This window comes from Echiichthys vipera, assembly GCF_963691815.1.
Source record: "Echiichthys vipera genome assembly, chromosome: 7".
Lineage (NCBI taxonomy): Eukaryota > Metazoa > Chordata > Actinopteri > Perciformes > Trachinidae > Echiichthys > Echiichthys vipera.
This window is the reverse complement of record NC_139832.1, coordinates 15,185,094-15,326,878: the sequence shown is the minus strand read 5'-3', so window position 1 is coordinate 15,326,878 and position 141,785 is coordinate 15,185,094. Positions and strand designations below refer to the sequence as shown.

Sequence of the window (141,785 nt, the reverse complement as noted above, 5' to 3'; positions counted from 1 at the left end):
TGATAATGATAATGATACACCTGCATTGTTGTTTTGGTGATGTATATTACTATACTGTAGCTAACAATAAGCACATCAAATAAGCTTATCTTGTAACAATAACCTATAACTTTACATCACATTACATGTCACTTAACTTTTATTTTTAGTTTGAACATGACAGGAAAACCACAGGTGTAAGGCATATAGGTGATTAACTTTGGGGCAAGTTAATTACAAAACAATAAACTGACTAAACAGCACTTCTCTTCGAATACTGTATATTAGTACTTTTGAGATGTTTGCACTCAGAGTCACAGAGTTAAAGCAACTAACTGTTATATTTAGCTTAAGCATCTCTTATAGATTTAAAGCTATAACTTAAAAGCCAAACTTTAAAATGAAGTGTGGTGGTTTGACCCCATTAGTGCTTCGTGTTTTGTGCAGCTGAACAGTACAGTGCAGTGCAGTGCAGTACACCCCAGTGGTAAAAGAAGTAGGCATACTGACATACTTTACCAGAGTAGCTTAAAAGTGGCTATAGCACAGTTTTAAAATACTCTGATTCAAGTAAAAGTCCTGCATCATAGACAGGCTGTATTAATGGGCCTCCATTCAAAATCTGACCTACTTAAAGTACCAAAACTAAAAAATACTGCACTCATTACTGTATTCCAGGGGTGTCCAATCCTGCTCCTGTAGGGCCGCTGCCTTGCATGTTTTAGGTTTCTCTCTGGTCTAACACACCTGAGTCTGGCCCTCCAGGAGCAGGATTGGATACCCCTGGTGTATACAGAATGGTCTATTTCAGAGTAATCCTATCACTGGGTTATAAGCCAGAAGTCCTCCATCCCATATGATCACATAGGCTGGATTTTGGGGAAGGAGCCCTTGGTACGGTCTGGTTATAATTAGCAATGCATTAAAGACTAAATATCACTCATGTTGCAGCTGATAATTCAACTCTTTTAAATACTGCCTGGTAGCTTAAAGGGATAGTTTGGCTTTTTTGAAGTGTTGTTGTATGAGGCACTTACAGTATAGTTTGTGTATTAGCTACAGTAGATGGCGGCCAACACCCTGCCAGTTTAGAGAAGCAGACAGGAGTACCAACACAGAAGCTGCCTTATCAGTCTAAGTGTGTGATTTACAATATGGTGGCAATAGTAGTAATAATGGAATACAAACTAAAACATTGGCTTATAACATAGAGGAGTAGAAGTATAATAATTTTACTTAAATGCAAGTCTGTTTAGCATTTACCAAGTAGGCTTACTTGGTAAACGTTCGTAGTTACATTCCACAACAGAGTACAACACCTTCGACTAAAATAACCATATCGCTGAATCAACACCTATGATCAATAAAACTGAAAATGACTTTTGTTAAAAAAGTAATTGCTGCGCTGCTGTATTGGATTGTACATGTGTAATTAAAACACTGTCAGTTTTCATTATTCCTCTAATTAAATAGGTAAAAATCGACATGTCAAAGCCTCATTATGCATCTCATTAAAGCAATATATGATTTTTTTTTTATTATTATAAATCTGATATTTACCAAGCCTTTATCCATAAAAATGGTTACGTTGTTTTTAAATGTCTCTGGCATCCACACAAATGTCTGGTTTAGGCTCATACATTTGTGTAGGATACAATGATATGATGATTTTTCAGTGTAACAGTAGCTCTGATGTCATGCATTTACTGCCTTCTCAATTTGATGAAAGATTCAATCCAGCTGTGCTTTCAAACATCAGTGTTGAACTCTAACAGTTAATCCTCTGAGCGCTAATCCATGAGCAACTGGCATCATAGAGAGAACGGGCACAGTTAGGGCAATGGGCACAGAAATAAGACCCTAGGATGATTTGAAGCAATACAGAGGAGAATCTTAGCTTAAATGCATTTAATCTAAGATAAATAATTAAAGTCATAACCAGTCATAATAAAAACTGCTCCAAAATAGAAAATAATTGGTCTGTTTTTACAAGCAGAACTTAACCAAAAGTCAAAAATCTTTATGTGCACAGTTCAGTTGCACAACCGCTATAGAAATGGTTATGTTTAATGGTGTGCATTGTTTATAATGGGGTTTAGGTGAGACATGAGATGAATGTTTATTGCTCGATATGACGATGTAAGGATCATATTATTCCTAAAATGTCCTTTATCTCTGCCTGATGATAGGTTTCAAGCGTAGACTGTATAAAAAAATGGACGTCAATCCAATCGTCCTCGCCAATGGGGGTCATCTTGTCAGACTTTGACTCTGCCTCATTTCCTCTCACCAAAAAAAGGCATTGATGTAACGTTGGGGGGAGTGAGGTATAGCCATCTGGCTGACATATCCCTCTGAGGCGAAGTGAGGGCCAACAGCTAGCTGTCACTGAAGAGACCACGCTCCTAATTATTTATCGTAAAAAATAAAAACTATCCTGGTACAAAAAAAAAAATCACCAACCTCATCCCCTGGAGATATGACCTAGACACAGACTAGAATTTTTTTTTTTCAGGTCAATGAAAAATTGCTCTACTATGAAACATGCCCCTAGTGGCCAATCCGAGAACTGCAGTTTTTGGCACTTCCTTATTGGATCAACCAGGAAGTCGCTGTGGTGGGGGCTTTGTTTTAAGTTGTGTTTCAAGTTGCCTTTTAGTAATTACTTTCGTACTTAGGCCTTTCCATTCCTTTCAGTACAGAGGCCGTTGATGAATCTTTTCCATCCTTGTCTGTCTTGGGCCATTCTTTCCAGCTGTTTCCATGTCAGTCCTCTTTCTTTAGATTCTTTCTCTGTGGTTCTTCTCCAGGTGTTTTTGGGTCTTCCTCTCTTCTGTTTGCCTTGTGGGTTCCATGTTAGGGCCTGTTTGGTTATGGACTTTTTACCTTTCCTTAATGTGTGACCAATCCAGCTCCATTTCCTCCTCAATAGCTGTGCCTCTACTGGTTCCTGTTTGGCGCGTTCCCACAGGTCGATGTTATTTATACGGTTTGGCCAGAACATTCTGAGGATACGTCTTAGGCAGCTGTTGATGAAAGTCTATTGGTGGTGTTGGTAGTGGTCCTCCAGGTTTCTGATCCGTATAAAAGTACGGATTTTACACTTTTAGTTTGGTATTTAGTGATATGTTTTTGGTTTTCCAGACTTTATTTAATATGTTGTTGCTTTGCCTATTCTTGCCTTCACATTCTCACACACTTCCCAGGTATGTGAACTTATCCACCTCTTCCAGTGTCTGGTCTCCGATGGCTATGGGATTTCTGTTTTTATTGTTTATTTGCATTATTTAGGTTTTTCTTGCATTTATTTGAGCCCCAGTCTGTCTGCTGTTAATTCTAGCTGTTGGGATTTTTCTTGCATGTGCTGGTGGCTGTGTGAAAGTAGTGCTATGTCATCTGCAAAGTCGAGGTCCTCAAGATGTTCTGTCAGACTCTATTGGATGCCCGTTTTTTTATTGTCTGTGGTTTGTTGCATGACCCAGTCAATATAGAGCAGGAAGAGGAGGGGGAAAGCAGGCAGCCCTGCTTCACCCCAGTTAGCACTGAAAATGTTGGTTGTGCTTGTCACTGGTGTAGTACTCTGCATTGCATATCTTGATAAGTGCTTTTAATGATGTTCGTGTATTTGGGGGGTATTCCATAGTGTGCCATTACTTGCCATAGCAGCTGTCGGTCTACACTGTTGAATGACTTTTCAAGGCAGGATTTAGTTGTGGGCTTGGGAAAGCAGACAAAGATTGTGCACACTTATGTTGTTTGCGATATGCTATTTATTCCATGTAGATTGGGCACTTGCATGTGCATGACACAAATAAACGACGACCAGAACTGGAAATTGTAGTAGAAGAGGCATTATTTGCTTATGATGACATGTTTTTCCTTTCTTCTCTAGAAAAGGAGAGTGGTGACTTCATAAAGCCTCCTATAGACTTCAAATACTCACTGCTCATAGGCTACTACTATGCGGTGTATTCAGCCCGTGCTTTTTTTTCCAGGCCACCATGTACAGTTTCATGGCGTGTTACATAACCTCCTGACAGCAAAGCAGCGCTAATTAAACCCAAAAGTGTTGACTGCGTCTTTCACTCGGCAGGTAATACTGAGAGAGGGACGACTCACCACACAGATATACTGCCAAAAAAAAATCTAACACCCCCTGATTTAACAGCGTTCAACCGCCTTTTTCTCTTTAGCAGATTTATTATATCTCGGTGGTTGTTGACACAGCGTCACGCAGAAGGTGTGTGCCTCTGTTTGCACGGATAGATACAGCATCTGCATGCGTCTAATACAGCCTGTGCCCCTCCCTCTCGACCCTCCAGCATCCCTGGCATCCCGGTGATACTGCCAAAAACCGGAGAATAATTTACAGTTTAACGATCGTGAAGGGGGAGCGTCGTATTTAGAGAATTGTTATTTTGAATTGATGCATTCATTTCTAAGTAGGCGACCGAGTCTAATGTGATATTGTATGCGATATATAACCAGCTTGTTAGGCTGTTTTTTAATTTAGGATCGTTACATTGTGCGGTCGCGGTCGGCGTGAATAATACATTTCTCTTTCACTCTCTCTCTCTCCAAGGGCATCAGTGAGACACAGTGCGGCAGCGATGTGCACGTCTGACGGCTAGACGGAGCCAGAGGGAAGGAGCCTGTTTCTGCTGCTGCCGCTGCTGCTGCTGCTGCTGCTGCTGTAGTCGTTTTCACAGATATCGCTCATATCTGGGGTTCAAGACACTCTGTTTTTAGCTCCTCGCTCGCCTCACCGCCTGGCTTTAGGATGCGACGTCATGAGTTGATCGCGCCTGACAGATGTTGCCGTGTTGCAGTTGCACAGGCGTAGATTCTCCGCTCGCTCGAGCTGTGTTTGGGGGGATGATTTTGTAAAAACAAACCCCAAAAAAAACGGTTCATGTGATAAATGCTTGCGTCCTCGCTTCGTGCTCGGACAGATCGCGAACTCCATTTAGTCTTCGGGATTGCATAAAATGATACCTGGATCTGCCGCATCAATGCTACCGTCTGCAGAAGCTGCGAAATTGTACCAGACCAACTACGTCCGCAACTCCCGTGTCATCGGGCTTTTATGGGCCATCTTCACTATCCTGTTCGGTATTGTTAACGTGATCATCTTCTCACAGCCCTATTGGATCGGGGATGGCGTGGATACGCCGCAGGCCGGCTACTTCGGCCTTTTTCACTTCTGCGTCGGAGACGGAATCTCCAGAGAAGTGGCCTGCCAGGGCAGCTTCACTGAGTTCGCCGCGATCCCCTCCACCGCGTTCAAGGCCGCCTCCTTCCTCATCGGAATGTCCATGATGCTGGTTGTCACCTGCATCGGCTGCTTCAGTCTCTTCTTCCTCCTCAGCACCTCCACCGTGTACAAGATCTGCGGCTGGATGCAAGCAGCGTCAGGTAAGCGCCTTTCAGTTACCTCCTACGGTTGGGTGTGCAGGGACCTTTACAGAGTTTATGGTCACTGTAATCACAACATGTAGGGAGATCGTGTGTAGATATAACAACACTGTTATTTTCCCAGCTACACTAAACACAGTAAATATTATCTAAAAACGAATGTCAGGTCCTCAAGATCTCAAGTGTCTAGGAGGCCTCATTACTTTCTGTTAAATGAATTGTTTGTATTGGGAGCAGCCAAAGTGAAGATAAGCAGACAGTATGCAAGATCTCTGCAGGAGCTGTCTGCCAGCAGTGCTGAACAGACAGTGCTGTCCGTGGTGCTGAAGTGTTGCCGAGGACATTCTGTCATTCATATCAGTTCCTTTTTTGGCTGTGTAAGCTAAAACAGGTGTAGTTTCTGAGCAAATTATACTGTATTTCAGAATATATAAATAAAATTATGTTTTATATAGCCTGTGTATATTCTCATTTGTCCAGGTCATCGTTATCCCCAAAGAAATTTAAGTCAAAAGCAACTGGACTTGGTTATTCGTCTGTTATATATAAATATAACCATCTGCAACTGATAATATTTGTTGCTGCCTTGTGTTTGAATGTGTATCAGAAAATAGTGTCAGTTTCTTTGGGAGTGACAGTAGGTTCCAATTAGGGATGCATGATTCTCCATATGATCAGGCATTGGCCGTGAAGTGACCAATCCACATTAAATACATCCCGTCTTTCACAGTTTTCGTCGAATGTTACTTTACATGAAAATGATCCAGTTGCAAGATGCTGTGAGTGGAGGCCTCCATCATCTGAAAAGGAGTCCAAATATTGCAAGACATGCTCAGTTGAACCCAGTGGCCGAAGCAGCCGGCTTCCTGTTTTTCGACATACACAAATGAAGAGGATGGGGGGTGGGGGTGGGGGTGGGGGGTGTATTTGGAACAGCTCCAGCTCACTGTGTTACATTGTGCTGAATTAATGCAATAAGCCTGTTTAATGAGGAGACCGTCGGGCTTTGTGCTTCTGTAGCTAAAAGATGAAAGAGAAAGCCAGAGGAGAGACCCTGACCACAGCAAGCTGGCACAGGGATGCCTAATGAGGAAGCCTGGCTGCTTTGCACAGTCAAACTTCATTACACTTGGCTGAAGGTCAAACCCACGCTGCCTTCACATACTAGATACTAGTCCTGTGGAGGACAGGTGGCCCACTGGCATCTGTAATGGGCCCAGCTGATGTTTTGATATGCAGGTACAAATCATCAATAGGATAGTGAACGTGTGTGTGTGTGTGTGTGTGTGTGTGTGTGTGTGTGTGTGTGTGTGTGTTTGTGTGTGTGTGTGTGTGTGTGTGTGTGTGTGTGTGTGTGTGCAAGTGTCCTAATTGAACCATTTCAGCAACACAACGTATGTCACAGCTCATTTCAGGGCTGCTCGATTGCTGCAAGAATCATAATCAAGATTATTTTGGTCAATTTTGAGATAAAGATTATTAAACGTGATTACTCGCTGACTTTGGAAACATCATGTATGTATTGAAATTTAATTAAAAAAACAATTTTTTTTGTATTTTATTTAACTTTGGAGATAATTTAAATAAAAAAAACATTTGAAAATAATAATAAAACCATTTAAATAAATCAAATTCTATAAAAAAATAAATCAACTATATCAAAATAAATAAGATCAACTAAAGTATGTTGTAATGTTAGTTTACTTCCATGACCTACTGAAAACTCCTTTACATACAGTATATTCAATATTTAAAACTAATGAATAAAAGTAAATCTGACCAAAATTAAATTAGATCAAATATGTTGAAGTGTGCTGGATTTACAACACAAAACTAAACAAGAGCATCGTGGTAAAACGGAACACAGCACTGACTTTTATCTCGATTACCTTCATCGATTCAATCTTTGGGAGACAATATCGTAATTGAAAATAATATGTGAGTACTTGCCCAGCCCATCTCATCTCATGCCAATAAATGCCAATTTATTTATGGTTGTTAATGTAAAAATGTATTATTTTTCCATTGTAAGGCTTCAATTTAATTCAATTCAATTCAATGGTGCCAAATCATGACAAAAGTTATCTCAAGTTATCTCAAACAGTCCAAAGACATGCAGGTGTTAGGTTAATTGATGACTCTAAATTGCCCGTAGGTGTGAATGGTTGTCTGTCTCTGTTTGTCTCTATGTGCTCCGGATAGAGTGGCGCCCTGTCCAGGGTGCACCCCGCCTCACGCCTGATATCAGCTGGGATCGGCTCCAGCACCCCCTCGACCCCGATAGGGACAAGCGGTTGAAGATGGATGGATTATATAAAGTATTAATCCAGCAATCTTGTGCACACAGTGGCAATGAAAACCTTCCCTTTACCAGGCAGGAACGTCAAACAGACCCAGCTCTGTGGAAGATGGACATCTGTCTTGACCGGTTGGGGAGGAAGAAAAGAAGAGAGAAAAAGAGAAAATACAAACAGAGAGAGACAGACAGAGAGACAGACAGACACAAAGACAGACAGTCCCAGAGATCCAAGCAATCACAGAATTATACATTATGTTATCAAAAAAACACAATAAACAACACCATGCCTCATTGAGTAAAAGGGCAATACACTCAATATCAAGGTCATTTTGTATGTGTGTGCCACATATACATAATTTGAGTGATACTGTGTCTGTGCCACACTCGCAGCAGCTTTCACAAATCCCCTCGAGCGGATGTTAGAAGGTTTGGTATAAACACTGAACAAATTCACACCGTCGCACGCACGCACACACACACACATACACACACACTACCCTCTCCAGGAAGAGGGTTTTCTGTGAAGCCCAGGTAAAAACTGGAACAAGAAGCTGAATGTTTGATGAGAAAGCAAAGCACCAGGAGACATTAATCTCTCAAAATGTCTACCACAGCCAAAGTTGAGAGCAGAAATGCTCCTGCGTCCATCCTGCCCTAGATGGACTCGTATCCCTCTTTTACCTCACCAGAGCTATTTCAGACTGTGCATCTGCTTGAGTCCACGGCATGCAGATGTAAGCGCGTTTCATTTCCGCTGAGCCGAGCACGGCAAGATGCATGATGCAAAAGCTCCTTAACCTTATCTGTTTCTGTTACATCCACACAATTTCACCCTTCTGTGCATCTCAACTCATTTAACCTGCTCATTTTGACCTCACCTTTTTTTGTGTCTGCAATTCCACTCTCTTTTCATACCCTTTCTTTCTTCAACTCCATGCTCTTCTTTCCTTTATCCTCATAACTTTGTTCCAGTGAGTGCAGTGCTGTTTGTGCTGTGCATTTCTCTCTCAGTCCTAATTAACTAAGAAGACTGGGAGGTCAATGATAATTACTTCACCGTTTTATAAACTGTCTACCTACTTTGTTATGCCGGCCGCCAGTCTTGTTCTATATTTGATGAGATTTTGTTTCTTCTCAAAAAAACATGAGTCATACCTGTGAATAAGCAAGACAAAAGCTTTGTAAAGTCAGCAGAACAAATGTGCAGACTGAGTGTAGCCTATTTGGAAACATAAAGACATTTACTAAGGGATTAGATGTTTATTTGTTCCCCCTTTTCTTTGGACTGTTTTGTTATGTGTGGGCTTGGTCGTTTGGATAAAAACATCCTCTGCTTTTTTGTTGATGTCTTGGGTAATTAATAGGAGCTACTCTTAACAAGTCTATTTCTGATGGCCCTCCTCAACTGACTGTCATTTCTGTAATGCCACATGACAGTGTGTTTTAAAATAGAAACATTTTCAGATTTTTTTTTATTGTGTGATGGTTTTATGCTTTATATCATTATGTAATCACAACAATTCAGGGATGTACAATATATATAGTATATATCGTTACAGATCAAATATGGGGCGATAGTGAGAAATGTATATTATCTTGCATTATTCCAATAATTAAATTAAATTAGAGCCCATAAGTGTGCATAAAGTACAGGGTATGAACTTCTTTTTAAAATACAAACATGCAAAATTCTTGAATATCGGTATCAGTCATGGGAAGAGGAAAGAAGGTAGCTGTATCGGTTGAGAAAAATCCATATTGTCCATCCCTAATAAGATTCATGGTCAATTCATTAATGGTTGCATTGTCAGAAGGTAGTGAATATTGTAATTTTATAGAGTTGACATCTTCAGATTAGTTGTTGTCTCTCTGTGGCTGACTCTCGCTCCTATGAGAGGAGCATTAAAGTTGAATGCAGAGGTAAAAAGTGGTGGAACAGTCATGGAGCTGCACTTTTCACTGCAGCCGGACCAGACCGGTGTGCTCCAGCTCTCCAGAGTTAATGCTGCAAATGAGCACTTTTGTCTGGATACCCATCAGGACTTTAAAAGCAGATCAGTGCTTGACTGAGTAAAAAGGTTGATTTTGTTACTTTAGTGTGTGTGGCTTTGCTTCCTGCGCTAGTACGTGCATATGGGCATTCTTCACAGAGGAACATTCAGTTTATTGCCGTGACATAATATATGCACATCCTTTGTCTGCATGCTAATACACGACCATACACATGCCAGGGCCTGATTAACTTTTTGGCCACAAACGTCTTCCTCAAGTTGCCAATCCCAAACAAACATAATGCTACATCAAGAAATTAGCATATAAATTAAACACATTTCTATTAAACAGAGTTTACTTTAATTTGATGAAGTACTGTTAAGCTTTGTCCATCATTGCCTTGGTCTCTAATAAACAAAGATAATGTTTGCCAAAAAATATATAAACTTCCAGCACGGAAGATCTTTTCGACTTAAATCAGCAGCTTCTTTTTTCCCATTCATCCTTGAATGACCTCCTGCATTTTAACTGCAATGAGTTCACTCGCTCGAACAATGGCAAACATCAGAGCTGAACCTCAGCTGCGTTTATCCTAAAAATTTAAATTCACTACTGCCCCATCAATGCCCGTCCATAGTTTACTTCACTTCCATTTGGTTTGACTTTGTGAAGTACTTTGAAAGAAAAGGTAATGCAATGCCGGAAACTTCTTTTGTTTGTGTTGTTTTTTTCTATACTTCTATTACTTAAAGGTTGAATATGTAGAATCTTCATTAAAAGCTATTGTTTTAAAGATACCCTTTATTTTAAAGGGCTTGACAATGACTTTCTGTCACGTTCTGTTTACATTGTAAAAGCCAATAGCGGCCGGCATTGCGGGGTTGCCAGGGTTGTCTTTAGCTACGCACTGCTCTGCAGCTACTGTTTTTCGGTGCAGTTACCATCTCTATATTTATTATCACCACACGACTGCCTGACAGCTGTCTTTGTGCATTTCTCTATTTTCAGTAAATGAAAAGAATTCCAGATTACACCCCCCATCTGATCTACAAATTACCTGTTTCCAGTCAAATGTACTTACTGTATTAAGATGTGTATTCTGAATTTGTCCATTTGTATGAATGTGCGGTATAGACTGACTTGAAACCTTCACAAATTTTAAACTAGAATATGCAAACTGCAGCCTGTGACAGGAGGTTAATATTACCTTGGAACTTTTGGGATATTTTTAAAATATTTTTTACAGCAGTCAATGACAGTTTGGGGGCTATCGGTTACCATCATCATGATAGAAATCCAGAAAGTTTGATGTATCTAGTCACTCATGCTGCTGTCAGATACCCAGTGAGGCAGATGTGACACCTTCACAGCAAGCGGCTCAACATCCAAATGTGAGATTGGTGAAATCTCTAGAGTACAAACTCACTTTGACTCTCATTAGCTGTTTTAACCCGTCTCTCCTATTTCCTGTTTTTGTATTCACAGTCGCAAAAGAGGAACAATCAATCTTGCTTTCTTGCCCATTTTCCCTCCCGTCTACACAGGTAATCTGTTTCAGATCGCCTCTCCATTAACAGCCTTCCACTCCTGTGTTTTTGTAATTAGAAACATACGCAGCTAGTTGTTCCATCTAATTATAGCCTGCGGGAGGCATTGGGGAACCATCTTCCATGCAGCTCACAGTCCTGCTGATAGTGGACATCAGGAGGAGAGGCTGGATGATGGATCTTTACACACACACACCATCGTACATATTGCACACACATGCGACCCCGGATAAGCGGATGAAGATGAGATGAGATGAGATGGGCACTAATTTAAATGCATGCTCTGTACATAAATTACAGTAATTACATACCATGGCACAAGCGTTTCTGCACAGCAAGAGATTCACGGTGACGGCCATGTGCTACTGTTTAGCATATTTGTTGATTTAATGCATATTTGTGAATTCAGAACAGTTGCTTTGATTTAAGAACCCCAAGATTATGTTTTTGTACATCGTAACCAAACAAATCAATGCTGATTAATTAGCCTGCACTTTGTGAGTTTGTGTGTAGCACTGTGGAATACAAACTCTAAATGCTAGCCAAGTAATCACCATGACTCCCCCGCGTTTCGTGTCCCTGTAGCCCTGCAGGGTGTGCACTATAGATTTGAGTTAATCCCTGTGATCTCCGAAGTGGCCCTGCTCAGGTCAGAGCTCAGGCTGGGGAGGCTGCCGATTTATTCCACTAGGGGAGAGATATGAGATAGGGCAGCAAGGACACTGCGACCCATAAAAAAACTTCCCATGCTGAAGAGACAGTACAGCACATGTTTGTGTATGACGTGTGTGAAAGCATAGTGGTGGAAAGTAACCAAATAGATTTCTCAAGTAGTGCACTGAAGGTGCTCAGGTACAGGTTCATACTTGTATTTTGGGTTTCTACTAGAACATGTTTACATGCTTTAATGTTGAAAATATATATTGGTTTTCTCATACTGACTGTCTGAATATACCTGTTTTCAGCTGTAACGGCACTGTACCAGCACTTTCAACCTGTATATATACAGTACAGTTGTGACATCACAACTTTATACTTTCACAGTATTTATATAGCACCTGAAACTGCTTTACAATAACTAAATAAAAAAGACATACCATATGGGACCTTTTTTAAGTACAATTATGAAGTATTTCCATTTTTTTTCCAACATATTCATTTCTGTGAGTTTCTGCCTGCAGTCTAGCCCTCAAGCACTCTAATGTTAGAAAGTGGTGGCTGGAGGGAGCATTTATGAAATCTTGCATTTTTAAAATTTCAAGTCGTTTTATTTTGCTAAATTTTGTTATAAATAGAATAACATATCATCATTGATTGGTCCTCTGCCGTGGCCCCTCGGTCTGTCCTAATACTCCCAATGTTAGCTGTTAATGAAGAAGGCACTGCCTAAGCTGTGGCTATTTGCTTCCATCATCCCTGAACCGCAGGGACGATGGATGGAGTATTTTCTAATAGAATTCAAAAGTCTCTTTTGATCCTCGATGTCCTTGCCAATCTTTATCCCCCGTAGAGGTAAAGGCTGCATCTGGACCTGTTACATAAGCCCTCCACCACAGCCAGCTCACTGCAGTGTATGCGACGCTCCTTCCTCAATCCCTCTCCCCCTCCCTCCACCCTCTAGAGTACCTCTACATCCTCACCTTTGCCACATGCTCACACTGGGTTCCATCCACTGCATGTCCTGCTTCACCTGAAGGCGTTCGCAGCCTGTTTTCCTTTCTGATGCCAACTTCAATCAACGTGTAATAATGAGGCGGCAGCTCTCCTTATGGTCTGTGTGGACATTAAGAGTCAGAGCACGCACGCTGCCTGCATATACAGCATGTGGACAAAAAAGGCAGCATTAAAAAAAAAGCTTTTAATGATGGAAGGCAAATTTGGAATGTAACACATACTGTCAACTAGCAGCTGTAGCTAACTGAACTAACTGACAAAGCTAATGCTAGCTTGCTATCAATATCAGTATAGTATCAGAAACTAAAGGGGAGTAAAAGGCATAAAAGCCATCAAAAATTTGAGGGGGAAAAAATGCCCCAAAAATTTTGAAACAAAAGAAACAATTGTATTTACCCGTTACAGTATACGGTACACTGTATACTACGGTATAACCTAATTCTATATTAAGCCATCATTTTATTTTATTTCCATTTAAGTTATTTAATTTCAAACACACACACACACACACACACACACACACACACACACACACACACACAAACACTCATGGGCTCATAGACAGCAGCAACTTTACGCACAAATACTATTTTTTTGTAAAAGCCCCGATTTGTTAGACAGTGGGGGCAGTTGCCTGCACTGGTCAGGTTACAGTAGCTTAATGCGGTATTTCACAGTTATGCTAAACTACATGAATAATATGAAGAAAAGACTTTCATTTTGATATCCAAGATTAAATATAGTTGGTTCTAAAACTGTTCTTTTGGAGGTTATATTACTGCTCCTGATGCTATAGGCACTTCCTGTTCAGACTGTTTTGATTGCTTTTGATTGAATGGCGTTCCGGCAAACAGTTTACACATTGCTAAGACATTTTTTATGGTTTAAGTTTGTTTGATTTTTATCTGTGGTCACACTCTTCTGTTAGGTAGAGATGTCCCTTTTTAAGTCTCTTTTTTGAATTCATACATCAGGCTTGTTGTGAAGCTGTCATCAAAATTATATTTCTAAAGATCTCTTTCTTGTTGAGTTTTACTCCCTATAGACCCCTGCAGCCTAAAAGTATGATATGCAATATGTCAATGTGGGAAGATTATTTGCAGCATTGCAAGATGGTTTCAAAGTTCTTTGAAGACTTGTCCTAGTACAAAACAGACATGATTTGATGAAATAAGCTATTTCTTTGAATGACAGATAAGCCGTAGGCATTATGCGCTCATTGTACAATTGTTTATGTGTAAATGTAAAATTGCTTAAGATGTTGGCAGAGCTGGATAGAGAGGATGCCTGGAAGTTTCTTGCTATCCTACAGCAACCACAGAGTTTTGCCAGCAACTGAAGCAGAAATAGATTTGGACAGCTCATCTCAAGAAGCACGTTCCTCTTCTTCCAGGGAAGATAGCTGTTGTCAGTTTTTTGAAAAGTTTCACCTGCTCCACTTTCCGTTGAATCCCTGACACTTCAGAAATATATATATTATTATATTATTATTATTATTATTATATTGAGAGAACTGTCTTAAATGTGTGTCCAGCCAGCTGTCCAATCTAAGTTTTCTCCATTATTTTGCTGTGGGAAACTATGAAACTCTAACTTCTATATACTGTTTGTCTCATTATTTCTTTCACTTATAGCCATATAAACTGACAGATATAACGCTAACAAAATAACACAATAGACGGTTTAGATAATAGCTACATTAATTCCTAGCTTAGGAGTGATTTTGGTCTACTCACACTTACCATTTGTACCATACGCAAGCACAATTTACAGCTAAAGTCTAGTCCGTTTGACCAATGTGAGTAAAACTGTACCATGCCTGGGAACGGCCCGCTTACTGGCCACGGCCAGGTTAAGGGAGGTGGGCTTCAGCACCCCACAAATGCACATGTGCGAGCACAAGCATAAAAGGCGGTCCTGGCGTCTATTTATATGCGACTGTTCCCCTTGACTGACATTTTTAAAAAATGCCACCAAGGGTTTTTAGAAGGTCTGATGTGGAGGTGGAATGTTTACTGCAGATCTCATTAGATGAAAATGTTCAAAAGTATACCCAGAATTTAGTCTCTATTAAGACATAGTGTAATTATGAACACTATTTTAATGTCATGAACATGAATAAATTGTAAGCCTTTTTAAAGAAGCCAACAAAATGTTTGAAAACACAGGCGTACTTGATAGTAATTTCTGTGATAACTGGCCAGCCTATATAAATTCACTGGGGAAGGCCACTATGTCTATGAATGCCCTTTTGTGTGACTTGGAGGTGTGAACACCCAGTGGTTGGAAGGTTGCGACACATCCAAGTAATCACTGCTGCACCTTTTTCCCCCAGTTGCCAAATACCATATTGTTGTGATCATTTTCATTTCTGGCAATACTGCGTTATGGCATTGGGTAGGACATATGAGCGCATCTCTATTAAAATCGACCACAAACATAATTCCTGGAGGATCTAATCTGTAGCGTTTCATCACCTCACTGTCATTCCAGTGTTGGTCATTCAGCACTTGAAGAATATTTCTTCTGCCTCTTTGTATTTCTAGTCCAAGTCCTCCTCCCTCCTCCTGACAGTTTTCACCTCCTCTTATAAGGGCTCAGATGCTTTGTGAATAACTTTTATATTTACCAGGGTCTAGTCTTAACTACAGTATAAGGGGAAATTCCAACTCTTTATACTAGGAAGCTTTATGAATATGGCCCTGAACCACAAAGTGAACATAAGTGGTGAAAACATTTTCACACTCCATTTAGTCCCACTACATAGATCATACAGTCTTTATCTGGATGCAATTATAGCAAATCATTGTCATAGTCTTAGGCCATCTTTCTTTGGTAATAATTGACTCAACGTTGGAGCCAGGGAGAAGTCTTGATCGTCCAGCATGAAAAAGAGAGTGTTAATACTGATGCTATCACTTCATTAGAGTCTGGACTGGCCATGGAAAACATTAGATTAATTGCTCTCATTCGACTCATTTGAATACATAAAGTTTCAAGATGTAGTGCAATAGGTGAACCAGGAAGCATATTTTTATTAATTGAGTTATGATAATTATAAGAGGAAAATATTATTATGGAAGCCAACAAATCTTCTGGATTTTGGCAGATACTTCAATCCCAGATACACTTTTTACCTAACAATATTGTCCATAAGGCCACAGTGGCCACAAACTAAGTAATTTTTCAAAGCATACTGAGCATTTTGGACTAAGAGAGCCACAGTGTTTTATTTTTTATTTTTTTCTTCCGTCATTGAATGATACTATAATGCAGCTCTGAGTAGGTAGTGTTTTAACTTATTGCTTGCTGGTGCATTCAAGTGCTTGCAGGAAATTCCAACATCCAGTACGCTTTGAAAAAAGTTTGCGGAAATAAAAGAAAATACACGCAGACCAAACTATTTGGTCCTTAAAAACTTTACACTATTTCTCCCACTTCCATCTCTTTCTTTGGGCTTGGGCTGCTCATCTCCAGTCTCAGCAACATGAGTCATCCAAATACCCAGCCACACTGTGCCTCAACACTGGCAGGAGTCTCCCTCTGCCTGGAGCTTAATGCTGGTAACAGAGAACATGCGTCAGGGATGAACCACGTCTTTAACAGATCACATTACTAACCAACAATCACAAGCTGTTATTTTTGTTCCTTCTGGATGTGATTAATAATGGTACTTTCGTTTTGTATCTCATAAAAGATACATAAAAGACTGCAAAAGCAACCCTTTGAACTAAACACATTCAGGTCACAATTTCACCTGTGGGAGTGTAAAGTTAGACATTAAAGCAAACGTAACTATGCATATTCATGGGAAGCCCCACCGGGATAAACACTCAAAGCTGTATTCAGAGCATCTGTGCCCATTTTCTTTTTTTGAGCTGACTTTTAGTTTTTACCTTAAATGCCACTTTGCCAGCCGTGGGCTAATTTGCCAGAGAGGCTGACAGTTCAGTAAACACGCTCTTTTATGCACCAGCACCAAGATGTGTCACTATGAGAAGTCATAAACAACACTTAAGCCGCTCTGTATATTTTACACAAAGAGGGGCATGTTTACTGGTATGGATATCTGCGCATGTGTGTATGTATGTGTGTGTTTGTAGTAGAACTGGATCTACATGCAGTGTGAGAAGAAGCCGTTTGGGATGTGTGTATGCATAATTCAGTTTGTCACAGCTAGAGAGGAGAAAATGAGATCCAAGAAGAACTGTGGGAGTTGAAAAATGTGAATCCTTTTTCATGGCTGCAGATGTTTAAGTGATGGAAAGAACTGTGTAGTGCAATCAATGACATGCTTAAACACTGATAACACGGTGATAGTAAAATATGTACCAGATGCAATGGAGGTAGATTAAACCCTAACCATATTGCAGTATGAATTTGTGATTTATTTTTCTTTGTCTGCAAAGAAGACACACAAATCCAATCAAGCTGCTGCTTAGGAGGTCACGTTGGACCTCCAGTCCCCTACTTGTAAATGACACACAGAGATTATAGAAGGCAATGGGATTCTTTCAGTATCGATGGGATTCGTCTCTTTGGGGAAAAATAGCCATTATGTTTTCTGTCAAATCTACTGCCATCATACCGTTCTGTACCATCTGCTGGTCTGACCCCAGAATCTCCTGTTCGCACATAATTTTCCCTACCTACAGTCTCTTACATAAGCTGCTGTTAGCCAACAAGATTTTTTTTCAGTCCAGGTTTTCATTCACATGGTCCTGCTGTTCCCAGGGAGAGGGAGAGACAAACAGTGAGAGGTGTGTGGAAAAAAAGCAAAAAAAAAACAGTTAAATGCTGAGAATAGCTCCGTCTAGAGGCTCCAGCATAGTGTTCATGACGTTAGCTCGGTGCTGGATACTTGCTTGCGGCCGCACACAGGGCAGGAGCATAGCACGCTACACGAGGCTCTGTCTCTCACACCCTCTAGTCCCTCACCGCAAATGAATGCCTCGCCCTACTTTATAATCTGTTCTTCCCCTCTCTGCGTCTGTCTGCTGCTCCCCTCCTGCTCCCTAGAGGGAGAAGGGCAAAGCTGAAAGGGTAGGATGACGCCGACTGACAACTGCATTCTGTCAGGTGTGCTGCTATTTGTGTTGCCAGGATCTGGAGCACACAATTTAGTAATGCAGCATGAGGTTCTGCTCCAGTGCAGTGTCAGGGTTAAGCAAGCAGATGCCAACAGATATTCAGATAATGTTTTTTTGGGAACATTTTACCTTAAGTCTCCTTATTTATTTATATGATTATTTAAACTTTTTTTAAACACACTACCATGTAGTTGTCAGCGTCCAAAAGGTCATTTTTTTTCAACTCTCTTTATTGATTTTCTCATTTTGAACATAGAACACATCAGACACAACAGATATCTTACACATTTACATGTACACGTTTACATAAAAAGGGTCATTTAAATTGTATTAACTTCTGTATCTCAAGATGAAAAATAGACAGATGAAGGGAATTCATTTAAAAATAAAAAAAGATTATACATAAGCAAACCTGTATTTACCCTTTTAAAGTGAAAAAAAAGAAAAAAAACATAGACATGGAAAATTAAATAATATATACATATATATACATACATCTACTGCTTACATCTACTGTACATTATAGTGTGTTGAAAATATTTAATCACATAATTGTTTAGAAATGCTAAATAAGAAGACTTAAATCAGGGCTCAACAATAAAGAGGTACTGTGTAAGTAAAAATGTGTTGAGCTAATACATCTAGTAACTCATTTGCCCGATTGGGGCAAGTGGCTCTAAAGAATTAAACGAAGCTTCCTTCTCATCTCTGCTGAGAGTCGGCAAAAGAAGCAAGCATTTCAACTATCCCCGAAACACGTTTATTTGGATGGTGTTAGGATGGGGCCGAAACTCCAACTATGTATCGCCCAGTTTGCCAGAAGTTTGAGAACAAGGCAGATAAAACCGGTTTGGTCTTCATTTAAAAATAAAAAAAGATTATACATAACCAAACCTGTATTTACCCTTTGTGTACATGTAAATGTGTAAGATATCTGTTGTGTCTGATGTGTTCCATGTTCAAAATGAGAAAAATCAACAAAGAGAGTGTCAAGTTTCCAGAGCGCTGTAACACCTTATAAAGATTTTTTAAAAAACACAAGTAATTAACTTTAGTCTTTGTTGGTATTTTGAAAACCACTATATTGTGAAGTGGGGAGTAAAACTTGACTTTGGGCAACTATATTTCTGACTAATAAGAAAAGCACCAAGCAATGATAAAATCTCTAATATCTCCACTGAACTGTATTTTTAAATATCCAAATACAAAGGAATGCCATGCTGCTTTGCTCATAATGTGATATTATATTAAAGTGGTTTTGATTCCCTGTAAGTGTGACCACTTCTATCCTCCTTTTCCATTATTGATAACATCGGTGTACGCTATAAGTTGCTAAAGTTTAGAATTGTGATTAAGCTCCTTGTCATGTAAGTGGATGCTGGAATGGGCCTGCTGGGTTGTGTTATGTGGTTATTGATTAGTTGACTCCAGGCTTACTGTTACGGTGTATGGAGGGTACAAGTGCTCCTCCTCTACCCACAAGCTTTTCTGGAAACAGGAGCAGAATATGTGGCATGCTCTGTTGGTATAATCCTGGCCAGTGCATTCCTCAGAGATGTTCATCTGCAGAAAGAGACTTTGGAGTAGATATTTCACAGCATTCATGACTGTGACAGATATTTTACCTCTCTTGTATCTCTTGTTCTCTCTGTCCCCCGATGTTATCAGCGGTTGTCGGTGTACACCTGTTTTTTTTTTCTTCTTTTTCCAGCATCCTCAATATCCTTTTCTCTCACCTGCTCCAGAGTTCTGTGTGCCTCTTTTCTCCCCTTCTGAGCCTCAATGTAATATTCATGATGGTGTTGAATCGAGCCAAATATGTGCATGAGACACCAGGCTCTGTAAAAGCCTTTGTTACCTTTGTAGTAAACGCATCATGAGGGAGAGAGAAAATAAATGTGTGTTGACTCACAGAATATCAAATGTTACTTGGTCTCCCATTGCACTCACTTTGTTGTGTGTTACATAACCCCCCGTGATATGCATAGCATTTCTGCAGCTAGGAGGAGCATATCTGGCACGATCTCAGTTGAAAAAGTGATTTGTATCAATGTACCACTATTCATAACTGGCCATTTCCCCAAACCCCCGCTGGAGGACAGGGTCGCCTGAAATAATGACAGCTGACTGATTAGTTCAGCTTTTCAGCACCATCTCAGGGTGGACAGCTCCCTTTCAAAGGTTTATGTTGTATTTTAAACAATCTGTTAATTATTTTTACTTGATTTAAACCCATTTAAACCCATATTATTTGTATGTTGTTTTCTACTGGCATCCGACCATGTCTGAAAATGCTGGGGTCCTCTGTGCTTTGAATGCAAACCCCAACCCTTGATTTGATTTGACTTATGGATCTACAAAAATCACAACAATCCACTAGATAACATATTAAAATGTATTATGTATCTTATTTTTAACATAGTCCCTTAAGTATTTCAGGTTCAATGTGCTTAGTATCATCAATTTAGCCAATGTAACTGTGCATCACGATATCTCAATATGATTTCATCCCGTTACGATTCCACTGAAAATGGTCCTTACAGCCTTACTGTTGCTGAATCACGTTTGCTCACATAGCAATGTAAAAGGAACATTTTCTGTGCCAAATGGCATAGAAGTGTTTGAAATACAATAGTGCACTGCAGTACTCCTCCATCCGTTCAACTGAGCCGGAGAGTACCTGAGTCCTTGCTCTCTGAACCTCTCTGTGCATATGAATTTGTTATGACAGTTAGAGACATGGGGGGAGGTAGAAAGAGTGCAGGGGATGCTAAGCTCTGTTAGGTCTGCAGTTTTTCTGCAGCATACATGGTAATTTCACTTTTACTCGTTTTCCTTGGCTGAAACGTCTCTCAACACCCCCTGATGTCTTTCGGCACTAGTAAAGACTGCAGCATTACTGTAACAAACTGCAGTGTGTGTCAGTGCTTCAGTGCGTCTGTGTGGGCAGGTTGTAAGAAGACAGTATATTGTTCTTACTTTTGGTTGAAGACTGTGAAGAAGCAAGAAAGAAGATACAATTAAAAACAATGATACATAAGTTATATACACATTTTGTTTAAATGCATGTTCAAATAAAAGCATGCAGGTCCGTAAACATGCAGATTACATGGGTCACAAACTAGAATAACGTCCAAAAGTCTAAACCTGAGTAGACAAACAAGCAGCATTCAGGGAGGAAGCGATTCAAGGAAGTGTTTTGTAGATAAAGATGCCAGGATTGTATGTTTTATTATTAATGTGCAACACACTCTGGATAATTGTGCAGTCAGCTTCTTTTTCCGGAGTCTTGAGGTTCTGCTGCAACATCACCCGAGAGAAGAACCTAATCCAAATTGAAGATGAGGGAGTTTTTTTTCCCCTTGGGCAAAAACTGAGAATGAGGAGTGCTTAGTTTAGAATCCAAAAGGGGGGGGGCTGCAAGAGGGTTTTTTTTTCTTGTGCTGTTCTGCCGCAGCACCACCTCAAAGAAATATCTCTTTTAAACTGAAGATGAGAGAGGTCCTAATTGAAGATGGGAGAGATTTTATCCTTTGGGCCAGAAACTGAGAATGAGGAGCAGCAAGTTAAAATCCAATATAAAATCCACATTTAAAATCTGAGAGATTTGCATGGTGTTCTGTATCAAAACAAGTGGTGGAACAAAATATGTTTATGTGAGGAAATGTCAGGCAATTTTTCAGGACATTTCATATTATTATAGCAGTTACAACACTCTAATAACCTCTTGCTGCTATTGTGTCTGGCTTAAATTGCTGCTGTGGTTGTTTACTTCTGTTTTTACTGCTCTTCCACTTGCACTCATAGTGTCTAGACACTTATTTTCAGCCTAAGGGAGGGAATGAAAACCAGTGTGATAGATTTAATAGAAACACTGCAGAGGAGAATATCCGGGTAGAGATTCTTTAAGCACTTGAAATGATTGTTGTTCTTCTTCTTTATTTCTCATTTCCCCACAAAATCTCATTATTCCTGACCTAATTTATTACACTGCACTTCCCCTGAACTCATCTGCGCTATGCTTATACCTTTTGTTCCTCCTCCCTCTCTTTCATCCACTTTTCCTCCAAATGTTTCCAACTCTCTTGTCCCTGTTTAACTTCGCCCCTCATTAGGTGTCTGTCTGGTGCTGGGATGTATGATCTATCCTGATGGTTGGGACAGCGACGAGGTCCGGCGGATGTGCGGGGAACAGACGGACAAATACAGCCTGGGGGCCTGCTCAGTGCGTTGGGCCTACATCTTGGCTATCATGGGCATCCTGGACGCTCTTATCCTCTCCTTCCTGGCTTTCGTCCTGGGGAACCGGCAGGATGGACTCATGACAGAAGAGCTGCTGGCTGAGAGCAAGGGTGAGAATGTACCATATAATCTGATTAAATGTGATATTTTATTGATCTCCTTTGGGAAAATTCTTTCTTCTTCGTTTGTGCACCGTGCTGGAAGTCAGAGCCGGGCTCGGGGCAGCACTCCAGGAGCATGTTGGGATTTAGTGTCTTCAGCAGGACTGCAACTTACCAGGATGTGATCTTAAAATGGCGTATTTTGAGTGTGGGAGACTTGTCCAATCATAAGGCTACCTGTAACCATAAAGATTTCTCCACAATTATCACATACACCGTACTTGGAACTTGGAACAGATTCCCCCAAATTTCTAATTATTTTAAATCTTGTACACTGTTTTAAGTCTCAGAGTCACTGGTGTGGAATCAGACAAATTGCTCTTAAAAGTGCACTCTCGATGCAATTTGTGCTATAGTGGGCTGGCAAAAGCATACACTTAAAGTAACTGAGAAAACTTTATAGCTTAAAGCTGCTCTTTAGAAACAGACGGCAAATTTATCACAAGCCATGTGACTTTCCACCAAACTGGCAATAGAATGTGTACACTCCTTAAGGTAATGAGAAAACATTCACTACTTTGGGAGACTATATAATATTAGCCGAATTGTGCACTATTTTATTCATTCAATACCGTACCATTATCAAGCCCTCACTTTCCTACCAAAGATCTAGCATACACTCAGGGGTTGTGATGATTCAGTCCACTCATGGTAATGGCCTGGCCTATATGCTGGTGTCCATGCATATGTAATGTCAGCATTACTATCACAGGTTTGCGGTATTGTGAAAATGCCTGTGTACAGGTATGCCCCCCCCCCCAGTTGGTAATGGAATTGGTATGTCCACGACCTGTAGTTTGCAATGGAACTAGGCAGGCATGGGCAACCAATAACCCATTAAACAAAAGTGCGGAGAAGGAATGGGGATGAAGGAGAGAAGAGGAAAACGGCAGATATTTCAAAGGGTTGCGAGGTGCTTGGAATGTCACTTGAGAGAAGTAAACATGCAACATCATCACAGTGCCATGTTGAATCATCTGTGCATGTAGCTGGTAATATTCTCCTCTACAGAGGAATATAACCAACTCTCAGAGGAGATACATACAGTTTCCATTTTCTCATCTTAAACTATGGTGACGTCCAAATAACAAATATAAGAGAAAAAGACAAGATGAAAGATCAAAGACAATGCCAAAGAAGAGAATATTTAAATGGGATTATCAGAAGCTTTACCAGTCAATAAAAGGCCTCACTGTTTTACTGAAGTACCATTCCTTAGTTTAAGGTGCTGGAGAATCTATCATCCATGAATCATTCATTACAGCTCAACATTCTCTTACCAATCAGCTCATCCCTGGTGCCATCTACTGGTGTTTGTGTGCAATATAAACCAGTCATTGAGGAAGATGCATGCATTTGGCAATGCGTGAACATGGGGATCTATTAATAGCATGACCTTGAGAACCGTGTCGTTGCTCTTTTATATTTTACTCCATGTTTCTGTTTTTGCAGAGGGAGGCAATGCCTAACCAAATCTTTAGGTAAGTAAGGACAAAACATAATCAACATCTTGAAACGTCAACATGTCGATCAATCTAGCTATCAATATAGCTGAATCTATAGCATTGTTATAAGGTTTATGAGCTTATTATGTAAAATATTAATCGATGACTATATTATATAGTATAGGTCACCTAAAATTCTGAGCGTCAAACACTTAATTTTCTATCTTCGGATGGATTTTTATCACCAACTTATATTGAAAATTTATGTAAAGGAAATCACAGGTGACTATTAAAAATATACACATGTAATAGTATGAGTAAAAGCAACCTATTCTGTTTTGACTTTATTCTGAAAATCTCAGACTACCCAGATTACCCTGATAATCTGTTGTAGTTGAAAGGCTAGAATTCGGCCTTTCGTCATTCTCGCTCTAAATTGCGGCTGTTTTACAGCAGCTTTTCAGCCGTGTTTATTTCCCCTGTCGATGATCTTTTTTTCCGTTTGATGGCAGATTTAATGCTTTTGAGGTTGCATAATGCCCCCAACTTTACCAGAGAGATTGTTGCATTTATGAGTCTCATTCTAGCAGTTCTTCAAAAACAGAAGTCCTCTGCTAATTTTATGTTTTTATTGAGGGGGTTGTGTCCCCTGCGTCTCCCCAGTTATCTGCGCCCATGGGGAATGGGAAATTCTAAAGAACATATACCTTGAATTGTACTGAAGTAGAGTACTTCCATAATTTCCACCACTGCCTTTAGTACTCAAAAACACTCTCTTTCTTTCTTTCAGTTTCCTGACTTTCCATGTGTCTGTTTTCATGAAGTACCAGTCAACCCTCAACATCAGCTTAGAGGAGAGAGCCAATCCAGGTCTGAGAAGGAGAGGAATACTACGGAACCAGCCAGCCTGCCTTTCACATCTACCTGCCAAAAACCCAGTGTAACCCACCCTCAAAGTCCATCCATTTTGCTTGCAGTCCCTAAATCCTCCCCAGCACTTAGATGGAGCCCAACGCACTTTTACCCCAATGTGTCTACAGACCTAACCCTTGCACAACATTGCATAGACCATGGCAGGGGCAGAGACTGTTATTCTATTGAGAAGTATATGGACTACCCACTACCTACCTGAGAAGGCACAGGGTCGACATTGTACACCTGCAGTACAAGTACAGACACACACACACACACACACACACACACACACACACACACACACACACACACACACATACACACACCAACTCACTCATATGCACAAACACAACTCAACGCACATACAGTACATCCAAACCAAACATCAACAAATTCTGTAATTACAAGTATTAATCTATGTTAACACTTAGCCGTGCGTACCACCGTCAGAACATGTGTCATGTTTTATTTGTGAAAAGAAGAAATGTCTCATTTTCAGATAATATCGGGTCGATGTAAATCTATTGTGTTTCATATGTGAAGTTTGACAATTAAATGAAAGTTTCTTTTTTTTTGCTCATACACCCCTTTGTTCCTCTTCGTTTACTAGAAAAAAATATATTTAAGATGTTTTATAAGAATATTATCACCCAAAAGAGAAAAGAACTTGTACTAAAAAGTATGTACAGTGAATACTCGAGATATTCTAGGACTTTTAACTAAATTCATTCAAAGCCCTGCTAGCTAACTTTGCACAGCGCTTCAGTTTGAAAAGAAATCTAACATTTTATAGTCTGTGTTATCTACACTGTGATGGGGGCTATTAGGAATATGTGCTGCAGGACTCGTACCTGCTGTGTGAGTGTGTTTCTCTATGTGTGTGTGTGTGTGTGTGTGTGTGTGTGTTCATACATAAAAGAGAGTTGGTGCGAATGCGTTGTGTGCAATAGTTGGGCTAAAGAACCAATATGCCAGCCTCACACACAATTGGCCTGTTGTGTAGCTAAATATGTCTGTCCCTGTCTGTCTCCAGCTTTCTCTTTCTGTTTCTCTCTTTGACTCCCTTTTTTTCCTTGCTTGGTTTTGTTGGGAAGTACAGGGTAACATGGTTGGTGTATTATGTATAGTGACAGGTGTGCCTGAGGAGTGGATCAGTAAGGCCTGTCCCAGCATCACCTGTGGATAATGTTCCTGTGTAAATAGATATTGTATAGATACCAAACAATTAGCAAATAGAGAGGAGGTTAACTTAGAGCAATTAAAGAGATTCATTTAAGAATATATGAACACTTAATAAAGGTTTTCACTGTAACACACTGTTGTAATGTTTTGTTCATTTTGAAAAATTTCCCTTTTCTTTAAAGGTCACCCCACTGATTTTACATATGAAGCTTAGATTGCTGGCAATGGTTAGTACTACTCAGCCTGTGAAAACAGTAGAATAATGTCCTCTGTGACTCTGGGGCCGTATTCACAAAACAGTTTATCTTAGCGGTAAGAGTACTCCTAGGGAGCATTAAAAGTTCTTAGTAAAGAGTAATTTCTTAAAACCTATTCCAAAGCCCTCGACACAAACTTTTCCTAAGGAGTAGGAGGGATTCCTAAGCTAAGACTAGAGGTCAGGGTTGACCTAATTTCTATGGATAACATCATGTTCATACCTTTTATGCCCACAGTGATTGGCTGAGAGGGAATGAGTCCCTAAGAGTGAATTTATGATAGAAAAACTTCAATGGGGAAGCGAATGAACTGCTGCACTATGTGGGGTCTGGATAGGACATTTATCTTCTGGTGCAAAATCCTACTGACGACAGCTGAGAGATGCCAAGATCGCCTGCGTTGCAGAGCTGCATTTTTTCCGTGGCTAAATAGCAGAGTTGTAACAACTTTAATCTCCGGTGATACTGGGTGGTTTTTATTCATTGGTGATGTGATGTATGTCAAGACTATAAACCACAGACTACAAATTCATAACAGTAAACCATTGAAAACTCTGGACGTCAAGTTTGAAATAGTCAGGGAAGGTACATTGAGAGACCCTATCGAGTTATAATGGAAAGTATAGCAGCAGTGCGCACAGCTCCAAATCTTTAATACACGGATGCACGGTAATGGCAAGGATCAAAGAAACAAAACACGGGTATTCACATAAAGTAAGTAGTCTTCTTATTTATTGTGGGCAAGAATGTGTTTCAGCTAAAAGCCTTCATCAGCGTTTTGTTTTGCTTTTGAATGAGCTGAATTTAAAAGTGTGGCTTTAAGAAGAAGAGCACAGACTGTTTTCGTTTAAAAGCAATCTATGAAGTGTTTAATTTGAACATTATAGTTTTAATTCACCTCTCATTTAATGCCAAAACTGTCATCTCATATTCCCAGGCAACACAAGTAAGAAAATGCAGCCTCTTTGAGACATAAAACTTCTTTGAGATTATGAAAGATTAACCTCTTGCTCACAAGACACTATAGCCTTTTTTATCCAAGTCACATGTCAAGACCACCATCAAGATAGGAATGCTGTGGGGAGAGAAATATGAGGCAAAACAAGAAAATAACACATTTTGTCATTATTGTAAGTAGGTGATTCTTAAAAGGCATTAAAGCATCGACAACTTATTTCTTGCAGCTGATGTAGTTTTGTCAGCAAGAACAGAAAAGAATAGTTAGAAGCTTATTACTCTGATTCATAGCACTCAATAATGTCAGGAGTGGTTTATGGCTGATTGCCTGTGTGTGGTTCATGGCCCCCATGAGACTCCTTTGGTGAATCCAGGGGGTGAGATGAGAAATAACATAATTTTATTTCATTGCATTTCCTGACAGCACAATAAGTGAGTGCATAAAATGTAGTTATCAGCCCTTTTATAGTATAAACAGTTATGCAATTCCCCGTTACACGAAAAAGATGATGAAAATTCCGGCAGCTGTGTAGAAACACCACTGGAGTCCATCACAATGTTCTCATGCAACACTTAAACTACAAAGTCGACCAGTATGAAACCTATGATGGATGAAACTGACTGGAGTCTATCATTGATGTGTTATAATGAAATGCATTATATTTATTATGGTATATTTACTGTGAATTGAACTGAAATTCCATTTTGTGCAATTTTGCATTACTCCACTACTTCAAAAAAATATACACATTGCACTTTTAACTCCACTGCATTTATTTAACAACTACAGTTACTACTTTGCTTTTGGATGATTGGACTTACAAAATTGTATGCACTATTATGGAATAGAGGTTCAGTGCATCCACACAGGTGTTTTCACTTATTTTTGCTCATTAGATATGCTCAGGTTTAAGTCTGGCAAAGCTATACTGGGATTTATTTGAGGTCACTGTCGTCTATGTTGGCTACTAGATAAAGACATAGCTTGTCCAGCTCTAATTTACGCATTAAAATTAACACTAGAGTAGACAGGTAAGTATTAGTTCAAAGGCTATATGATTAGTCCATTGACTACTGTGTATGAGCATTTTTACAATGTGGTTTTGCTACTTATACTTAAGTTAAATTATCTGAGCAGTTCTAACCGTAAAAAGTAGCCTACTGTACCATTGTAGTACTTGTACTTTACTTGAGTATTCACATTTTATCCTACTTGATACTTAATTCCAGGGGGAAAGACTATTGTGCTCCACTCGGTTTGTTTTTTTTCATAGATTTAGTACATTTTGTTGCCAGTACTGTACTTTTTACTTCATTTGAACTGAACACCTGACTTTTACTTTTAATGGAGTATATTTACAGTGTGATGTGTGTACTTTAAGTAAACGATCCAACTGATTATAAATCTGCTGACAGTACACTACCGGGAGTAGGGCAAGGCAAATGGAAGGAGGCTGGGACACACACATACACACACACACACATACACACACACACACACACACACACACACACACACACACACACACACACACACACACACACACACACACACACTGAGCTTTGGGGTATGACACATGCGCAGTGGAACTGGAGCAACAGCAACAAGGTCACAACTCTTACACATAATACTTTGAATTGTTGTATGATGGGGAAATTGCGGACAAGATGTTACTGCGCATGTGTCATACCAATAAGCGCAGACATTTTTTTTTTTTTTTTGTGACCCAGCCTCCTTCTATTAGCTTCGGAGGAGGGGAGCGGGATTCAAACACGTGGCCCCGCCTCTGCTGCTTCACACCGCGGAAATAGAAAAAGAGACGCAGATAAGAGCCAGCCAAAACAAAATGGGGGCGTCGTTGGACACTCCGGCGAAGTGTCATCTGTGCAATGAGCTGACCCAAGACCCCGTCACTCTGAAATGTAACCACCGGTTCTGCCGAAGGTGTATCGAAGACTTGTGGAGTATTACCCCGACCGGGCCGTATAACTGCCCGGAGTGGAGGTGTAAAACAGTTTATCAGACTCTACCGTTTGATAGCAAACGACCGCCCACCAACCGTCAGTGGGCTCAGCCTCGAAGCTCAGCAGGTAACGTGACGTAAACTTGCAGTTAACGTTGTTTGTGTTTTATTTTATTTTCGTTTAATCCGCGTGACCTGGTTAAATAAGGGTTCATTTAAACACAATTATGAGCAAAATACGTAAAATAAATCAATAATTACATGAAAACGTTAGTCGTCGTGACGTAACGCAAGGTACCACTTTGATAAAGTTAGAACTCCCCCGTTTAAGCATTCATATTTGTAACGTTATTGTAGATGGTTGCTTATGATAACTAAAGTTATCCCGCAGCTATTAGCTTGAATATTTGCCCTAATAGTAGAAAAAAAAACCGTTACCGGACTCGACCTCCTCACCGGATATGACCGTTACCTCTAAAGACTTAACGCAAAAAGAGGTACAGGTAGTAAAAATCACATCTTTAACGATACATAAGCTCTTGTTTAGTTGATTGGTAGCATTATTCTATGTTAGTTTACAGTGTCAGAGAGGTCAAAGGTTCTTTCCGGAGTTTGTAGTTAACTCAACGTAATCAGTGAGGGTCAAGGTTTGACCAAGTGTTCATTATAAATGCCCATGCAGTTTTCCTGTGTTTAGCATAAATCGTCAGGATTTTTTTTTTTTTATTCCCCCACTTTAACCATCGTTTAATTTGTGTTTCCTTTGAATTTTGAATTTATTACTGATGCAACAGGGATTCAAGCAGTGACTTTAAATCACAATTGCAGACAGTCACGGATGATGATATCCATGATCAGTATCTATATTGACCTTAATAAGTGAACATGATCAAAAAGGAAAAAAGTAAGTATTGTTTCTTAGGCAAATTTCATCAAAGAGTTGTTTTCCACCACCCAATACATGTCAGTCACGTGGCGGGCCGTCGGCTCAGTGACAGCTTTCCTGAGACAACATAACTCATAGAAGTGCAATGGAGCTAGACAGTCATTGCTTGAATCGCTAAAAGTGGAACTGCTCAGGGGGCAGTAAAAGCTTAACGCAGTTGTGCTAAGCAGAAGGCATCTTGCAGGTGTTTTTATTAATTTTCTGTAAAATTGCTTAGTCAACCTTCCCTTTGACCAGTTTTGCTTTGTTTGTATTCTACTTTAAAGGCACATCTAGTAATGATGAACAAAATACATTTGACTCTGCACTGCGGAGGCCCTCACTCACCAGCCGACTTCTTGGGAAGAGAAAAGCCAGCACACCTGTATCAGAGCAACCTGACACAAAGCGGTCAACTGTGGAGTCTCCGCGTGAGCGGTCCAATGACACAGAGACTCCCACCACTTCCTTCTTAGATAAACCTGGGCAGATGACTGGTGGGAAGGCATCCAAGAAACCAGTACACCCAGAATCTACACAGTCTGAGCGCGGTGATGGCACATCCTCCAGTGACAACTGTGACAGCAAGGCAATACCTTCAAGTGATGTGTCGCATGACATCTCAATCCAGCAGAACCAGAGTACATCAGTAGAAGTCATCTCACTGGATGACTCCGACGACTCCAATGAAGTAGATATATGTGATGCACCTGCTCTTGCAACCCCAAAGAAAGATAAACAAGTGGCAGGAATTAGTGTAACGCCCCCTGCCACATCTGCCAACTCTGATTCCTTTCCTGGGGTCTCAACTCCAGTTAAAAGTAAGTCTCCTGTACACCATGTCAGCAAGTCCCCCCTGATATCCACCAAATATCCCGCCCATGCATCCGGATCCCCAAGTCGTGTTGGCATTTTCCTGGGGTCCGAGAGCAGAAATGCCAGCCCTGTGCCCTGCCATTATTGCCCTAAAACTACGTATCAGCATGCTGTGAAGACCTGTCTGGTGTGTGGAGCTTCCATGTGTACAGAGCACTTGCGTCCCCACCTGGACTCCCCTGTCTTCCAGAATCACACTCTGGTTCCTCCCATGGAGGATTTTACTCCCTGGAGATGCCAGGAGCACCAGGAGATAAACCGTATCTACTGTCGGCAGTGTGGAGTGTGTGTGTGCACGGTGTGTACCGTCATCGGCTTGCACCGAGACCACGTCTGCATCAGCATCAGGGATGCAGAGCAGGAGCTCAGGGTAAGTGTTGGCTTCACAGCACCATGTATACTGTAGATTAACAATAATTGTGGTTTAAGTTGAGATGGATGTAAACATAGCCATAGCAAAAAATAAAGTGATTTTTAAAATCTCTGCATTTTTTTCTTCAGGGGAACCTCAAAGAAGAAATCAAGCAACTGCAAGAGGCTGAACAGAAAGTGAAGAACAGGGTGACTGAACTCACACAGAAGAAAGAGACCTCCAGAGTAAGAGAGTTAGCTGTATAGTTGTCACTAAATCATGCATGTTTTAAGGTTGCTTAGGATTACTATGTACATTCTTTTATTTTCACTATACACAATATAACATTGTATTGAGATTACGGTTTTGTTGGTAAGCATGATCTGTTACTAATGGAACACATTTCTACAGTCATGTGTACCACGCACACTAATTCATATCAGTCTTGGAAGACTTGTCTTTCTTATACAATTAATTCTTAAATTAGAGAAGATATGGAAGGATAAGGCTGTGTAATTAAAGATTAAAAAAAGGAATTATCAATGTTAAAAGGTTTTACTATTTAAAGTTGGTTTGAAGTTCATATTGCTTGAGAAAGCGTTACCTTTAAAATGTATTTTCTGGTGGTTGCACAGTAGACCAATAATAGGTCATCAGGAGTCCAACAGGAGTCCTGTAAGTGCAATGATAAGAGCCTTTTTTACTAATCAAGAGTATTGCATTACATTGTGTCTGCCCAGGTGGTTCTAAGTGAAGCACAAGCAGGGGTGCAGCAGCAGTACAGCGCCATCAGAGAAGCCCTGGAGCAGGAGGAGCAATCAGCCCTTCAGTGTGTGATGAAGGAGGAGAACAGGGTTCTGGGGGGACTAGAGGAGAAACTCACCCATCTCCGGAGCTCCCTGCAATCCATCCAGCAAGGCCTCCACACCCTGGAGGAGCTGGCTGATTCCAAGGGAGACAAACGCATTCAGGACCAAGTCTTCATAATGGTGTGTTGTATAGAAGAACCTGTTTGTTTTGTTGGTAAAATATAAAACGTACTGTTTACTTAGGAACACTAACACAAGGAAATGTGTTGTTTTTTTGCTTCTTTCAATTCTGACATGACAGGAATACAGCAAAATAGCCCAACTGTAAGTGATTTTCTCTCAACTTTTACATGTTAATGATTTAAAGAGGCAATTTGTTAAACATGTCAATAGCTATGTGCTACAGTACATACAGTACACTACGTGAGCAGAAATTGTGATATCTTGAGATAAAGTCCTGCGATTATGGAAGAAGTTTATCGTACATTTTTCTACATTCTTCTATCGCGATGTTGAAAATACAGCGGCCTAACTGTGCTATGGCAGTAGTTACCTAATTACGTTAAGTTCACTTTGCACTTAAGTTCTTTATAAAAAAAAAAAAAAAACCTAGTACATTTAATTTGTCAAATATGTCATTCATGCAGCAGTTTACAAAAATATTTTTTTTCTTTGTTGTAAAGTACCAGTCAAAGTTTGGACACGCATTTTCATTCACTTGAAAAGGAAAGCGTGCCCAAACTTTTGACTGGTACTGCATATATGTATAGTGCTGCTAATCGTTGCTCTCCACTCACTCTGCTCTTCTTAACCCAGGGCTAGTAACATGGGGAACTGTGTGGACCAGTTTGAGGCTCCAGAGGAACTGGATCAGGCCCGGCTGAAGTGTCTGCAGAGGTGGACACAGACACGGCTGGACACAGTCATCACCAATGTTTCAGGCAAATCCAGAGACCTCTACAGACTGCTCTGTGAGACAAACAGCTGTTTACATTTCACTCATTGATGAATCACAGCTAATTAAACCAAATGACTAAATGCTTCCATCCAAAAGGTGGCATAATCACTTAGTCTTGATCTTCTCATCTAAACTTTTTTGTACAGATGGTGCAGTCCTCTTCTTGGATGCAGATACAGCCCATCCGAAACTGCAGCTTTCTGATGACAACAGGAGGGTGACCTACAGTGAAGCGCAGCAGACCTACGCAGAGCACGAAGCTCGCTTCAGCTCCTTCCCACAGGTCTTGGCCTCCTGTTCCTTGGAGGGGGGTCGCTGGTACTGGGAGGTGAATGTGTCTCTGGATGAAGGCCGCTGGAAGGTGGGGCTGTGTGAAAGTCGGATAGAGAGGAAAGGACAAAAGGACAACTCTCGTCTGGGCTTCAACTCGTACTCGTGGTGCCTGGCCTGTGACAGAAGGAAGGTGGAAGCTCTGCATAACAAGGTGGCAGTCCCTGTGGATGCAGACAGTCTGCAGAGGGTAGGCGTGTTCCTCGACTTTGAGGAGGGTATTTTATCATTCTTTAATGTGACACCAGGGGGCAGTCTAGCTTTAATGCATTCCTACGAGCACAGGTTTACTGACCCTCTGTACCCAGCCTTGTCTGTGTCCAAAACACATCTGGCCATCTGTGATCTGTTTCAGTCATAATCCATGCAATACTGCCATGTCAGTTGTGCTGAAAATGTACAGAATACATGAAAGCTCTGTGCCTTTTTTTAATGTGAACAGCATGTTATTTAATATGTGCTTATCTGTAAAATTCTCGGGGATGATTGTTATACACTGTATATAATGCTCTACTTCTGCATAAATCCTTAAATGTGATTTTATATAAATCTGATAATAGCACTGGAATCATACCATACCAGAGATGGCAGTCATTATACATGCAGCATATTTTTTAATAGGATTTTAATTTTCACATGCTCTTGATTTTAGATGTTTAATGATTAAATTATCAGGTTTTTACAGGGGAGTTGCATTGGAAATTATAAGTACATCTCAACAGAAAAAAAGTTAATTTTGATTGTTTTTAAAAAAGGTTCCAAATGCTTTTTTTAAGTCTTGTCTTTTTACAGTAATAAAATGTTAAAGTTTCAAAAGCAAAGTAAGACTTGCATAATATCTTGCCTTTACACCTCCTATTTGCATTTATATACAAACACAGGTGTGTCAGTGGGTGGTGTGTTTCCCCCCCAACAGGTGACAGTTGGTATGCTAACTTTGAACTCTCACTGCCCCCGCAGCATGTGAGCTTTACTGACAACAAACACTGCCTTTGGCACAAACTTCTTATAGCCTCACAGATCACTGCAGTTAAATTGCTCTCCTCCTTGCAAACTCTGAGGTTATATATTCTGACTGGGGGTCTGTGTGGTTGACGTCATGGAGGGGGATCAAAGTGGCGTTTACATAAACTCCTTGTGGATGACCGGTAGAGCGCCAGCGTGCTATGGTTCAGGAACAGCTGGCATTGGATCAAGATCCAAACTTGTTGGTTAATTGAGTAGCTGAAAATCCTCAGGCTCCACTGTAGTATAACAGAAAAGGACTGAATGAATGAGTTCAGGGGATAGAGCGTTGTAAAGAACAAGGTTTAATCAGCACTTGCACTTATGTTTTCATAGCTTAATAATTCATATCGCCAAAATGTCTGCTTCCTCTTATGACACTTTTATTTTGGCACCATTTCTCCGACACTTTAGAGAATTAAATCCACACAGGTGCACCAGTCAACCATGGCAACAATTTCACACATGCAGTCACATGATCCAAAGGTAGTCAACAATTCCCTGCGGGTTTCTCCTTCTTTTCCTCTTCCCCAGCTGGCACAAAGGCAGAATGCCAGGCTTGTCTGAGAGGGAGAGAGGGGCTTTAACAGTTAGGATAATTAAATTCTCCTCTTCTTGTCTATCCAATGGTCTTTTCAAAATCAGCCAGGCTTTTACAAGCTTTTCCAGACGACCATTAAATTAAATGAGCTAAGGGTTTACAGTGTGTTGGCAGGGAACAATGTGTCAGATAGTTATTAAGAAATCAGATGTACATGATGAAGTATTCCAGATTGCTACATTGGCTCCTAATGGGGCATGACTTAATCAAGGGACAGGGTTTTCATTAGTGATCCCATGAGTCTTCCATATCCTAAAAATAACAGCTCATGTGCCTACTTGTCAAAATGTCCTCGCATTAATAGGATACCCTTACCTACTTCCGGCTGCTGCCGTGAAATGCATTCGGCATTTGTGTCTCAGAGGGATATACTGTATAACAAATCAAATCCTAAATTACCATGTCATTGGCATGGCATTGCAAAGGTGATACATTACTCAGAGGATGTGGCCTCGCCTTGCAGCTGAAAAGCCTTTGAATTACGATGACAGTAAACTTCTAGGAATCTAATCTAATCTGTTGATTTTATATTGTTCCTTTCCGACGGTGTTCTCAAAGGCAAATCAAAGCCAGGTAATGGAGTGGAGTTACTTGCTTTTGAAATCAATACTTGATAAAATGAAATCCAGATTTATCCAACTACTGAGACTAGATTAATCTCTTTTGTGTAGAAATTGCCTTTCTCCCCCAGTCAATGTGCACTGAACAGTTAAGTTAATGGGTCAAAGTGGCTGTGATTTGCAGCACTCTCTTAGATTACATGCTTTTACCTCTCAGAATGGAAAGTAAAATAGCATGAAATTACCAAGGTCAGAGATTTTCAAACAGAACGTCTTTCCCATTAAGTGCCTTCTTAATGCCAGAAAATGTCACTCTTCCTAAGTTCTGGCTTTCTGATTAGTCGTTGACCTCGTGCTTGATTGCTCAGGAGGTTGAGCAATTTCAAGTTAGCTTACAGACTTTGAACATGCAAGCCTCTTTTTCGGTCTCTTGTGGAAGTAATGGTGACTGTGCTGCACAGATTGCTGTTGCTCCTGGGCTCGGATCGGTAGCCAATTCAATTTGCATTCTTCCATGGGAAAATCTGCGTCTGAGTCAACCATTAACTCCTGGGTCAAGTCAGTCAAAGCCATCGATTTGAGTCATTCGGTATGTAAAAAGTTACCTTCAGTCAACCAACAAGACAAAATAAGCTGTCTTTATAGCCTCAATTTGTGCCTCATTTAAGTCATCCCATCTTCAAAAATAGAGATAAAATAATGACCCACTATCTAGCCACAATCTCAATTTAACACTTAAACATTTTCAGAGTCCTAAAACATCTCTTCTGATCGCCTACAGTAAATACATGTATACAAAAATATTCTGCTTAGGGCTGCAACTAACAATTATTTTACTTATTTATTCATCTGCCAATTCTTTTCTAGATTAATCTGATTAATCATTTGGTCTATGAAATGTCCATCCCAGTTTCTTAGAGTGCAAAGCTCTTTAAACATTCCATCTTTTTCAGTCCAAACTCCAGAGATATTCAGTTTAATATGATGCTGAGCTTTGGGACTTGAATGTAATGGTAATGCATGAGAGGCTTAACTATTCAGTTAAATTTTATTTATAGTGCCAAATCATAACAAAAGTTATCTAAAGACACTTTACATATAGGAGTAGGTCTAGACCACAATATGACTTATTTCAATTTACAGAGACCCAGCAGTTCCTCCATGAGCAAACAGCAACTCCTTAACCAGAAAGACAGCGTTGGCTTCATTTCTCTAAAACACCAAACATAGTTCAATTCATTTAAATGAGTTCAACTGCTACATTAATTGTATACTTGCTACTTGTGCTATAAGAAGGCAATATAGGATCGAAAACGCAAACGCACATGTCCACTTTACCAGCATTTCAACAGGCAGCAGAGATGTTACTGCTCATGCATAACAAACATGTTATCTACCATCTTTTACACACACAGTACTTACCAGCCTTTTAAAAAACACTTTGATACTTAAAGTGTAATTCCGGTGTAAAAGCATCCCATAGTCTTTTTCAGCATGAAAATACATCAAATAAGACGTTGAGACAGTTTTTTTTCCGTTGATCAACTATTAACAGAGAAATCCAGGACAGTCTCTGGCAGCCAGACATGACTAACATGGAGTAGCTCGGGGCGGAGCGCTGAACCACCTAAAAAGGCTTTTTTTAACCACTAATAATTCTTAAAATAGCACCACACCTCTGCAGTAGCATGATAACAGTCCCTACACAGAAAATTAAGCACCAACAATGTAGTTAGTGAACTTGGAGTCTATTAAAAAAAGAGTGTTTTACAATGCTGTAAGACTTAGCAGCCGGCTACGTCCATATTGAGTGGAAGTTCAACTACCCCCCATTAATTCTTTGTCATGTTAGAACAACCAAAGATTGGCAAGAACTTTGATCACAAACTAGAAAACAATCTCAATACATTAGGCCAATAAGCACGCAAGATGTGAAAAAGCCAAAAAGTGACATTATCGCATAATGGAGATACTGAGGATAGATTTCACTCAAGTTTAGTAATATGTATCCATAGTTGTAGCACACTATGTTCACTCTTAAGGGGAAACATTTTAAGAGTAACACCACACATTACACTGCACATGCAAGTATTAGCAGGGGTTGGCACAATTCTATACACAGACTCATCATGCCTTGTGGCCACCTCTTCTGTTGGCATGGCAACAGTCGGTGAGCTCAGGTGAGCGGGGAGTCTTGCATGTCTCACCTAGTCACCTGCCAGGCTTGGCAGGGTTCATTGAAATCTGAGACAGAAGTAGTGATGGGTCTATTGTTGAGTGGCATGCCTATTCTTTCCCTTCACCTTTCACTCTTGACTTTCCGCAGAAAGAAACACCTCATGACTTTCATGAGCAGCTCTATCTCCGTATATATATATATATATCTCTGTCTGCCAGCGCAGACTTGATAAAATCCAATTTGATGAAAACCAAGTCTGCTCTGCGGCTGCTCTGTTCAGCCGCATGTGATTAAAGTGTATCCTGGAAATGTATAATTTCTAAATGCATTATAAATAACTTAAATTACCCTGATTGCATCAAGCAGAGTGTCATTTCAACACTTGAATGGCGTAAGTGCAATTACGTATATATTACAATTTGTGTCTAATTGTCTGTTATTTAGACAGGAGTCTATTTCAACCCCCATTATACCCACTCTACAATTTTATATAAATGTATACCTGTGTGTGTGTGTGTGTGTGTGTGTGTGTGTGTGTGTGTGTGTGTGTGTGTGTGTGTGTGTGTGTGTGTGTGTGTGTGTGTGTGTGTGTGTGTGTGTGTGTGTGTGTGTGTGTGTGTGTGTGTGTGTGTGTGTGTGTGTGTGTGTGTGTGTGTGTGTGTGTGTGTGTGTGTGTGTACTCTCTCGTCTAAAATCAAACTTCTCTGAATACCTTTTCAATTCCTATTGATTTAAGGAAAGAGCCTGGATCTGTTTAATCTGGACCTCTTTAACTGCTGGAGTCACTTCTATAAAGCAGTGCAGCATTTTTTTTATCCTCTCCTGTGATTCCATCAATTATTTCTGTGGCTTTATTGGAAAAATAAAAATCTATATAATGCTAAGAACATTTATAGTGACTTATTTCCAAATATTTATTGGATCTGTTCAGAGTGCCAAACTTGTTGGATTTCTTCAGTGAGGGCACAGTAATACACTTAATTAAATTGAGTCTACCATCTGTGCTTTAGTAGTCTTTTGGGAATCCCCTGGTGACCTCAGTAGGAGTAGATGAACTGAACCAGCTCTTGGCTCTAATCATCCTGCAACTTCACTTTCCAGACAGACAAAGTCGGCTCTTGAGCTCTCTGCTTTCATCTCTAACGATGAAGACTGCTCGTCGTGCACTATCACCAGAGAAACAGAGCTTTCTTGTGTTTTCTAATCTTTTGTGTTCCCTCTTGTCATTGTGCTCATATGCCAAGCATGGTTTCACAGTCAGATAGCGACTTGTGGAAGGGCAAACACATATTTTCAGCTGGAACACAATATGTTGATAAGACATTAATATGACAGCCAAGGGCACAATGTTGCTGCGTGTGCAAGTATCGTAATCATGTCTCCAAGGGTTAGCTGTGTCTCACTAGCTCTGTTCTGGGTGAGAGTGACAAATGGTTGAGTTGATCATTTCAAAGCCATCTGACGAGCAAGTGCTCCGGAAGTCAGGTGATAAAACAAGCATCAAACTTTGCATAAGGAGGTCGGGTGGATGGGTGAGTCACAAAGACACCGGACTTTAACCCAGGGTGATTTAGGTTTTTGTCTCACTCGTGTCCCGTGTTCAACGATCTCCCGTCAGAATCAACAAGCCGACGTTGACTGGGAATGACTGGAAGTCAAACGGCAGACTTTCCAGTTACTAATTTTCACAGCCTGACATGTGGATGTTATTTTGCTTTTGCTTTACCAACATGTCAGAGTACCACAGGGAAAACCATGCAGTCAGGAGTCATGATCCATCATCCATCCAACATTTATTTATTATCTAACTACATAATTGTTAATAGGGAATCTGGGAGACATGTCATCAAATTTATCTTCCACCTACAACATCAAAATGTCAGCCAGCAGAGCTCTTGACCCCGAGCGGATGCACAGGTAATGAACTATTGTGAACGAGGAAACGTTTGACATTTCCACTCACAGCAGTATTGTGGCCAGGAGATGAAGCGACCGGGTCTGAGACCCTCCATTATGCACTGTGCAATCAGGCGTTTTTGGTAGTGTATTGCCTACTCCGCAATCATCCAACAATTTCATTTTCCCCTGCTTTCCTCCTGGATTTACTTTCAGTTGTCTGGTATGTTTTTCTATCGTTGATGTAGGGGGGGCGGAGGGGCCTTAACGGTTTTTAAGGTAATTGGTTTGTGTTTGTTTGAGTCTGTGGACAGAAATATTCAACATGAATCATGCCGTTATTGTTGTTTTTATGAACACTAACAATATCAAGGCACATGCAGCCAGGGCATCTTTGGTTTATGTGTCTCAAAAGCCACAAATCATTATTGTAAGGTGTGCTTTCATTGTTTTTGTAATTAGCAGGTCCTTAGTTATGGCGATGTTATTTCTATATGAGAAAAATGATCTGTGCTATTTCCTGATGAATCTCCAAATCCCACAAATGAAGCACGCTTGTTAAAATGAAATATTCACCGCTCTCGCTACTTTTCTCCTTTTAACTTGAACTTTTTTTTTGGAGTCATTGTGAATTCCCACAGTTCACTCTCAGTCTTCTTCTCACACTGCCAATTGTTTCCTCCGAGCTTTTGCTGACTTGAGTGATTTATTCACTGCTCAAATTCAGCCTTAAGGCGGAATGTGAATAATGTCAGTGTCCCTGGGGCGGCAGGCTGGTCACACCTGAATACACTTTCCTCCATCTCTGCCTGTCATTTGCATCCTTATTTTACATGAGCATGACTAAAATGTCCTCACTGGTGCGCTACAGGAAATAAGTAGGTCCTGACTAATGTCACAACATCAAATCTTATACCTATATGTTCCAGGATTTCAGTCATTTTAGTTTTGCAGACATCAGAAAGTTTTTCCTTCAGCCTACTTTGTTACAAGTGTGTAGGTGGTGTTCCGCTGAAGTACCTTGAGTGCCTTAAAAATGCACTAGGCAGGGTATTTTAAGTAAAAATAGCGTACTTCATCGCACTTAGCAAAAAAATACTTATCTTAACAACCTAAATCACAAAATGAGGCTGTAATAGAAGAGTGTTCTTCCAGTGTAGGTGCTGTAAATGTGCGACATACTGTGCACCTGAATTAGATTCTGATGTAAGAGTTGGACTCTGCTCTGCTCAGATAATAGAGACTATCGGCCGATATTTGCGTTTTTTAGGTGTATTGGCCGATGCGGGCTGCTGCATTCTCCGAGAGTTTTTTCCCCTCATTATTTACAGACAGGGGTCCACAGGCAGCTCTGTGTTGCTGGAGACACCTTTTTTTAAGTTCAATAAACAATCCTTTTTTTGTTCTCATTGTGTAATTTTTATGATGTAAATTGAGGGAGCAAAAGTAGTATCGGCTCCAAATAGGTCTCAAGAGAATCGGCGGTCCATGTCGGTCATTGGCTAAGGCTGATGAAAAAAATCGGTATCAGCATCGGCCCTAAAAAAAATCCATATCGGTCGATCCCTAATTGACACCAAAGTCAATTTTTTTTGAAGTTCACAAGGACACTCAATTCTTTCATACTCCAACAAGCCAAACAACCTGTTGAATCGACATTAGGGGTTATGAATTAAACAATATTAGAGGCTTTGTACAGGCAAAATCCATCCATAGACACATTTTGCAAAGTTGTGAACACGGACATTGAAAGGAATAAATAACAAAAGGAATAACTCCAGGTATGATAACTTGAAAAGGACAGAGAGAGAGAGGCTGTGCAAATATATCAAACATCCCCTGACACATCATACTGCTACTGGAGGTAAGACGAGGAGGTAACTTGAAGGAAACCCTCCTGTGAAGCATATTGGATTCCTGAACTACAAACTATCACACCTTTGGGAATGAATGAGGACTTGTGACACAGCTCAACCTACTCCCTACCCACTGCTTGTGCTTAATAGACTTTTTGTGATTTAGCGGCATTTTGTTTTATAATTTTTTTATTCTAGACTTCTTTGGCATCTTGTTGTTTCTACTTTGAATTTTAGCCTGTATCTCTGTGAGGGCAGTGTAGTGATGTGAAACAGAGACTGACTCAACTGTTGAACCCAATTATGTCTTTGAATATTTAAAGAAATAATGTGAAAAGGTGTTTGGGTGTATATAGTATGTATATTTATATGGATGTATCTGAAAGTGACATTGCAGTGACATTCTGACTGAGGTGATCACATTGACTTTGCCTTTGGTGTGCTCCAAAGGAAAACATATCCTGATCCGTAGATAAAGCATTGCAGGGATGTGTAAGAGAAGTCGGCTGTCCTTGTCTATTCCCAGAGACCAAGGGCAAAATCTTTTGTCAGACACCAGAAACAGCAGGTCGGCTGGGCTCCATGTACAGACAGCCTGATGCAATATTGAAGTAGTCTGTCAGTCTGGCTCCTGTTTGTATCAAGGTAGGCACATGCCTGGAACAAAGCCAGTATAAGTATTTGTTATGTAAAAGTGATCAAACGCTATGGAGTTCTCTTTTAACCAGCAGCTACATGTTGGATGTTCAGAAAAACAGAACATAGTACAGAGAGGGAATTAGGCGCAGGATTCTCGCTCTTATCAATCCAACGATTGTCCTGTCAGCAGGATACAGGACAAATCAATGTGGGCCTTTACATGAGAACATCTTTGATGGGCTGAGGTTGTCTAAACCTCTATCAACTCGATATCAATGCCCACATTGTCATGACACAGACCTCGGTTAAACTATCTCTTTAAAGTTAAAATCCGTAAGATTTTCATCTAGTCAATTGTCTGTTAAGTTACCATCTATCAAAGAGTGAGTTAAAACAATGGTGACTGATCATATGACCCACTAATGAAAGCACTTCTACTTGCCTTTTTTCTGAGTATTTCAATATCAGTGTCTGTGGTGACATTCCCTCCCTAGATGTGAATGCACCGCCATGTTAGTGACGCTGCTGATAGCGGTTGGTCTGCCGACCGAGCTTGTCACTGGCGGTTATGCTGTGTTCACTTGTAATTCAAAATCAGGAACTTCCAACTTCTGAGTGCATTAAGGAAAGAAGTGTAATGGGAACATGTGTGTGTGTGTATGGATTTAATAGGGTAAAATATAGGGAACAGACCGGAAGTAGAGAGGGGAATTTGTTTCAATAAAGTTTTTAAAGGGAAAAAAAAAAAGAGTTAACACGCATAGTGACCCTGAAAGGGACAGGATAGAGGGCTCTGATAGAACAGGCCTGCCTGCAATTACATCTTACCGCCAAAGAGGCCGCTAATTTCTCATGTCCTTTACAGGTCCATCGTCATCACTTTGTCCATTTATTAATCATACAAATAAAAGTCCTTTGTTAATTTGTTTTCCTTCCTCCTTACCTTGCCTGTGGTAGTTTCTATCGATGCAGACCTTGACAAGACAACCCTGTGCACCCACTCACAGCCCTGGCTCTAATCTGTCAGCCTGCCAGAGATTCTCCCCCAGAACGTTAAGTCTAACTTCTTTATTACTGGCACCAAGCCCAACTCTTTTGGTATCTATTTTCACATTCTACTGCACGCTTTCATTTCAAGATGTTTCCCAATGGATGAATCACATACAGTTTTACCCAGTCTCAAAGGTATTCTCCCCAGTACAAATAGCAAATATCACACTGTCATCATTATATTGGATGTTAAATAAAGCCGGTCTCATGGACGATAGACCTGGAGTTATAAACAAGCGGTTATGTGTCTAGCGAAATCCACTGAGAGCACGCACTTAGAAGAAATTTAAAAAGGAGATAGGATTTAGTTATTTTATGAGGGTGAACAAGTCAGACAGCAAGCAATTCTGAACAGGAATGATGCAGGGTGGCTAAAGGCAAGGGGAGGGACTGGAAAATATGTGAGTAGATTTGGGAAAATGGCTCTTAGTCCCTCAGGAGACGGCTACCACTTAACTGAGACCAGATGTTGTGTTGCAGTCAGAAGCACAGCGTGTAGTTTATTTTGTGGAGCCGACATCAACAAAGAAGGATGCAGTAGAAATTACCTATGAAACGAAAAAGCTTTGGGTTAAAGTCCCTGTATGGACCAAGTCCGGAGTGTGGACTGGTAGCTGGAGGTTCGCCTGGGCAAGCAAGGCACTGAACCTCCAACTGCTGAGGTGCCTGTCCTGGGCCGTGTGAAATGTTGTCATAATACCCTCTAAAATCCAACCATTTCATCCTTGAGTCCATCCTTGAGTCCTTCCTTGGTGAACAGGGGGGGTTCTGGGAAGCTGGAATACACGTCTTAGCCTCCTCCATGCTGGAAACACCAGTTATTGACTGGGTGTCCACTTGATGCCCTTGTAGACTTGTATCATGAGAGATTTCAAAGATCTGGTCCAAAATATAACACTTGAGCGCAGACTTAAACTTTATCAGAGGACTAAGGGTACGTCCACTGGACCCAAAACTACCTTTTTTTCCCCCATCGTTCCGAAAAAGATTTCCCTGATTGTACCGGACAGGCTTGCAATTCCTAAACCTCTACCTTAGACCCTGGCGATTTGTCTGCGCTCTATCATTCACACACCTTCATTTTGATATCATGTTCCTCTATTTGGTATGACAGGTCAAGGGACATAATTCAAGAAAAGTATTTAATACCAGAGGGATTGTTGGTAGCACTAGCGGGAACCAGTTATGCAGTGATGGGGGTTAGATAACTGAGCAGGCCAAGGCAATATATTAAGCAGATATTATGTACATAAATATAAGGTCAGGCTATACAACTGAGTATATGCTCTTTGATGAGTGTAATGGTCTTGCATATATACCGGGCCCTTCTAGTCTACCAACCACTCAAAGCACTTTACAGTACATGCCACATTCACCCATTCACAGATGATGGCAGATGCTGCCGATCTTCCAATTACTGGACAACCCACTCAACCCCCTGAGCCACAGCTGCCTGTAGTAGGAGTTAAAGGCAGCATATGACAGCAAAATCTGATACGCATTGCAAGACTGAATTATAGGTCAAAACATAGTTTAACATGAATACTGGGCTTCCATAGGAATGCTGACCCAACTTTTGTAATAATTTCTGTTACACTACTGAGGCAGAGGCACAGTATTTCCCTCCTTCCCTGCACACATTTGCTAGTTAAGCTTGTTTGCTTGTTAACAGTTCAACCCTTTAGCAGATATTAACTGTTTGATATTAAAATTATGTATTCATGTTGTGCTGTGTAAGTGTGTTAACAAGTCTGCAGCCATCTAGTATCTGGTCTTGCTAAGTAAGAGTTAAAGGCAGCCTAAAGGTAAGTTATCCCAGTGACTGGTGTAAGGCTATATTTGAACTAAATGCTAACATGACATTCTAACACCATGCTGCTAGCATGGCTAAAATCCGTATTTTGGTACAAACTGTTTTCTTTCAGCCATTTTCACTTTTCATAACACAGCAAATACACACAGTACAGGTTAATATACTTGCTAGATATAATTTTGCCTATAATTTTTGCCTTTCATGGAATTACACTGTAGTGATGCTACTTTCTGTCAACATAAGGAATATAATGTGATGTACGTCGATATAAAACTGTTGGCCTCTAGACATAGATGGAAGTCATATTGTGAGTAAGAATTGGGATATATCGTGCTACTACACATTATAAATATCTCATTAAACACCAAGTGTCTTTGTAACAGCATAACAAAAGTGTCTGTATAAAATATTTAAATCTGCATGCTGGGGTGGCCGTTGGATGAGTGGTTAAAGCAGTTGACCCATGTAAAGAGGCTGATGGTCCTCAAGGCACCGACGCGGTACATTTATAGGTTTAAAAAATTAGGTTTTCAAAGCCTACAGTCTTGTTTGTGCATCCAGCCAACTGAAGCCACAGTCAACACCTCCTTTAATTTGAAACCCAAATTCATCAGAATTCATCTTTTTTTAATGAAGTTATTAGCCTTTCCTCTAGCTGAGACCTGTTGGTTGGCACCTTATGTTAAAGCTTTGATTTTCCCATATGTTTTTATTTAATCTATAAACACCCCTGGGATGTCAATCAGCTTGCGAAACATTCACATTTACACAAAAACTGATTTGGCTCCTTTTGAGTCAACTGCTCAACCTCTTGTCAAAACTGAAAAGGTAAAATGCCGTCAAATCTGAATTAAGCCTATGTTTGGGTTAATGATTTTCTCCTGCTTGGAACAAATAAGAGCCGGGTACTCAAAATAGCTCTTGGCTGAGGCAAAGAGGAAAATTAATTATACTAGAAGAAAGGGCACTATTGTTTCCATGAAAAGTACAGCTTAGGTGCTAAATATTGTTGGTTGGATCCAATGTAAATGTGCCAAAGCTTCAGAGAGCTCCTTCTAAAGACTATTTCCATTTGCTTAATCTTTTTGAATGTATTCATTTATGCAATCTGTATGGCGTGTGTAGGACCAAATTCTTTTCTAACGGACAACACCTTAATTGTGTACCACAAATACATTACCCTGCTCCTGTTTGCTTGTCTCTTATGATTCACTTTTTGTAGAAGTTATTTAGTGGAGAGGTAATTCAGTTTGTGTCCTGATTATTATTGGATTAGTGGGTTCTCTAATCCTCTCCAGGATCGGATAGAGAAAATAATGATTAATCTCAAAGTAAAGGATGAGGCAAGGAAATGATTAACAGGCTGTACTGTATTCCGGCCTGGGGGAGGCCAGGTCAATAAGCCTGCATGCAGACAGAGTGAAGGGGAGAAAGGAACTGCATTTAACTAATACTTGACCTTTGACTCCTTCCACTTTAGACCAACTGTTGGGCTATAGCTGAGCCTCATAGGATGTTCTCACTGATACATAAACAGCCACACAACAGCTGACTTCTGCTCATCAACCCAACCCACTCTAGCTCCAGCTCCACCCCCCATCTTTGGGCCTACATGTGACAGAAGGGGCGGCCCTCAGGACAGTTGTGCTCTTGATACAGTAAACTTAATGGATAACTGCCATTTTGGACAATGTTTCCTGTAGATAACAGAAAGCCTTATCACCCAGGGTAGAAATACAGTCAACCTCCCCTCCATTGCACTCAACACTGTGCTTTCTTGGGTCCTGAGCAATACACCTGCCATGACATACAGTAGTTGCGTCCACTATCAATGCTAGAGTATAGCATAGCTAACAACTAGCTATTTGGGACCAGACAATTTCCGTGAACAAAAATAATTTATTCTGAATGTTACTTCACTGATGCTTGAAATGTTTAAGTTAAGTTTGCTATATATATCATCTATGGTCTGTCTCTTACTTAATCTGTTCTTTAATGTACTGTGGCGAGCGAAGGAGAGTGAGATGTACCCAGCTTCGCACCCCATGGTGTAACAGTTAATAGGGGTCCCCTCTAGGGCTGCCCCCAAATAGTCAACCAAGCACTGGTTGACCAAAAAACATTAGCCAACCATAATTTTATTAGTCCATTGGTCGCAGAAATAAAACAAAAAACATTTGGAGCCATGTCTTGTCAAAAGGAAGTGAAAATCTATGTGACTGGCAGCTGGCCTAAAAGGCTGGAGGGCTTTTAATTTGAACGGCCAGATACAGGAAGTCGTGGCACTCACTCACTGTCAGTGTTTTTATTTTAACACGGCAGGCAGGTCCCTTTGACTTAGTAGCCAATCATGTCAGGAAAGACGTCTAAAATATGGGATACTTTGGAAAGAACAAGGATGAGCCCAAGAAGGTCACATGCAAACTTTGCAAGAAAAAACTTTGCCTATCACTTATCCACGACGAACATGACCTACCACCTTAAAACATGTAAGTAAGGTTAGCCTAGAACCAATCATATCTTGTCAGACTTTGACTCCTCCTCATTTCCTCCCGTGTCTCTAGAGGAGACTACACCGGCTCCCGGGAGTTAAGTGCAGGCAGCCAGCATTTATGATCTATGATTTAAACTGGTATTCAACACAGTACCATGCCCATAGACTGTAAAACACCGACCCTCATGGCCCGAATCCTCCCGCTGCTCCAGATTAGCATCTAATGTATGTTCTATCAATAGTAGGCTGTACTGCAAGTCATGGTGCAAGTGCAGCTATTTAATTAACATAATAGAGCTAACGTTAACCTGGTGTGTTCCTAAACCATCTGTTGGTTCAGTCGATCGAAGAGCAAACCATCTTGTCACTTATGGAAACATCACCACATGACCGCAGTCCAGGTCGAGATGACGGAGTAAGCCGGCTAATCCTGACAACTTGCCTCTGAGGAGAAATGAGGGCCAGGGGCTAGCTGTCACTCAAGAGGCCGTGCCCCTAATTATTCATAAACTTTAATAATCACCAATAGAATAAAAACTAGCCTGGTACAAAAAAAATTCACCCTCCTAAGTGTTGTCATGTAGATATGACATAAACATACAGACTAGAATGATTTTTTGTAAATAAGCCCTATATATGTTTAATTATACTGTGAAAATCGGCCTGTTTAACATGGGGGTCAATGAGAAACTGCTCTATTGTGCAAACTACTCCTACTGGACGCTCGGAGAACTGCAGTTTTTGTCACTTCCGTATTGGATCAACCAGGAAGTCGCTTTGGTGGGGGCTTGGTACAAACACACTAGTTATAAATATGTCCCGTAGATCTCAATAGCTCGCACTCGACACTGCACTTCCTTAAGTCCTCAGCAAAACATCCGCCATCAGTTTGTAGAGAAAATCAAAAGGACAGAAGTTCTCATCTTTCTACAAATCACCATTGTCTTCCTGTTGTATATTGTCTGCTTCAAAACACCCTTTCGCTTGGCATTATTGGCTGTGGTCAGTATTGGCTGATTTTTGCTATTTTCCAGGAAATCACTGACCTCCTCAACTTCCTGTGGTGATGACTGGTTTCAGTTTTTCTACCAACGGGCAACAAGCCTAAATAATCCATTCCTTCAAATGAAACAAAAATCACAATCTTGCTCTTAAATAGCATATCCTGATTTCTCGAGGAAAGTTTAGGATTAAAAAGGAGCACCATTTTAAAATACATTTCTAAATGCCATATGATACCATATGCCAGATATATCTCATGATTTTAAAAATATCCCAGAATCTTCGAACATGAAGCGAGAGGAAGCACAGCGGGAGAATTTAAGACTACTGCCTAGAGGGTCTAACATGATTTGCTGAAGAGGTGGGATGTCTGTAAGGAAGCTGATAACAACATCTTGGTGTCACCAAGGACCAATGAGGTGTTTAGTATGTGTTCTTCTGGAAACGAGTGACAAGACAAAAATCATTTGGATCCCATAGTCAGCCAGCTGAAATTGAGTGGCCTTGACTAGGAACCCTGGTGTTCTTGCATTATAGCTATTGATATAGCCTTGTTGACAACTTACATAACAAAACCTATGAGAGTACACACGATTTCCCTCTCTTCATCCACAATAATCAAACACCCGATCGCTTGCTTCTGGTTGGGGGTGGGAGAAGAGTGTTGTTTTTTTGACAGGTTTTAGTGTGGGTGAAGACAAAGCACATATGCCTCCCACATACCGGCCCCTTTCTTAGAGCCCATATTCTCTCGTTCATTGCTCGAATCACACGCATCACGTGTGCAGGTTTCTGTGTCTGCAGGCTAAAATTGGTACATACTGAAAAAGGTTAAAGACAAAATGAAAGTGAAAACATTACAATGTTAACCTCTCATGTCTTTCTTTCCACTCAAACCATAATTCAGTCTACAATCTTGTCAGTACTGAACAACAGTGATATGATTTACGTGCACAGATTATTGCAACAACAATAACCCATCTGTTGTACAAAAATTGAAAGGTGAAAAATAATACTATGTATAAATTACTGAAAAAAGTCTTCCTTGGTAAAGCTTAAGTTTCATTAATACTTTGAGATATTACATCTACTCCCCGGTCACCCAGTTGAGTCTGTTGTCCTTCAGTGATTCTGTTTTCAAAGCTCCTCGACTTGTGGATATCGATTTTTACCTAACAAGGGTATGTTCTGATTTACTGCAGAGATCCTCTTTTTATTAGCGTTTGTGTTATGATTTTCAATGGGGCCAACATCTGAATTAAAGTCTGAAGTCACTTTTTTTACCAACCTACATGTGCAAAAGAACACCAAAGACATAAAGCCATGGGTAATCAAATGAAATTAAATGTTTAGATTGGAGTGTCATGTAAGTGCATTTATTTGGTATAATATTGTCAAACTTTGAGTCTTCAGCTTTTCTACTGTTGCAGCAACATTCACCAGACATCTAGTTTTACCTGCATTCAAGCAACATTCTTAATACTTATACAACACCTCACTGTCCCTCCACTGAACACCTTCATCACAGCTGCGCTCAGTCTGAGCAAAGAGTCACATCAGAATCACTGACAGTCTCAATTGGGGATGGGCAGGAGTACTTGATTTGGACTTCAATATTTGTTCATCGCATCGAGTTCTTGCTACGCTCTTACTATGATGTGCTACTATCAAGTCGCTTGTGCAAGCCATCAAGCTAATGTAGATGGTAATGTTATAGCCATACAAGAATGTTAAGTTATTTTTATTATGATTGTTTTGACCATGGATAATAGCGCAGATGCTACCGCACCATTTAATTTGCCATGTAACATTTGCTACACTATGTTAGCTGTATGGGTAACTATCTCATCTAATGCTAACTAAGCAAGTTAACGTTATGTTGGCCAACATTACGTTTGGCTATTTCATGTAAATGAAATGACAAACATAAATAAAATGTGACTTTTTTTATACATTTAACATGAATAAAACGTTAACTTATATGTCTACGTCTCATCAGATAAATTTCCATCTGTGGTCATTCAAAACTTAATTTCGAACCCTATTCTTACATTTAGGAAATTACTTAAATCGCCTCAATTACAGAGTCAGTGTGATTTACTTCTGGTCATAGTATCAAAATAGTTCAGAGTCAAATAGTAGAGGAAAAAATTTAATTTGGTTTGAAGCGGCAGTGATGTTTCGAGAGATGGGTTTACAGTAAGTTACCATAACGCTGTTTTATTCAGCGTGTGCTTCTGTATTTCACCCTGCATACTGCCAGCCTCCATGCACCTTTCACCCCACACCTTTCATTTTGCTTCTGCCAGCAAATCCTCAGAGGTCCTTTCTAAAAATATTGGTTCAGCACCTCTTTTCGGAGCTGAAAAGCTTGTTTTAGTAGCACCTACATGAGTATCTGTGATGCTGTTACAAAAGCAATAAAAGGTAAATAACTCTGCCTTGGCTCTGAAGACAAAGTGTGGAAATATAAGGCTGTTAAAGTGTAACTGTTGTTAAAATGTTGATGTTGATGTTGAGAACCGGGCAGATATAAGAAGTTTTTTCCAACAGCTGTTTGTTTTATGGCTAGATAGATAGAATGAACTAGGACCCACACTCTTACACATATACACACATACACTTTCTACTCTACTGTATAGATACAATAATAGTGCCTGGTAATACTATGCACATGCTATGCACACGTGAAGGTGCCTTGTTGGAATGTCTTAAATAAGGAGAATGTCCAACTATACAATTTATCTAAATATACACAGGCATGCAGAGGAATCCATATACTCTGAATGCATTGTATCTTAGGGCTGTTTTTAAAAAAGGAGTAACAGAGTCAAGCCATTATGTTTGAGAGGCAAAATTACTCAGTGATAAATGCCCGCTGTGAATCTTACAGTTTTTCTCAGTTGCTTTGGCACAATCGTCAAATAAAGATTATGATTCTCAAACTATTGTGTTTTTTAAATCCACAGCTCATTTTCCCACAACACAGCACGCATTAATCTGTTGCTTTCATACTTTTCATTATGTTTATCGCGGAAATTCTTGCAAAAAATACCATTATACAACAGATGAATAGGTTTCAGTAATGCAGTACTGCCATGAAAAGTATGGATCTTTTAATTCCGGTGTAAACATAGACAATTGTCAAACCTTACTGCAACCTATGGCAAGTTTATAGGTGCAACTCCTCAAGCATCAGTTCTGAAACAGATCTATACCACCGACCAAGTTTTACAACCACAGTTCCTGAATTTGGAGAAGAGAGGACCAACTGGCCACTCATCGATAGGCTTACCCGGGGTGTCCAATCCTGCTCCTGGAGGGCCGCATTCTAATGATGTGCTCGTTATCAAGCAACTGCGTCACAGGTTTGATAATCGTTAGACTCAGGTGTGTTAAAGCAGGGAGAAAACTAAAACAAACAGGGCAAGGGCCCTCCAGGAGCAGGATTGGACACCCCTGGGCTATATGTCAAGGTTTGGTCAGAGGAAGAGGGACTCAAACACAAGGTGGGACAGAGACAACATGTGGTCTATGAAAACAGAGACATTAAGCAGATTGCATCATGCCAAAAATATTTTGTACAAGTAAAAGTCCTGCATTACAAATCATACCAAACTCAAGTATTATCAGAAAAATAAAAGTACCAAAAGAGATATAAATTTGGCCCCTATGATATATTATTATATATTTGAATATTCTTTTTAAGTGAAATAGCTTTTTCTGTAACCTTGTTAGTTAGGGAGCCAGTGCCAAATGGTCACAAGATAAATCTGGGGGAATTGTGAGATGATTACATACAAAAGAAGAAATCAAAAAAACTAAAAATTGTATACACATTTGTATTTCTTGTTCAATGTTAACATATTTTTCTTTTGTAAAATATTGGATTTTAACCTATATTGGCCTTCAACTATTGTTTAAAATGGGACTTTCTGAAAAGTTCAGAGGTAAATCACTCGTCAAACTGCTCACAACTCAAGATATCTAAAAATGACAGTTGGCACTGCTTTTGATCGAGTTTAATCTTTTGCAGTGCATTGTTTGTCATAATCTTAAATGTAGTGAAGTAGGCCTAAAACTACTTTTCGTGGAAAGAGCACGCGAAAAAGTAAATGTACGGTTACTTTGTGAAAAGGTGTATATGATAGGGATAATGTTCCACGATAGAACAATTATAGTAAATAACACATTTAGGGCTACAAAATAAAGGGCACTAACATGTCAACATAAACACTAGTGGAACAACATCACACCACTGGATGTGAACCGCACCAGAGTCCAATTGTGTCCAAACATCAAACAGCAATTCTTTTCTACACAGAGCCATTTGCAACAATTGACTGATAAACAAACAAACAGCCATCTGCATCAGCAACAACAACAATTAACCAGAAAATTACACCAAAAATGACCAACGATAAAAAGGAGCATTGCCGCCTCGGCGGGTGCAGCAATATTACACGTAGGCCTATTTTAGGCCAGAATTAAGTATCGCCATGTCTGCCAACAGAGAAGTAAGGACAATTTAAACGGCACAGCACATTAAAGCAAAAACAGAGCCTGCACGGGTTTCTGTACGTTCCTGGTTAATGAGGTTTCGGTACTCACCTGTCTGAAATGCTAAAATCCTTCACCTGTGAATTCTACATTTACTCCTTTCTGCCGTCTGTGGCAATAATCTCTGTCATAGCTGTGACTGCTTTGCCTCACTCATTAAAGTTATATTATACAATGAGAATGAACGAGAATGAATGTCCAAACCTGGAGCAAATTCCATGTTCGTGGTGGTCGCGGTGCACGAGACGACACCCATCATGCACCTCAGCTGTGCATCGGAAGCATGCTTGATTTGGGTCACTTGGTATGTTTGCGGGGTAGTGCGATGTTTACTACAGTACTAATTTTAAGGTACTTGTATTTGACTTCATCTCATCTCATCTTCATCCGCTTATCCGGGGTCGGGTCGCGGGGGCAGCAGCTTTAGCAGGGGACCCCAAACTTCCCTTTCTTGGGCCACATTAACCAGCTCTAACTGGGGGATCCCGAGGCGTTTAATTTTTCTGCTAATTTATACTTACTTCACTACAATTCAGAGGCAACTTTACTGCCACTTTTTTGACTCCACTATTTAGGTCCATTTGACAATATACCAGTTACTTTGCAGATTCAGATTATTAATACAAAATACATATCAACTAATAATTTAGGATTGTATTACTATGGATTAAGTAACCCCACAGAAAATAAGAAATTAGCCCCACTTTTACCAGCTGCAACATTATAGTGATGTAGGCTACGCATGCATCAATCATCATAATCCAGTGATGTTATAAACATTATTTTGAAATGGACCATTCTACATAGCCTAATGAGTTGTACTTTTGACTATGATTTGATGCTACCTGTGCACTTTTACTTACTACTTACTTATTTTGAATGCAGGGCTTTTGCTTTTACAGAATAGTTCTACATTGTGGTGTTTTGGCTACTTTTACTCAAGAAGAAATATTTAAGTACTTCTTCCACCAGTGCCTGTTTTATTTATTCAAGACTCTGTGTCTACGTATTACGGTAAAGAGTATCCGACGCGCGCCTTGGTGTGAGCGCGGGTGATTACGGTAGTGCCCAGCTCAGTTTGGAGTGTTGTTCGCTGCTCCGGGGTTCGTGAAAGCACCAGCGATGATCCGCCACACTATCTACGCTGCTCAATCACTGTAATAACGGCGGGCGTTACTCTGGAGTCCACTCCGCTTTACCGCAGTAAGTTACACACACGTGTGCTTTTTAAATACATTCACTACTGACGTCTTTCACACGAACTAACGTTACAATTTCACTTTAACACGGTTCAAGCTCATGTTTTGTGTCTGTTAAAATCTTGGGAGAGTTGACATGAACTGCGAGTGAGAAGTTGAGCGTGGTGGTGGAGGACTGTTAAGCCGTTAAAGCAAAAAAAAACAAATACCAAAAATTGAAATTACCTTGGTGACAATGGCAAGTGACGTTAAAGGAAACGCTCTACTTTAATAGAAGATACATTTCTTTCAATCGTTTGAATCCATTGACGTCTAAACGGCTGAGCTGCTGCACCACCACCCCACCCGGTGACTGTGAAGTTATGAAGCAGCCAAAGGTTAACGTTAGCAAGTAACTAGATATTAAAGAGCTGGGCTTTTCATATTTACTATTTCATTTATGCATTTGAGTTTCTATGTTTAAAAAAATGCTAATACGTTGAATGAACGCTAAGTTTTCAAAAGGAAGGTTGGCAAAGCTGCGTAATAGGTGAAAGTGGATTAACTGGTGTAGTCGGTCGGGTAGTGAGAGCCGTACATGTCTGTGTATTTCACTTAGAGAAATTGCCCAATTACTTGGCAGCTAATGAAAATAATAAAAGCCAATGTGCAGGCTGTGTTTATATACAAGTGAAATGAGTTTGTGTCAGTGTACACAGTTCCAAATGTGTACTTTTGTCCTGAAATTGCAACAAAGTGACTGCAAACCTAATGAGCCGCTTGAAAACTCTTAGGCCATTCGGTGTGGAAGTTTGCTTAACCCCAACAACTCAGGTTAGTGTTTGGTGTGTCGAGACTTGTCCCAAGTGCAGCTCAGCAATGCAGCACAGTCATGTTGTCAGAAGTGAGCCAAAGCTTACTGTTCAGCTGTACGCAGGGGAAGTCTCAATCCTATTTCCTATGATGATTCCTCACTGGACGACAGGAATGTAAACTAAACTTATTTTCAAACCTCCAACTGCTGAATTTGTCGAGTGTTTCAGAAGAAAGGACAGACCATGAGCAGTTGTATTTTTCCTTTCAAAATAACACAGCTGCGTAATGCGTGCATCGATATGCCCATGTTTGTAATGCTTCAGACATTTCAACACACAACAAAAGCTAACCCAAGGTTCTGGCTTCGGTCAAACAGAAGCCCATAACATGAGGGAAGCGACATGGTGGAAAAAAACATGACAGCGAATAAGGAGACGGATGAGGGATATTCAGCATCAGCATGACGCCTTTTAAATTGCTTATTTGGTTTGCCATTTTTTTCACAAATCAAGCTTATTCCCATGGCAGCAGTCGCACTGTTTTTCCTCCCGTCGCCCTGTGATCAGGAATCAACATGTCATCCAGTGTATGTGGGAGGACAGGGGACTCTAATTGGCCGAGGAAATATGAAAGCTGAAACGGGGCATCCTTCTCTGGTCTTTGTGCCCATGGTGACAAAGTTGTAAGCTTTGTGGAAAATGAATAAAATTAATCTGGAGTGGGAAGCGGTGGATGTCTGTTGAAGATTACTGTGGCTGTGCTGATGCATCCATCAGCATGTTTTTTTTTTTTTTTAAACCAAAGCAATAAAACCATTAGATACGTTCACTGCTAACATCGCGGCACTCTACTTTCTGAATGCAGAAGTGGCTCTGGTAAATGGGTCAGATCTGGCCCGATGATGACCTTTTCTCTCTCCATGAACGCTTGTGCACTGCAGGATATTGTCACCTCAGCCAACCCTCGTTCAGCTTTTGTTGCAAGTTTTTCTCACTAATGGCTCTCATGTACAACAACAGCATGGCTCTCTGTGTCACCTCGAGTGGCTGGTACACATAGTCTTAACAATAATACCTGTGAGACCAATTGACATAGTACATTATATTACGACCTCCCTATTCCTGGGCACGGATTCTCTGCGGGGGTACTGTTTTTCTGAAATAGCACCTATGCTTAAAACAAAACAGAGGGAAAAATAACAATCATTTCTCTTTGCACATTTTGATTGTGTCCCTGCGCACCCCACAAGACTTTACATAGAGTTAACCGGATCTCAATGTGAAATTATCCTTGAGGAATATAGCAGTAGCATATATATAGAAGGTTTTGTGTGAAGAGGCACTGAGGCAGGCAACATCGTCGAGTACAGCCATGGGCAGTCCCACAGGTCCTTCACACACCTTGGCATGCTGCATGCTGGGTAGCTTAAGCAGATGGTGACCCCTTTTTTGTTTTAACTCCTCAGTGATTAATTAACCACATCCTTTCACGATACAGTCCACAAGTATTATAGCTGTGAGGGTAGTAGTCATTCCACCTGAGGCACTTGTCCCTGACAGAGCAGATACAGCAGCACAAAGTGATTTCTCTCTTAACCGGGGCTGTAAAGGATCTTCACCTCAAGACTTTGATTTTTATTACTTTGATTTTTGATGCTCAGGTGGGCAGGTTGTGCATGTTTTACAATCACGAGTCTCAATGTGGTGTCTTAGATGTATTCTTAAAGTAGCAACAAATATGATTTACTTCAGCAGGGTGGCGAATAGCTATATTTAGTTTCATCTTTCTGCACTGACTCCTGGTCTGTCTCCAGGGACTACTGTGTACCAGCAGTATATTTCTGCCTGTTAAGATGGCTTTCTTGCTGGCATCTTTGCTTTTAATTTCTGCCTGGTGTGACAGTGGGTTTGCCATAGGCTTTAATAATGAGAGTACAGCAGATGTGCCTCTGTGTATTTCCAGTGGACAAGATTAGAGAGGCTAAGACCATATGTTGCTTTTTCCGACTTTGCCGTTTTATGGCAGTGATAGGCGACCCAGCATATTGATTACATCCAGGGAAGACAGGAAAGCAATTCCATTGTTGAGTGGTGTCAAAACACTCTGGACAATTTCTCTGTATATTTGGCAAGTCATTTCCCTCGGGTGTTTACAGCTGTCTGCATGAACTCAGCAAAATCTCATTTTGGATTCATTATCTTAGATTATCTCTTTACGTCATGACGGGGGGGCTTTATTTTGTATGTCTTACTTGCATCCTTTTTTGTTTGCTCAAAATATTTCTGCATATTTTATGGATTTTGCTCTGGGCATTACAATTTGTTAAAAATATTTTAATGTAAGGAAGAGACATTTTTTAATTTTAAACCTATGCTATGATTTTCAATTGACAGGTAAACTTGAGAGGTCCCAGTAGGACGTTTGGAAGAGCGGAGTAGAGGCAGCATCATCTTCCTTTTAGGATTAGGATCAAGGTGTGAACTCCACATTTAATACTATCTGTATCCGGTAAGTCAAATGTTTGTTTTTGTTTCACTTCACTGATTTCTAATTGTTTAATATTTGAAACGTCTGTGCCAAAAGGCCTGCAGTCACCTGAAATGAGGGCTTTACCAGGCTGTGCTGGTCAGTTGTTTATAGAGCTATGCTGCGGAGACTGGTTGTTTGGAGTCTGTCTGTCTGTATTCATGCTCACAGTAGACTACCGTGATTGTTTTGGTTCCTTGTGTGTGTATGTGTGTGTGCGCTTTGAGTTTTTTAAAATATGGTTTCACATTTCCCCCATGCCATTTCGACAAAGTCACCTTTCAGTTCTCCTCAGCAGCACACGTAAATCACATCTAACAATTTAAACACTTGCATAGTATGTCTGGTTCGCTGACCTCCTGGCAACCTTTTACTGGAAGGACTCAACTCTTACAGAGTGATTAAAGGAATAGAAATATTTCAGTTTCTACATGATAAAAATCGAGTTGGCAGCTTTATCCCTCCATAGGTTCTCCTTATCGCCTCAGAGCCATCCCTATGCAGATTGCTTAATCCCTATCCAACAGGCGTTCTCTTTTTCATTCACTCACTTATTCCATTTAAACAGCAGCAGCTCATCAATGAGCATTTGGTTCCCACTTAAGTGACAACTGTTGCTAGTGTACTGCATTATTGATCCTTTAACATGCCGGGTTCATCTAGAGGTTGCTTTACTTAAGTATTTTCTCTGGAATTGTAATAGAAAACTATAGATTTCAGTAATGGCTTGCTACATTTTGGAAAATGGGATTATTTAAATATTATACACCTGAAAGTAATTATTTTCATTTTTGATTATGTGAATTATTTTCTTGATTAAATGGTTAATATTTTTGTCTAGAAAAGGTCAGATATTAGTAAAAAATGTCTTAAACCAGACTTCATTGTGACCAGACTTCAAACATTCTCAGTGTCAGGTAGAGCGGCAGGAGGGAAGACATGACGCGGATTACACTGTGCTAATGAAGCTGGCTCGTAATTTGAGCATAAACATACTCTCTTGCCGTTCTTTGAATTTGACTGAAGAGTTTGGTGTCAGTCCTTACCACAGATGTTCCCGAGTTTCGTTGTCTCTCCAGATAGACATTTCCATCATTTGACCATTTCATTTAAGTTATTTTTTATTTTGACAAATGTTTTGTCATTGTATAATGCAGCACATAATAAAATGTAAACAAAGGTTTACATATTAAAATGTAAAACTGTAGGTTTGAACTTGTAACTGCAACATGATCATGATGCTTATTTAGTTTTTGGTGGACCAAACCTAACCCATTCTACCACCATACCGAACACCTTCTCAAATATAAAACAATAAAGTTTCTTTAAATATCTGAATTTTTAAAAATCCTCATGAACCACTCTTCACATTGGCATAAATTAGATTGACCACAGCATCATGTATTTAAAAAAACGTCACTTTTCAAACTGATTTGTCTGTTACTCATATTATAAGCCGTCTTATCCACCAGTACTCATGTCATTCACTACTGAGCTCGGTACTCACCACGTTATGTTCACTTCACATGACTCTCCTCTGTAATCCTCTGTTCCCTGTCCTCTCAATAAGAGTAGCTGGTTCACCTAGAGGGACTAATAAAGTTATGCTTCCTAAAAAAATATGCCGCAATATACTGGGGGCAACACTTATTGTACAATTGAAGTAGTAATAAATCACACTTCCTGAAGAACAAAGCATAGGCCTACTCAGTGCCGATGTATGCAAATGCATGCAAGATAAATTATTGAAACCCAAGGTAAAATATAAGAATTCAGCTGTGAGGCCAACCAAGCCTTGCACACAGCACTCACACTTACTCACACTTACTCACACATACTTTACACAGACATCAGTTATGTCTGTTGATGTGTCAGATTCACAATCACTTTGGCTTGACACTGCTTGACTAAAAATCTTCATCCTGCCTTAATGTGGCACCTTTACGCCCAACTTTGTTTCCTTGGAAATAGAGCTCAAGCAACAACTGTCACACTGAGGCTCTACAAGGCTGTCTTTGTTCAGACAGAAACGTCAAAACGTCATGCAATGTAGGACTCACATGTCCCACTGAGTTAAACGCTACTTGACTACCATTCCATACAGTAGCCTCCAAACTGTGCTCACTTCTTTTATTCAAGGAATCAAATCCCTTTGCTGCAAAGAAAAGCTTTTCAGTGCTCTGCAGCAGTACATTAGAGTGTGATTCTGAAGGAGCCACGAAGGCCACATATTTAATGAATTATAAAGCTTAAACGACCATGTAGAGACAGCACTGATAACAAGATAAGTCCGTGTAATTTGTGCAACTCCTCCTGCGTGTGATTGATTAATCACATTGCCTGTTTTCTTAACAGTAATGACTCAGTAAGGCATGTTGTAATGTTGGGGGGGGAAACCTTAAGTCTTTACAAATTGGGGAAAGTAGCGACTGACACCACAATTGGTCACAATCGGGCTGATGTATGAGAAAAAACTCACTACTGCAACTGCAACCAGTTTACTGTGGGAAACCCTGCTGTAAGAATTGTGGGGGGTCGCATTGTCCCTAACATACTATTATTGTATTTAAACAATATTGGTTAGTCTTAAATATATAATGTGCTTGCTGGTCTGACTTCTGGTTAAGCAACTTCTTGCTGTTGAAGTTTTAATTTTCTTTAACTTTTAATAGATTCAAATCATGGAGTCACAAACAGGCAATTGCAGAGGGAATCAACAGAAGCTAATTGGGCCAGGAGACTGCAACCTTTTCTTTTGATTAGATATTTACCTCATCATGCTTGATCACCAGCCACCCCTGTGCAGGCATTGATTTGCCACTGGCTAAGGTTGATTCCCTCATTTGTTTCTGTGTAAACTCAGCTCAGCCCTCATGCCATTTGTGGTGCTCGGTAAAAACCTGATTAGCAAGCTGCGTGGGTATATTCACATTTACCAACAGGCGGCTTTGGCATGTATGAAGATGAGTTAACAATATAGAGTGTGGCAAAAATGTGCAGTAATATCCCAGTGGTAGAAAACCATTTTCTGGACGTAAGACAGAAATTTAAGTTTTACATATGGAAAATTCTAAGCAAACACATTATTTAGCAACAGTCTTTTTCCCTCGGCTTAGCCTTACCTTTTAATTATTTTGTCACTTTGTGAAAGTGAAAAGCAATCCAATTAGCTCCTGGTATTTACAGATTGCTGCAGATTTGGGCTGTTGAACAAGTTCTGCCCACACAGACAGACACGCACACATACATGCACACACGCACACGCACACGCACACGCACACGCACACACACACACACACACACACACACACACACACACACACACACATAAAACTATATATACATATAGTTTTAAATTATAGTTTGGTTTTTTTAGTTTGGTTTCTTGGATTTAACTACACTAAGGTATTCCCATAAGCAGAATTATTGCTTGTCGATAAGATTTTCTGAGAAATTGAATCAGTTCGTGCTTGTTATTATCAATTAAGACAATGTAATTGTGCATCACGATTGATCATATGATTTCATCACAATATGATCCTATTGAAAGACAATCAATTATATTTTTGATTTATTGCCCAGTCCTAACACACAGAAACACACCAGACGGTGTTTGGAATTTGTTTTGTAGCGTTGTTTGAAAAGAAATCTGCTGCAAGCTTTGGTCTAGACGGAACTAGCACCTATTGACAAAGAAAGACTTTACTTCAGCCTGCCTGCCTACTTGTGAAGTGTGCTGTGTCTACTAATCCTGGTGACCTGCATGCATGCAATGATCCACGTCCTGGACATACAGTGCCTATAGAAAGTTGTGGTACCATTTTGAAATTTTTTTATTTTTTTTATTTTACAGCCTAAAATGATAATACATGAATCTGAAAATAAATAGCAGGGTTGGAAAAGTGATCAATCCTTTTAGAATAACTAGGGCTGAAAAAGTTAACGTACTGCCCTGGCCTAGCTACCTGCCCATGTTCCGACAGTTTCCTTGCTGATTTTTTTTGGACACATTCAGAATTATAATCTGAAAAAATTTGCCGGTGTCCTTAATAGACGGCAGACTTATAGCAAGCAAGCGGCTGTGCGCACTTGTAAAATAATGGTTATTAACTATGTTTAATTTTGTTATTCAGTCGCTCAGGCTATACTGGGGGTATATATATATATATATATATATATATTATACTATTTTATATATATATACTAGTCCCTCTAAATGATGACCACTGGTCGACCAAGAAAATTGGTCAGGATTAAAGGGAAAATGGATGCTGTGCACCCCAATTTGTGAGGAAAACCTGAGGCCCTCTGCTAGACACTTGAACATGGGCAGGTGGTTCACACTCAGCATGACAACAACCAAAACACACCACCATTACAACAATACAGTGGCTAAAGGACAGGAAGGTGAATGTCCTAGAGTGACCTAGTCAGAGCCCTGACCTAAATCCTACAGAACATCTGTGGATGGACTTGAAGAGTGCAGACCGCTCAGCACAGAATTTGACTGATCTCAAACAGTTCTGAAATTAAAGCAGAATGTTCCTCCACAAAATATTAAATCTAAATCTTTAATTCTTTGTTAATTTTCAGAAATTTTGAAAAGCAAATGCATTCTAAACTTGTAAGGCAAAAATATATATTCTTTATGTAGTATCATTTCAGGCTGTAAAGCAAAAAAGTGACTATAGGCACTGTAACATTCCCAAGATGTCATTTCTCGACTGACTTGACTGATTATTATGCACAATGCATTGCTGCCCACCAACTAAATAAGATGAAGGTAACTGTGTTGCCTGCTTAAGCTGATGTAGAATGGCGTGGTGTTTAGAAGTACTTTGCCATTTTTAAAGAAAACCTTTTCTGCAGACAAGAGGCTAAAACATGCAATGTTTCATTATTGATTTTCTGTCAGAGAGAACCTTTATTATTTGCACTCTGTCTGCAGTGGGGTAGAATGATGGACAAACCAATCACAGAGTATGAATGGTAACGTGCCTGTCTTGGTATTGATGCAGATGTGTGTATTGCACTCTTTGTGGAAGGTGCTCTGCTTACTAATAAGGGGGACACTCTGTCATCAGACTGCTGAAAGGTAGGGTAAAACCTGAGGCCCTCTGTTAGACACTTGAAAATGGGCAGGTGGTTCATCTTCCAGCATGACAACGATCGAAAACGCAGTGCCAGAAAAACAACACAGTGGCTAAAGGAGAGGAAGGTGAATGTCCTAGAGTGGCCTAGTCAGAGCCTTGACCTAAATCCTACAGAACACATGTGGATGGACTTGAGGAGTGAAGTCCACTGCCGCTCACCACAGAATTTGACTGAACTTGAACAGTTCTGAAAGGAAATATGGGAAAACATTTCCCAATCTAGGAGCACAAGCTGGTAGAGACATACAGACTGTTGACTGTAATTAAAGCAAAATGTGCCCTCATAAAGTATTAAATCTGGGCACTCCTCACTTTTCCAAACCTGCTATGCTATCCATCTTCATCCACTTGTCCCTATCGGGGTCGTGTGGGGGCTGGAGCCGATCCCAGCTGACATTGGGCGTGAGGCGGGGTACACCTTGGACAGGACGCCAGTCTATCAGAGGGTCCACAGAGACAAACAACCATTCACACTCACATTTATACCTAGGGGCAATCAATGAACCTAACACATGTCTTTGGACTGTGGGAGGAAGCCGGAGAACCCGGAGAAAACCCACGCAGACACGGGGAGAACATGCAAACTCCACACAGAAGGGCCCCAGCTGGGATTCTAGCTGGGTACTAACCACCACGACACCGTGCCTATTTCAAAAGGGTATCATGACTTTCTATAGGCACTGTAACTGTTAAATCATCCTGCTTCCCTGAAGTCACCGGTGTTGCAATATTTTACCTTCCCCGTGCGTTATGTAAACCAAAAACAAATGCTAAAAAAGGCAGCCATGTCTTATCTTTGATTTCAAAGTGGTTCAATTTAGACAATTTTTAAGCCACTGAGCACACCTCTGTGATGTGCAAAGTAGACAATTAGCGGTGCAACAGACCTGCTGCAGCAGCAACGGAGACCCTTCTTTCAAGATTATTATTTTTTGGACAGATGCAGGTTAAGATTAGACTGGAAAGGGGGAGAGAGAGGGGTTGACTCGGATTAACGCCTATGGCTGCTGCAGATTTGTACATGGGCCCCGCTCTCCCTGGTGAGCTACCAGTGAAACCAGCAGAGGCCCTTCTGAAATCATTAAATTTGAAAACAACACATTCATTTAGTATTCCCAGCCAAAGTCATTCATTACTAGTTTTGTTGCTTGTAAAGTCTGAAGGAGGATGCACAACCATAATAATTGTTATCCCATTTGTTTTATTTGTTTTTTAATTTTTTCTTCTTTGCTCTTGTAGTGTCAGCTGTAGAAGAAGGTGACACGCTGGCCAACCGGCAAATTAAATGTCAACATCATCAATCCTTGTTACTCTTGGAGCACACACATTGAAAACTAAGAGTTGGAAAGTGAAGGAACCATTAAACGATGAAGTGAACAAAATGTCAAAATGTTTGGTGGATCAATAACGCTAGTCTGAGTAGTCTGTGTATAATCCCTTATGTAGAAAGAGTGTTTGACAACAAGATGGAAGTTGTTGTTCTTGGGCTAGTTTGCTTCTAGCCTAATACTGGAAAAGCAGCACTGACACACACTCGTGTTGAAGCTGATGGCTGTTACTTTGGAACCCAGGCTCATTTGAACTTTATAGGCAATAGAAGTGTGCTTATTGCTGTGCGAACCCACATACGTGAGTGTGCATCCATTGCTGCTATTACGCCTGGAATGATAAGCATATGATTACCGGTATATAACAAGGTCTCTTGCACAGATGACAGACGATAAATTGCAAATATTTAATGGAATTAACTACATGTTACTAGATCGCCATATAAATTACAATAGACTGGATATTTAAAGGACCTCTTTTTGACCTTTTCCTGGCAGTTACTTCCATGTGAAGAGATCCTTTAGTGACGCAGATTGAGCCCTTAAATGAGAACTCTTCGTCATCCAGCAGTGCTGCCTAGCAACCAGGTAGGGCTTCAACAAGCAAGATGAGCTGTGCAAGGAGGGAACAAGTGGAAGGCTTGGAATAATCACAATGTGTGGCACCTCGGGAATCAATCATCTCTGTAATTAACATTGCTTTGTTTGTTTTGAAAGAGACACATTAATTTGGGACAACAAAGCAGCTGTCCTTGCATTACTTCAAAATAAATTAAAAGAAGGTATTCACATTCTCTTGCTCTTCACAGTCGAGGGACTTCAGGAGGTGGGCTGCCAGAAAGCAGTTTCATTTGCTCTAACACTCACTCTTTGACGGGGATAGAAGGTAATTGTCCCCAGCCCTGTCGGTTTCTCTCGGAAAACAAAAACATGTACGCTCCAGTTTTACAAATAGCAGATTATCAATATCTAGAAGATCATTTTATTTTTTAGATTTTATTTATTTTATTTTATTGTTATAAGCTCAATAAACACAGAAAAAATGTAACAATCTCTCCCATTTGTCTGGAACATTGAAATATTCCAGGACACGTGGACCTGCATCAAATGAAAACACTGGTCCTGAGATCATTTTTGCTATGATGTGACACTGTAAAATAAATACAGTTAAATTGCTTACATTTCCTGCTCTAATAATTGTTTAGTGTTTTTGAGTCCTGTAATATTGGAGTATCCATATACACTTTTCCCCCCAAACCTGGCTTTTATGTTTTATGAGAAACCCAAACCAAGTGTGCAATTCTTTTCTTAATCTCTTAAACTAAACCTACTAAACTTTACATCTGCAGCCCCGGGTTTTATGTGCATTGCTTTCTTCATAGTGTGTTTCTCTTAATCATTCTTGAAAAGGGGAGGGAAATTTCATCTACAGACCCCTGTGGGTTGTAAATCTACCGGTCAATCTTAAAATGGTGGTGTAAACAATCACCAAATGATTGTTCATTTTAAAATTATGGATCCTGTTTCTAATATTGCTAGCCCCATGCTAGGAAATGTATCTCCTTAATCCCCAAAGTGCATTAACACAACCTCTTTTATTGTGATGATGTTTATTGTGTCATAAAGGGTCTGTGGTTACCCTTTAAATGGCTTGAAAAAAAAATGTATGTAATGGGCCAGCAGTCTTGAGAGGGAAAATAATGAGGTGTACAGAAATGTATCCACTAATAACCATTTGTTATGTATCATTAAAGTATGCCTCATTGGATCATTTAATTGGGCTAGGCTAACAGTTGCCATGGACTACAAATTTTTGACATCTGGTATTTCCAACTATGTGTGACTCCACTTGTAAATGCTGCACACTCTGTTTCCTGTTTATTATGTACAAATAGCTAAACTAACACAGTCTAATACTATTTAATAATTCCTACCTTTGTGAATGTTATTATGTTCAGTTTTTGTTGAAAGTCATTTAGTGCGGTGTCGATTCAACTGTATGGTCATTTTGCAGGCTGCCGTTGTGTGTGGCTGTTGAATTTCAGTGCATTATACTGACAGGTGTTTCTATTATTTTGGCCACACCATTTAGTCAATTATACAGTATATGATCTCTCTGTATAGTGCAATGCCGTTCCAGCACCACAAAGTACAGTTTCTAAAATGATAATACAGTTGATTTTTTTAATGATTCATTTAATCATAGCTTTCTTCAGCTTTGACACAGTTCGAAGTCCCCACTGAAAGTTTTGCAGCTTCACTTTCATTACAGTAATGAAACCGTACGTTTACTTTTGCTTTCTAACCTGCCCCTCTGTACAATTGTAATTACTGCATATCATGTAATCATAGTGACAGTACAATAATATGCAGCTTCATAGGTGAGGAAATCAACAATTACCCAAACTGGTCACTGCGTAACACTAATAATTATTAGTAATACAGACTGTTTCTTAGTGTCTTACGGTGTAGCAGAGACGGAGCTTTGTGTCAGTGTTGTTGGTGTGTACGTTTAAGGTCAGGACCTCCCTCTTGTTTTCTTTTTTTTTAATGTGTGATGGATACCTGCTGAGCTCTGATGGTTTCAGTCCTTGGAGGAGATAATTTACCTCCCAGCTGCATGTGTGCACTAAGTGTCACCTCTGCTTTACCTCACCTCATCTTTTATGCTTCTGCGTTGGCTTCACAGTGAGCCTGCCGTGTCAAGATGGCTCCATAGATAGAAACACCAAACAATCACTGGCAGGCCTCAGTGGTTTCATACATCTAGAGCCTCCCGCCAGCCTTCCTATTACTCATACAGAGTGAGCCTGTTACTGGAGAGTGTTGCATTTTGGGTTGTTGGTAGCCTTAATGTTAGTAGGCTGGTTAGTTTATTTAAATCCATGTACAGGCAGTGTCTAAAAGTGTCAAATCAGAGTTGCAAAGATAACGTATTACAGTCATTTTCTTTTTTTTTCATTTTGTGATTTTCATGAAGGAGTTTTAGTGCAAGGAGGGATGGAGAGCTGCCTCCACGGAAAACACAGCTGTACTGCTGTTATGTAAACTCTGTCATTATCTACAATCTCTACTGCTGAGTTCATAGCACAGTGCTTGAAATTATTGTTCAGAAATGCATATTTTTAATTGATATCACACTTTATAGTAAGGGTAGATTTGCGTTGTTAAAATCCTTAACCTTGTAGTAGTAACATCTCATTACAGTGACAATGTCTAGTGGGACACTCAGCTTCTTATGTAATTGTGACTTCTAAAAGATATTCAGTAAATGCTCTTACATAAAGACGTTGGAGAAAGTCAGCCAAGAAGAAGGTAAATTCCCTTTCTGCAGTGTGTGATGTAATAACTGAATATAAAGCAGAGAAACTCCAAATCCCTAGTGATGTTATAACTGAATATAAAGCAGAGAAACTCCAAATCCCAAGAATCATTAGGGCTACATAATTCCACGGTAACTGTCCCCAGATGTTTTAACTACATTGATCTGTTCGACTCGGCACTATAATCCATTGATAGTATCTAAGGAGCAGTTCTCTCCTCATTCTGACTGTGTGTACAGATCTTCTCTTTGTTGTATACACTACAGTAGTTTCCAGGGTATGCATTGGTGGCCTGTTCTGACTCAAGATAGGAATTTACTGCCTTCTTCATTGTCATTTGTTTATCACCAGCTTTCATAAGGGCTGCTTTTTGTGTTCATCTGTTTTCTCTTCCCTTTTGCCACAACTGAACCTCCATTTGTAATATCCACAGCATCAGAGCCACCATCTGCTATCTAGGAAAACCATTACTTTAGTTGATTAGAAGTTAATAGTCTGGTCTTTCGCACCTCTGTATGGCTCAAACACCTACAGGATCAGTCATTTCGCTTACACAATATAATGGGCAGATTGCTGTTACCAGTGCCTACCCTCAACTGAGCTGTACTGACCTCAGAGACAACTGAATGTGCAAATGTGTTATCACAGACCACATGATGAGAAAAGGCACAATTTACACTTATCATGTGTCAGTAGTTCTGTTGCCCCTTCATAACATGAAGTGCGAGGGGTTTTGTCTCCTGTGTTTTTGTGTCTACAGTTCATCTAGCAGACACAGGAGGTTGCCACAGTATTTTGCACACATGCTCAATCTAATGTTCATTACAGTATAATTGCAACAAATACCTTCAGTGTTAATTTTTTGCTCTGATTGTGCCAGAGAGGTGTTGATTGTTTGTGACATTAGGGGCTCCATTTTCTACATTCACACTTGAGGGTAGACGAATTAACAAGAACATTTTTCAGCCAAACATTCACGCATACAATATACTGTACAGTACAAGAAATGATCCACTAACACGAGCTGTGTCAGGATATTACAGCCAGGTGTCAACACCTTCTATGAGCCTAACAGTGTTTTAATCTACTCCTCTTAATAGTGTTTGGTTGGAGCTGTAATGACTTTGTTGAAGCTATAATGAGGTCCATACCTCCCTTTCAGTCTTAATTGACTGTACACTAGCACTCAATAATACCTTCCTTCACTGCCTCTTACCACCTTTTGTTGTTCAGATTTTAAAATATTTTATTTATTACCAAGGTAAAGAAACAAAAGCTACCTTATTGGGTGATTTGATGTGAATTTTGTGTAGTGATTATTTTCGCTAGACAGGCAGTAAAGCATTACCTATCATGGCAGCTGGATTCTCATCCTTTCAGGCTTCAAGTAATGTGCTTGTATCCAAGCCACCATGGCCTGACCAATTAGCACCTTTTGAGGAGCTATTGACAGCCACTGGTGTGGTTTAGGTGTTTGTGATGACTGCAACCGTCCGTTCAAAACAACAACAGCCACCATTGTTATCCTCAAGATGTTACTATTGCTCGTATTGGTTATCTTTCAACTGGAGAGTATTTCTTTATTGATAAAAGAGCAGAGAATTCCACTGAAGGCTTTACTCAATGGAAGACATGGGTTTGTTTTTCAAGTGAGAGAATCACCAAAGCCAGTATGATACAACGTCTGGGAATTATAAATGTCCCTCTTGTAGATGTAGAGACATTTTACTGGACAAGTGACAAGTTTGACTTGATGGTATAGAAATGTCAGAAGTATTACATTTATATACATACCTTTCTAAATGTATACATTTCATGGCAGCTGGATCTAAATTATTCTAAATTGTTTCCAAACTCAGACATTTCATTGAGGATGCACTGCTTGCACTTGTTTCTGGAGTCCGTTGAGTTGAAGTTGTTGTTGTTCTGTACGTTATCTACTCCTGGCACTATATCACGAGCTAGATATCCGAAACATTTAGAGGCTTCTGGTCAACTGTATCACATGTTATTTATGGAAAAGAGGAGGGGATGAGCAAGCTGTAGAGTCTGCTTTCTTATTTTGAGTAACACATTTGTTCACAGTTGCTCCTCAACACCCACACCTTGCTTTGTTCATACAATACAATATACTGATATTCTCAGCTTTTGGGTTGATTCTTCACTCCAAATGGACTGATCTGACTTCTTCCCAAAACACATTGATTAATTGATATTTATTGAATATGTTCTGTGATCAGTCTCTGTTCCCTCTATTTGCTTATCACACTGGGAGGTGAATGCATTTATATTCTGAAAAGACGTGCTTGATCACAGACCGTGAAAGAAACCCAGTCTTTTTACATTGCATCAATGGCAGGCTTCCTCTTGAGGCTTCCTTGAGAGTATTTTATACATCTTATCGTCACAAATGCAATGCTTTTTAGGAATTTGCAAATATACCTTTTTACATTTTCGATGTCTTCTTGACCACCCTTGTAGTTTTTTATTGTTGCTTCGGTGTGTTGAATTCACCTACTAACTAATCTACACTTCAAATGAGAAACAGGATTTCCTGAATAGAAATTGCGTTAAACAATTACTCCAGAAATAGCTGTCTTCTAGAAAAGTATTCCTATTATAACATTATATATATATAACATACATGTGCGTTTCCATGCTGTCAAGAAGCCACTTATTGAGAAAGCATGTCTTCTCTCCAGTTGACTGAACACAGATCAAAGTCTCATTTATCTGAAAATGTCACCTACAACAGCACTGATGGCTCATCAAAGGTGCTTTCAATTATTAAGAAGCGACTGGTCCGCTGGCAGTTGCTAGGCAACAGCGTTAAGTCAAGGAGCGCTGCTTAGAAGATTGGAATGAAGAGACATGCATTAGTGTGGAGAAATGTGATTTTACCAGTGCATTCAGTGAGGTGTGTCTTGTGTACTGCTTTATCACGTTGTGATGGTCGTGGAGCAGAGCAACATTCAAGTGGCCACAATCTCATTGCTGTATCATTTATTTTTTGCATCATTTACAGCAATTTAATGCAGTGCATGCTTTATCTCTGCATCTCAGGCAAGTACCTCTTGTGTGGCAATAAAAGTATGGAGGATTTGTCTGTTTACTCCTCTGGGGAGGTTTTAGAATACAAATTTTTGCTTTTATATGCATGAAATGAGGAAGGATTTGAAGGAAGATGGTATGGCTGAAGAATATATTGCAATGGATGCATACAATTACAGAATAATCACATTAAAAAGGATACATAAACTAAAGAGGGTAAAGTTAGCTTTTTTAGTGACTCCTCTAATCGACAGCGTTTTAATTGGATAGTTAACATAATTTAGCCTGAAGCAAGAGTCTCGTCCCAATCATTCGAGTGCACTGATTCATTGAGTATTTTTGCATCAAACTTTACATTGAGCGAATAAGAGGATAGTTTTTTTGCAATATTGAGCGACCAAATTTTAAAACTAGAAATTGCGAAAGAAAATGCAGAAATGCAATCTAATTTTTGTTCCTCTAAGGTCTTACTCTTGCACATATATCTATCATCAGATTCCTTTCCCCCATTTGTGAGAGATGGTTTTGCCTGCATGAGAACCAAAGTTTCCCTTTTTTTTTCTGCTGTGATGCCTCTTCTTGTTGATAGTTATAGAAAGTCTAGTGCCTCATGTGCTGTGTGGGAGTGGAATGTTTGACAACAGAAGCATGAACACATGCCGTGTAACCTTCACTGACCGCTCCAAGCTTATGTATGCATGCCAATACAAGATAATGTTGTGAAGCCTTGCCATATGCAGACATGTACTCAGATAAGCAGACTTTCTAGTTATCACCTGTCTGTTCCAGCCAAACACATAATAAATAAGGAAGTGAGGCCGAGGACAACAAAGTTTTAGGAAGACCTTACAATGTGTCGGGGTCCAAGTATTGCTGCGTGTATTTATTTGCATGATCAATAACGCTTCTTTATATTTAACATAATCATTTATCCAAAGTGATGTTTTCCAGCTGCACAGAGAGAAGCAACAAATCATCACATCTGAGACACTTGAACAATCAGGTGTTTTTATACTAGATAATTGACTTCACTGATTAATCATTTGGAAAAATTATAATTAATTAAATAATTACAGTAAACTAATCAACCTACTGTTTCACCTGAAATTTCAGTAGACGGTACGATAAATCTTTGCTATCTCAGAAATTAAAATATATTTTGAACACCTCTCTGACTTGAGCTATCGCTAAAATGCAATAAATAAAATTTGCCGCCTTGTTATTGTATTGGATCATTTTAGCATGTTACATGTTTTAATCTGTTCTTTTATACAGCCTAACTGTGCAGTTCGGCCTCTTTAAGAAAACCAACAGTACGTTTATATTTACTTGATGCCTAACACTTGTGCCTCTAACTGTGATGACACACTTCCTAATTTGTGGAAAACTGAGCACTGTTGTTTCCTGGTAGCACTGATTGTTTTGTTATGTTTTTTCCTGTGGACAAAGCTCTGTCCGTGGTGGTATCCTCATCCTTGAGAGAGTAGTTCAATAATTCCTCTTGTTTTTACTCCTAGAGAATTGCCCTGTGGCATAGCTATCAATTTTTAGACGAGCTGTCCTATTGCGTGTCATTTGCTTCCAGTGGAACCATGGTGGAGGTTACACCATTGAGTTGATGATGATCTCTCTTGATTAGACTTTTGCTTGTCCCCATTGAATCCACAGCCTCTGTTCATTTACACTGATCAATAGGACCACAGTAGTGTATTATGCTATCACAGTTAGCAGCCTGTCTATTCATTAAACAAATATCAAAACTCAAACATCTACTGTAAGTTATTTAATTTAATTTTGTGTGTGTGTGTGTGTGTGTGTGTGTGTGTGTGTGTGTGTGTGTGTGTGTGTGTGTGTGTGTGTGTGTGTGTGTGTGTGTGTGTGTGTGTGTGTGTGTGTGTGTGTGTGTGTGTGTGTGTGTGTGTGTGTGTGTGTGTGTGTGTGTGTGTGTGTGTGTGTGTGTGTGTGTGTGTGTGTGTGTGTGTGCGTGCGCGCGCGCGCGCGCGCGCGCGCGTGCGTGCGTGCGTGCGTGCGTGCGTGCGTGCGTGCGTGCGTGCGTGCGTGCGTGCGTGCGTGCGTGCGCTGGCCTCTTTAAGGAGGCCCTATTCATCTCTGTCTGCTGGGATCCAGACAAACCTAGAGGGCTCCTGCCTCCAGTCTGACTTAAGAGAAGGGTTTTATGGACTGCCTGTATTTGCTAGACCCATGTTATGTAATTGTGTAAGTATACTGTATACTGTAAGGCATAAGTCAAGCCCTCAAGGGGATTATTTGAAGATTGGTATACCTCTTCCTGCCTGTGCTGTAGAGAGGCGTCTTCTTCAGAATGAGGGATAATAAAAGAGGAAAAGCTCTGCTGATATTTATTATATAACATTAATATTTTCATATTCCTCCCTTTTTTTTCCATCTTGTCTCCTCGTCTTATCAAGTTATTTCCTCCAACAATACTTGCACACACACTACTTAACTTCTGAAGTTCTCCAACCGTGTACCTTTCTTTCCACTTTCAGGTGAGTGCACCATGTCGTCTAAGCCTCACCCTCCTTTGATGAAGAAGCACAGTCAGACAGACCTGATAAGCCGCCTGAAGAGCCGGAAGATCCTTGGAGTCGGCGGCGAGGATGATGATGGCGAAGTGCACCGCTCCAAGGTTGGATTGACTCACATGATTTTCTATTGATGTCATTTTTATTTAATACGGGCTGTAATGCAGACATCAAAAGCAGATAGGCAGTGCATTAGCACAGCAAACAACGTGGTTATAAATATAAGCGTGTGTTAAACCACCATCAGTCAAATGGAGCAATGCACAATCAAAAATGGTACTCAACTACAGATGCATTCATTAACCCCTGAAAAGAGCTATGGATTCTTTTTTAAAAGCCACAATGGGCTGCTAATTGGCTCATCACTCTCATAGTGTCCCATCGTGTGCATTTGCTCCCTACGCTTCAGTGAATCTAGATCACGTAATCCCATGAGCTCCCACAGTTCCATTGAGATATGACTGGCTCCCCTGAGAGACTATTTGCCTCCTTGTATCTCATAGTATCCCTGCCTCATGTATTTGCGCACTCATATAGACAGTGCAGATTGATGTGTATACCAAAACACAACAGCACACATGCTGGTTCATGACAGGAGATACAAAAACACTTCTATATATTCATGCACATTGAGCAGCACAGTTGCAGGCTGACAATGTCTTGTTCCGTTTCAGAGGACTCAAATATTAAGATCTTAATTTGTTTTTTTTTTAAATCAGATTGGGTTAGAATGAGCATACGCAGAGCTGACGGTTCCTCACTGAAATATTAATCATGGATGTGGGAGGAGGGAACAGGACAGAAGGGAGCAGGCATACGGTGGTGGCTGATAGCTTTTGATGAGATCCCCCTCCCCCTAAGTGTTTGTTTTCTCTCTCAATGTTTTAGCAAGGCGCTTAACCAAGACATCTGCCACTCAGATCCCTTTCTCAAAGTCCTGATAGAGGAAAAAGAAACACTAATGCATCAACATCCATGCCAATGAAGCTTATTTGATTTCAGATTAGTTGGAATGATCAAATGCTAATCTAGCAACGGTATATGCCGATGTGGTCTATTGTATGTGCTTTTTTGATTAGTAGGTTTCCTTATTTAGCCTACTATGGCATTGTACCTAATTTAGAAATCAGATTGTTGCTCTTACAATATGCTGTATTGTGCTGTTACTCTTGAGTTGAGTTCTATTTATCCTCACCACAAGTGTTGTGGCGAAAAGACCCATGGGACAGTTAGTTGCACAGCAAGCGTTGGTTTGGAGGGGAAACAGTTGACTTTATCCCTGTGGTCCCTGTAAACAAAGGAGGGAAGTGCTCCTGTATTCCACTGACTGTCTCTTCCTGCCTATTTTACCGCTCTGAGATAAGAATACTCTTCATATTACTTATACTTCAGTGAGAAAGAGGCCTTTGTCTTTGTACCATATGTGAGTGAAACCGTGCCAAAAAATATTGCCCTTCTTGCCCTTTGCGTTACTGTCATTACTTCTTTAACCCTCTGGTACATTACTGTAGTGCTAAGGTGCAACCAAGCCTCTGCCCAGGCCTTCATAGATAAAACATACCACAGTGTTTTGTTTATTTTTTGTATCCCAGGGGATTCCCACTGAGACTTGTGGAATTATGATCACTATCTACTTAATGTGACTGCACAGACTAACAGTCGTCATCCATCAAATGAAAAGCACAATGTTAGTTTGGTGAATAAGATATTCTACTTCTACAACTCCTGATTATTTTTCATTCTCTCTGGCTGACAAATTGCCCTTTGTTTACTTAGTGTAGCTGACTGAGTGACTGATGACAAGGCCAGACCATAGCAGCTGTGATTAAGCACCTTGCTCCACAAACAGCATTGTGTATTTCTTCCTTTTCCTGTTTCTCCCTCTCTCACCAACTCTCTTCCGCTCTATTTTACCCCAAGCAAACACGGTGCCATCATTTCCCTTTGACTATTTCTCATGCAAGCCATGAATATTTATAAGTTGCTGTCAAAAACAGCCCCTGAAACCATGGCACAGGAAGGCTAATTAACCTGGTCACATGATCACAGCTGGCACAGACAGATTCATATACAGGCAATACAGCTGCAGTGCGAGGAGTGGTGTAATGGGTCTAGTCTGTAACTCTTTATGTTGATATTTTTAGGAGTTTAACTTCAAGAGTGTATTTTTGTAAGGGCCCTGCTCTGATTTCAAAGCCAGCAGCAGCAAGGAGCGAGAGGGAACGATACTTGCAAAAAATAAATATATAAAATGCTATTTATATGAAGCTACTTAAGAGGCCATCGGTATCACTCAATTTGTGCTTGGAATAAGGAATGCGAATGACAGAAATGCACAAAACAACATGACAGGTCACATGAAGACATCACTTGCATAGCTCCCCTTAGGACAAAATGTGCGCCTTGAAACCCATTAGAACTGCAATTTTCGATCCCATGGCCATAACAGCATGAAATGATGCATTCTATTGTATCAGGCTTTCAATCTAGAATTGTAGCTTTTACCATTTTCCACCAGATTGAGCCATTTTTTTCATGTTTACCCCCTAGAGCAAATACGTGTTATCTTCCTGGTTTCCACTAGAGTAATTGCTGCTGTATAATGGCACACTGCAGTGTTTTATACAATGCAATTCAATGCAAAAGCAGTCTTGCTTCTAATCATTGACATATCCCGATTGTGAAAAAAAAACAAAGCCCCCCCCCCTTTGAAAAAAACAGAAGGGTTAAGCTCTCTTTAATCCATAAGGATATTTGCTTTTTAGTTGCTTTTGAAAATGTTCCTGATGCCTTGACCCACAGTGTATGATGGGAAAAGGTCTTTGTAGTATATATAACATGAAACATTTTGTTTCATCACACTGACATTTCACAGTCACATCAAGCTAAAAAACGACTTCCCAATTGATAGAGTTCCCTCTAAACACTGATGCCAGAAATGCATCTTCTCTGCTTTAGTGGTTTACATGGTTCAGTGTATTTTTATTTTCATTGACGCCATGTCTCACAGCAACAGCTTTTGAGGGAAGAGATGTTTAATGATGAAGGGAACTCATTGATGTTATGGGAGTGATAAGATGAAGGAATACAGCTTCACAGCCGACCAATAATTGTAATCTCTCTGAGTTACTGTCTGTCCAGGCAGAAAACAGAGTTTATTTTTTTTTCTATTGCCCTCTGTGTAGTTTTTATGGGACAGTCTGTTTACCTCCATGCCCTTGTGTATTCCAGGATTAAAAAGAAAAAAAAAGAATCTGAATTCGTCAGCAACAAAGAACCAGAGCTTTTGCTGTCTAAACCGCCTTGTTTCTTTTTTCCATATGTATTTATGGGCGTAAATATACATATTTTCTCTTTCCATTTCAGATCATTTGCAAGAATTAAAGTGTTCACATTGCATACTGTATGGTGCTTTACCCCACTGATTTTCTATTAATCAAAATATTCTAGTCTACATAAAATGTAATTATCAAGAGCCCAAAATGATGGTTTTAAATTTGCTTGTATTGTCATGCACAGGCATGCAAAGATATTCAACCTAACAAAACACACTCAAGCAGAAAATCTCCCATTTTAGAAAGCTGGAACCATCAAATGTTTGATCAATGACTTGCATTATTAATTGATTGTGCGTTCTTTATACATTTTCTGTTTATCGACTAATACTCTAATTGTTTCACGACATCATACCAGCCCTCAGACAGTTATAAATGAATACTAAGATGCTGTTAATATAAGACTAAACTGAAATTAAGCCACAGAGTATTCTTGCATGCTTTATATTTGTGTTTTTCAGAGAGGATCACATATATTTGTGCTAGTTAATAGCATTCCACCATCTTCTAGCACCTGGTAATATCCTAACAGATATAAGATATAATATCATTACGATATCCTATACCAGATATGGTAATATCCTAACAGATATTACCAGGGAAACACCTGGGTGTGTCTCCCCAATATTGCTGCATGGGCAGATTCCTTCTTTTTGGCATTTCATGAAATATTGACAGTTTATTCTATTTACCAGGAATAGATAGTTACTTTAAATATATCAAAATATTCTTCCACTAAATGCTTCAGGCTCTCAGGATTATAAATGGGAGTACTGCATGGTAATTGTGCGTAGTACCCGGTTGCTAGGATTAGGTAATTATATAGCAAGGCAAGGCAAGGCAAGGCAGCTTTATTTGTATAGCACTTTTCATACACAAGGCAGACTCAAAGTGCAAATAGCAAATAAGGTTTTTCTTCTGGAATAGACTTGAGAGTTGGCTATTCATCTAGAATTCACTGCAAACATTTCTTCTGACATACCTTCTTAATTATCAAGGTGATAAAGGAGATGAAGACATTTACAGTTTCTAATTATGTTTTCAAAGGCCCTTCCTGACACTCAGCCTCTCTTCGATTCTTTCCACCGCTTTGTTGGATATGTGGTGCTTTGTTGAAGGCTGTCATAATTAAAAGATGTATGTTTGTATGTGTGTTAGGATGCCATGATTGCTTTTACATTTCCCTTCTCATAATTATTTTTCTCTTTCTTTTTTCTTGCCTTGTTCGTTCACAGATCAGTCAGATGCTCGGAAATGAGATGAAGTTTGCAGTGCGAGAGCCTATCGGGTTGAGGTGAGATTTCAACTGTTTAGACCAACAGTTAACAAAGCAGACTGTGTGAGGTCATCTGTGTGTCACTTCCAGTAAAGTTCAACATCTTATAAACAAATACACAATTAGTACTGCTTACAGGAAGGATACAATACATCATGTAATGTGTCTCTTCTTAGGGTGTGGATACTCCTCTCAGCTGTGGGTTTCACAGTTATGGCTGTGATGGTAAGTGTTGCTTTAATCATCATCACCGTTGTTTCATCATCATCACAGTCTTCACTCTATCGATTAGTCTCTGTCAATATAGAGTAAACTTTTATAGTTATTGAAGGAGAAAAAGCATTCATTCTTAAAATGGGAACCATCATGTTGTGTAGACCCAACAGTGAGTTACTAGATTATTTCCAACTTATCAGTGAGGGACATCTACAGAAACAGCTCCACCCTTGTCAGCCATAACGCCTAAATGCTCAATGTCCTCAGTGTTCAGTTCATATTCTAACTCACAGACAGAAAGACACTGTCAATGCTGCTGCATTTTGGGGGCATTTGGGGAGGACAGAATGCTGTTGTGATGATATGACAGAGTTGTGTTGTGCTTTTGTTTTCCTACACAGGCCCTAGTGTTTCCCAACCAGCTATATGAGGTTGTTTTTGAGGAGGAGCTCTCCACGACTAGCATCTCCGTTCGTCTTTATGGAGGAGCACTGCTTAGTAAGTCTACACTCCAATTCATGTTTTCTCATGCATAGCTGCAGTACAGTGAATATCCTGCAGCCATATATGTGGGGAAAACACTCACTGTGCTGCAAGGATGCAGACGCACAGCATTTATTTATATACACTCTCAAAAAAAGTGCGTGTGGTGTTTTGTGGTAACGCATTCATTACAGCTCACACACACGCACATTCAGTTATCATACAAAAAGCTTCTTGCTGCAAAACCATCCCTTGAGGCTGTGTAACATGATTCGGTTATGTGTATGAACAGTTCACTATGAGGAGTTAATACAAGTACAGAGACCAATTCTCCAGAAAGCTCACAGCAAAGGCCCCATTCACCGCTGTGGCATCATATTTCAGCTCTAAATACGGTGGGGACACACTGAAGGATGGCAGGACAGTGTATGTACTGTACTGTATGAATATTGTGTGTGGGTTGGCCCGGAAGCAGTGCATTACTCTACATTCACATTTCACAGCTTGCTCAATCAATCACACGTTGAATTCAGTTAATTCTCTTCTGTGCCTCGCCACAGCGGACAATGGATGCTCATAAATATGCCAGGCTATTAGGGCATTTGCAGTTATATTAATGGCCTCTGTCTGAAACACGGATTCAGGCAGGTCGGTGAGTCAGTCACTAACTGTGACAAAGAGACAGGTAACACACAGGGTGATAAAGGTGAGCGCAAAGCCTCAGCACATATTAAGTTTATTCAGGTTGTCACTTTGAGCTAAATCAGTCCTTAACATATGTCAGAACATCAGCACCTGCATGTAGACCTTATATAGACAAAATATTTAATCTATCTAATATGTTCCCTCCTCTCTCCTCACACAGGAGAAACCTAATACTGCGCTCTTAACACGTGCGCATATCTTGATAAATCAACATAGAACCTGGAAATATCAGAAATAATCCTCTGGATGATTACTACATTGCCTGAGGAGAGCTAAAACCTTAAACACACTGTGAAGGAGCATGTGAATGAACCATCTCTAAATCTATGAGGCCAACAAAAGAGGGGCTTCTTTATCTTAAATGTCAGCAGGACTGTGGGGATTAGCAAAGAAAAAGGGTGATGTCTTGCAAGACAAAGAGCAGGGCGAAGGATGGGGTCTCATCTGCCACACAGATGGAACCTGGCAGGGAGAGGAAACAGTCCGTCAGCCCTCCCACCTTTCTGCCCACCCCTGCTCGTTTCCATTGCTTCACTGGTGTGTGCCTATGTGTGGGTGGGTGGGACTGAAATACAGGAAAAGGAATTGGAAGAATGGCAGGGAATGAAATGAGCAAAGGCTTTTAACACAATCAGTGAGCAAAAGCATTCAAAGGAATCAACAGACCAGTCATCACAGTGTGCTTATTGCAACACAGATTACAGTTGGAGTAATAGCTGCAAGAAAACTGTAGTAGTTTTGTTAGCGGAATCACTCTTGGACATGTAGGAGTCTTCTTTCCTGAGCTCTTTCTCTCTGAGCTCCTCTTTCTTCTTTTTTTGTTTCCATTCCCCTGAACCTTTATATTCCCTTTTTATCACATCCTTTTCCAGGCCTGGCCCTCATCATGTGGAATGGTCTGTACACAGCAGAGAAGATCGTCATCCAGTGGACTCTGCTCAGTGAAGCCTGCTACTTTGCTGTCCAGTTTCTAGGTGACTTAATGCCTCCAATACATAAATTTGCAATTCTGTTTATATCATTTTGACACCTGATGTAGCTAATCACCCTTGGTGACAGAGTTGAGACAAACCATTAGTGAGAATTCATTTTACCAAAGACTATTTAAATGTATTTGCTTATACTGCCCTCCTGAGTTCAATGTGTGGAGTTACAGCCTTCCACTATTATAGGATATGTTCACACATGCTGGTCTCCAAAGCCATTCCTCCTGTCCATACTGGATCCAAAGAGATTCTTTCATAAAGCAATTATAATGCTAGTGATAGGGGAAAATGGTTTCTACCAAATTAAAAGTCTTACAACACAAAATTCCCTCTTTGTGTCACAGTCCCTCAACCCCAGCCCACTCACTTTGACGGATACAAACTTGATTTGTCTAACACAGACTTGTAGCAACATTTACCTTTTTCAATGTACACATGGGAATCCATCACAAGCAAAATTTCCCAAGAATAAACATATTTGATTTTATATGAGTATAGTTTTAAAGACTTGACAAAATATGAATTTATCTTCTTTTAAAATCCACTTTTTAGAGTTTAAAAATGTTAGAAACAGCATGTGCAATGTGCCATTTTTGCTGATAATAAAAAGCCTTTCCCAAGTACTAAATGTTGCTCTGTGGTTCCAGTAACATCCATTACCTTAATGGAGATCGGCATCCTGCCCATTGCTGCCATGCTCCTGCTCCTCAGTCGGGTGCTCTTCTTGGTGGTCACCATGGCTTACTACTACCACCTGGGCCGTAGGGCAAAGAAGATCTAAGTCGACTGGTTGCTACTTCCAGGGAGGGGACAGCTGAGCACAGATCACAAACAAGGGGTCACAAGGTTTGGAATATTATTTAATTGGGGCTTGGAGCATTAGTTTGCCTGTGGATGCCCCTTGCCTCCCTCCATGGGACTATTGTAACCCCCAGTATTCAACAGATGACAGTCTTACATTCCAGACTCTTCAATAAGAACGAGAAAACCTCATTGTGAAAGTAAATTACTCTTTCACTGCTCTGTGAGGTCAAGCCCGTCTTGACACACATTCCTCCTTTGTGCAGTTCTTGAGTGCTGTTATTACAAAGGGGCAAGCAGTTTGTAGTGCATTGCGTTTTTGTGTCACCTAGTTATATGATTTCATTTGTACAGTACATCTGATTGATGTTGCTCATGTACAGCCACGTGATTTCCAGATTCAGTATTTAGTGTTCTCTAAAGTTGCATCATGACACCTGCTTCTTAATCACACTAAAGGACCAAGAATTTCCGTTTTAATTTGTTTCCTGTTTGATGCTGTTGATGTTAACTCATACTGTGTGTATGCTAAAGTGAAGCCTGAATGTCTGTGCCCTTGCATGCTCCTCTGACAGCTCTTTATTGAACACTGAAAGGGAAAAGCATCAACTGTGGTTAGTGTAAGGTCCAGGTGCTGTCAGATTAGCTAAATGCTGGATGAGTGATAGTAACCCCTTTTTCTCACTTTGACAGCTTACTCGGTCAGCAAACTGAGGAAACTCTAAAAGGTCAGTTTTTACTCTCAGCCATGCGCGTCAACCATATTCAGATTTAGACTGCCCAAAAAGAAATGCTGAATCTAAACATTTTTCAGGGACAAAGTAACTTTTTTATTCCTTAAGTTCTACCAAAGTGAATAGGAATTCTTTTGTACAGAATATTTACACTACTGAGATTAATACATGTGATGTTGAGAAATGTACGTTGTGAACAGACTCACAGAAGAGAATCGGTGTAGATCTCTCCGTGTTGCTTGTGCACTGGTAGGCAGGACTTAAGCCTGCGTTATCTTACAGAAAGTATTTTAACATTCTGACCTGTACTGTAAATATAGTGCCACAAGCCGAGCATGTCAGTGTGCAGAGCAAACAAACCTGAGCTAGTTCCTCTTTAGTGATGTAGCACAGTTTTTTTACATACACCTTATCCTTAGCCTTAAAACTACTTAAAAGAACCGTCATCAAGACTGCATCCTACTTCTTGTATATATGTAAATAAAAGTATTTACTATTATGTGGTGTTCTTGTGAACCGAACAGGAAACGTGTTCAGTATTAGTTAAATGACTTTCAGAGATTGATCTTTCTCTTGGCGTGTCTTATTTTGTACCTTTGGATGTCATGCATGCAATATAATCCACCAAAAGAAATAGCTCAAACTGTGTAGCAAGCTGCCACCAACTACTACTCAAAGCTGATACATAAAGATGTTAATGGCGGTGAATAGATGCATTGGCTAAATATGGCAAAATAAGGCAGTTAAACTATTTGTGATTTAAATCAGACATAACCCAACACTTGACAGTTTTCACCCATCCAATATGTTTTATACATTCTCTACCTCCTAATACTTGGCAGGCCCTCATGTACCAGCTCCGTGGTTAAACAACATGCCAGCAATGATAAGTTATCAACTCTGATCTCTGCAACTCAAAAAGGCCAGTTTAAAACACTCTGAAAAGAGTTGACTCATTTTATGAATTTATTTTGAGTCAAACAAGAAAAATACTGTAGGCCTCCTCCAAAGGTGGTCCATATTGTTGCAAATGACCACATTCAGTCCTGCCCTAGAAGGGAGTGGTCCTGAGGTCAGAGTGATTGTGGGTTTGCAGTTGCAAGTCCAGCGTTGAAGGCAGATGTGCTTGTTACTTGGGTGAGCTCTCAGTTCAGATAGGGAAAAACATGAAACATGGGTGAGGTCTCCCGTACTCCTGAAAAGTTGTAATTATCCCTCTTCCAGTGTTTAATTAGATGCAGCTCTCCCGAGTGACATTGTGTGCCCCAAACCTACTGCTCTGTCCTGACTAGCATGGTAATTATGGAGCTCAAAAAAAAATGTGATTCCATTTCCGTCGATACTACAGGCCTCAAATCATCAGCCCTGTGAAATGTTCAAAGGTCTGTGAAGCAGGATATTTTAGGAGAGATTGGCCGTTTTGGGGGGACGGGCCAAAGAAATGGCTCTTTCATCCTCCTGGTTCTCTGACGTAAATAAGTCCAAATATTACAAGTTGTGTCCTTGACATTTTAGAGCAAGATGAGCTATTCATTCCCTCTGTTGTAGATCCAACATACATGGTAGGCCTACTTTTGTGAATAGTATACCAGGTCAAAGTGTTTCAAATTGTAGCATTGTGTTTTTATGTATATATGTGCTATATTGTACCTCAAAAATGAGTTGTTATGGATTCCCACTATTTAGTTTGAAATAAAGGACACTACTGTTTATTTTGAAGACTTCAAAAGTGATGTAATCATTTGTGTTCCTTGTCCTTTCTGATAGCTTGTCACAGCCCTATATAATTCTGTTATTTTTATTATTGATTAATAAATTAATCGTTTGCTCTATAAAATACATGAAAAAATCACAACCACAATTCCCTGTGATACCTTTTTGATTGATTGATTGATTTGCATTTATTCACAAATACCACTTCAAACATAATATAATATAATACAGTTGGTATTACAAAGTTAATTGGGTAGAGTGAATGGGTTTCCCAAAGGAAGCTAGAAAAGCTATAGGCGGGGACCCCATGGTTCATGAAAAGGTAGTGGTACAGTCAATAATATACACAGTTACCACCTGTAAGCAAAAATAATGAGTAAATGCACGCAAAAGCGCACCAAAACATACGTAATAAATACATGACATGCACATACAATCATACGCATACATCCCAGTTGTCCATGAGGAAACAGATCTATATTAGATATAGCTTGATAGGTAGGGATTTTTTAGTTGTCTTTTGAAGTTTGAGATAAAGGGCAACACCTCAAGGCCATCATCAATCCTGTTCCGAATCTGCGGCCCCCTACAGACAATACTCATGCTGGTGCGTACATGTCGACGACATTTTCCCGATATAAGTGGTTTGATTCTCATTTGGTATGTGTGCTGAGGGCTGGAGATGGGAACAAGACTACACAGTCTAGAATTCAGCTTGTTGACAACTTGAAACATGAGGCAGGCATTATGATATTCGTTTAGCTCAGCCAGTCTTAGTAACTCAAAGCGGTGGAACAGAGGGTGGGTGGGGGTATTTATCTCTGACCAGGACAGAGCCCGTATAATAGTTTTTAAGATGGCTGGGGAAGGTGTTGCACCATATCACATTACAGTAATTAAGGTGTGGTTCAAAGAGAGTTTTGTACAACGTGAGAAGGGCAGACAGAGGAAGGATATGTCTGAGTTTGTAGAATAAGCCAACGTATTTGGACAGTTTATGTATGAGTTTATGTATATCAGATCTTTAATTTCCTTGGTTTGTATTGGTGTCTAAAACTTGAAGATATTCAGTTTATTGTAAAATCTACTACTACAGTAGGGTGCGTTCGTAAATAGTAATTTCAAGTGCCAGAGCACTCTCTGGCAGATACTGGCCGATTCATAAATTCAGAGCGCTGTTGGAATATACCATTCAGTTACTCTGAGCACTACTGTCTCAGAGCAGCACAGGGGGAATGTTTTAACTTAACCGTTTATTAATTCATATAGAAATAGAGCGCTCTGTTTCCTCGAACAACAATACTCTCATTTTATGTAGAGCATCAAATTGGATTTACAAATGTGCCCTATAAGCAAGGAATCTCAGCGTGTCCGTCTGCGTGTGCTTCTGTAATTAGCGTATCTCAAGAACTGTCTATCAAATCTACTTCACACTTGACAGGTGTGTTGCTGGGGACCCAGTGGTCTGCTGTGTTGAGGTTGGTGCAATTTGGCCAGAGGGTGGCGCTAAAACAAGTAACTATACTTTCGTTTTTGCCTGCAACTATTGAACCATACTTACTGAAAGTCTGTCTAGATAGATTATCGCTGACTTTGAATTGTGTCCAAATCTGTTTCTTCACTACTCCACCTACAAATTTTGAGCAATCATCACCAAATGTACAGAACATCTCTGGACCAAGCCGGAAAAAAATTCTGATATTCGATGTTCCCTACAGTTTTGCCATAGCTGGCCTTCAAAGTTTGCTCAAATGCTGTAGGCAGTTCTTATTATTATGACAAAAAACTGTTGTATCTCCTGAACCTTTTGAGCTATTGCAACCACATATGGTGCTTATGTGTACATATGGTGTATGAGTGCGCATGAACAAATGTGGTGCAATCTGGACAAGTAGCAAACCCTCACATTTTACACTGGAACCAGGGATCTTTGCCTTTTTTTTTAATGGACTAATTCCATTAATACATTAGCAAAATAGTTGCTGGATGATCTCCTGTCGACTAAAGTGTAATGTCAATGTAAGGATGTGGTGATTTCTGATGTCACTTGTACCACTTACAGTATTGAGCAGCTACATGTAGAAACCTTGATAGCCTACTGGAATGATTATGTATTCCTCTAATTTTAAAGGGAGCCACTACTAACGTACTGAAATACCAGAAATATTTGACTACGAAATCTTTCCACTCAATCAAAACACCCAGTGTAAGTCCACTCATGTTCTCTCTGTGAGTTGAACCTGAGTGTGCTTTAAATATGTTGCATGCCCAGCAGCAAGGGTGAGACTTTCCTTTTAAGGCACAGATAGACTCTCATTAATTTGGTAGCCGACAGCCTCAAACAGGGTACCCTCCGACTGCCAGAAGTGACCTTGAAAGAGAAGAGCCTTCAGTAAAATGTTCAGTTTAAGTCAGCAAAACACATCAAACCACACAACGGAACCAACAACTTTGTAAACATGTCTCAACAAAGAAACTAGACAGATGTTATGTAATCACACCCTTTTGTTTAGTGTTTTCTGTTTGGAAGGAGTTAAACATGTCACCACATGATCAGCCTCAGCGCTGCATAAAGATCTTCTCTGTGAATTTAAATGAATATACCTGGGTTAGCATTCCACATTTTCCTGCCTAACCTTCCCCATCCCCAGTGCTCTCTCTCCGTCACATACACATCGGGCAAAGGGTGAAAAGGGGCATTGTGTGGCACAGGAAATGTGTGTGTGTGTGTGTGTGGTTAGGGTTGTTTATAGGCAAAAAGCTCCCATGTGTCCCTGTGTATGCATTCTCCCCATACTTTCCATTTAATATATTGAGTCCTGGTTTATTTCATATGGCATGGTGGTAAACAGTAATTTCTAAAGGTTTACAATGGATCATTTAAAAGGTAGAATTACATTTGTTTTGTTTTCTTTACCCAGCAACAGTTTATTATCAACACGTAAAACCAGCTTATAAAATTCTGGTATAATTTGCATTATTTTACAATGGGTGTGACCAGTAACTGATCAAAATATTTTTATGGTGCGTTTACTCACAAGCAAAGTAGAATTTTTTTGTGGTCCAAAAAGTTTTTTCCACTCAATTATACATAGATATATACATATATATAAATGCATAATATGAACAGAACGCAAACTGTCTTTCTATGGTCATCAGATTAAAAGAGAAGAACAAAAGTACTGGCATCAATAAGTGCTTTAAGTGCCAAACCTAACAATACTACTCATTATGCAGAATGGCCCATTCAGAATAGTATATATTATATTATTGTATTATAATTATTGATGTATGAACATGTAGCCTACATTACTTAAATGTTGAAGCTAATTTTAACTACTTGTTCTGCCCCGTAGCTTGTGAATTTCCCTCTGAAGATCAATAAAGTTTTATATTTATGATAATGCATCCTAATTTATTTGTTGATTTTATTTTGTATTATTTATTTATCTGGCCATACAAGAAAAGTACCTCTGAAATGTAATTAGCTAACGGAGTAGGATTATAAAGTAAGCTAGCATAAAATAGAAAGTACCTAAAAATTGTAATATAAGATATGATGTTTTTTTTTATCGTCTCACACGTGAGAGATTCATATTGTTGCAGCAGCAAAGTGGATAGAAAAACATTATATACATAGAAAATATGACTTTATATATATATATATATATATATATATATATATATATATATATATATATATATATATAACAAATAGCACCAACATATACATATAACAGCAAACCATTTACAAGGTGTGACAGTACAGAAAAGGTCCCAAATAATAAAATGACACAACTAGAGACAGCCTACCTAAATAACAAATGCTTGATTTTTTTCTCTTTCTTTTTGACACGTCTGAAAGGGAGTGGGAAGAATTATACACTTATTTAATCCCACCACTTTTCCATAATCCATTGTTAGTTAGTAACAGTTTATCATAGTTTTTTAATTCCTTTATCAGAATCATCTTTATTCTTTAACTGTATTTCTCATATATTCATGTCAAATATAAAACTTCATGCATAACGAGCAGTGCTGAAAAATGCATTTAGTTATGTTCCTTAACTGACATAAAAATCATTATTTTTAATTGTAAATGGCTGCAAATGAAGTCCTCGGTTGTAAGACACTGCACCTGTGTGGCCTCTGCAGCTCTTTTGGCTCGTCGGGGCAGCAGAGGGTTAATGTAGTAACCATGTCTGCAGCACGGTTAGGGGTGTGAACACTTCCCCAGACACACTCACACGCGGAGAGACAAACACAAACCACCGGAGACAGCTTAGTCGCCGAGCAAGCAAGACGGAAGAAGGTCGCCCCCGCAGCCAACTGTTACCACCTTTGGAGGAAAAAGTCAAAGTAAGTTTTTACCGTTACATGGTTATAACTTAGCTAGTAAGTTAATAATATAGTAACTCAAGTCAGAATAGTTTGTGTCGGTTAGCCGCCATGGTATGTCTCTTTTACAAAACGTTGTTTAGCTCTTGAAGAGCCGTTAACGACCAAATGTCTACTAAACTAACAGCAAACTGACGTGTTGCGACCGTTAGCGTAGCTGTTTAGACTGAAAACGAGTTACAGTTGACGTCAACTTGCGTTAAAGTTTAACCGAACTGATTTGGGTTCACGCTAAAAACAAAAGACAATGAAATAAATCAAATAAAAAGTTTGGACAAACGACGCGACATGTTCAATTTAACTTTGCAAAAGTATTTGCTTACATCTGGTCAGTTTATAACGTTAATGAAGTCACCGCCAGTGTCAGGGAAAGAAGGAATATCTGTTAGTCACTTAGAAAAGCTGCTGACAGTAGCAAACCTGGTTGCGATGGTCACGTCTCAACTGTTTGTGAATTTGTCATTTTTTAACGCTTAACGACAGCTCTATGCAACGTTTTGTTCAATTCAATTCAATTTTATTTATAGTGCCATGTCATAACAAAAGTTATCTCAGGACACTTTACGGACTAGGTATAGAAACCTCCAAAAAAAAACTTTAGTTAGGTAAAATTGGAGTATTTCTTGGAAGATTTAGACAGGAGAGACCATCTTCCAAGGCGTACAGGTGTATTGACAGTGAAAATAATGTACATTTAAACAGCAAAAACAAAGAAATAACAAAAATAGCCTGTCATGACACAACTCTCCAGTAAACAAGGAAAACCTCCAAAAAACTCCTTTAGTCAGGTAAAATTGGAGTATTTAAGATACATTTATAAAGAAAGAAATAAATACATTAACAACCGTGATGCTAGGCTTACTGGTATGTAGGAAAGGTAGCCACTAAGATAGCCATGTATACATATATGAAGATGTTAACAGTGATCATTGTAATATCTTAGCATCGTATGCACCATACAAAGCTGTGTGTATAGACTTTAGGCAACCCTAGCTATTAGGCCCAGTTTAATATGCAACTCAATTTAATACAGTATTTGTGGTAGGGGGTCCCTGCTCCGTCTCTCTTTCAGCTAAGGGGTTGTAGGCCTTAAAAATACTGAAGACCACTGCTTTAAAGTATTTGATCAGTAAACTGCAGATATAAAGCAGGCGTTAAGTGGTCTCAAATATGAAGGACCTCCAGGACATGCTTTGTTTTCATGGGAAATAGTGAAAAATGATTTTATTTAATAGAAGAAGTATCAGCCAACTTGGAGACTGTACAGAAGTGTGTCAGAGTAACTGTCCTCATCGGAGGGTCCAGTGTATTTCAGCCTCCTCGGACACTTTCCTTTGGGGTCATCAGCTTTGATACAGTGTATCGTCAAAGTATTGCATGATAAAACAGCCTGAAAATAAGAATCAGGTCCCCTGTTTTGGACCAAGTTTGATGCAGCTCCGTTGTTGTATCTTTAACAAAAGGTGATCTATAGGACAACGACTTATTTTTATTAGAATGTGTGTAATCTGTTTAAAAAGGCTTGACAGGAAGAAAAAAAAAACAGGTTGTGTGAGCTGTAGGAGGCATCCTTTGGTAAAACCGAAGAGCAGCAGTGAGTAAGCAAGATGCCTCCTCACCACATGGGGAGCAACATCAGTTGCCGCAGTGCTCTTGCAGCTCTCTTGCATTAGGAACAAGTTTTTGGCAAATATTGTGGTTTGCAAGCAGAATATATTGGAAATTCATTCTCAACTCCTTTGTTATGTTTCAGTATGTTTTACTGTAAATATTATAAATGGGGTTATCCATTATTCATTGACATTTTAAATGTTATTTAGTTTGCTTTTGTTTCTTTACCATTCAACTATCCATGTATTTGGTGGGTGTTTCACGTTTATAATACAGTGGTATACCGCAGTTTGTAAAGTCCTTAACAGCTCATATACCCACATGATGCATCTTGAAAAGCCACAGTAGAGCAGAGGTGAGTTGTTTGCTGCTGTGCAGCTTCAGGCTATTAGTGAATGAGGCCTCATCCCTTTCTTTCTGCTTTATATCAGAAAATAATAACTTGGGTGCATTGTGGTCAGATTAAGAAAGCACATTTAAGTCATTTTTCCTCTTATAACTTGTAATTGATATCAATGTTTTTTGTATGAGTAATTAAAAAGATAAGTAATACACTAGTACTTATGCCAAACCAGCTGTGTATGGTTCATCACTTCCACTGGTGGTGGGAAATTACCTGGCATTGAAAGCCTGCGAGGGGAATTCACCCCTTTATGTCATTGGAGTCCCATCATACTTAATGGGAAATCCCCTTACGTCCCACAGAATTTGTTGAAGTTTATTAACTGATGCAACCTAGTCTAGACTACAGATTTTACGTGACAAGGATGAATGACAACCTCTACAGTATTGAACAATATTTTCATAATGAGATTTATCATTACTGGCAGGCCTAGTCATCGTCACCATTGCAAACTGCAATATTACACACAACCGGGAACTTACACCAATAACTGTTTTCCTCTTGGTCAAACAAATATGCTAATTTTTCAGTTTAGTCACTAAAATGCCACTCAGACAAAAGCTCCATGTAGGCAACATTGTTTACAGTGGGACAGTCAACAGTGTTGCTGATGTTAAAGCAGGTCTGGTATGGTATTGGGGGTTTTGGTAACAGGCAAGTTCGTGCCAGTGTGATAGCCTCACAGATGTGTAAATGGGTCATATATGAATAAAATAAGAGGGGATGGTAGATGGAAGTTGGAACATTGCCTTGTGTTTGTGTGCAACAGCTCTATCGTTGATCCGTGCTGGGTCCATTACTGACACTGTCGATGCCATCTGCCACTAATACTGCCTTCATAATCATCTCTGGCTTCCTGTATAACAACATCTAATCGCAATTTAGTGCACCCCAAAGACCGTTTGATGGTGATCACACCTTATGCCAAACCACATGGAGGGAAATGGGGGCTGCGAAAGGGGGAAAAAGTGTCTGTATGAGGTCACAGAGTTTGGAAAGTTCAGGTGACTCATTTGCAGCTTTCTTTCATTTCTTTTCTGCACATAGTTTTTGCACCATAAGCCTGAGCTTACTCTCATCTTTTTCTGCCTTCCCATTTCTAACAAACTAAATTGTCTTTTCATTTAAGTAGCATCTTGAGTATGCGCTGTTATACAAGGTTACTGTTTTCCTGGAAAAGACGTTTGGCTCTGCTTTGAATTTCCATTGCACTTTCCAGTCCTTATTTTCACCTTGGAACAGATTTGTCATTCACTTTCAGGGAGTTCAGTGTGATTGGGTTTGTCTAGGTACCTTGAGCAAAAATCAACCTCTAAAATGGCCCCACAGTTTACAGTATCTGCTCAATATGTGAGCTTGTGTGAAAGTTCTGCAAAAGAGTGTGCGTGTTGGCTTAGCTGCTAACCTCAATGTGTTCACTTGGATGTTTCAGAATGAATTTACCTGGTCATGTTAGCCTATTTCATTTATTGTTTGAAAAATATAAAAAATAGCACTGCACTGAGCATTGTTTGGAATTGTTTTCAGATGGACATGGCTCAGACAACAAACAATGGTTGTCATAACTACAGTAAGCCTTTTTTAATCTGCACCATCTAGTCATAAACACCAACAATCTTCTTTAAGGATTATCTACTTTGCAGGGGTATCTGCTTTGGGCTTTGCACTGTGTTCAGTTTGTAAACATGAATTGTGTTGGTATTTGGGTTATGAAGGACATTTAATAGCATAATATCAATGGTTATTAATAGCAATATTAACCTCAGCCGTCTTTTGACAGGCCTACTCTACAGATTGTGTCTTCCAGTCACGTATGTTAGATCGTAAAGACATATTTATTTGCTCACGTTTGCATTTGGTTACTATAAATAAGTAGTGTTCAGTGTTCATTCTACAATGGACTCGTGAAACTAATTAGATGGACAAAGAATTTGTAAGAAGAAAATTGTAACTTCAATCAGCCGGCAGAAATAAAATGTGCACAGTGTTTTTAGAAAAAAAAGTTTTAAAAATTAAGAAGTAATCAGTATGGTAACATGGGTGTTAAATACTGTTTCTTACTATATTCGGCCATAACTAATTTCCTGTTGTTGTGATATATTAAAAAGAGACGCAGCTGAGAGATTATTGCTTCCGTTTTTACTTCCGCATGTATAGACAGACACTAACCAACTGAAGGGGAATATAAATGTCTAGCACGCAGATGTAGCACAGAGATGTCAGCATTTTAAATATGCTCCAAGTTAACTCCAAAGTAATTTAATTCAACATATTAGTTTTTGTAGAAAGTTATAGCCTATTTTGCATCATGATACATTGCAATCTTACTCACCCAGCCAGCACTTGCTCTGCAGCCATACTTTTCAGTGCTTGTACTGTACTTGACTCAAATCTCTAAACAAGAAATCCACCATTAGGATAGAACAATATCAATCAAAGACAAAACAGTGCAAAACATTTTTAATGCATTGTCAGTAACTGTGTCCTTTATGTTCAGAGAAAATACACAATAAACATCAGCTCATGGGTTTTTGCTTCCAAAAGTAGTATACACTGTTTAAAATAGAACTAAATACACACTATTATAGGCCCAGGCATTGGGAAGAACCTGCAGTTTTGATGTAAAAGAGACAGGGAGAAGAGAACAGCTTGTCATCTGATACACAGGGAGTTGTCTCTATAGGATATTTTCAGACTCCTCAAATAACCACAATGGCTGGGTATATTTTCAGTGCACTGAGTGAAGGAAAAGGTCTGGTTGTGGTAAATATTTTGTTCTGAATTGCGGAGCCCAGGCTGAATCATGTTGCCAGGGAGCTTCATAGCTTCATAAAGTCCTACTGTGCTGTATGTGGTGCTGGCCTGACCTACAGGTGTTTCCTCAATGGAAAATGTTACTCACAGAAAAGTCACTGAATGCAGTCATATGTGTAGGCTTATGTGCTGATGTTCATCCGTGTACATAGAAAACACAAATAAAGATGAATGAAAGGTAAACTGATTGTAAAACACCAGTGTAACTTAAAACTTAAAACTTAAAATGACAGATTCTGAGCTTTCTTTGAGAGTCTGACTCACGACATGATTGTGTTGTTGCCATTTATGTGGTTGTATGACAGACTAATGAATCTGGCCGGATAAGGTTTCTGATCAAGCTTGTTACTGCTAGCAAACAGTTGTAGAGCAGCCTGGTTCCCTTCTGCTTGGAATGACAATAGCATGTCTAACCGCATGCTGTCATGGTCTCAGTACATTCATTGTGGCTTCACCGCTCGCCACTTTGTGGGGGTCTTCCCTCCAGTCTGTCTCACCAGCGTTGTTATTCTTATTTGTCAAGAATGAAACTATATATATAAGAAAAATTTTATCAAAAGGATACTATAATGTCTAAAAATAATGGGTTTTATGACAACAGACCAATTTTTATCTTGTGAAACTAGAGTAAGACTGGAGAATGGGGCCTATTGAAAATGAATTAGGCTTGATGTTGTTGCTTTGAAGATTTAATCTGTTTATCAGGCACCCAGCTGTGCAGATTTTCCGGTGTCCTTGTTTTGTGGCGTGGAAGGCTATCTCAGGGCTGGCTGTATTTGTTTTTTATTGTATCTTTTCTCCATCTTGTGTCTGTCTTCTCTTTTTATCTCACATGCCTGTCACTCATACTAGATTGCAGTATTACCCTCTGATGTTTAATTTAAGCAGTAAATTCTGTTTATTTCTCTTTCAGAAGTGCAGCCATGGGGAAAGGATGCATCACAGTCACCAAGTACTTTCTATTTCTCTTCAACCTCCTCTTCTTTGTAAGTAATCATTTCTCATCACTGCTTGGTGGCAGTGCTGCAGTAACTGCAAATGCATAGCGTGCATTGTCAGAATCAGGTCGCATGACTTCTTCTTTGTCAGCAGCTTTATTTACCCAAGATAGAAAGATATGTAGGTCTACACTATGCTCCTTCAGCTTAATCGGACACCTGTGATGCATTGGGAGCCATCTGATTCCTTTCAGTGGCACTTTTTATTTGAATAAGTGTCTATATCCAAATAGCACCAGAGATTAGTGGAGATACATAGGGAAATGTTGCTGCATCTCTGCCCGGAGCGAAAGACTATCCAAGTACCGCAGCACAGTCAGGACTAAACAACAGCAGATGGTTTCTGTTTGTTTCCTGCTCTCTCACACTGGCCACGACATAAAGTCCAGGATAAAACCCCAGACTCCTAAAACTTACTCTATGAGGATGTCCAGACATTTACAATGAGACTGCAGCTGTAAACCTGATGCAGACCGTTTGATGTGAACACTCAACTGGTGTCTAATAGGAAGCGTGTGTGTTTGTGTCAGTGTTTGTCCATGTGGACGGATTAGACTAGTGGAGGCTAGGGGAAGCCAGGAAGTGGTGGGCTAATGATGGCTGCCGGGAGCTCAACAGGCCCTCTAAATGAACAGCTCTTAACCATTGGCTCTAATGACTGTTCTGGGGTTGGGGAGGGACAGGAGAGGGGAGCTGGTGAATTAACAGAGCCTCTCATCTATGGATTTTGCCCCCATTACAGTGCCCCACAACTTCTAAACAAGTACCAACTTAATTACATAGCAGCTTTGAGCTTCATTTCCTAAGTACAAGGGTAGACAAGGTGAAACTGATAATTTTCTGTGGCTTTTAGACGCCAGTAACGCAATGGTCCATTCTAGAAGTGATGATTCTTCTCCTCATTTCTGATTGTCTTGAGACCTTTATCCTGTCTTAACACTGATCGGTTTGCTGTTCTGAATAGGATATGGGTATGATTATGGGTAGGTATGATTTGTGTTTTTCAATTATGAGAAAAACCAGCAGAGTGGGTCCATCAATCCTCTCCACGTCCTTTTTTTTCTAATCACATTGTGGCGAGAGAAAGAGACAAGCAGGCAGAGAGACCGAGTGAAGAGTTAGGATCAGATTAATTCCAGATGTGAGAGACTGAGGAAGCATAAATAAGGCCCTCTGTTTAAGACACACCAGCACAGATTTTGTGTTTTACTCTCAAATGAGATTTTGCGGCTGATTCTCTTATGTTTCCCCTCCACAGATCTTCGGAGCATTGATCATGGGTTTTGGTCTGTGGGTCCTCTTTGATAACCAGAGTTTCATTGCTGTTCTACGTAAGTGTTGTAACACACACCCACACACGTCCGCAGTCCTGCTGCCACGTCCTTAAGATAACACTGACGTCAACAAACATTCAGCTCTTTTGACCCATGTCAGTTCAGCTGGTCTGAAGGCAGTGGAATTGGAAGTAAAGATTTGAGAGTGTGCTTGTCAAATCCTAAACCCCAGGTCTACATTGCAGAGCTTTTGTGGATTTTATCCCATAAGACTCATTCCCAAGAAACCGCAAAGGGGTCTAAGCAACAAACCAAAAATATGACTCACAGATGAGACTTTATGACTTCCTCAGCCATTCAAAAGCTTCCCTGTAGACTCACACTGATAGACACATTTGTGGAGATCCAGGGCAGTAGGTGAGTCAGGGGAGGTGACAGGCTCACTAAATTACCAAGACATTTTAAGTTGTTTATTCTTATGTCAGTAAATAGCTGCGTTATTTCCCCCACAGTTTCCACAGAGTTGTACACAGATCTATATGAAGATACTGCATAGTGTAAAGAAACCAAAGCCTCCGAATGGCATTCTCCTAAAAGAGAAGTTATCAGCTTTGTCAAAGACAACAGTATGTCTAACTTAGGTTATCTTCTTAGGAGACACTAGAGAAAGCATAATGAAACCCTGTCCCAGCTGAAAAGAACAAGGAACCACGGATGGAAACTCTTAGTTGCCATAAATCTTGTTATAAATGCTTTCAGTGTATTCATCCCAGATGGAGCATTGCCGAGAGCAGCAGTGAGGTTTTCTCCCAACATCAGTCTATAAAGAAGAATTCTTTCAATTTGTTATCTGGCAACTTAATATGCGTTGAAAGTCAAATTCAACATTTCTTTCAGTGAAAGTATGATACACTTTTCCTATGAGATGGGCATATGACACGGGTTGCAGAGCTACGCCTGATGATGAGTGTTAACCCATTAGCCTCAGATGTGGTTATAACGTGTGCGATGTGTCAGTCTGAAGACTTTACTGGTCTTATCGTGTCAATATTTGAATAAGATTGTATATTTTGTTTTTTTGAGCTGGAACAATGAGTGTTTCTCAATACCCCTAGGGGTACTTTGGAGTACTGCAGGGGGTATTTGAGATTTTATTAAATGGTAATTAAAAAAATATTAGTCATGTATAATTCCCAAAATAATTGTACTATGATAATGAAGTAATTAGTGATGGATTCTAAACCATTTAATTTAGCATTTAAGTTTTTTTTTCATTTGCAAGGTTGTTGTTTAGCCTAGTAAATCAGACACTGATGGCAGAGCACTGTATTGTACCTCTTTATATAGGCCTTTTTTTTCTACCACTACAAGAAAGTAGTCGGCAAATGAATCAGTGGTAAAAAAAAATAATTGTAAGTCACAGCCCTAACTTTTGTAGCTTCTGTTTGCAGTCCATAACTACGAGAAGTTTAATGATGAGAAAGGCCAGTCTCTGAGGGCTGAGCAGAGCTGGAGAAATCTATATTTAGGCTGGTTTTCTGTGCTGCTTTGACTAATGATTTGTGAAAAGGCTGAAGTTATGACAAAGACCAAGCAGAACTGACCTTGTGTCCAAAACTAGTCGGACTGAGTCTTGTCCTTCTCTGGCTCACATATCAGCTCATGAGGTCGCTACTCAGGGACAAATCACTCTAAGGTTATTATTGAGCTGAGTTTGCTTATCTCCAGTCAGGCATCCAGAATATAAAAGCAGTGCAGTATCCATCATCCCTGCCAGCCCAAGTCCTATTGTTATGATAATCCAGCTGGTCCTCCTGAGATAGCAGAGAGATCCTGCTTCATTGATACCCTGAGGATATCCCTTTCTATGTGGGGCTTGATGTCCTTCTCTCCTCCTTGTAATTTTGTTCTATGTACCCTGGAGGGGTCAACTTCAACTCCTAACTGGGTCCCTGGATTTCTAACCTCACTGGAAATCTCTTACCGCTCCGTAGAGGGAAAAAACCCAAAGCTGCAGGCAGCTCTGTTTATTGACTCTGTATGTTCCCCTCAGAAGTTGTACCATTGCCTGACCATAAACAGGATCTCTGTGTTTTCAGTTTCCATTCTTTATGAGTTATATTAATAGATGCCTCTGCAGCTGTCCCAATGACTTCAGGGAGGGATACTTTGGGAATGTTTGGTTTTCAGGACCCCTATTTCTCGGTTAAAAGGGCGTCTTCCCCCCCAGTGTACAACCCTCCATATCAGTACAGTGATGTTAATAGTTACCTCAGTGACACTATGTCTTGAGTTTATCTTGCAGACACTTGCCAAAACACAGCTTGCCTCATGTTTAAACAAAAGTCAGCCTTGGAAAGGAGCTCTGTGAGCCAGAGAGCGCGCCAAAGCACAGTTTTAATTCAGAAACTTTCCAGAGTCATGAACAAAGGAAAGAGAACTTTGTTGGGAAATTATTTTCTTTGGGCCACTTATACTTAAAAAATTTAAACTTAAAAATTGAAGCACAAAGTTGATCTACTTATATTATATATGTACCTGTATATATTAAATCTGTACATAATGTCCATTACTTTTCTTCAGCTCTATACAAGTATGCGTGTGGCTCTGGTCATGTTTACAGAAGGACCTGCAATACAAAACAGTCTTCCCTCCTCTCACAGCAGTTTTCTTGAATTCTTGCGTCTTTAAATGGAAAGTTCCATTCAAACCACCTGAGGAACTGTTTTAGAATATCTAGCAGCGACCTACATGGAAATGTGCCATAGCACATGACAGAACAGCCCAGTAACTAGGCTTGTATGTGAAACTACTACAGAACACAGATGCACAGCAGGTGTACAATATCTTTTGCTCTGCTACTTTAATACCCTCTGCCAGGAAACACTTTTTTTTTTAGTTTTAAGACTTAGAAACAGCAACCAAAATGTAAAAGTCCAACCTGAACATGTTTCATTGTTAGCTACTGATTCTACATGATGTTGGAGGAGACGGTCGATCCAAAGATATGTGTTACCATGACATGCCAAGAATATTAGAAAACGGCTTCAATTAAAGCTTCAGAAGTGGTCACAGCAGAGAGTTGTTTTGAGGTTGCATTAGTGTTTTATGTTTCCTTTAACTCTAGGGTGTATGTTTTTACTGGAACAAGTGCTCATTTAATCACTGGGCTGCAGGGAAACTACATACAAACATCCGTCTCAATTATAGTTTCCACTTTTAATAACCATAGAAAACTGGATTATGATCTACACGGGAAAAAATATTTTTAAGATCTGCTGACTAACTCTCTATTATGTTGATTTAATCAGCCACAATGTTGTGCAGTGAAATAGTCCTGCTGCACATTTAGATTAATAACTGTAAACACATAGTATCTAACAGAAAAAAAACGTTTATCAGGCAGTCCCTGTTGAGCACTGAAACTCATGTTACTTCTTCCTCTCGAAAAGATCTAGAGCAGAGATACTGAGATACTGATTTACTGATTTATACTGATACTGTTTTTGCCACTAACTAGTACTCAACAGTGCCTTGCATGTTAGGGTTTGGCAACACTTGTTTTGAATATATTTTGATGGCTGCACTTAATCTCTTGACTGTCACTGAGGCTTCTGTTTACACCATTTCATGCATCTTCCTAAATTCTTCTTCTTCTTCTAAAGTAATTCCTGTTTTTAAGAAACCTGTGGACATCTGTCGTGTGTGTGTGTGTGTGTGTGTGTGTGTGTGTGTGTGTGTGTGTGTGTGTGTGTGTGTGTGTGTGTGTGTGTGTGTGTGTGTGTGTGTGTGTGTGTGTGTGTGTGTGTGTGTGTGTGTGTGTGTGTGTGTGTGTGTGTGTGTGTGTGTGTGTGTGTGTGTGTGTGTGTGTGTGTGTGTGTGTGTGTGTTTTAGAGAGAAAGATTGAAATAACATGCTTCAACAGAGGGCTGGATATAGAATATACACTATGCTCGTCTGCCTCCCTTTAAATGCTACCCTGTAGCCACATAAACACTCTGCATATGTTGGCCGATGTACTTATAGCTTTCAATTATTCTCAAACCACCACATGTGTTGCCCTGGTAGCCCATATAGAGATGTACATGCATGTAATGACATCATTGTGCCAGCATGTGTATTTTGTGTCTGTATTGTAAATAAGTATATTTATTCACAGTAACTACATATTACACTATAACATTTACAAAATAAAATCTACATAAAATATAATTGTTTTGCGTTAGGGCTGCAACTAATGATTGCTTTTTCATTATTGATAAATCTGCAGATTATTTTCCTGATTAATCTTTTGGTCCATTAATTGTCAAAAACAGCAGCTCTTCACATTGGAGAAGCTGGAACTATATAATGATTGAAGTTTTTGCTTCAAAAATGGCAATTTATTGCTGGATTATCAACAAAGTTGTCGACTGATAACTGCTAACTATTTATTACATATAGAATGCGGATGTCCTACTGGCAGACTGGTTTAGATGTATACCTACAATGTCTCTATACTATCAACTGTCCATTAAAGTCGAAACTATCAAAAGTACATAAGAAATTATATATAGACTAACATGTAAAATTATTTATTAAACTGTTATACAGGAATAAACTGTTATAAGCAAGAAATAATGAAATTTATGGGAAAACCCTGCCCAGCTCAAGACCCTAGATTCCGCCCACGCCACGCAATTAACTGAGTGAAACTAGCTCACAATTCTGTCTCATGGCAGGCAAGGGAAACCTACAGATTCAGTTTTATGAAAAATAAATTCATAGTTTTCCGCCTTGACTTAAAAATCTTATTATATGTGATTTCATTTATGTCTCTAGTCGAGTGTAGTGGTTTATTCCAAAGAATTGGGGCATGGTAGGATAATGCACTGCAGCCCTACAGATTGCTTATTTTACTTTGAAAGAATGTAACAGCTTGCATCCTGTGATAATGAGTGTACCTTACAGAATATAAAGACTGAGGATGTCTGCAAATTAAAGTTGTGCTAAATCATGAAGCCACTTGTAGTCTGATTAGGTTGTCTGTGTGGACAAATGTAATCTCAGTGTATGTACAGTCATTATGTTTTACACAGTAGAGTACTCAGAAAGACAATTACTATTCATTGTGCATCTCTAGTGTATACTATATTCGATGAATGCTGCATGAAGCATCAGCAGCTAATTTGATAAGGGAAGACAAGAAGCGTTATGTTCATGGAGCAGTGGTGGAGGAGCTGCTGTGTCTGTCTGCTTCTTCACCAAATGGATGGGAGGGAGTAATCTGATAGCTCTGGCTGGTTTGCTTGGCCCTGGAATCCCTCAGAGTTGGAGCCATTTCACAGAGCTCAGATTCTGGCTTCATCTGCAGACCGAGCGCTAACGCTCTGGAGCTCCTCCAGCCCAGATAACACACAGCCACATAATGGCTCCAGTTTATCTCCTCTCCAACGTTCCATTCTTCCATTTTAGTCCCTGCCTCCTCCTCCTGGAGCTCTCCCGCTTTTCATACCAGAGAAGGAAATCAATTAATCTCGTCACACATTGGTCCAACTCTCTCTGGTGGCCTATTTAAATAATAATTTGTGGGAGAAAAGCACCAGAATGCTCTAAAATAAGAGAAGAAGAAGAATAGTTTTTTGGCTTGCAGTAACTATCTGGATTAAATGGTTTTAAATGTGAATGAGGCCTTCCTCTGATCTGCATTTGTTTGCAGGCATACACATACACACACATACAAACTGTGGTTAAAGTAGAAAAACAAGAGCAGAGATCTTGGGCCTGCTACTGTTATTCTACTTTAACAAATCATGTGTTAGTGCAGTTTGTGTGCTAACTTGTTGTGTTAAATAAAAAAAAAATGTATTTAACTACAAACTGTTGCTTTAAAACTATTGTAGCAGGTGTTTGGGTAGCAGAGGATATAGGTTTCAGTGGTTATGTGTAAGTCCTAACTCTTCCTGTGTTTCGTTCTGTTTACATCTGTTCTCTCCAGAGGAATCATCAGACACGGTGAAAGTGGCTTCCTACATCCTCATCGGCGTGGGTGCTTTGACAATGGCCATGGGTTTCTTCGGCTGCATTGGAGCGATCTACGAAATCCGTTGTCTGCTGGGTCTGGTGAGGAATGACATTCACTTTAAGCTCCAGTGCAGACATGCTAAAGCTTGGGCTCATTTTCTAAGAGGCAGACTTAGAGTGCAAGAATAGGCAGTTTAAAACTAAATATGCATGTGAAACTAATGTAAGATCTAACACCTGATTGCAGTCATTACCACACAGGAGGAAACTAAATGTTTTGTTTTGTGGCAGAAAAAAATGAATAGGTTTTAATCCTTGAAAATTTTGTGGAGTGGCACCCTGGTGTGCTGACCATGAAGTCCAGCGTCCTCCATTTAAGTCTGACCGGAGACTTTGTTTAACACTTCTGAGCTCGCTCTCTCCCCTCACTTCCTGTCTTTAAATAAAGGCATAAAAAGACAAAAAATAATACTCTCAGAAGTGTTTGGCCCTTGAATGAACCATAGAAGTGTTTTTGTACCTACAAGGCCTACAAACTATATATTATTGTATATATTGTATATTACAGTATAGTTACTGTACACTTACATTTTGCATGAAACATTCACCTAAATTCACCTACTTGAGGTCTCCAGCTTGGCTAAGAGCACATGATAGATTTGTGCTGACAATAAAGCCCTTTCGCATGTGTGCTTATGTGTGGGCCAGGACCTCGCAGCATGTGTGGAATTTAGCACGGAGGGGGGGGGTGACAGGGATAAAGCCGGTGAGGTGTAGGGGGTACAACAAGAGTGGGGATGGGTGCATAACCTCAACAGCATTAGACCTGCTAGGGGTTAACTGAAGAACTGCTGTGACCTACTTCACCCAGTGACAGTGACCAGCTGGTAGAGGACCCCTCCCCTCCATCTCACACACACACACACACACACACACACACACACATCACATTTACACTCAAGGATCTTTAATGGCTTACATTATTCTTGCAGAACATTTAAGAGATCAGAGATTAATGACAGTTTAAATTCAAAGTTAACAAGAGTTTTTTTCTTTTCTTCTTGTTTTTTAATGTAATTTAAAACCTGTTAAACATGCAATAGTATGAACGTTTGGTCATTGACATATCTTTTAAGCTGAGCAGCAACATTATCATTCATTTGGAATTTCAAGCCACCTGATGAACAACATTAACTCTAGCTCTGTTTTGATCTCCTGAGGAAAATATGTCTCTTTAGCTGCCTATTGCTCCATTGTGTTCTCTCTGCTGTTTGGTGCTGACTGAGAAAATAGTGTACACTGGGTTTTTTAAGATTATTTTTGGCAGTTTTCCAAGCCTTTTTATAATATAGGATAGACAGGAAATGGGGTGAGAGAGGGGGGGGACGCAGCAAAGGGCCACAGGTCAGAGGCCGCTGCCTCGATGACCTCCAGCCTCTTTACAGTACATGGGGCGATTGCTCTAACCACCCTGTGCCACCGGCCGCCCCGTACACCAGGTTTTTAGAGCTTTTTCTCTGAAAACAGTTGCCTGCTGCAGCCTAAAATAACACTATGAGAGCGGTGAGAGTGAACCAGAACCCTAAGGTTGCAGGCCGGACAGATAAACAATGGGCTGAATCAGAGGGGAGCTGCAGAACCTCTGTAGGTTCATCACTACATAATGAAACCCCTTCACATGTAAGATTGTTATCAAATCGTCTTTTGATACAGTCGCTTATAGCTGTTTGAAATGTTTTTCTTTATTTAATTTTCCATCGTTTGTAATAGGAGATTATTGATGTCATGCAGTATTTTGAGTGTTTTGGTGACCTGTCCCTTTATCCCCCACAGTACTTCACCTGCCTCCTGCTCATCCTCATCGCCCAGGTCACTGCTGGAGTTCTCATTTACTTCCAAAGAGATCGGGTAAGACACTAGCACTATTGCACTTTATTTTGCACTTTTCTCATTTCCCCTTTTCTCAGTATTACTTCTTTAGAAGAAGAATTTGTCCTTTTTTAATTTTTTGTCTTAATTCTTTCACCATTTCACTTTCTGTCCTAATTTGATCTTCTTTCGCCCTTGAGCCTCTGCTGCTCATGTCCTCTTTCTCTTTACTACTGTAAATGTCTGCTTTCCCTCTTCACAGCTGTGACTTGCCTTATTTAGGTCTTTGGTAAGCCTGTTAGGGAAGCCCCTGCAACCTGTGATGAAACACAGTTTTGAACCTCAACGAATAGAAAGTGACATGGTGTCGGTTTGTGACTGAGATGAAGTTGGATGTTGGTCGGAAGTGAGGTGAAGCAGGTGGACTGAAGGAAATGTGTGTCGACTGTATAGGAAGTAGCAAGCAGGCTCTCACACTGAATGTTTCCATTGTTGCCTTTCTTGGTTCCCCTGCTGGGTGTTTTTTGATGTTCGAGGAAGAAAGTAAACAAATTCATGGTGAATGAGTGTTGTTAAAGCTGCTGTCATATGCTGACATTAAATTGGTATGTCTAACGCTGCCTCATCTAAAACAGTAATTATCACCCCAGGCAAAGAAACCACTTTCTACTGAAGTCTTTGAAGAAACAGTGCCCCCTACGGTCGGGATCACCAACTCACCAGAAGTTGATATGTTTCTTTGCTCTGAGTTGAGACTTTGTTTGCTAGATAAATAAGCCTAGGGGAAAACATTAGTCATTAATACACAGGAAAGGGCAAACTGGAAAACAAGTCGGACAGGTCACAACAAATCGCCACAAATCGTCACTGTTCAGTGGAAAACCATGTGTCTCAAAAATGGAGGATTTAGAATATTTCATGTAAAACGAAAGGTTGAAATGTTACTTGTGTTTCACCTCTTAAAATAATTCCAAAACCCACTAAATTATCCTTTAAAAAACACATTGTCACAAAGCTCTCATGAAAAGTTGACATTTTGGAGATTTCAGTTTGTTGACTTAACACCAATTTCAAGAGCACAGTTTTTCTTAACCCAAACCTTTTAGAAGCAAAAAAAAATAAGATTGTTCTTTTGGTGAGTTTTACATCTGCAAAGCATTTGGGCTACATAAACATGTAACTCAACACACTTTATAAGTTACGAAACACACCATAAAACAGAAGCAAGTTTTGAAGGGGTCAAATCAGTAATAGCACCAGCCTAAATAAGAGCCAGTGTGTTTGCATTGTTTGTGTGAAGGGAGTATTGTATTTGAACACACCAACCTCTCTGACCAGTTTCATACTCTGAACTTGTCCTCTCCCTCCCCACACATAAAAAGCATGTCCTTTGATGAACCAGGATAGGATTATTCAGGCTAGGTGGAGGCTGCCCTATCAGCTGTTAGCCCTCCAGCATGTGTGCGCATGAACTGCACACAGCTGTTTGTGTGTATCTTCAAGCGCACGTGTGTGTCTGCAACCCTCCCTGTGTTTAAGGTTTACCACAGGGCAGGGTGGTGCCATTTCCCAGAATAGGGAGAGGCTCTCAGTCATCTCAGTAGAGCTCTGAAGATACATCGCTGCTGCCGCTCTGTGGTCCTACACACATAAACACAGAGTCATGCTCCTAAGCTGCATTTGTGCAACATTTGAGCCCAGCGTGGGACTTCACAGGGCAGTACCACCCGAGGTGTTGCCCTAAGAAACATTAAGTTTAGATGCTGCCAGTACATTTTAGAACAAGATTTAGCATGGGTGTGTTTGTTGTCCTTTCTTCAACACTGTCTCTCCATCCTGCACCAAAGATTGATTTCTATGTGAACAATCTTTTTATGGCTTTCATGCAAGCATGCATACACATACTAGTCATGTAGCTGTCTTTTGTATTTGTATCAACTAAAAACAAGTGATCAGTATTGTCATGATGCATGAACCTTGTTGATAATGTATCCTCATCTCATCTCCAGTTGAAATATGAGATGTCCAGCATCATAAAGGGCATGATAATCAACTACACCGGCCAGAACAGGACCACAGAGCACACCTGGGACTACGTTCAGAGGACGGTGAGTTTATTCAAGACACACACAAAAGTCTAATGTAAAATTATTTAAATGGAATGCACCAAACAAGACTTTCGTAATAAACTGTTTACATTGCTGATACCATTGATACCCCTTTAGTTTGAAAAACCCATGACACCATGCCCGAATTGTCATAAGAATATACACAGCTACATGGTTACACGAACAGCAGCAGATCAGATTAACAGATTCTCTCTTAAATGACTCCAACAGTAACATGATGGCATATATTTCTATAATGGTTGTCTCCAGTGTGAATTTAACTCTTAACCCTTCAGGACTAGTCTGATCCCATACCACCCCGTTTGCTGCCATTACACAGGACAGCCGCTAACTTAAGGTCCATGTCCAGGCTGCCACTGCAGAACGTATAACGGAATAACAGCATGTGTGGACTCTGCCGGTTCATTTGTTGATGTTGGCTGACTCCATTTAGCTATCACTGTTGGCTGCAGGCGAGCTGAAGAGAGGCGATGGAATCTGGGAGCACGCAAAATGTTACATCCTTTGGAGTTTCCTGGAAAATCCGTCCCAAAAGTTTGACATGGAAATCAGTTCACAGGCTGTTACAGTCAACCAGAGAAAGTTGGTGAAGGTCTCAATTTACATAGTTAGTTACGTGAAAAAACTGGGACACTTTGGATAACCCCCAGACCTCACAGTGAACAATTTTAATTGGAACTATTTTCTAGAACGAGGTCTGGGTTTCAGTGCTTTGAGAAGAAAATACTAAATTCCATTCACTTGTATTGTGTCAGGCTGAGAGCAGAAGTTTGAGAGAGAAATCTCAGAATCTCTGCACATGAAACTATTTGCACATATGCATTTTTCTTCACTATCTCCCTCCTCCCTCTCTCTCTCTTTCTGTCTCTCTCTCTCTCTCTCTCTCTCTCTCTCTGCCAAGCACCTTTCCCCCTGATCTTTCTGAAATGGCAACCTTAAAAACTGCACGTCTCTCCTCTCTTTCATGCGTCATTTTTTTTTTTTTTCAATTCTTCCTCCATCTCCTAATTTTTTTACTCACATCCTGCCTCTATTTCATATCACCAGATGAAGTGCTGTGGATGGACTGGTCCAGGCAACTGGTCAGAGAACCTCTTGATCAAAAACACCACCCAGAACCTTTACTCGTGTTCCTGTCGCAACGAATCCCTGCCTGGCACGGACATCAAGCTCGTAGGCCTTTGTGAACACCTGTCCACAGAACCACCCATCTATGAAACGGTACATAACATAAAAATCTGCAATGCTGTTTCTGCACTGAGGTTGAAAATCAATTTGAATTTACTGATGAAGCCAACAGCTGTTTACCCAACTTTCCAATCAAGGCTGACTGGCAACATTACATTTCTACAGTATATGTGAATTACTTTTTGTTATCATTACTCTGCGATTGGTTGTATAATCCTTCCAACTGTGGCTGTTTGGTTCATAATTTTTGTGGTCACACATTCAGCCAGCCACCGTGTGAAACAGCTGTGCAGAACAGGTGCAACCCCGGTCTGTCGTCTGCTTTACTGTGTTGACCCAACTACATGAGGCTTTTTCCATTAGGTTCAGCCATGATTCATTTACTACACAGACGTGTTGGATATCACTCAGTTCAGCTGTTTTTGCTTTCATTCACAAATATCTTAAAGTGATACCACAATTATAAACATAACATTCATTTTAATGGATTTAATCGGCATGATTAGGTCTTTATGATATGGTTTGCAACCTGGGATTGCTATCGAGCCCCACTGAAGTTTACAGAAATAACATTTTATGTGTGAATGCTTACAGTCTAAACCTGATTCAGTGTTATTTCAGCTGGCTGAAAAATGTTACAGCACGCCGGCATTATTCTGACAGACCTTACACCTTTATTCATCATGTAAGTCGCTTTGACTGGTGTTGTGTAAGTCCTGCTGCTAGCTCAGTGTGGCACTGTGGTCGTACTTAATCAGCACAGTGAACACCTACAGCCGAGGCGAGTTGTTTGTGCTGTGTGATTTGTTCAAACACCAGGAAAGCTCTACTGTTCTGTTGTTATGTCTGCGTGTTTCAGAAACTTTACTCTGTCTCTCCCTCTCTATACTGTTTTCCCCAGCTCAGCTAAGCTGTGTTATTCTTCTCCTCACTGGCTTAGTCCAAAGACAACAATTGTGTTTTAAAAAGGCTCTGTTCATGTCCGGCTGGGATCACATAGCCATTCATCTCTGCTCTGAAAGTTGGCCCGCAACCCCCCTCTTTCCATGTCGTTCTTAACCCCTCTCTCTCCCTCTTGTTCTCTCCTCTAGGGCTGTGTAACCAGTGTAGAGAAATGGCTCCTGGAAAACTGTGGAGTTATTCTGGGAATCTGTGTCGGTGTAGCAGTCATAGAGGTATTTATCTCTCCCCCAGACTTATCTTTAAAAATGAGGGACTAAATCCAAGCAAAAAAAAAATTTTTTGTTTAATTAAAGCTAATATGAGGTAAAGAAATAGTTCTCCAATTTAGGCAATCTGCTTGTTTTCTTCCTTGTTGAGAGTTCACACAATCTGTTGTGTCTTAAAAGCTTGTTTATTTTTGCAGAGAGCTTTTAACTCCCAGCTGATCAGTAGATTTTCCAAAATCTCTATCGATAAAAGCAAAACACAACTATATATCATTTTAGATATTAAATGCAACTAAAACATCACTCAAGTTTCCACTCCACTGAAGAGACAAAAAAATGACAGGAGACGAAAACATCTGATCCGTGTGAAGTGATGAGGAGATTTTAACCTTCCTCAAAGTAATAAACAAACATAAATTCCATAATTACATGATGCAGCCTTACATATGTTGCGTCTTCTCCTCCTGTTGGCGATTAATGGCACCTGTCTGGAGATTTAGCTCCACCTGCTGTTTATCTCAAGGGAACAATTCAATTCACATTTTCTGGAAAATTGGTTAAAACCTGGCTACTCCTGTGCATGTGATTTAATTAGTTGACTTCCACATCTGTGTTGCTTGTTTGAGTGAATGCCCCGCCGGTCAGCTTCCACTGATAGTTGACTACTCCATTTCCTCCAGCTCCTTGGGATGATCCTCTCCATGTGTCTGTGCAAAAGTGTCGTCGTGGAGGATTATACCAAAGTACCGAAGTACTAAGCTGAAGAAAGAGCCAGCTTCACACCACACACAGATGGATGGACTCTTTGCCTCTCTCTTTCTCTCTCTGTCTCTACCCTCTCTCTCTCCTTGTCTCACATTCTTATGAACACACAAATTAAGACAGCTGTCTCCACCATTTGAGCTTCTCCTGCCTTGACAGCTGTGCAAATTTCTCACGCCCCATATGTTCCACATGCACGAACACACACACCTCTCAATCAAGCTTTGACACACTTGGACATAATTATTTTGTGTTTTTTAAGGAGACATTCACAATGTTTTGGTAATGTATTATCGAAGGTGGAAGCCTGGAAATTTTGCAGTTTGATACTATGCAAATGTTCATTTATGTGTTGTTTTATTTTCCTTGGCTGACCTCAATGAAGTGCTTAACATAGTAGTAGAGAGAGCACTTTAGTGACATTTGGTGAGCTGAGATCCGGAGCATCCTCTGGCTCTGGGGCATGGAGATGACAGGGAGACGGGAGGGTGTGAGTGGGTGCGTGGTCGACGCTCTCAAGGATTGATGCCACTTTGTGATCCTGCAGCTGGTATTTTTGGTGTAGAGGGTGGAGGAGAAGCCCAGGGCAGGGCTGCTGTGGTGGAGGTTTTTGGCTTCCGTCATCAGCTCCTTGTACCCAGTAGCCCTGATATTAACCTCCGTTTACACCCACTGCCACCGCCTCCTCTTCCCTCCTGCTATCCATCATCTGTTAGCATCTCAAAATCAGGTCTCTGTCCTCCATTTGGGTGTGTCTGACTGGTAACCAGTAGCTTTCCAAAATGACTAGTTTTGCATGAAGTAAGTGTGTGTATGATGTGTTGAGTGAGTATTTTATTTCTTATTTTATATTCTCATGTCATCTCTTTTATTTTTTGCAACTGTGTATATATATATATATATATGAATGGGACAGGATTATGGCACTTCAGTGCTTGGTCAGCGTTTTTATATTGGAAAGCTGTCACCCACATGCTCTTGTTTTAAGAGTCCTGTTGTTCTTTGTTTCCTTTCTGTTGTTTATGATGTACAGAATGTGGCTGCCAAAGCAGCTCGTCAGCACTATTTTGGTCTGAAGCAGAGAAATTGGAACCTTAAAAGTGAATCTGTCACTCTTGAAGCTATATTTTCATTTCTTTATCATAGTATGAGTTTGTGATAGCACCTGCCCCGAACATCTCTATTGATGCTCCTTACACCGGATTTCAATTTGAAAAACTAGTTTTTCTTTTACTATCATAGCAGTAACTTATGAAAACGGCAGCTGTGCAACCACAATGTATTTCCCCTTCTCTGCATGATTGTTTGTTTTCCCAGAAGTCATTTTGCCTGGCTTTTTTATTAACGGTCACAAGAGCAGAGGGGGAAAAAAGCCTCACTGATTTCATATTTTAATTTTAACCAGAAAATGTTCATCAACTCATGCTTTAAATTTCCCCATCCTACTTCTTGTCATCTCAGTTCTTCCACATAATTGCAAGCACACTATTATTGATGAGTTTATGGTTAATTTAGTGGATGGATTGCACTTTTAGGAGGGTTAGTCTCACAATTAATTTCAAATCATGTATCATCATGCTGCAATAACACCAGGGCAGAAAGTGTCCATAGAAAAAAGAACTGTTGTGTCTGTCAGAATTACAGCCTCTATTTTATGACCTGCCCAATTGAAACATTAATTTATCTTTATGAGATGAAGGCTTTCATTGTGTTTAAGATATTTTTACACTTTTACAAAAAAATGAATGGTTTTGTTTAGTAGAAGACGTACAGTTAGTAAGATGTTTAAAAACAAATGTTTCTTAAAAGTATTGAGAACTATTAATAAACCTGATCCTACTAGAATCCATTGAACATGTCTTTCATTTTTATGTGCGTTTTTTTTATTTTATTTAAACTGGTTACAACTTTAAATGTTGGCAGTATTTGACCTTTCTCTTGGTCAGTTGTCAGGTGTTGTACCTAAAACAACCAGAAGATGGCAGTATATATTAAATAGTGTCAGGATCAAATAGCAGTGTATTTGGACAAGATGAAGGAATGATGATGTTATGGCATTTTAAATGTAAAAAAGATTCTTTATCAACGGGTTAATTACTTTTTAAAGATTTGTTGAAGCTGCAGCTTTTTTCATACAGATTCTAAAGAAATTACTTATTTCACTGTGTTCCCACTTCTACCCCTCTCAGCTAATTTTGTTCTTGTTTTGTCATCATTATTATTATTATTATGTTCCTCTTTAGTATTTGGTGTTTTCTTGTTCATTTAGTCTGACTACCCTGTGGCTGAACAGAACAAAGATTAATTTCCCAACGATAACAGGATTTTTACACAAGAGCTCCTCCCTTAAGATTTAACTGCAACGACTCTTATCAAGGAAATTGAGCCTCCTGATGTCATGCCAGAAGCTTATACCTTACTGCTAACTCACCAGCACTGCTTTTACACAAAATAACACAACCATGGCACTGACCTTGCTGCTCTAATCCACGATTGTCTAAGACACTTAACCTCAGTATAATGAGTACAGCTTAGTGTTCTCTCGAGAGACTGTTTTCAAGTAACTCAACAGCCACTTCTCATCAGGGAGCCATGTCCACCCTGAATGCTTCAAACACCAAACATCAACGTCCCATTTAAAACATAATATTGGACTGGAAGAAATGGAGACAATGTTTATATAGACATAAAACTGATTACATCCTGTTGCCATTATAGCCAAGTATAGTCATAGTCAACACAAGGATTATGACCCTGCGGACATTTAGATTGCTGCAAAATCAAGAATAATTGTCTTGTTATATCAGGGAAAAGACATTGTGGCAGGAATGTCCATTAATAAATAGTAATTTACTAAGCAAATGGGTCAAATATCTGCTCGTTCAAACTCCTACAAATTGAGGATTTGTTGAAGTTTTTTTGTTTCATATCAGTGTAAAATTAATACATTTATGATTTTGGGTCATAGAAACAATAAGCAATCTGAAGATGTCCCTTTGGGCTCTGGGAAATTTTGTTGGATACTTTTTTTAAATCATTTTGTATGAATTATAGAGCTGCAACGGTTAATCAATTCGTCGATTAGTCTAACAATGAATTGGAAGCTATACTGAAAATCACATAATCGTTTTAGTAATCTTTTAAGCAAAAAATATTTGCTCTATGCAGCTTCTCAAATGTGGGGGTTTGATGCTTTTCTTTGTCGTACATGATACTAAATTGAAACTGTCGGGTAAAACTACATTTGAAGTTGTCACCTTGGAAACTAAGATACTGTGGTGGTATTTTTTCACCATTGTCACATGTGGAGATTTGTGCGTGCACTGTCTTTGTATGCAGGCTGTGGAAAACTAAGACCTATTAGGCAGGGTGGTGGTGCTGCTGCTGCTGCTGGACTGATCACATAACACACACACACACACACACACACACACTATTCAGTCAAAACATAACGAGGAAGGAAAGCTTCCTCTGTTTTTTCCACAAAGCTGTCAGTCAGTGAGTGCGGGGCAGAGGAAGTGGGACAGATGATGATCCCTCTGAGACCGAATGAAATAAAAGGATGAGTAATGAAGATGTCAAGTCCACGTGCTCAGTAAAAGTAACCCAGAGTGAGTCAAAAGAACATGCTGATTTGAAAAACATGTCTCTTGAGAATGTGAGGCAGGGAAAACTTTTGTATGCTTGTTTTTCCTTTATGTGGAGCACACATGCATTTTACACGACTGCACAGAGCTCATGCATACAAATTAGATGTGTGTTTACCAGGATGTTCTCTCTGTAACTATTTGTCTCCCTATCCATGTTTTTTTTTTCTGTTAGCTCTTCCGCTCCATTGGTGCTCATCTAACACAGGTGAGGGTGAGGGTCTCTCTGAGGCTGCCCCACTGCACGCTGTGCTCTTCTTTGCAGCATCCTGTTCACCCCACAATGCACCCCACCTCCACCTGCAGACTGACCCGCCTGCCTGCTCCCTTCCCTCTGCACAGACCCTCGGCTGGCTTTTCCTGTTGTCAGTCTCTCTCGGGGATCAAACATAAACAAACAGTGTGCACTCCCTCGCTCATACATATCGGCCTGATAGATATGTATAATAACATAACTAGCAGGGTCTATCCCTTGTCTGGTGCAGATTACTTTTAAGCCTGAGGAGCTTTAATCAGAAATGAGCTGTATGAGTCACAGTGCCCCTGTATGAGATGGAAAGATGATCAGCATAGTTCCATTAGCTGTTTAAATTGTGTATGTGATAGGCTGAGAGGCGGCAAGTGGCTTCAGGTCAGTGGGTGTCCTCCGCCTCATTTCCTGCCCAGCGGCTTGTAGGCTGCAGCACCGCAGAGGAATGATACCCTGACTCACACTCAGAGCCACCTTCCTTTCTCTCTCTTACTCTTTAAAACCTTCTCTCTCTCCCTTTTCCTCTTGTGGGCTAATCCAGTGTGATAAGGGCAAGCTCCCCTCTCCATGTGGCCTCTTTGGCCCGCAGAGAGTAAAGACCTCGGAAATCACTCTGCTGTAGCTGCACCGCCCTGCCAAACACCGGTGAACATCAGCAATATGAGAATGTGAAAACATACCGTTTCCACTTCAGCCCGGTGAGATGGAGGTGTGAGGGAGAGAGAGAGAGATGGAGGTGAAGAGAGACTCTTGACACCAAGTGTGGACTGAGAGAGAAAATGACTGTGTGCCAGTTGCTTATGTTCCACAAAACAGCAGCTGAAAGCCTGTTTCCTTCAGTAGGAGTATATTTACTCAAGTACAATATTGTGGAACTACTAAGTGTACTTTTTTACTCCACATCACATATTCCTCACAACTTTCAGCTTGCATAAGGTTTTATATCAAAAACATATGATCATCTTATAAAAATCTGATGTGTCATTTTAGATGAATAAGTCAATATTCATACAATAATGAATCACTAATAATTAGGCATGGTATACCACCTCAATACTTTTGGCAGGCAGTTTATTTTTGGTGATGTTGGGCAAAAAAAATCCTTTATTATCTTCATCATATTGTAATTCAGGTGTTCTGAGAGAAAACTAGGCGTCTGCACCTCCTATGAAGTCTGTTTTTAGGCTTTAGAAAATCTAGTGACGGGAAACTCTGGCCAATCACAGGTCAGCTCAGAAAGAGAGAGCGTTCCTATTGGCTCAGGACAGTGGGGGGGGGGGGGAGGGCGCGCTGCAGGAAGAGGTATCACTCTACTTCCAATCCTGTTTTTTACCGACTGCAGCTTTACATCACAACTTTTGATCTGAAAGCACTTCAAAGCATATGTTGTTTGCCTTACAGTGTTAGCGTTAGCATAATTTTTCAATTTGTCTGATGTTAGCTCGGTTGATGCGGTACGTTACCACAGCCATATGAGCACACCTGGAGGGTTGCACTGAAGTATCCGGGCTTCTTTCCTTCCCTTTATCCTCTTCTGATGACCATTCATAATTGAACTCAAATGTCTTGTCCAATCGCATTACTTGGTTGGAACTAAGTGTTCTATAAAGAGGAGTTATATGCGTCTCTGAAGATACACACATCTCCACAGATCTATGCAGAGTAATGTGTTGGGGTTGCAAAGGAGCCAATATGCACACCAAATCTGAAAAACATGTTGCACGGACCTGCACATCAAGCAAGACAATCAGTCTATTTAGTCTATGTGCATGCGTCCCTACGTGCAGTCTGGAGAAGCATCATTCCAGCGTTCAGCTGCAGGCTGCCAGTGTTGGCAAAATGTGATGTTATTGACAGAAGTGTACGCCTTGCTGCTTGCTAAGATGTGGTAGCAATGGAAGATTGTTTGGTTAGCTTGGCCCGATGCATGCTGCCAGAGATTGCAGCATACTTGCTGACTTGGCATGAATGCTGAATTTATACTTGTATTTTGAATGTACAGTGTGTTATTACTACATCTGTTAAAGGGCTGGAAATCCTAGTTTTAAATATTAAACAGTCTACTATAAAAATTAGTTTTACTTTACTCGAACTTGGGCCGCTGCAGTGAGGACTTAGCCTCTGTAAATGGGGCGCCCACTCTACCAAGTGAGCTAGTGGGTGCCCCATTTGCAGAGGCTAAGTCCTCACCGCAGGGACCCAAGTTCGACTCCGAACGGCAGTCCTTTGCTGGGCATTTTTTTTAGACCAAACGATTAATCATTTAATTGAGAGAAATTCTCTCAGATTAATTGATAATGAAATTCAGTTGCAGTCCCCAGTAGTAAGAAAAAAACAAAACTTCAGTGATCAACTTTATCAGGACTGTGTGGGTGTGGGTGTGGTTTGATCACATTTGATTGACAGTGGTGTCTCCCTGGCAACATGGTGCATGGAAATATATGACATCATCTTTTTCCCATCAGGGTCTAAATGGCTTCAAACCTGACCAAAGAGCACTGACAAAACACACATACTAAGATCCGTCGGTAAGATCGAAGATAATGTATTCATGTAGGACGCCATGACCCATAATAATATTATGCTGATTTTCGGTGCTTTTAATTTCAGGATCTGAACGCCAACACCACTGTCTATTTCTACAGCGATCACAGACTTCAGTGCCAGATGTAGTTAACATTTTTTGCTGATCACACCTGAGGGCTTTACTTGAGGTGATAATTATCTCTCGTTGTATCTATAAATACCTCAAAACCACACTGTAATCTTTTGTACCAAATAGTGTGCCATAACAGAACCGTATCAGTGTACCTCACTAGCTATAATGAGCTATCTCTGCACCGAATACTTGAGTGTCCGTATGTGTGCCTCTGTGTGTTGGTATATCTTTGTGTGCTTGGTGCTTGAGTGGGAGTTTATGTCTGATCTGATTGATGGAGGTGGTAGTGGAGGCAGCGCTCCCCTGATTGAAGCTACAGGCAGCACAAGACTTCTCATTAACCTATGATAATGCACCTGTCACCATGATACGAAAGCCTCACAGCACATTTTAGTTGCGGATGGCTGTTCTCGCTTCGTCTTCGTCTTCTTCTTCTTCACTTTCTTTTCCTTGCCTGACTTCCCTCCCTGCTACATCTATCTCCTTATGCTTCTGTTTTCTGTCTCAGTTTCTTCTGCACTCCTGTACATTAAACACATACATCAAGTAAGCCCTGCCGTTTGGAGAGTCTTGCTGACTCTGTGCCAACGCTGCAGATGGAGATTTGTGCATGTGTGTTTCTCCCCCCGCCTCTACTGAATGCAGCAGCTACAGTATTTAACAGGATCCGTGTTCACTAACCCACCGGGACCAGGGTTGATAGGGGATCAACTGTTCCAGCTTTCATGTTTGCGTTTGTGTATGGACTACAAATGCGATGGTCTGTCCAAAATGGCTAACTGTATGTGCCATCACACAAAATACGCCCTCTTAGACGACTCATTTGCTGGCAGAAGGAGATGTGTCGTCTCCTTCTGGTCAGTGTTTTATCCCACAACGAGACGACCAAATTTGGCTTGCAACACCTCCAGTAGGCCTATTAATAAGTCCATTACCAAGTTTGTGTGTCCATTTAACACTGTTTTATCAAGAGTTGACCATATTATGTATTATCTCTTTTTACTCTTACCCTAACCCACTCTGATTGGGCCATTAGCAAGCTAATGTCAGCTTTGTCATTTGGGTTCAGTTAGCTAATATGGCCATTAGCAAGCTAATGTCAGCTTTTTCATTTGGGTTCAGTTAGCTAATATTATGCAACAGTAAGCGTACATGTGGCACTTACGGGTTCATCCCTATGTTACCCGGGTCCTGCCTTCACAGATTTAATTCAGCACTTTGTTAGGGCTAGAGGTCACGGTTAGGGTTAGTGTTAGGGTTAGGGGGTAGTGTTAGGGTCTACATAGGCCTATTTGCCGGGGAATTTGGCACTGATTGTGGAAAAAATAACAAACCGGGGAGCATAGGACACTTTCTGTGAAAAACCGGGAACATACAAAGCAAGGAACATAGGTACTGCAGTTACTATCATGTACTCCACACTGTGAAAATCCATCACAAGTAAACATTTTGCATTAGATATATGACTTAAGTAAAGGTGAGTAAGTAGTATTATTAGCAAAATGCACTTAAAGTATCAAAAGTAAAGTACTCATACTGCAAAAAAGTGACCACTGGGAGTGCACTTTATAGGCTACATTATACTGTCGCTATTAGCTTTATATTGTCTGATTGTTGCCACTGATGCATTAAAGGGATGGTTTGACTATTTTGAAGTGTGGCTGTATGAGGCATTTAGTGTATTACCTATAGTGGATGACGGTTTGTACACAGTCAGTTTGGAGAATCGTACAAGAGTACAAACACAGAAGCTGAACGATGTACTGCTATAAATGGGAGCAGCACTCTAAATTTATTTTAGCCACCTTAAAGAGGCACACCTTAAATAATCTATTTCATGTATATTTAGAACATTTTCATCACTGTAACTTGCAGTGAGACAGAGCTTTTCTTCAGTTTTCACATTAGTTCCTCTCTATTTTGGCTGTTCAGCCTTCCTCTACAAAAGTTCTTCTTCTGTATACTACAACTCATAAAGGGATCCTCTTGTCTCCAAAGAACGGCATTTTGTTGTCGCTGAATACCATGAAATGTCTGATTCAAACATCTGGTCTACAGTGTAATACAGTGTGCAGCACAGTTGCGCTTATGTGTAGGAATACGTTGAGAAAATGTCGTGCCAAAGGAAACGGGCTGTCTGATGGCAAGGTAAAGTGGTGAAAATATCATAAATATAGATTACACTTAAACTGATGCGCTGGTCCCCGTCCACAGCAGCTCCTGTCTCCTGTCCAAACCGACAGCGTGCTGACCGTCATCCTCTGTAGGTAATCGATAAGTACCTCGAACAACTCCACTTAAACTATTCCTTCAATGTGTCTGAAGCATTTTACCACTATAGCTGGTCATAGCTGTGCTAATTTAAAATTGTATATACTGTTGGGTTCAGCTTCCCTTGAGTAGAGTAGGCCTACTTGAATGTACATTCTTTGCTGACAGTTACTGGGTGTAAATATTAAGCAACAACTAATCTTAGCCAACATGTTATGCAGGTTGAAGTTATGTGGATCTGGTGTACCTGGCCCCAGTAGTCGGTGTCCTATCATAATAATAAGTAATTTTCTCACCCCCAGAAACGCTCCAGCTCCTTTACCAGATGTCTTCTTTATTCCCTGTAGCCCTTTTCAGTCAGTTTCTCTTCTCTCCAGTGGGCCTGTGTGTGATTTATTTATCCTATCTGCACATTCAGTGCAAGGAACACACCCTGAGAGCACACAGGACTATGGGAACGCTGCCTCGAGCCACTGGAGAGTGTCGAGAAAAGGAGAGAACTTAGAAGACAGATAGTAAATCAGTCTGGAACCTAAAGATGTGTGTCAGAACTGAAGCATGTAAAGTCATGGCTGCTTCAGAAGACATAAAGGGAGAGTCTCAGAGTCCATGAGGGTGCTGAGGTTTGGGGTTTTGGGGGAGAGAAGCTTCAGTAGCTCCCATTAGTCACTCTGTCAGATGTTAGAGAGATACACAAGGCTGCTCTTGACCCATTTGATGTCGAACAGCCTTTGGAATTTAGATTTCCCAATATTGGCAGGACTTGATCATGATTAAAGAATGAGCATGTGTGGTGTTGGGAATGTCTCTGGCATAACTCTTCCAACCTTAAATCTTCTCTATTTCATCTTATGCCATGCAGCTATCTCCGAGGACAATCGAATATTACTGTTTTGATGTCTCTGGACAATCATTTTGTTTTGCCTTGGATACCAGCTGCTCTCATTGAGGAAAAGCACAACCCTTCACGGGGTCAGACCTTCCTGTTTAACAACCAGCCAGCTTCCTGTTGGGGCCCCATCATGTGACACGCCATTGACAACTCTTTGTCTGTGAGAGTTCATCCTCGACCTTCAGGGAAAAACCTGTGGTACATGTTGGAAATGCAAACATCCTGCCGTCCTTTGGATTTTTATCTACACATAGGGATGCAAAACCGACTCGTAAAAGCCTTAACCGCTCGCTACACAAACTTGAAAGTGCTTCCTACTCAAATCTTTTAATTGGAAAGGTTATTTTTCAATTAAAGAGAATGTAGCTTTGATGGTATTTTTGTCTGTCTTAAGTACGTTGAGTAATCTCTACTCTACTCTACTCTAATATAATTCTTGCAAACGACAAAATACAGACAGGACATGTTTTTCTTCTCCCTAAAGTGCAAAACAAACCGAAACCGTGAGCTTGTTGAACCATTGCACCCCCAAGAAAGAGGACTCTTGTCAGCATCTCAGAAATAAGCATCACCATCTTCGAGCTAACCTTAAATTTTTTTATAGTGTCTGTGATCAACCATTGGAAGTAATTTGGCTATATTTATCTAGTGAGCTGTCATTCGGAAAAGACATGGCTTTCAGCATGAGTGCCCATTTATTTCCACTGCGTATTGAGCAGGGCTGAAATGATGGATAACAAGCCTCTCCTGACCACGAGGGCAGAGTGGATATCCCTAACATGGCAGCCTGCTGTGTCTCACATGTAAGGACAGACCACTGGAGGTAACGGATGGAGAGAACAACAGATGCTGCTTGCTCACGGATTTTAAATTGGTTTCCTTTGACTAAAAGGAAATAAAGTAATGCTAAATTTATGCATCAGTGTAATCAAAATGAGAGGAAGGAGGTGGGGAGCAGAGCGGATGGCCTTCAGTGGAATATTCTCGGATGCTGATTAGAGAAGCCATGTTAATGAGATTCATTGACAGGCTAATATGGAGAACAGCATGCCCCCTGCTGTGTCTGTCTGTGTCGTCCCTTTCTCTCGGTCGCCTTCCTCGTCTCATATTTTCGCTTTTTTCTGCACTTTCTCTCCCTGTGGGTCTCTCTCTTATGTTTATACTGGTTCTAAAGCAAGAGGGTCTGGCCCTTTCCACCAAGCTTTGTAATGACAATCAGTTGAGGTGTCATACCTTTAACATCACACGCTTCGCAAAGCCCTACTGTCACTTTTTACCAAGGAGCTTTAAGCAGGAGGTGCAGCCAGCACACACACACACACAGAAAGCACCTTGGGATTTGGGGACGTGTGGCGCCACGTGACAGGGAGACAGCTGGTCCACATTAACAGGAGTAATGACAAACGGGCCACTGCTGTTGGTTTTTTCACCTATAAGCAGTGTATCATATCCTGTCAGGAGCTGTCACTCAACAGAGCGTTTTGGTGTGTGCGTGTGTGTGTGAGTCTGTGTGTGTGTATACACTGTAAGTGTGCTCCTGAAGGATCCATCTCTGGGCTCAGTGGAAAGAAGTGTAGGGAAAGTAATTGGCCCAGATGTTTTAGCTCAATAAGCTTAAGGATGAGTTCATAGTGAGAACATCTGAGGCTTTCAGTTTCTTGACCCCAGAAAGAAACTCTTAATCCAGCCAGTTTAAGGACATGTGTGTACATATCCTTTTTAGTAATAGAGAAAGCCGGAGATGTGACTATTGTGTAAAGTAAAGTACTTTTGTTCAGATAAACTGGGATTTTTTTTTTGGCAAAAGAGCACTTAAAAACAAAGATGGAAAGAGTACAACATTGGCCAGATGCAGAAACAGAAACAAATGTGTTGGAATGCCTGTGGGTGCGTGTGTGTGTGTGTGTGTGTGTGTGTGTGTGTGTGTGTGTGTGTGTGTGTGTGTGTGTGTGTGTGTGTGTGTGTGTGTGTGTGTGTGTGTGTGTGTGTGTGTGTGTGTGTGTGTGTGTGTGTGTGTGTGTGTGTGTGTGTGTGTGTGTGTGTGTGTGTGTGTGTGTGTGTGTGTGTGTGTGTGTGTGTGTGTGTGAGAGAGAGAGAGAGAGAGGGGGATAAAGAGAGACAATCAGGGAGACAGATTTTTAAGGAAATAGTTGAGACTGTGATTGTGGACAGCAGTAAAGTGGGCTGGAGGTGTTCGCAGCCAGACTAAAGTGGCCCCTATTAAGCGGAAGTGTGTCTCTGTGTGTAGGTGATCCTGTTTCAGTACCAAAAAAAAAAGTCTGGACGTCACTAATGGTCTCCCCCAGGCCTAGCTGAGCGGCTGCAGCCTCAGTGTCGTGACAAAAAGAGAGGTCAAAAGGGGTTGGATGCATGGATGGATCCCAGGGTGCTGTGTTTGCACTCTGGTCACAACATCCAACTTCCCCCAGCAGAGGATAAACGAGACCAAACCACAAGCATCCAGGGAAAAGTCCCCCACATGTTACTGCACACAGCTTTTGTCCAAGCTGTCCTGCTGCAGACTCTGTGGTCACACTTTGGTTATTCCATAGCAACTGATACCATCATTTACCATCAGTTACTTTCTAACTGTATTTACCTAAGACACCGCATTTACTTCTATTTGTTTTAAGTTATTGTTGGTTGGTATTTTTTTTATTCTGGCCACTGTCTGATGTGTTTTATGTCTGTTGAGATGCGCCTGTTTTTGCAATGCTGCATGCCAAAATTCCCATTTGGGACAATAAAGAACTCATCTGAACTGAAATGCACTCAACTGAAAACCCAGTATATCATTGTTTGTTGTTCCCAGATGGGTACCTGAATGTTGGCCTAGCTATGCACAGGTTTGAACCTGGACTGCATAAGAAAAACTAGTTGCTGATTTCAGTGCAATAAGTAGAGCAAAGGGATTTGCGAGCTGTTAACTAGAAATGTCTGCAATTGACAGCATAGTGGACAGAAGAAGAAGACTTTTATTTACATGATATTTTTGTCATGCTATAAGCCTGAAATACACACACATACACAAACAGAACCAATACATGCATGGACAAGAAAGTTGAGAGTTCAGGGTCTGCTCAGGAGGTGAATTGCCACTTCTCCGGCGAAATTGCTGCTCTTCAGCTGTCCTCAATATGTACTTGGTTTGTACGCGGAACTAACTGAAACATCATATTGGGGAGTATTACCGCATATGTGGAAAAATTGAATAAAGCCTTTTGTGTCTTCAGAGGGAGGCTTGACTTATGTGATGTCACTTAAGTCAACGTCATTTGGATTTGAAGACAAGACAAGTTGGAAAATGAAAAAGAAATCTGGGGGTGTGGAGTCAGAAAGAAGTACGCTCAGCCCTCTGTAACCCGCTCCTGATCTCTGCTCGGCTGGAGGTTGGTGGCTCGAAGCTACATTAGCTGCTACTTGCATTTTGGGTAATGTAGACACCAGGTTTTGACACTGAAGAAGAATGTGTGGCATAAAAATGAAAATATCTCTAAATCTGCTGCATAGATTTTTTTATCCTTTTTTAAATGTCCATTAAATGATAAATTAGTGAATACTCTTGTATGATTTTTGAGATTGTGAACTTTTCCTAGTAACAGTTGTCTCTCATAGCTCAGGCTCAGCTAATGTCTGCTATCACCGGGGAAGGGGCCCTCTACAGCCTGACCAGACATCAGCAGGATGAGCTCAGCAGTGATCCACCTTGTCCTTTACAGTCTAAAGCCATCCAATCACAGCCCCTGCTTCTGAGGACACAGCCAATCACTGCAACAGTAGACACAGGGGTCATGTGAGACCAGTTAAGTCTTTTATGAGGCCTTACCAGACAGACAGGGGGGAGAAAGGGACATAGGAGCACTTCATTTATGGGCTACTGGGGATAGCGTGCTTCCATCCCAAGGCTATTAAAGGTCTCCGCAGCATGGAGACTCTCACAGCCTGGGGGGGTGGGACATGGTGCACCTGGGCTCTGGAGACAGAACCTTAACTCCTTCTCTCCTCAACCCTGCTTTCCCCATAATCTATGTTTCCATCTCACCCCTTATGTATTTCCCAGTTAGCTTTCACAGCGCCCCGGAGACTCCAGTGTTCTTTGGACCAGAAGTTTTCAAACCCCCCGAGTGTACAAGGGGAGGGACTCTGCCTTCTCAGAGCCATAACTGAGAGACCTAAGCAATAAGAAAAGAAGACATATAACTGCAGAATCATCAAGTTTTTAAGTTTGTCTTTCTTTTTTTTCTTCCCCCCTTAAGACCATGCAAACTCCACACAGAAGGGCCCCAGCCGGTTTTGGATTTGAACCAAGTACCCTCTTGCTGTGAGGCGACAGTGCTAGCCACCACTTCACCGTGCTGCATTATGCAAACTCATACAGGCTAAAAAACAGGTCTCAGTTGTAGCCCATATCTAACTGACTTCCATGGAATCATTATACTTCCTGTTTACATCCCACAAAGTCCTCAAGTTGTCTTTATTTTGTCGGCCTTCATGCTTGTCACAGAGGCAGCAGAATTCAACAGTGAAGGGAAGTTGTATATAAAGTATACAGTACCCTCTTGAGGTTAGCTTGTGGCTCTGGTTAGTTTTATACTCAACAGGCAGCTGCAGGGATAAGTGAACTCACTCGACTTTTACCGACCTTCTCTGTCTCCGCTGACAGGCCTTTATGATGCAGATGTGCACCCACAAGAAGTGAAAGCCTGAATCACCGGGGAGAAAGCGAGTCCCATAAAGCAGGATGTGATTAAGTCCACCGTGAGGAAAGAGAGGTGGGGTTGTTGACGATGCGCACCTAAATTAATTTTATTTTGGAAATTTAACTTGCAATTTTTTCCGGCTTGCACTCCTGTGCCCACCCATCCAGAGAACCGAGCGACTTGCTGCCAGCGAGAGAATTTTTCGCTAGATTGGCTTTGTCATTTTGATTCATGTGGGGCTCACGAGTGACTGAGTGTGTTATTGTGCGATCCTGAGCCTGTTCTCCTGCCGCACCATGCTCTCCTGCTGGTGTTATTAACTTAGCATGAGTGTGTGTGTGTGTGTGTGTGTGTGTGTGTCTGTGTGTGTGTGTGTGTGTGTGTGTGTGTGTGTGTGTGTGTGTGTGTGTGTGTGTGTGTGTGTGTGTGTGTGTGTGTGTGTGTGTGTGTGTGTGTGTGTGTGTGTGTGTGTGTGTGTGTGTATGTGTATGTGTATGTGTATGTGTATGTGTGTGTGTGTGTGTGTGTGTGTGTGTGTGTGCGTGCACGTGTGCTAAACCTTGCTGCTGATTGAAATCACACTATCTTCCCCTTTTGTACCCTCAGTTGTGAACTGAAGCTGGGTGCATGAAGGGGGTCCCACTAGGGAGGAGGAAAAAGAAAGAGTGTGAGTTAGAAGGTACAAGGGAGGTTTGCAAAAATACTCTGCAGTATGCGATAATAGATATTATATAGATAGTTGTAACAATTGCAGCAGTACTAGCTGCACTATAGACAACAGGACAAGCTTTGAGAAGCAGAATTGGTCTGTTTTCCATTTTTAGCCCGAGTAGTATCTACAGATTGCGTTAGAGTGGACTTTGGTTGCATGCAGGTAAACAGTCTGTGGAGAGCAAATGCAGTCTCAGAACCCACTGGCTATTGTCTGATGAGGATTTAGTTTTTTATTAGCTTTTTGTTATTTGCATTTATGTGCAGATATCTTTAAAAAGACGGCGTCTATCAACTCCAACTACATTCTCACAGCTCAAGAATCCCAGCTCTCCCTGATAGCCGATGGATTCCAAGATTGTGTGTGTGGTATTGATTTTCTCATCTAACTCACAAAAAAGTCCATAAGTCAGTACAACATTGAGTCAAAAACTCTATATCTCATCTATCTCCTGCTTTCTGCCAGAGGATATTTTTTGCTTTCTTTCCCCCCTCTGCCTCACTGTAATCTGGACTTATGCCACATGCTTTTGTGGCCTGTGGATAAGAGAGTGAAAGTGACAGGGCGGGACTGTAACTGTCCCCAGAGGGATGTGATGTCCTTCTGCCTCAGCAGTGAGTGAGATCCAGCCAGTCCTAAATGAAAGCCTCAACCCAAACTCACCATGACAGAGAGGATAGAGCCTCAGCTCAACCCTGATGGCGACCGGACGCTCGGTCTGGTCTGATCGAAAGCCATGCATGCAAAGCTGCGCCCATATAATCTGAAGAACTACATTCAGGACTCTGAATAATCTGGGAATCCAAAGTCATCCATAAAAGGGGAACATTCTGCAAAACTGCTTTGATAATTCAGCATTTTCAACAGGTGCCATGCGTCTGGCTCTGAGCCACTGCCCAACAGTCTGCGGTAATGAGATAGAAGATGGCAGCAGCCATCAAGTGTCATTGTAAATCACTCATGGAGTAGTTTTACTGGCTCGTCTGCTGCAGTGCATTTGCAGACGTGCTGGTGAACCTCAGAAGTCTGCTCTGTGATTGGAGAGCGAAATGATGGGCCTCTTGGTTAATGGGGAAAGCAACCGGCAGAGGAAGCCTGTGTTTTTCTAAGCTCATCTGGCTTAGATTAGAGCACGCCTGCACTCTACTGTCACAGTGAGAGTGGAGAGGAGATAGACACGAAGAGAGCAGAGAATGAGCAGGGAGGGAGGGTGTTGGGGTTAAAAAAACAATAATAAAAACAGAAAGCAGCCAGGGAGGAGGAAAAGCATTTGCAGAGGGTTGTAGGATTTGTGATGAGCTCTGGCTCCGTCACCCAGAGTGCTTAGCACAAGTCAGAAGCATAAACCCTTTAGATAGGCCTTGTGGAACAATAGAGGAGGAAAAGTGCTTAAGATGAGACCATGAATGTAAGCAGAGGGTCTAGGTTCAGGGAACGGAGCCAAAATGCGCCTGCTTGCTCCTGGCACGTCCTTGCTCGCAATAACCGAGAGCACATGCCTGGCACAGGAGGAAAACCTTCACCCTTTTCACCTTCAGAACATCCTTCTGCCTCAACAACCACCTCCCTGCTAATGCACTTAAACATGACCCCTAAAGACTCAGATGCTCCCTGCACTCTAAACGAAGGAAAGAAAAATAGTGTGAGAAAAAGATGAGGGTATCCGTATCGCTCACTGCAGGTTAGCGTTGTTTGCCAGCTTCCTCACAGCGTGCAGTACGTGCAGAGTACCAGAAACAAGTTACAGACATGCTGGAACTAATTGTCTCTTCTGCTGACAACTGCACAGAGAGCAATTTCAAAGGCTTTAAATTAGTTGCCTAATTTCAATGTTGGCACTCCTCGCGTGTCTTTTTTTTGTTGTTTTTGTCCTGCGACATGCAACCTTTATATGCCCCTCCGTCTGTTACTGCATTATAAATCAGTCTCGGGGTTGAATTTTTTTTTTTTTAAGTGTTCAATCTGCATGTGTGTGTTAATATGTGTGAGAGTTAATCCAGGTTTTTAGACAGTGAGCTGAGTGGAGGGATTTGGAGCGCTTTGAGCCCATCAGCCTGTTTCAGCTTGTTGTGTAGCTTTCGTGCAGACAGACTTTCTAGGTCACGCCTAATTGACGACCTGTATTAATAACAGTGAGTGGCATGTGTGTGTGTGTGTGTGTGTGTGTGTGTGTGTGTGTGTTCCTGTCCTGGATTTTGCTGTATCACTGTCCTAAGGCACAGCTGAGACACACAACCCTGCCCCCCCACACACACACACACACACCCCCACCATCACCCCCACCCAGCCCCCTGCCAAAAAATCCCACCCTCCTCTCATGCTCTCTGGGGTTCCGACATCAGTGGGACACAGAGGGCGTGTGTGTGTGAGAACGTCCTGCTGTCACTGCAGGCAGGCCAGTCTTCGTCCACACCCTCGTCTATTCTGACTCTACATGGGGTATCTCCCTCTCCCACTCAGATAGGAGTGGGGGATGTTGTGGGTCGCAGTCTAAACGTATAACATCACCTCTAACGGAGAGACGGTATAAAGCAGTGTGGAATAGCAGGCAAGTTATTTTTTCCAGTGGACGCTGGTTATTAATATGACCAAATAGATGGAAAAAAATGGAACCTCTAATAATGAATTAGAGGTTTTTTCAAACTTCTTCTCCAGCAGGGATGACAACTGCATCGGAATTTGCAATGGAAAAGATCATTCGACAATTGAAAAGTATTCAGAATAGTGCTACCACAGTTTGAACAAGGAGCAGGGGACCTGACTGAGCACATCCTTTCTATCAGTGCTAATGACATTTTGCCTACCAGAGAGCTGGGAGCACATTGCTAAAAAAAGAAAAAAGAAGCCAGAGTAACGGATAAACTATCCCTGTGGTTAGCCTATTGAAAAGAGAAAAATCTACCAATATTCACCCAAGCTGCCTGTTATGAACATCCATCACAGTCCTTGGTTCAACTTTGATCGACTGTAATTGTGTGCAAATGCCATCCATTACAGTTGCTCTAACCTTTGAGTTTACCTCTCAAATAAAGTGGTTGAGAAAATCTGTCCGAACTGTTTGTTTACAACCTACATGCTTGTTTTTCCTCCCACTGTATTGTATTGATGTGGTTGGGATCCAAGATTCCAGCAATAACATTGATGAATCCAACCGTCTTATAACATTAGAGCAGTTCTAATGCACATTTCCTTTAGGAACAGGAGTGATGTGTTCTTGTTAAAGGTCCGGTTGTTGACTTACGTACATACTGCAGTTGTCTGATGGTCATTTTAGGGGAAAATCCTTTTGAGGAAGCTGTAATAAATCGTTACACTGGTTAAAGTAGTTCATAGAGCAGATTTTAAGGGTGGTTGCTAGTTTATACATCATTTCATTGGTCTTTGGGTCAAAATGGCTAATTTGTTTGAAGAATATATAACTAGTATTGTTGCTTTATATCTTTTGGAAGCAGTCGAGTAGAAGATCTTCAATTTCAAACCAAAAACACAATGAAGCTGCATTCGGTTATACACTACACACAAATGGAATAAACTTCTAAATGATATTAAATGAGCCCCGACTTTAACCACTTTAAAATCTAAAATAAAACGTCAATTGTTTCCTGTACCTTTCCCTGACTCATTTATTCTTCCTTCATTCTTTCTTTTCTTGATGCATTTCTTTTATCGCATTCTCCATTTGAAGGTGTTATACAAATAAACTTTGACTCTTTAACAAGGTCATCTCTCTTTAAGAGAGAGTGATTGTCTTTGACGACAGCTTGAGAGACAGACCCTTGTCATTACAGAGGCCCTCTCTCATCGTAGGAAAAATGACTAACTGTATGATGTAAACCCCTCACTTCGAAAGCTTTTTTCATCAGGAAAAAAACTCAACTTTTCCAGCTCTGTCTTGTGGTGGAAGATATTATGTATTTTCTTCACACAATGACCAAACTTCTCTGTTAATCTTGGAGGAGGCACTTTGAGCCGGCGCATGCATGCACACTGAGTCTGGAAGTAAAAGCTGTGTTAGCTTGAAAGCAGAAAGTCAGTAAGCTGTTCTCTCTGGAGCAAATCGCTCCTGCTGCTCGGCCTCCTAATCCCTCATGGAGCTGCTGTGTTCAACACACACCCTAATAACCCAACGCTTCTGTTTTCTGACACACGCCTCTGTTTTATCTGTGCTTCCTGTCTTTCATTTGTTTCTCATTCACCAGCTGTAGCATCATTCTCCATCCATCTTCTATCCCAGCACTGTCGCTGCTCCCAGAGGAGATGTCAGTGCAAAGGGAAATCATGTCCGCGATCACAAAATTTCAACGCTCTGACAGACTAAAAGCCCAGAGCATGAGGATAGCAACGGTGGAATTATTTGTTTGTTTATACTTGTGATAGTGTTCACTCTTATAAATGATTCTTTCAAAATTCCCCATTCAACGAACATCTGACAGCAGGAGGACAATCAATCTCCAGCTCGCTTGTTAAGACAATGTTTTGGCCTTGGACTCAGGCACACATTGGTCTGTGGAATGTGAATGTGATAGTTTGTAATTCCTCGCATCTGCTTTCCTCATAAGCGTCCACATCTTTATATGGTCACAGTATTCTGTGGCTCCTGCTGCTTGGTCACAATGTCTAGAAATGGCCTGAGATCATCTAATCATGTCCATATCCACATTTTGACATCTGTGGTGTTAGACTATTCACAGAGGTAGTGTCAAAGCGCGTTGTACTTGCTCTCTCTTGCGAAAAACGTGTGTCCCTGTGATGTTTAAGTGACTACAAGTTATTGTTAACATGCATATTGCTGCTGGAGTGCACTTTACATGCACATTGTTCCCCCTCTCTATCAGAATCATGCTACTTTAGTCTGAGCAGACTGACAGGGTTAAGTCCTGCTCGGCTCGCTCGCTGAACTCTGTTGTCATGGTGACAGAGACGTCGTTGGAGTGCATCTCCTTCGAAAAATAAGACCAGTACCAAAGCATTATGCATCTACTTGTGCTGCCTCTTTACTATTAATGGACATAAATATTTATATGGTTTGGAAGACATTTTCTCGGTGCAGGAGAGCCGGTGGCCTGTGGTGAGCGGAGACATGAGCTGATGAAGTGCTCTGTGTCAAACATCTGTGGCTGCGTGCTCATGTGTGGATGCACTCGTGCATCTCTCAGCACCCTTTAATCTCAAATGGTTATAAGAATAATAATGTAGGATTTCAATGCGAAGTAGAAACAGGGCTTTTATTGTGTTTTACATCTGCAGTGATCCTCTGAATTAGAATCATTAATCTCTGACAGGAGCTCTGACACCGTAGTATGTTTAAAGTACGTGCTTTGGCACTGGAGAGCTGTAGTAATGTGTTGATTACAGTAAGAAGCAAGAAAAAAAAACATTTATTGACGACGATTTCAGAGAGCACTGATTTGTGAGGCACTACAATGGATAGAAATCTGAGAGGAAGAGTTTGTGTGAGAGGGGGTCGAGGAGGTCGAGGAGGTCGAGGAGGTCGAGGAGGTCGAGGTGGTCAAGGTGGTCAGCGAAGACAAAGAACAGTAATATCTGATGAAATCAGAGCTACTGTGATTGACCATGTTCTTGTCGATGGTATGAGCATGAGGGAGGCCGGACAAAGGGTACAACCAAACATCGGTAGATTCACTGTGTCCACCATAATCCGAAGATTTAGAGAAGAGAACAGGTAATTATCTTTTTTGACATTATAGTAAAGTATGTACATGTTGAGAGCAAATTACTGTATGACATATTACAGTATATACTGTACCACAGTATATACTGTAAGTAATTATATGTTTCAGTACATCACTGTGCCAATGTACTGTAGTATTGTAATGGAGGGTTAGTCTAACTGTCTGTAGGTCTAGTTTTCCATGTATATTTTGCATGTTTGCATGTTTGCATTTTCCATGCATGTTCTCTTTTTGTAGAATTGAAAGACTTTCACATGAGGGTGGGAGGACAGGTGGCACACGTACACAAGTGGCAAATGCATACGATTTCTGTTTGTTTTGTACAAGTGCTGCGTGTAAATGCACAAGATTTCTGTTTTTTGTCTTTGTGTAAAGTGCTAAATGCAAAGGTTTTTTGTTTTGCAACATGCATTCAGCTTCATGTCCTGAGCATTGTGTTTTCTATTTTTCTATGTAGTGTTTAGTGACTGCTCAGTAGTGTTTTTAATTTTGATTGACAAAAAAGTTCAGTTTTGGGCACAGATTGAACTGTTTTGAGGTGAAAGTTTGGTTTTGCAAGAAGAGTCTGAGGTTTTGTGAATGTAGCTTGAAAATTGGGGTTTGTGTTCACAGTTTAGAGAAAAGGAGAGAAGCTTTCAAGAAATGTGTCTTAGCAATCGAGAAAAACTGTAAATCACAGCATAAATGAGTTTTAAAAAATATATATATTCTCATCTAACTCTTGGCAAGAAAGAGAATAAATAAATTGTTGACCTATTCCTTTAACATAAGTCTGGATAATAAAATTCAGATCTTGCTTTCACTTATACTACTTTCAAAGTGAATTTACAGAGTCTGGAAACAGTCAAGCTGCCTTGCAAAATGCTTTAACAATGCAATGTAGAGACGGAGAGAGAGAGAGAGAAAGAGAGAGAGAGAGAGAGAGAGAGAGAGAGAGAGAGAGAGAGAGAGAGAGAGAGAGAGGGGGGGGGGGAGGGAGGAAGAGAGAGAGAGAGAGAGAGAGAGAGGGAGGGAGGAAGAGAGAGAGAGAGAGAGAGAGAGAGAGAGAGAGAGAGAGAGAGAGAGAGAAAGAGAAAGAGAGAGAGAGAAAGAAGAGTAATGCAGGCTGACATAAAATAAATAGAGTCCAACCTAAATGTATTTGCTTTTCCTTTTCCTTATCTTAGCTTTTTACAAATGCCACTCTCTGGCTACAAGGTCACCTCGTTACTTCAATGTGATGTTTGAGATCCATATTTTATTGGCTTCTGTGTAGCCTGTATTTTATGCTCGTCGCCTCACTCCTCCATTTTTTCTCTTTAAAGCTTTGTTCTCTAAGTGTAAGAGAAAGAATACGTGTGTGTAGCACACACATCTTCTTTTGTCTCTGCTCCTTCTCTTGAATTCGTAACATTATTTCTGGTAAAAGTGTAGGATAGAGGCTCCTCCCCGAGGGCTTCCCACAGTGGGCTCAGTTTTATAGCAGATTAAATCAAAAGTAGAGCCTTGGGAAACTACAGGGAGCTAAGAAAAGTCATCCTTTTTTATATTTCATTTGCATGCTTTCCTCATCTTTCCTCCCTTTTGGTTAACGTGACCCACCTCCCACGGCTGTCTCACAATCTATGCTCTCCATAATGACTAATTTAAATGGCTTTGATAATCCGTTAGTAGTATGAATTAAATAGCCATTAGACGAGGGTTCACAGGGAATGAGGTGAATGGTGGATGTGGCCTGAGTCTCCTCTCCATCTTGTCTCTGCAGAGGAGGTTTTTTCTTTTATTTAAGACATTTTAACGGCACAAATACTGCTCTTTTATTAATGCTGGTCTCATCCTAGAGTTTATGTTCTATCCATTCTTTGAAGACAGAGTTAAGATATCACTGTTTTTAACAATGAGTGACATTGAGCGCAACACCACAATCAGCCTTTATGAGTGCTTTCATTCTCTTCATATTTAAATATTTATAAATGAAAATACATATTTGGTCTACATTGTTTATATCTTCACTTATTCCCAAAGTGTGATTTTCCTGATCTTTTAGCCTCCTCTTTCCATTAAATTGGACAAACCCTGAAAATATAAGAATGGTCTCTTGTCATTCGAGATTCCCTTCAACACAAAACTACTCTGAAGCTCTTATTCAATGTTTTAAAATAATTATCCTAATTTTAAACTTCAAATCCAATTCTTTTCAGGAACAACTTTTAATATCTTTGTGGAAACCTGCAGATAACTCTCTCTTACATCATGTCATCAGTAATTCTATCCAACCACAGTTCCAACTTTTCTTTCACGTTGAAAGTATCTTCTGCTATGTCGGCTAATAAACATTTTAAATATAAAAAATATCACTTCTAAGTAGATGTTTTAATACCTTAAATGTATACTCAATTTGGGGAAATAGGCTCAATACCACATTTATGTCTGCATGGTAAATATGAAGGGACCAGCAGCGGAGCCAAGCTAGTGTTTCCCTCGGTTTCTAGTCTTTATGCTAAGCTATGCTAACTTGCAGCTGGTGATAGCGTCATTTTGCACCAATATAGTAGCGAGTGGTATCAAACTTCTCATCTTACTCTTGCCAAATAAGAAAATAAACACTTCCCAAAATAAACACTTGACCAAGTAGTAATATCTTTCAGTTTACTATTAGTGTGCAGTTTATCACTTCCTTGCCAGGAGAGAGGAAAATGCTTTCATTATTAAACAAGGCCCTCGGCATCCAAACATTTGTATCGTTAACAGTAATAAATGCACTTTCCTACAGGATAAATAGTTCAATAAAGAAACGGAAAGCAGCTGACTGATAAGTTGGAAGCTCTTGACACAAGATGGGTGACTGGTCGGAGCAGATTTACAAGTCTTCCTATAAAGCTCAAACAAGAAAAACTGATGGAGGAAGCCTGCGTTTTTATAAGAGCGATAGGCTATTCCCTGAATCCACATCTCACGTTAAAGTTTCATGTATGCGTCACTTTCGGAGTGGTATCATAGAGTCAGAGCAAATTGAACATTCATCCTGAGGGAATATAAATATCACATCAAAGAACAGGATCTTTTTTTATTAAGAATGTGTACACTGCCAACTGGCATCACTTCTCCCCTGATTGACCTGGGCGATGGATATATGATTTTAAAATGAGCTTTTACATGAAACGCTGCAGTCAGGTGTTTCCCCTGAAACCTCCTGCTGAGATTCCACATAAAGAAGAAAATAAGAGCCAACCTGGTGTGTTCTGCTTTTACAGTTTAGCTTTTTCCCCCCTCGTTGCTTCACTATTCATTACGTCCTTTGTGTCATATGTGACATTAATTCTTTGATGCTGCAACAAATGGATCTTGAAGGAGAACTTTGATACTGCAATATTTCACAGCTCTTTGGTTGAGCTTTTGATCAGCGCTGATGGTGATCCAAGGTTAAATGTTCAATCAGATTCTCCACCTTCACCTTGTCTTGTCCTTCTATAGAAATAATTACACCATTGAGCCTCGCTTTCTCATGATAGACCGTTCCAATCAATCACCTGGGTTATCTTCGTATACCAATCACATCTTCAAATAATGAGTCTGAGATCTATCTGCAAATTAATGTGTCACATCACTTGTGATGGGGATCATGGTGGACAAATAATTGTCCATTTCTTATCCATCACTCCACTTTCTTTGACAGACTTGTTGGCAACATAACCTTTCCATCCAAAGTAGGTGACCAAGCTATAATTACTACCTTAAATTAATTTTAACAATCTTAATATGATCATGCATTATACATAATTCTTTTAAATGTATTATTTATTGGTCATTGCTAAAGAAAGACATGTGCATTGAGCAGATGGGCGTGCAGAATACTGGATGTAACCCCTATGGAGGCAGCTGGGGGATAAAATGTCCTGACAGTCAGCTTTTAGAGCTTTTCCGCTGAATACAGCTGCCAAACACAGTGCAATAACAGCAGTAAGAATGAACTAAACATTAATGTTATGGACCATAAATCCAAACAATGAGCGGAAAGATGCTAGTACGCTCTTTAGAACTGAGGAGTTTATAGTTAATGATCTGCTGATTCATCACTACAGGCGACCCCTTTTCAATAAAGCAATTAAAACATATCAAACAGTAGTTGTCTTTTTTTCCTGCATCGACCTGTCCAGCTGATTCCAGATGGCACCATAATACTGAGGGCTGCTTTTGAATGCAATGACAAGCTGGTGGTGGAGCCCAATTACAGAATGTATAAGGAAAGGGGATCAAAAAAGAGTGTTTATGTTGTTGTCTCCTCTAAGATCTCCAGTGATCTCCTCTGATATTTTAGAAACTGCAACTTGTTGATTGGTGTCTTTAACATCACCTTTTCTCCAGCCTGATGTGTTTATAAATCTAACCATGGAAACAGGACCAAAATGAACATCCATTAAGCGCCATATGTTTTGTTTTGGAAACTCATTTTTGGATATTCCCTGTCTTATGTGTTTGTCAATGACAACATTGCTGCAGCTCCCATGTGCATGTAGAAACAGGTTAACAAACAGTGCAGTCACGGGTGGAGCACCTGATTTGTGTTTTACGATCGCAAATGAAATTATGCATGATCTGGCATCCTGAACATGTTTGAGCAATTTTCATTTTGCTAGGAAGCTGTGTTTACATCCATATATGATGGCATCTGGACTGTGATGAGAAAAAGATCCTTTGTTTGTATGCACAGATTTCTGTTCAGAGTATTGGACAGGTGTTTCCAAGGAGCCGGCCTGTTCTCCTTATCGGCCACACTGTGCACACACACACACACACACACACACACATGTAAGTCCCTGATGGTTGTCCTCAGGTCTGGTGAATCTCACATAGAGCAGACAGTAATGAGAAAAAGGATAACTGTGTTCCATCAACAGCTGAGCCCTGCAGCTCCTGTCAGCATTAAATGCACATATATAGCTGTTGGCCATGCAGTTGCTAAGGAAGTGTTGGTATCCAAGCAAGAGTTGGCAGGGAAACATCCCCAAAGTTGATTCAAGAGATTGGATGCCGCTGGAGTTGATTTTGAGCTGCATTCATATTTCATTTATGTATAGTAGCTCTCTGAGAGGAAGGAGGGAAATTACCTGGGCATCTGTAAAAAGGCTACAGCAGTAAGTGTAGCAGGTCCAAAATAAACTCTGGGAACATCATTATCGGCTTGTGGACATGAAAAAAACAACGTTAGTGGCGAGAAAGGACAGTAGAAAGAGTTATGGTTCCGAAAGACCCCAGCTCAAACTGCATTAACAGGTCTTCACATGAATCTCGAGTCAGCGGGTCTCCAGCAGGCCACAGGTTGGAAAAAAAAGTGACCACCAAGACAGTGTGGTTTCCACACAGGTGGTTACTGCTCTCCAGTTAAAAGCTGCAGAAACCATCCAGGCCTCTGCAGACATGCCACAAAAGTACACTGCAAAAAATCAAAGAATAATACTTAAAAACAAGTCCACACAACACAACTCCTCTGACTTAAAGTGATGATTTGAAAGAATACACGGCTGAAATGTCATTAATATCATCAAATCAAGTTCACAAAGAGACATCGTCAGCATTTCAGCATGCACCCCAGCATGCATTTTTTTGGGGTGTTTTGCTTTAGAGACAGAAAGCAGTATCTTGTTTTACAATGATGTATATTTTGTTTACTCAGAAAAAGGGTGCGCCTCAAGGTTATACTGTATTTTAGGACCACTTTTGTTTTTTTGCTTATTTAAAATGCTTTACTCTCTCACCATAAAACAATTACCTATTTTTGGTTTTGTGTTGTTTTCTGTTTACTCTTCTGGGATATGAAGTATATTTAGGGACCTTCTTGAAAATAAGATGACACATCTCAAGGAGTTTATCCTGCTATAACACATTTAAAGAAAACATCCATAATGAGGACTTGCTGTGTGTCTTTTGATACATGTTACATTATGTCGTGGTTGTTACCTTTGATAATAATGAAACCAATGCTAACCCTGTGATGGTTAGTATTCATTTTGGTCCCTAACCCCAACAGGAAAAGCCAAAGCTGTAAGGACTTTGTGGAAAATGAAGAACAGAACTTTCATACTGAAAGTATATAAGTGGAAAGCAAATGTGACTGTAATGTATGACAAAACACATGTGGACTGAATTGAACATGTTTAGTTCGTTGTAGCTGAAATTACGAATCATACAGCTGATTTGAATTGTTTCATTCAGTACAGTAGCCTACTCATTCTGTACATACTATGTAGTTTATTCACTTTCTATGCAAAGTGCATACATTACCAAAATGCACTTTAGTAGCCTGAATGCACCACCCTTTGTACAATGACGTTAAGCACTGATTCTGACCAGTCTTGTCTGATCCTGTCTTCAGTTCAGTAGTAATGTTCAAGCTGTTATGTTCAGTTCAGTACAATACAAGCTCTGTTTATAAAGGTGGACCCAGATGGCGAGCCGTTTGCTGCAGCTCGCAACACCACCGGCAGCTCACGGCTAGGCTACCTCCGATAACTGCTGCTATCCACGTAGCATCTCATCGAGGAGGTCCGTTTTCTCAACTTGATCCAATCGTCCTCGCCTACGGGAGATGCCTCTTGCCAGACTTTGATTCCGCCTCATTTCCTCTTACCAAAAAAGGGCATCGATGTGACATTGGGAGGAGGGAGAGACGTCCATCTGGCTGACATATACCTCCAAGGCCAAGTGAGGGCCAGCATCTAGTTGTCACTAAAGAGGCTGCGCCCCTAATTATTCATATACGTTAACCCCCAATAAAATAAATGGAGATATGACATACAGACTAGAATGTTTTTTTTTTCTATCAGGCCTTAAACAGATATAATTACGCTGTGAAATAGGGCCTATTTAACATTGGGGTCGATAAGAAATTGCTCTAATATGAAACATGCCCCTAGTGGCCACTTGGTGACCTGCAATTTTTGGCACTTCCATATTGGATGGACCAGGAAGTCGCTGTGGTGGGGGCTTGATCTCATCACAGGGCGAAATAGAGCAGGCTGTAACATTAAATAGAGGAAATTGCTAACAGTATGACATAATTAATAAAGGAGTTTTTGCCAACTAATATCATAAACATTGTTTATAGGCCCAGACCAGATCAACAAATTTACCAATCTTACCTTACTTACCCCAGTACAATTTATCTTCATTGATCAGTGAAGAGGCGTATAAATAAGCTTTTGCTTTGTTGTCTTTAATGTGGTTGCCATTGTCACGAGGAAAGCTGTAGTGATGAGTTGAAAAAGTTGAACCACCATTAGCTCTGACAGGAGCCACAAAAACCGTGCTCGTTCAGTAGAGCAACAGCCACATCTCTAGTTTAATAGCTCAGCAGCCTATTTGCGACAGTTAACAAACATACTTTGTATCACTGCCGAGTTATCAACGGTGCTTTCAGTCACCAGTGGGTAAATGCTACTGATTCGTCCAGTGCTACAGGTGATTCAGTTCAGATTGAAGATTTGTTTTGAAATACTTTTATCCAGCTCACAATATTTAACAGTGCACTAGGCCATAACACCTCAATCTACAAATCATAATTCATTTTTAAAAATGGTTTCTATCCAACATTTCCACCTTCCAAGATTCCCAGACCAGAAAATGTATGTGTGTTGGACCAATAACCACAGACCTCCATACTAGTGCTGCACACTCACCCCCAGTCCTCTGACAGAAGAAGTGTCTCAGACCTGTTTGAATTAAAGTAAACAGCGAGCCTTGTCAAAACACACACTGGATATATAGCACACCTTCAGCAACCGAGTGGATGTGAGAAATAAATCTACAGAGTTAAAAATGCATGTTCCCTCTGAGGTAAACGAAATCCCCAAATGAAACAGAGGAGGAGAGAAATTGTGTGTGACAGACAAATGGATCTTTCCCTCCCGATGAATCTGATATCCGGAGGAGAAGGTGGAGGAGAAGGAGGAGGAGGGGATGAAGTGGTGGCTCCCCTGTCCTACTTTCCTCCATTCATCAGCCAGTACACCCTCCTGGGAACACTGGAAGTACAGTATATGGAGGGAGTTCAGCCACGCTTGGCTTGTCACTGCGAGACAGCAAAGAAATGGCTGCAATCGTGGGGGGACGGAGGGGAGGAGGGGGCACTTAACTGTACATAAAGAGGGAACAAGGGCAAAAATGGTTCAGTCGTTCCTTATTTCCATCTTTACACTCTCCATTTCCTCTCGCTCTACAGCTCTCTGTGCCTCCTGTGTGCGTTTTCTTGCTGCTTGGTTAAACTCAGACCCAGCAGAGGTTACTGTTGTGTGAATTCCTGGAAGAAGAGGTGTACAAAATATTAGATTGACATACATTTCTTCCCCTCTACTTTCCCTCCCACTCTTCCTCCCTCGCTCTCTCTCTCTCTCTCTCCCTCTCTCTCTCTCCCTCTCTCTCTCTCTCTCTCTCTCTCTCCCTCTCGTATCCTCAGGCGCCTGTCAGTGACTGAGCTACAGCAGGTAGACATCCATAATTATTAAGGTGGAGGATACCTCACACTGAACTGCCTACAGGTGTGTTTAATGCAGGGGAATGCACACAGAAACAGAGAAACAAAAGTCAAAATGAAACACAGTACAGAGCAGTCTAAACACAGAAAGCTCTAAACATAGGCTGTCCTAAAAACTTTCTAAATTTCAGATTAAGTGTGTTAATTCTCTGATCTTCTTCTTTATGCCTCTTCTTATGGATTTGTCCAATCATTGCTCTAAACAACGTTGGGAGCTTGTTGCCAGGCTACAGGCAGGTAACACACACCGTTACCACAGGAATTGTTAAGATGAAGATGTTTCCAAATAAACAAGATTCAGTTCCATCAAAGTTTAAGAGTGTCATTTCCATTGTCACCTTCCTCTACCCCTTTCCTCTCCAGCTTGGCCATGTGACAGACGCCAAAGGCTCACTAAGCCAGATGGAGATGCATGAATTCACAGCTGATTTCATGTGAAAGCACTGATTTTGGATGGTGTCTCAGACAAAGTCTTGGTGGGGGGATATACTGCTACTTGCCTCACGAGGACGGTCTCTGCATAAATATCTACATTAAAGAGAACCATATTCGAAAAATGTTTGCCTCAAGACAAATACGTGTTGAAGATAAACTCTGGAAAACAGAATTATGACTCTAATGCTATCAAACGGAAAATTAAAGACAGCAAAGCCTATTCAGCAGTGAAACCAAGGTTTTACGTGGTTCCCACAGGGCATCCAGGAGATGAGTCTTGCCCGTCTACACCATGTCTCACAGTTTGATCCTGGTCCCATAGTGGAGGAATGAAAGCACATTCCCCTGGGTGCTGGCTGATGCCCCCTGACAGATTGAGGCTGCAAGGTTGTGTTCTTCCTGTGTGCATCTGTGTTTGTGTATGTCTGTGTTACATTTATCAGGATAATGACAGGCAAACCGCACATTTGGGGACAAAACCTCTATGGCTTTGTTTGTTTTGTTCAAGCAAATCAAATTAAAATATAAAAATAAATGAATCCTAAAAAAGCAATCCTACTGTGATTTCTGCTCTATTTATCTATCTTCTCTTTTTTTTTTATATAGTTGCCAAATAACTTTTATTTGCCTTTTTGTGAATATGTGCCCTGAGTCTGAGTCTGATGCCCACAATAAATTTACATCTAATAAAGTAATAAAGTTATGGTTTTACGGGGGGGGGGGGGGGGGGGGGGGGGGGGGGGGTTATGTGGTGGAACTATTTCTTGTCAAACAGTGACAGTCTTGTCGCCAACGTGAGGATGCCAGGCAACCAGTAGAGACTCCTAGAAGTCGCTATGCTAGCTGATGATCTATATGCTGAGTTAAGCGAATCGTCCTCAGATGCTCGCTAAATACTTAACGCTACAGATGAACCAATTAGTTAATTAACAGAAAATTAATGAACTATTTCTGTAATCAATTAATAATTTAAATCATTTTTCAAGCATAGAATCTCCAATGTGTTGTTTTTTATTATTGTAAATGGAATATTTGATGCTTTTGGACTATTGGTCAAACAAAAGAAGCACTCAGACATCACCTTGGGAAATTGTGACGGGCATTTTTTCCTATTTGCTGACATTTTATAGACAAATACTTAATGGAGGGAAATAATCTGAAGACGAATTGATAATGTAAACAATTGTTTTGTACCTTAATGCATATAAATGAGAGTGGATTTAATCTTGTCTATATTTAAGCAAGCAAGCAAATATAAAGTTATTTATTTTGTCAAATACATTGTAGATATACGAGGAATGCATCCTATGCATTTTACTCATCCCAGCTATTTAGCAGCAGTGACAAACAGAGTTGAAATGTTATCAAGGGCAAGTGGCAGGAGTTGCTATAGTACGCACCCGGAGGAAACCCACGCAAACATGGAGAGACTATGCAAACTCCAAACTTGAAGGCCTCCCCCTGTCAAAGTATTCTTTTACAATACACAATATGTATGAAAAGAAGCTGCACTGAGCTTTTGTCTCAATTGAAGCCTTCACATCATGAACATGTTTCAATATGGACAAGAGTCAGTTATGTCTGCTGGAATTACATCCTGTGTTTACAGGAACTCAGAATTTATATATTAAAAAAACATTTGAAGACAAAACAATCATGCATCATATAACCACAAAATGCAATATTAAATTACTCCTATGCTGTTGCCGGGGAAATTCCTTAAGAGTACATCCCCTGTGTGTGTGTGTGTGTGTGTGTGCGCGCGCACGCGTGTGTGTGTGTGTGTGTGTGCGTGTGTGTATGTGTGTGTGTGTGTGTGTGTGTGTGTGTGCATGCACAACAATGAGGCCTACTTTGTGAGAGATTGTGAAGCATGTCCAGAGCCTGTTTAATGAGATAGCATGTGGTATGATGCTATGTGTGTGAAATTGAAGCGCAGGCTGTGTAAATTGAATTAAATGGGTTTGTGTGCGATAAGAATGCATGTGAGCCAGTATAGTGTGTGCGTGTGTGTTATGTGATTAACAGGGACACAAGAGTAAATTTTATTGCAGCTTGGTCGGAGGAAGAACAAGTATGCTGTACACCAAATCATGCCAGATGAAAAAATAGGGTTTCAAATGATTTTTGCAAACGTAATGAATCCAAATTCCTTTTGGTTCAACATCTGCATGGTTCCACCTCAAATATCACTATTTAGTGTTTGGAGAGTGAATGGCATCCCAGGTTTTCTTATGGACTAGTCACCACCTTTGTAACATCACAGGTCTTTTTAAATTGTTTCCCTGAATTCTTGCAAAGTGACTTTGACCGTCACCAAAAGGTCAAAACCTGAGACTGAAAACTGATTTTAGAGCCGTGTATTGACTGGTATACTACATCCCGAGGGGCCACAGATCACTACATGTGTTGATCAATCACTGATTAGCTCAGAAAAACAAATACTCTCTGAACTGAACTGTGTCAGGGCCTGAGGAGAGGACTTCTCCCCAACACCAGTGATCCGTGTGAGCGCTCAAAGGTGTAGAGGGGGAGGAGGCGGTTTAGTCAGTGATTCACCTCAGCCTTTCTTCACTCTCTGAGCCCTCTGAAAATACCCAAGGAGCCAAAAAGAAAATACCTCACAGCTGTTCTCTCAGCAGCCAAGCCATTCCTGTGATACTTTTCTTACACAGGCGGAGGCCCTCCGTCTGAACCGAGCCTTTGAATCCAACCTTTCCATAAGATAATCTCTGCCTTGTTTTAAACTTCTTTAAGCCGCTGGTTGTCGTTTATTTTCTGACTTCAGAAATGCTCTTAAATTGCAGACGTCCTCAGGGCCAATAAGAAAGGGATCAGGAGAAAACACAAGGATACTGGGGGTTGGAAGTATCACGTATGCCACTGGGAATGTCAGTGTCACGACCTTAGAGGAGAAGGCAAAAAGATCACTCTCTGGAGCGCTTATCTTGCTCTCCATCTGTAGTAGATTTTGTGACACGAGGAGCACAGAGGGATAGAAAACACTTCAAGACCCCCCCACCCCATCTAACCCCCTCCACACACACACACTCACCCCTCCAAACCCGAAACAAAAGCACTCCTCTTGTTTTCTGGCTGTGAGAGAGGCACACAGCATGAATAATTAACAAGGGACAAACAACTATCAGCTGCCTATCTGAGAGTTGAAACTTATCTGTTGCTGGAATCAAAAACAGTGTTGAGCTCATTTCTCAAAAAAAGTAATGCTTCCCCCCAACGATAATATTACTCTTTGCCTTGTAACACTTAGAAACAGTAATTTATTGTTGGCTACTTTAACTTTTTCATTACTTTCCCCACAAGTGATGACTGCATCTTGACTTATCTATAAGATGTTGACTTCCACCATGACTCTGTGTGTGTAAAAGATCATCAGGATAAACACATTAACGTGTGTGATTATTTGTAGAACAAAAGTCATTCCCCCAATGAGACTAACAACAAGCTGTAGAGAAAGATAAGGGCCACGTAAAAAAATATTTGAGTTATGAGATTGCTATCTGAGTCTGTATTCAAAGGAAAGATTAAAGACAGAACAACTCTGGGCAGATAGTCTTTATTTTGCAACTGAAATATGAAACAAATTCTGACTTTATTCTCATGATTATGATTTTACAATTTGAAAATAAATCAATTCTAACGGCATCCCAACAGCAAAGCAATAGTTTTGTGAATAGATGTATTTGCCTTCTCACCCAGAGTTAGATGAGGGAATTGATTCTACTTCCATATCTGTCTGTTCTGAAGCTACAGCTAGCAGAAGGTTAGCTTAGCTTAGCACAAAGACTGTAAACAGGTGGAAAACAGCTAGCTTAGCTCTGTGCCTATGCAGAAAGCGAAATTTCAAATCCTACTACGGTTGTGTCTAGGTGGTAACCCTAGATTTGTGGGGAAAAAACTATCGTAAGATCCTTTCTTGACCACCTATAGACTACTAACCTTAATCATTAGATATCAATGCTTCAGCCTGACCATCAGATCTTAACCGTTTGAGGTTATGCTTAACCATCTTGTGAACTTTTCACAAATCTTGGGTTACCATCTAGACACAACCTCCTACTATGGCGAAGGCAAAAGGCACAAGCCAATCAGAGGCAGAGTGGGGCGGTACATGCTTCACCATGGTGGGATTCCTAATTTAGCATCCAGAAAAAGGGAGTAACTAGTTTTTTTTTCTAGGTGTA

General features: G+C 40.4%; 4 protein-coding genes across 6 annotated transcripts; all 4 read left to right on the top strand.

Moving 5' to 3' along the window:
• Positions 1-4,991: 4,991 nt before the first annotated feature.
• Positions 4,992-24,698, top strand: LOC310949007 (LHFPL tetraspan subfamily member 3 protein-like; the record flags this gene model as incomplete). The annotated part of the gene is made up of 4 exons (XM_083916340.1): positions 4,992-5,394; positions 22,112-22,348; positions 23,852-23,880; positions 24,635-24,698. 3 exons carry the CDS (start codon positions 4,992-4,994, stop codon positions 23,866-23,868), a joined length of 657 nt encoding a protein of 218 aa, XP_083772466.1. The 3' UTR covers positions 23,869-23,880; positions 24,635-24,698.
• Positions 24,699-29,002: 4,304 nt separating this feature from the next.
• Positions 29,003-33,970, top strand: LOC310949228 (tripartite motif-containing protein 14; the record flags this gene model as incomplete). The annotated part of the gene is made up of 7 exons (XM_083916589.1): positions 29,003-29,246; positions 30,332-31,290; positions 31,422-31,517; positions 32,013-32,261; positions 32,383-32,405; positions 32,898-33,052; positions 33,186-33,970. The coding sequence occupies 7 exons, from the start codon at positions 29,003-29,005 to the stop codon at positions 33,728-33,730; spliced, it is 2,271 nt and encodes a 756-aa protein (XP_083772715.1). The 3' UTR covers positions 33,731-33,970.
• Positions 33,971-54,090: 20,120 nt separating this feature from the next.
• LOC310948801 (tumor protein p53-inducible protein 11-like) lies at positions 54,091-83,342 on the top strand. Of its 2 annotated transcripts, none has more exons than XM_083916047.1 (8): positions 54,091-54,227; positions 57,412-57,492; positions 72,910-73,049; positions 77,516-77,574; positions 77,733-77,781; positions 78,174-78,270; positions 79,833-79,934; positions 80,594-83,342. In XM_083916047.1, exons 3-8 carry the CDS (start codon positions 72,921-72,923, stop codon positions 80,725-80,727), a joined length of 570 nt encoding a protein of 189 aa, XP_083772173.1. In that variant the 5' UTR covers positions 54,091-54,227; positions 57,412-57,492; positions 72,910-72,920; the 3' UTR covers positions 80,728-83,342. The 2 variants fall into 2 exon arrangements, with proteins under 2 accessions (XP_083772173.1, XP_083772172.1); XM_083916046.1 differs by having other exon boundaries at positions 57,412-57,526.
• Positions 83,343-87,450: 4,108 nt separating this feature from the next.
• On the top strand, positions 87,451-109,657 carry cd82b (CD82 molecule b). Of its 2 annotated transcripts, XM_083916144.1 has the most exons (10): positions 87,479-87,553; positions 91,134-91,176; positions 93,334-93,406; positions 94,677-94,749; positions 100,670-100,794; positions 102,529-102,603; positions 104,574-104,672; positions 105,741-105,914; positions 106,973-107,056; positions 107,731-109,657. In XM_083916144.1, exons 3-10 carry the CDS (start codon positions 93,344-93,346, stop codon positions 107,806-107,808), a joined length of 771 nt encoding a protein of 256 aa, XP_083772270.1. In that variant the 5' UTR covers positions 87,479-87,553; positions 91,134-91,176; positions 93,334-93,343; the 3' UTR covers positions 107,809-109,657. The 2 variants fall into 2 exon arrangements, with proteins under 2 accessions (XP_083772269.1, XP_083772270.1); XM_083916143.1 differs by lacking the exon at positions 91,134-91,176 and having other exon boundaries at positions 87,451-87,553.
• Positions 109,658-141,785: the final 32,128 nt, after the last annotated feature.

Excerpts from the sequence above, each read along its gene's own strand:
- LOC310948801 (XM_083916047.1), top strand. The coding sequence starts at position 72,921 with ATGTCGTCTAAGCCTCACCCTCCTTTGATGAAGAAGCACAGTCAGACA. Across the intron at positions 73,050-77,515 it reads GCGAAGTGCACCGCTCCAAG|ATCAGTCAGATGCTCGGAAA; the intron begins GTTGGATTGACT and ends GTTCGTTCACAG. Across the intron at positions 79,935-80,593 it reads CTTTGCTGTCCAGTTTCTAG|TAACATCCATTACCTTAATG; the intron begins GTGACTTAATGC and ends CTGTGGTTCCAG.
- cd82b (XM_083916143.1), top strand. The coding sequence starts at position 93,344 with ATGGGGAAAGGATGCATCACAGTCACCAAGTACTTTCTATTTCTCTTC. Across the intron at positions 100,795-102,528 it reads TCCGTTGTCTGCTGGGTCTG|TACTTCACCTGCCTCCTGCT; the intron begins GTGAGGAATGAC and ends TATCCCCCACAG. Across the intron at positions 104,673-105,740 it reads GGGACTACGTTCAGAGGACG|ATGAAGTGCTGTGGATGGAC; the intron begins GTGAGTTTATTC and ends TCATATCACCAG.